The sequence below is a fragment of the Abramis brama genome (genome assembly GCF_963993115.1).
Source record: "Abramis brama genome assembly, chromosome: 4".
NCBI lineage: Eukaryota > Metazoa > Chordata > Actinopteri > Cypriniformes > Leuciscidae > Abramis > Abramis brama.
Genome location: NC_139966.1, coordinates 53,946,820 through 54,090,998, shown reverse-complemented (window position 1 = coordinate 54,090,998; position 144,179 = coordinate 53,946,820). Strand labels below are relative to the sequence as shown.

The following is a 144,179-nucleotide window of genomic DNA, read 5'->3' as shown; positions in this document are numbered from 1 at the left end:
GTCTGATTTTCCTGATGTTGTGAAGCTGGGAACCTGCACGACTCAGTCGCAGTGTATACTGAAAGATATGAGAGCTTATCTTTTCTTGTACACTTGACTGGACATTTTACTTGTTTGTTCCTCTTTCCTATCAGGGTCCATGTTTGAGTGAGTATCGGAGCTGGGGAACAGGCTGGATCCGTGTCCCCGCTCAGCAACCTACACCCTTGAGTAATGAAGGCCATCTGCTTCCAAAGAGCTCCGTCAGCAAAACAGAGTCAGCCGAAAAGATTTCAATTATCAATATACCATTTAATACATCGCCCGCAGGCCAAACAGTCTGGCGTGCCGACAGCGCGAGATGGAGGATGTTATTCCTCAGCTACATGGGTGGATTCTGCAACGCGGCAAATCAGGGTTTCAGAGCTGTCTAGCATCTATCATGCAATGGATAAATGACCATGTCTGAGGAGAAGCAAACAACTCTGCGCCTTAGCAAACCGGTTAGTGCAACACTGTTTACTCACACAACAAACCAAGCCATTTTTGATCATGACTAGGCAGAACACGGTAGATTACAGAGACTTGGAATTGAACTGAAAGTAGAGTTTGATATGTAAAGTAAAGAGGCTCTATAATAGTGTGCTAAACATCTTTTGATGTTTTTGTACCTTTCTAAACAGAGCTCCTCCAAACACCTGCTGAGATGAACAAAAGCTCTACAGAGAAATATAAATACACTGTTTTTCAAGATGACATTTGCATACTAGGTGATGTCTATGATGGTAGATTCACGTTTTCCTTCTCGTCTTTTATGAGCCTGAGTGAGAAAGCAACCTAATTACACAAATGACCGAAGTGCCATTTCGAGAGTGTTAGTGCTGAATGAGACACAATGACATCCTTGGAACTGTTTTACCGTGTACTAAGATAGCAGCAACAAGCCATTTTTCTGTATGTGAAAATGGAAACCACCACAGCCAATCAGAAAAGTTCTTTCAGCAGTAAATGGCTCAATGTACTTTCACCAGCAGGGCTATGCATTGTAAAATATCCAAATGAATAAATGTTCTTTTAATTGTATAATACATCAAAGAATCCTGAAACAATTTGTATCGCCGTTTCCACAAAAGATTAAGCAGCAAAATTATTTCCAACATTGATGATAATCTGGAGCAGCAAATTAGCATATTAAAATGATCTCTGAAGGATCATGTGACACTGAAGACTGGAGTAATGCTGAAAATTCAGCTTTGCCAATGCAGGAATAAATGATATTTCAAAATATATTCAAATTATTTGGAATGGTACTAATATTTCAATATGTAAATGCAGCCTTGGTGCGCATAAGTGCTTTAAATATATAAAAACATTTTTTTAAATCTTACCGACCGCAAATTTTGTGTATTTATCTAATTCTCTTTAATGTTTTTTATATTTCAAAAGTGACAATAAATTAGAGATGAATACAAAATGCATACCTAACTGTGGGTAGTGAACTTTATGGGGTTTTTTTCACCCATAGTATATATGCTGAAATATAGAGACGGAGTCTGAATGTAAATGTGAGTATGGACAATTGGCCCTGTGCCATTCTATAATAGTCAGCTGTGCTGTTGTTTTGAATGTTTTTTTTTTGTTTTTTGTTTTTTTTGCATTGGATCTGTCATTATCCATCTATCACATCTCTGGCATTGAGGGGAGGTTTCACCTTCACAGTGAATATAATCATGGAGTCTATTTTAGTTTGATATTGCTCACACCAACTGAGATATAAACCACAGATTTACTCTTACTGCAGACCTTCAATCAGCTTTTTTTTTTTTAAATGGTGACCAACATAATGTGCATGAAATTAAAGGCTCATATATATCATAGTTCCTACTCTTTGCACAATATTATATTTACACCTGAATGCCTTTTCAGTTCCAGAATTTCCATTAAAAATGCATTGCTTTCAACTGAAATTGTCAGTTGAAAGCTGTAATAACGTGACATGAAATTTTAACATCCAACAATAAAAAAGAACCCTCTGGAAAAGGTTTATTAAAAATTCACAAAGAATAGACCTGTGCACTTCACTCTTACCACCAAATAATCATATTTGCTGGTAGATGCCTTGCTGCATGTCACGTTACGTGTAGGACAAAGCTCATGGAGACGGGGAATATGTAGAAATAACATTTAATAACCAAACTCTCAGGGGAAACACCAAACACTCACGCTTACATTAACAATAACAGACCAAGAATGAGGGAGAACACAAGGTATAAATACACAGGCACTAACAAGATAACTAATGAGGTGATTGACATGACTAATTAGAACAATCATGGAACACTAGGACACAGGACTGAACCAAAAACACAATGAAGGGGGGAAACACAGATCATACATGTAACAGCATGTACATCATATTTCCAAAGCGGCTATGATCCGGCCATTTAACATTTTAACCCCCCAAAAAATTGTAAACTGTAACAAAAAAAAATGTAAACACATGTATTTACTATCACTATGAATTTCTCTCTCTTTAAAAAATATATATATATAATCTTGCTGATCTCAATAGAAAATATTTCTATTAATCAACATTAAGCAGCAAAACTGTTTCAAGATTGATAATAATGAGAAATGTTGTTGAGAGCCAGATCAGCATATTAGAATGATTTTTAAAGTTGTACAAAACAACTCGTTATGATGCTTGATATTGCAAACTGGTATTTCTTACCATATAATTTTAATATATTTTCATAGTTCAGAAAGAGGTTTGTAGCACTAATAGTTATACTAATACTTCTAGTTATTTACCTATCAGCTAATGGATCGGATATTTCACACATTCACAGAAAATAGCTTACTTCCGCTATGCAAAATAAGGTGGATATGGACCTGTACGCTTTATTCTTATCACAGAAAAAAAAAAAAGTTTGCTGGTAGATGCCGTCATATTTCCAAAGCGGCTATGATCAGGTTTTCTCCAGTATTTTCTATTCCAACATCTGCTCCAGAGCCTCAAGGTTAGATTTGCCTCTAGGGTTTCCGGGATTGTTCACAGCATATGTTGTTTATGAGCAGCTTCAAAACCAGCTGCCCTTTCCCTGGAACAAAGCCGTAAGGTTTAGGGATTCGGTTTTGATCAGTGATACAGAAATGTCAAAGTCAACAGTACACAACTGTATTGCAACAACGTCATTGGGCTTTTATTCATGACAATATTTTCAGCAAATCACGCATGCATTTCTGTACAAAACGAGGCACAATGGCCATAATGTGAACGGCCTCCTGTTTGCTTTGAAAGCAATTTCAAGACAAAATGATGGACTGTGCTGGTCTTTAAACGACTGTCAGATAACTGTAAACACTGCGTCCTGTGGGACATAAGGGGCATGTTTCTAATATACTGGATGCCAATTTGACTTTCTTTTCCTTCCAAGGACAGACTACCACCTGCTGAAAAAAAATCCTATTTTATGCGCATGTTTATGGACACCTGGACTCGGGAGACAAGCCTGATTGATGGCTGAGAGCTCTAGGGAAAAAGATGCCCTACCCACAGACACGCCTCTGGATCCATTTATCACAATCACTCTCCGAGAGAAAGAAAGATGGAGGCACCAGCAAAAAAAAAAAGAGAGAGATGGTGCTCTACGGACAAAACTGCGACCGGTCAGCAGGCATGCATCACAGAGGGAGGCTGGGAGATAATTGGACAGTTGGTGGGAGAACACACTCCATCGGAAAGACAGTTTTGACAGGGAACACAGATGGACAGATGGATGGAGAGGAAAACTAGCAGCCGAAGAGCATCAGAAGGGCTGGAAGGCTGCGACGTCACTCCCCGGAGAGATGGAGGATTCTCCATTACTTTGGGCCGTAGAGGTGAACTGTGGCCGGCCGGATTCTCTCTTCTTTTCTCCTTCTCGTGTTCAGATGTCGTTTATGAAGGTGAGCTGAACGCTTTTCGACGCGTCAGAGCATTTTGATGGTTTTGTCTCTTGGACATCCCGATCATTTGAAATGCAATTATGCTAATGGAAGTGGAGTTGAGGGTCAGCGCAGCACTACTCCACGAACGCTCTTCACCCTTGGAGTAATGAGGCTTAAAAGCATATCATCCCTGCTCTTTAATAGAAGCGAGGTGGACAGTTAGGAAGGCCTGCGTTGGACAAAGAGCTCTTGAAAATGTTTACCAGTCAGAGGTCTTCTGTATCTTGGATGAGAGAGGGAGTTCAAATATACACTCCTTCTCTTTCACTTGTCTCTTTTTAGAACAAGTGTACTAAAAAAGGCATGTTTGTTTAAATTGTTGTTCCCACCTCATATATTGATATTTTTCAGGGGAATCAATCTGGCATATGAGAAAAAATATTTTAACACAGACAAAATTACACCCTGTGTGTTTAATAAGCAGAGTGTACGTGCTTTGTGGACCCGCCTATAGGCGCAATTTAAATAACAAAAATATTGCGCCATTGACTTTAGACCAGGTTTCAGTTGGTCAATGTCGCAGTTCTAATGTTCATTTGCCTCAAAATAGCAGCACGCCATCAATGTGCCTGAATACACCTCGTTTTCAGACCAGCACACCCATGGGTGCACAAATGGGCGCAAATGCATTTGCTATTTAAACAAAGTGGCGCAGGGCGTGAAAATGATAACTGCGTCGGGCTGAAACTATAGCAAAACACACTCGCGCATGGCGCTGCATTGCGCCCGGTGTATGATAGGGCCCTTTAAATTTAATGGTGACATATTCGACACTTTTCATACTTCAGTTTTTCCTCCTAAAGTCCATGCATAATATTAGGGATGGTTTCGTTCACAAAAACAGCTGTAATTGAGTTACATGAGCATTTCCCACAGATATCAGAATGGTCCCACTTATTCAGGCCACAGATATTATTATAGTTTTGAATTTTTAAATGCATTTTATTTAGAATTTAAGGCCAGCAGCCATATCACCCTGTAGCCCAAGACTGGTTGCCCACTGAAGCTAAGCAGGGCTGAGCCTGGTTAGTACCTGGATGGGAGACCTCCTGAGAAAACCAGGTTGCTGCTGGAAGAGGTGTTAGTGAGGCCAGCAGGGGGTGCTCACCCTGTGGTCTGTGTGGGTCCTAATGCCCCAGTGTAGTGACGGGGACACTATACTGTCAAAGAGCACCGTCCTTCAGATGAGACGTAAAACCGAGGTCCTGACTCTCTGTGGTCATTAAAAATCCCTTGGCATTTCTCGTAAAGAGTAGGGGTGTAACCCCGGTGTCCTGGCTACATTCCACCCATTGGCCCTTACCAATCATGGCCTCCTAATAATCCCAATCCACTGAATTGGCTCTATCACTCTCTCTCCTCTCAGTCTCCACCTATAGCTGGTGTGTGGTGAGCGCACTGGCGCCGTTGTACTGTGGCAGACGTCGCATCATCCAAGTGGATGCTGCACACTGGTGGTAGTTGAGGAAACATCCCCTGATATGATTGTAAAGTGCTTTGGGTGTACAGTAGTACATATAAAAGTGCTATATAAATGCCTCATTCTATTCATTCTAGAATTTGTCTTTTCAATATAGTTTTGATTTAGTTAGTTTTCACTGTCATATTCATAGTTTTAGACTACTTTTAGTATTTTAGGGCTTCCAAAGTTAATGTTTAACACTTTAAATTTATCAGCACATTTTAGTGTTGCTATCATGCTTAATTAAGGCAGATTGTAAAGGTTTCATGTTTTACAGTACACCAAAAACTAACAATAATAAGTGGGAGTTATTTTTGTAGTGGTTTATTATAGTTTCAGTTTTTACAAGTTATGTTGTATTTTTTAAATATAAGGACAATGTAAAAAATGTATGTATGCAATAAGTGCATTGTATTTAAATAATTTAATTTTAATGTTATTACATACAGTAGTAAATAAAGTGGGACCAAAATTTGGTCATCCAAACATAAATACAGGTAATATGTATTTATTAAAAAATACAATACACAGTTTTGTTTATATTTACCTTACTTTGGCCATGTTCACACAGCAACAGAATACGGTTGTTAGTCCTGTATTTGAGTCCTTCATACGGTTACGTTCACACACAGTTCGGTATTTACGGGACTGAAACCTGCATTCTATAACCGAACTCACACCTGTATATTTTCAGGACTCATCCAAAGGTTTTACATCCAGTCACTGTTCTTGTAAATTTTGTGTGCAATGTGTGACTCAAATGCTCCGTTCTCCACCAGATATAAAAACTGGCTGTCGGTTAATAAAGATTTGATGGATGAACTCAGCTCGATTGAACTCTTGTCATGTCAAAAGTGATAAGACTCACACCTGTAAGTAAATGCGGTTGTCCATCCCAAAACCTGACAGGTACGAGTGTGAACGTAGCCTTACATTTGCTTAAAACTTTAGGCCAGAAACATACTAACTAGCACTCCTTGTGGCCACGCAGAGAATGCATTGAATTATGAATTGCATAGCACAAAATTGAGCTTGCATAAGAGTGTTTCAGGCCTTAACACTTTTATATGTAATTTACTTTTTATGATTGGCTATCCCCATTTGTATGTGAAATGGGCAACACCCGCACAATAACGCGTGGAATTTATTCCATGTTTTTACCAAAATCAATAGATCAACTGGTGAATTTATACAGTGCCACAGTCTAATTTGCACATTTAAATTGTAGTTTTACATTACATTGTTTTGCATTTTTTGAACTCCAATAAAATAAATGCATTACTAATTTCTCTGTTTTTATAACCTGCTTTATCTTGTGGTTTGAATAATTGGTTACAGTAAGTATGAGCGAACACATATTTACTCCTCTCATTTCAGTGCCCTGTCTGCCTGTGGCCCAGTTTGGCTGTGCTGAGCATCACAAAATACTGCTACTCTGTATCCGAGTGTCGGTTCTTTAGAGATTAGCTGAAGCCTTCCTCTACATTACTCACACATCTAAAGTTGAGGGACCGGCCCCCTTAGGGCCCACTGTGTTCACACAGCGATAATTAGCTTCAAGTGTTCTATTCTGGGATAATAGAGCAGCGTGTCACACCAGACAAACCTCCACAGCCAGCCAAAACCGCACCCCCTACTGTTGTTTGAGTCCTAGCATGTTGAAATATATGGGTACAACACAGCAGGCCGCGTTTGAGCTCTTGGCGTCGAGTTTTTCCTGCTAAGTCAACTGAGGTCGATTCTGAAATGATTTTTAATTGTTCACCCCCAAAGGATGTTAATTAAGGAATTTAATTTGATATGATATCCACAACCCTGAAAGCAGGCCAAGAGTTGAATGCTTCTGAATTTTCCTGCGAGAGAGGCGGGACGCAGCGTATCACGGTGCGATCGAACGCCATTCTAATGAGGCCTGAAAAGGCAGATGGCGACAATTAAAAGCCAGCGCTAGCTTTTGTCATCGAATCAACCGTCTGACAAGACTGTGAGTGATGTTAGATCAGGATTTCAAGAGTAATGTGATCATCTTTGAAGGTTTACACAGAGTTACAGTACTATAGATTTCTCCGTGAGTTGAAGTGGAGGAAGCTGGTTTGCCCTTGGTCAAGCTCTTCTGTTCAGTGTACAGAGAGCATGATGCCATCTGGAGATGCGAGGACTAATCATTTGGTTGGGCAAAGCATAATCAGAATGATGAAAACTATGCTTTTCAATAGGTCAAACACAGTTTGGCTGTGATATCAGCTCTTGTCTAGATGTTGGTTTCAATAGAGAGCTTCTAAAGGCCATGACACACCAAGCCGACGGTCGGCCGTTGTTGATCGTCGGACGGACCAGTTTTTGCGGTTTGTTCTGCACCATCAGCACATCATCAGTTTTTTTAGGCCGACGTGAGGCAACAGCACCATCAGCTTTTGTCCCCGCTAGTTCTTTTATGTCGGTTTGGTGTGTCACGGCCATAAGTTCCTCCAAGCACCTTTATCTTATGTGTTTGTATAAATAAATTGTTTTAGATTGGTAGTTTCTTCGGAGGTAACACTTTTTTTTCAATGATCCAATCTACTAAGTATAAGCACCTACATGTCAACTAACTCTCATTAGAATCTTAGCAGACTCTCTGCTTAATGTCTGCTAACTTCTGATGGTCCTCCAACAGACATTCTACTGACTAAAAGTAACTTTGCAACAAAGCTGTACTGCAAGCGACGTGACATCTTTAGAGGTATTGTCATTACATGCAATTATTGTTTGGGAACAAACACTTGTCAAAAAACACTTTAAATAAAAATACTTTCCAAGCAAAGCATTGCACTGCTGTTCTGAAGGAGAGAGAATGTGATAGTCAGAGTAAGTGACGTGAAAGTAACTATTGTGTCACTTTCTGTTAAAAGTACCAACATAACCAAATTGAAATGTTAGGTACAGTATGTCAAATTATGATTTTTAATTATAATTATAATTAATTATAATGTTTTTTCACTTTTTACAAGCACGCTCCATCATCAGAAACGCTGCGGACATTCAGGACATCTCAAAGCGTAATTCTCAGTTTATGACGCTCATTTCTTGATCTTTTTTTCCTTTCTCCCTTTGTATATAGGTGCATTGCATGTACTTCTGCCTCGGTGAAGACTGTAAGATGTGATCTAGTATTTGATGAGGGAAGCTCAGATAAAATCTTATTAGCACAGTCGTCCTCACTTTACCCTCAATAGAAGTGACATTGCTGAGAGGAAGTGAAACACGGGTCAGTATCCCACAGCAGGAATTGGCCATTAATCCCCAGCAGCCACTGAGAAACACCAATAAGAGCAGTTTAACTTTACAAGACTCAAGCTAACTTTTACACTCACTGACTAGGAGGAGGTAATGAGATCCAGAAACTTGGGGAACTGCAAAGGCTATTAACTCAATTTCATCTTATGTCACTTTCATCTCAGCTGTCTGTTCTGCTTGGCTTGGCTCACTGTTATGAAGTTTAGCATTGTGGGTGGGAAGGAGAAATTGCAATGCAGGAAATGAGTTGTCTTTTATTTCGCTTTGATTAAATCGCCCCTGGCGTCATTGTGCTCATTTAATTTGGACAAAAGTAACTAGTTAATTCTTGCGTCTCCGGTATGTGATTTTACTGCAGCTGTGAGACTCTTCTCACATGTAATTATTGTGCTAATAATTTACATTTACTTCAGTTGACATTCAAAATCTTGAGTTTTACTTTGTGTATTAAAGTCAAAAATGCACTTGAGATAGTAAAACGTTATACAGTCTGCAAACAAAGATTTTGCTTAATGTATTTGGTTCAATGAAAGCAGTTTTCTGCACTCAAGTCCAGTTGAAAAGGTGAAGCTTTTGATGACTATAATTATAGCGAATAGCATAATCAGCTTAGCTTCTCTCGCAGAGCATCTGCGGCAAACAAACGCAAGTGCCCTTCCGTGCATGTCATGTTGTCATGGTACATTTGTTGCCAAACACCTCAAAGTCCCTCTTGAAAAAAAATTCTTTATTAGCATTAAATGTTTCCATGAGGAACCTTTAATATCAATGGTACCTTTACATTGTATAAAAGGTTCTTTTATAGTGGAAAAAGGTTCTGTAGATTATTATAATATTCATTGCACTAGGAAAATAACGGTTCTTTTAAGAACTGTTCACTGGTTATTATTCTCACTGCAAAATCCCTTTTGGGAGCTTTATTCTTAAGAATGTACGTACAATATGAAACAATGCCGGTAGGGAGAAGTAGATAGAATTGAACTAGTTTGGATCAGGCAACCAAGTGTTAATTTACTAGACAAACACACACAATAACATCTGTTTTTCACTTTTGAAAATAAGGGTGATTTATTATCAGCTATGGTTTAGAACTAAGAAAATAATGGTTCTCAAGACCTGCTCTCTGAAAGGCTCTTTGGGGAGGCAAAAACTGTTCTTCAATTGCATTGCTCCGAAATCCCCTTTGAAACCTTTATTTTTAAGAATGACTTTGTACCTACTACAGTACAATGTGAAACAAGGCCGGTAGGGATGGAGTAGATGGAATTTAACTCTAGTTTGGACCAAGCAACCAAGTGTGAATTCACTAGACATTCTTTTGGGACTGGAAGGAACGATTTCCCTTTGCAGTAGACATATAAAGGGTATTATGACCATGGCGTCCTGTGTCAGGCTGAGGGCACAGCGGTCGCCCAGGGAGGGATTTAGCCACAAGCTCTCTCTCCAGCCTGCCAAGAGCCAGTGGGACTTCAATATTGGGCTTCAGCACAGCTGCAGAGAGCAGAACTGCCTTTGAGAGCCCCCGAACACTAATCCTGATGAAATCTCACTATATACTGGCAGATAAATATTTCGTAATTTAATACACATAGAGAACATGGATGTACAAGACAATTTAACCATGACTGATTGTTATGTTTCTGTGTCAAGAGCCATTTCCTTGTGTTGCCCCCTTTATTATGTTTATGGTGAGGTAATGGACACTCAATTGGATTTGACACGGCATCATCAACGCCCAATATTACATTTGACACGCTGTAAATCAGAAAGCAAATGTCGACAAATGATGGCCATTTCCCCATCTCCTCAACCTCCATCTCATCTGTGATGACGAGTAAGTTTAATTACCGTGATTTACGACGCAGTGCAACTCAGTCGTCATCGAGGGGTGTAAAGTCATTAGAGGCGAAGCCGTTTGGAATGAGCTGTGACTGACTCAAGTGTTAAAACATAAACTAGCAATTAGATAAAGATAACACATGGCTCACAGGGAGCGCCAAGGAAGTCTCCAGCCATCCGAGACGAATGGAGCATTCGGGGACTGACCGTAGAGTCTGAAATGATGCCCTTTGGGTTTTTCAGTGGATCAGAATGGTTTGTTTTTGGAGGGAAGCACCAGGAATGAGGAAATTGTCTGGAGAAATGTGTATTTTTCAATCTTTACAAGATTGCATTAGTAATGCACTGCTGCTTATCCACCTTGGTGCTGGAGAATACAAACTCTCAACTTGGAGGAATGGAAATGTAAAACTTAACACAACCTAAACTCAATAGAATTCAGCTGTTTAAAGCTGTACTGTGTATTATTATTTTTTCCAGTTTTACAAAATACTTCCCACTTCTGCCATTGTTAAAACTAACAGGCAGTCTCATTCCAAACTAACACTGTTTTGTGTTTTTGTTTTTTTCTTGATTCATGAATGAATCATTCAGAATTGTTTTGTGAACTGGATCAAATGATTCATTGAAAAGATCTGCCTCATAAGAATGATTCATTCACAAATCAGGACATTGCATGCCTGAGTCATTTGGGCCACTTTTGTCTTTTTCTGAAGTTTGAAAGCTTTGCTTCCCATTTTTTGAATTGCATTCTTCAGAATTTGTCCCCTTGTTTTCCACAGAAGAAAGAAAGTCATATAGGTCTGTAACTACATGAGGGTGAATAAAAATATTTTTTACTTTTGGGTAACTGTTTCTTTAAGATGGATTAGAATAACATGCACAACATGCAGCCTTACTAGCAAGCTCCTTATGAAATTCTTAAGGAAGGATGTCCAAATAGAATTAAAAATCTACGAGAAGCGCTATCACACCATGCAGTGGGAAAAATGAACTCTAAAACTAAGAAGAGAGAGGTTTCAGCAAGCACTTTGATTAGCAAAAACTAGCATGTAGCTGATGAACTTTTCCAGCCGTGTTAGAAGCTACTGGGATTATCTTCACAGCTATTCTCTTAAAAGGAAGTTCTCACAATCTGATTTCCCATGTGTAACTGCTTAGTATTCCAACTGAGAAAGCCGTGGAATTTTAATAAAGGTGCATAGACCTATTCGAGCCTACTACTTTTTTTTATTTATCGATGGGGTTTTTCAAAAGTCAGTACGTCGTGTCTTAATAGCTGCAGCTCCACTTCAGAGGTACTTCGGCAAAACCTTCTAAAACCTCTTAAGTCCCTTTTCCCTTGTGTTTGTTTTTAAGCATTGTTGCTGTCTTTGAGTGAGTTCCACGGATGTCGAGTTGATGGGATGAAAGGCCAAAACCTCAGAAGAGGGCTGTCTCATCCTTCAGCCCTGCAGTGATGGCTCAAAGGGGATTGTATCATTCATCTCCTAGACTTGACAACATTAATTTTTCTGTCAGTCATTCAGTGAGCCCAGGCCCTGTGTCTCAAATCATTAAGGCAGTGTCACACTAAACTTTGCAGCATTTAGTGCATAACAAGAGCACTTCTCTAAAGTAATTATCCTGGACAATGGCACTTTATCATGCCTTTATGCATTCAAGCATTCAAAAACATTTAGCAGAAGGGATTTGAGGGCCCGTCCCCTCCATATTCACTTTTCATTGATGTTAGAAATATGGCAAATATATGAATACTAGAAATGCAGAAGTAATGATTACATTGTCTAAAAAAAGTGGTTTATGTGTTGTGGGCGCTTGGCAGGATGTTTGCTATATGATTACTAACATGTTGTTGTGTAGTTACTAGGATATTCTGGGTGTTTTTAGGTGGTTGCTTACTGAACAAAGTCAAAGAGATGATATGGTATTCTGGTCTGGATATATGGCTAGTTACATGCTACATTTGAATTGTTTTAAATTATTTTTAAACCATAAGTCAGATGGCTTCAATTATACATTGAAGTTTGATAATTAGTGTTACACCGTGTCTACACCGGACGTGAGCGGCGCTATGCAATGTGACAAAAGACAATAGAACCCATTATGATCTGTGATGTTGTTGTGACACGACATTACAAATCCCTGCCAGTAAACTGATGCCTTGTTCTATTTATGAAGCACTCCAACCACTCGTGATACTTCTCATAGGAAGGACAAATTAATTTGCAATGGTTGCATTGTCGCGTCCAGTGTAGACAGTCTCTAGATGTTGCGTTAGACACCGTGCGTCGGACCGCGCCGCAACAGCTTGAGGCTGTGTACACTGGACCATTGCAAATCCATTTGTTCCCGTAGCACTTCTCGTAAACAGTAGGGGTGTAACCCTGGTGTCCGGCCAAATTCCCTCCATTGGCCTTTATCAATCAATAATAATCCCCATCCCTTGAGTTGGCTCTCTCCTCTCCACCTATTCCTGGCATGTGGTGAGTGCACTGGTGCCGTTGTTTTGTGGCTGCCATCGGATCATCCAAGTCAATGCTGCACACTGGTGGTGGTTGAGGGGAGATATGATTGTAAAGCGCTTTGGGTGTACAGTAGTACATAGTATAACACTAACCTAATTCATTCATTCATACTGTCTGGATTTTTTCATGTCACGCTGCACCAAATCTAGCATCACTGATTATAATGGGTTCTATTTGCTTACATCGCGCCATTCACATCTTGTGTAGACATGGTGTAAGCTTAAGAATTTTAAATAATAATATTTGTGCATTTGCAAGATGTTTTTATCCAAAGTGATTACATTGCTTTCATGGTATACAATTTATCAGTCCATGCTTTCCATGGGAATCAAACCCATGACCTTAGCGTTACTTTGCAATGTTCTGCGTAATAATAATAGTGATGCTAGAGTTAATGTTACTTAATATTACTCTGCTTACCTTTCACATTCATGAATGCCATGCTGTTCCCTTGCATCAGTCACTAAAAAAGGGGAAAGTGGAAAACTGCAGTGTGTCTCCATAAAAAGGACTTGGCATGGAAATCGGGCTCCTTTCCTCAGGGGCTCTGGCCTGTTTTAGATGATAATTGAAAATGATGTAAAAATAGTGGTCTGTAGCAGACACAGGTCATATCTCAGAGGGAAGGGTTGGCATTTGGCCTCTCGTTGGAATTTCTGCATAATTAACTAGACTTTTACATTTTCTGCCCAAAATATGAGTGGCGCTTGCCTGCACAAATCTCACTGCCGCAGTGCTAGTGTTGTGGGCAGTTGGCAGGGCATTGCTTTGTGGTCGCAAAGGTGTTCTGAATGGTTTTTAGCAAATTGGTATGATGTTGCTAAGGTGCTATTGGGGGGAGGGGGGATTTCATAAGTATGGTTTGTTAACTCAAATTATGAGCTTTAGCAAACACCACTAATTACATTAGCATTTAATGTAGCGTTTAAAATGATTCTGGAAGCAGTCTTGACCTCATGCCATGTTCAAGTGAATAAAGTAAATATATTTTCATAACCTGTGAGGAGGACTTACATGTGAAATCACAATTTTTCCAGTACAGTGAAAACTGACAGCTGATGTTTTCTATCCACTTCACTGATGATAATCAATTCTCAGGTTCAAATCATGAGAGGAGTCAACGCAACATCAGAGCGCTATCACCAATCAGCTGTCAGCACTGCAGTAGATCCTACGATGTGCTTGGTTGCTATGGACACAAGAGGAAAGTGCACCGGCATGACACATGTCAAATCTGGAGATGTACCGACTGCACTGGCAGACCGACGGTAACGGGATTTGTTTCATCCGTCATACCGTCAGTATGCATCAAATGATTGTTTTACACAACGATTCATTTGATTATTTCTTAATACAGACCCCTGATCCTTCATGCATTAGGCCACAGAAAGATAAGTCAGCTTTGATTTTTGTAGTGAACACAGCAAGGTGATTGTATCAGCACGTTTGTTGGGATTAGCGGTTTTGAAGAGGATCAACAAGCATGTAATCTTCTCTGTGTTGTAATTCAATGGCATTAAATACAGGGATGTTGGGTTAAAGACACACAAATATATTTTAATTCTATTGCTCAAATGTTGCTCTTTAATGGCTCAGGAGTCGTTATGTTGGATAATTCTCCCAAAAATTTGTCTCTCTTTTTTTTTTTTGCCATGCAGTGAATGTCAATGGGGTCCAAAGTTGTTTTGGACTCCATTGACATCCATTGTAATGGCATTGTTTTTTTTATGTTTCCCATAAGAAAATTATGAAATTTCTCCTAAATTTCTTACAGGAGAAATAAAAATAGACACAAATGAAACAGTTATCGACATATTAAGGATATAATGGTATATAGCTCAGATAATTTGTTCTTGGCATCGAGGGAGGATCTACAACATTCCTGACTCAATACAACATCAATGACTCGTGGGAGTGTGAATAAGACTATTCAAACTCTTGTCTTCTCACTCATCATTTTGCTGTTGTTTATGAGCGCTGCGGTCCATTCGTAATTGTTCTCATCAAAGATGAGATGTTTGATTACGTGGGAACACCTCAAAAGAAAAGAAGGCGCAAAACCGCCTGGGACCTTACAGCCGGAGCAATACTCTGGTGCTTCAAGAGCTTTTGAAAGTTTTTTAACAGGATGATTTCAACACTGCCTGCGAGATCAGTCAAACTTTGATGTCGGAACAGAGTATCACATCAACAAGCGCTGTAATCTCCAAATAAAACAGCCGAGGCTGACTGGGGATAAAGCCAGAAGGAATTTCTCGAACGACTCCCATTTGTCAGTCCGCGCACAGTGCCAGTCACAGCAGGGACGCCCATCGAAGGAGAAGCTTCTAGACAGGAAACAGAGGGTTTGAACCGCATGAATCCACATGGTTCTTCTTCTCTCTCTCTTACTTAATGCAAACTTCAAAATGAATCTCCTTGGGTTTCTGGATCGCTCGAGGGGCTTTCGTTCTCGTTCTGCGGTAAATTGAGTGAAATGGCAACCGTAAATGTTCTCCGAAGTTTTTCCAGGGAATTCAATTAGGTGAAGTGACCTTACTGAATCCAAACGTATATGGGCAACATCTCAGTAGAAGCGTTAAGGTCAACAGTGCATCACTTAAACATTTTCTATTGACAGAGGCAGCTATACAACATCCAAATGCAATAAAATAGCCCTTTAATTCTCAGTTAACCTGTGGGCTAGGGTTATTTATTATGAGTCGTTTAGCCAAGCGCTGAAACCTCATCTATCTACAGATCATTTGATTCTGCAGTTGCTCATTAATTTGAGCGTATAGCATTGTAAGCAAGTCCAACTGCGAGCAAAGCCCAGTAAATGTGATTACGGCTTGCGGGGAATGCAATAATAGCTCTTTATTTTTTATGCTCCATAACACAGAATTATGTGCTGCTTACTGAAATCATTCGCCGGTATATGAGGACATCATCTCGGCTCGAGCTATCTCTTTGTTTCGTATTATTAATGTAAAGGTCAGAGCTGAATCCGGAAAATTGTGACAATGCAGAGGTTGCGTGCGTGTGTATGTGTGTGCGCCCTGCTGTTGGATTTAAGAGTGTGCTGTCGAACTGTTTGCTGTTTGTGTGCTGTTATGAACCGCAAACACTCATAAGGCCTGGCGAGGCACAAATCAGAGATGTTGGGAAGACAGTTTTACAGCTGCAGTAAGTCGCACACATCAAGCGTGAAGCCAGACCACAGCGCACAAGTTGCTAGGCAACACCTTGAGGTCGCTTCCCACAGCTGCTGTACTGATTAGTTAATTGTGTAAGTAAACAAAATGTTGAGTAAAATCACCAAATCCACTATCCAGGACAGAAAAATCAGGCAAATGCAAGCACCTGGCACCACAAACCCACTTTCTGGACGTATCCAGTCACAGGAGCTGTACAGTAAAATGGCTTCATTAAAAACAGTTGAAGCCAGCCTAAACTTGTTTGCTTGGCTCAGGTGGTTTAAGCTGGTCCAGCCAGTGGTTGGGCAAAGTGCCCAAAGTCTCTCTAAAACCAGCCAACAAAGAAAGCATAAAGGCCATTAAACATTTTTTGCATTGTATTATTTACATGACAATTAAGTGCATCCTCCTCAATGTTTGTTTGTTTGTTTGTTTGTTTGTTTATTTGTTTTCAATTGCTTTTTTTGTCTAGATCTATCTATCTATGTACTGTATCTGTCTGTCTGTATGTCTGTCTGTCTGTCTGTCTGTCTTTCGTAATTGCTGTAATGACGGGATTCCAACTTGTAAAAAGCATTCAAGTCCTCGTAGAAGTTGTAAATACAACTTGTAACCTGGGAATTTTCTGAGAGCTCCTACTTGTACCACCTGACCACTGCAGATTCATTTGGCTATTGATAGTGTTACCATAGAAATGCATAATTCTGAATGAGTCATGTGTAGTCATCATGAAATTACGGTAATTATGACATGGCGTGAATGCAGCAAAAAAATTACCTTAATATATCTTTCTTCTGCATTTTTGTAACATAACCCCTAACCCTAACCCAAAACATCTTCATGATACTAAAAATAGGGTTTATTTTTGTTTTTGGAAAAATGTGATTGCCGTTTTCTGTCTTTTGAATTTAGGGCTGGAGACATGTTTTTAAAGAATATTTTTGGCCTTTCTGGCTTTATTTTTATAGGACAGTTTGAGAAGAGAGACAAGAAATGACTGGAGAGGAGAAAGATCGGGAAGAAAGAACCGGAATATAAACTCTGGTCGCCATATATTTGAAACGCTGCCCACAAAGCTATGATTGGACATGTTCTTGACAGTCAAATAACAAATATACTCAGTCTATGCAGACAGATAATTTAATGACCGGTGTTATGGAGAAAAGCACATTATCCATGTTATTTGAATCAAGATGCTTTCAGCTGGTGGCAGCCAACAGTCCACTCCTGTAATTTCACCTGATAAAGGTCTTGCCTGTACAGCAGCATCGCTCCCTTGAGAAGGTTCTCCATAGCAACTGGGCTTTGTTACACACAGACATGTAACTCTGTTCACAATAAGAGCAAATGAGGGATATTCAGACAGCAAAACAAGGCCAGTGACAGTTCTCCGTTATCTGATATTCACGGTCCAAGTTTAACTCCAGTTAGTGTGACTGAATCAGAGCACTGAGAATAACTAATGGCCAGATGGAGCGGCGTTGATCATCGCAGTCTGTTCGATTCCCATCACAAAGACAAACTCTGCGCTTTCAAGTATAAATTCATTAATCACATGCCACACAAATGCTGTCGATGGAGACATCTTCACATTCCATTTCTTGATTAGATCGCGGCAGGATGGCGCTAATGAAAGCCGTGTCTCAAAGTTGCTCATGTGCGTAAGACATTATGCCTGCTGTTTGTTTGACATTATTTATATATATATTTGTGTTAGTGTGGATGTATGCTGTAATTTTATCTCACTGTGAGCAGGAACCTTCGTAGGAGGGTATTAAACCCAAACATTTGGCTTCTTTGAAGCGTTGGCTTGCAGATGGTTTATAATATGGAGTGTATCCGTGATGCAGTTGCAAGAACTATTGGCAATCGAAGCAATTACCTTCATAGTCGCTCCGTTGCAAAGTGCAGCATGGCGGTCCTTTGACTTTTGCCAAAGTTGACCTTTGCTACAAAGAAATCCGAGCAAGGACTCACCAGTAACCTAATTAATAGGAAATGTCACAGCAGTAATTACGACCCACGATGTGAATCATCAAGGGTGCAATGCTACTGTGGGTGAAAACGGGTGACTTTGAAGACTTTCTTTTACATGGCTGTCCAAGAAAACGTAGGTTTGAGAATATAGTATGTTGCAACAGATGATCTACTCAAAGGGCATTTGACTGTCGCCTAGCATAACCTCCAGTCTGATTGGACCACAAGATGACCATCACAGGAACTCAGTCCCTTACAAAAAAAAAAGTGGTGCAACCAGCAGAACCTGATTTGACCAAGTGCAACATGTTCCTGGATCAACATCTTTGTCGATCCTGGAGAAACATTTCAATAAACCAATCAGATTTGAGAGACAAGTTTACAGTTTATGTTAAGTTTAGGCTTACAAACAGGGTTAGTTGCTTCTACATCAGTGTTATTCACCTATAATTTCCCTCTGATTTTAGGGATGAGTTATGGGTAGGGTTAGGTTTAGGTTTAGGTTTAGGGGTAGGGTTTAAGATTATTATTACATTTTCAGACAGGAATGTTGTTCCAGGATCATCCAAATATGTTGACCCAGGAACGCATCTAACTCTGCAAAATCTTGACGTGCGTAGAATATGGTATATCTATCTAATATTTAAATCATATCCCAGAGATCAATTTGCATTTAATCTAACACATTGTCCTATATTCTATAGGTGTGACAGTATTTAGGATGATCCAGCACAACATGTCAAAGTGGAAACCAAACATCTGTCAAAATGCCATAACACATGACCTTGTTAGTGTTCAGGGATGATTCAGACATGAAATTAATGTGGAAGTGATTTACTGCTTGATGTTTTATTGCGGCACACCTTGTAAGAACATAGTGTGGGAATGACAAATCAACAAAGTTCTCAGTAGACACTTTCATGTTGTATTTTATTGCCGCTTTTTTGTTTTATGCTCTTCTGTCCTTAGAACTGCAGAAACATTCCTGGATCCAAGACCAGGGTTTTATTTAGCACAAGTGTGGAAGATCAGTGATGGACGGACAGATGCAGCGAGACAGATGAGCAGATGTGGCTTCACAGCAGTACGTTCATTTTGTTCTATATTTCAGTTGAAATGAGCTTTTCATGTTTGTTTTTTTCATCTCAATTTTTGAAACTGTTTCTGAGCTCCACATCTGCTGTGGGAGCTTGAGAATATTCTGAATTTTTAGACTGTTTGCTTTCAGGCTTTGAGATATACACCACACAATGCTTGCATTAAAGTAAATATCATCTAAATTACTTCATAAAGAGTACAGCGCAAGTTAGAGCCAATATTAAATTGCTTATGACAGTATTTCATAATCCACACCACACACATTTTCTAAAGATGAGGTGCGGGAAACTAAGTTAATGTGATTTGCTTTTTCTTTGACCATTCTTTCATCAAAGCAGCGTATCTAACAAAGCGTAGAGATGGATGTATGCACAAATTAGCTTAGAGGATATGAGTAAACCACTCTCTCTTCTCTTTCTCTGCCTTTCACACATATACAGTATCAGTAGTTGTATTTTGTCCAGAGGTTATTCCTGTCTGCCTGGACTAAAACTTTAGAAATGTCCATTTCACCTTTGAAGGGACATTTTGCTTTCAAAAGAGGGATCATTGTACCAATAATCCTGTGTTGACCTTTTGTTCATAGATTGTCTTTATCTATAATTACTTTTTTCCACACTGTAGCGGAGTTACTGGGGCAGGGGGGTTGTGCGGGTTTATGGGCGGTAAATAAGTTACATAACAAACTGAAATGGGGAAAAAAACATAAATTGTAGGTTTTATATACAGTGCAAGGTAAACATGACCTCTCAGCCCACAACTTGTATAAAAAATGCTTCGGTTTTGATACAGGTTAAGCTCAATATGTGTGTACATATATATAAATATTGTGCTACAAGTGCTTTCAGTTCAGCACAACTTGCATTGAACCCTTTAACATTCCTTTAATAGCCTCTAAGTCAACACTTTGTTTTCTGCAGTCTGTTCAGTTTGTTTTTACTTTGTTTGACTTGCGTTCCAGTCTGCCATTTCACCCCAAAATTGTTTTTCTCTACAGCACAACTACTGCAAACGACAGGCAGAACAAACCGTCCTTTCCTTGCCAAGCTCAGCTGGAAGGAGGTAGCTGATACCCATGATGCTTTAGGTTACTACTGAGTGACAGATGCTGTAACACTGGCAGAGGTTCAGTGAATTGGATTAGCATTAAGGACATTTGAAGCCTCCTTCTCTGTTTTAATTAACAGGAACTTCTGATAAATATTTCAAACCCCTCGGCAATGACGGCGTGCTCACGAGGAGATGCAAAGAGGGTAAAATAAACCTCTAAGCGCCGTAATGTTACTCTGATTTTAAGTAAACCTTGCACGCATGGCTGATCTCAGAAATGCGGTATCCGTCAGCTCTGCATGTGCTGTTTTACCACGCCGCATATGAATTCAAGCATTGCACGTCAAGCGAATAGAATAGGGTCAAAAGGTGCAACAGGACCAACTATGCAAATCGACAGCTGTGAGAAACATGCTAAACGCTCTCGCACAAGGACAAGGACTTATTCGCCTCTTCAACACCCTCTGTAAATTTCAGCATCTGTATTCTAAGTTAATTAACTGATTAGTCCGAAATGAAACAGCCAACTGTCAGTATTGCTAGTCAGCTGAACACTGGAGATGTTTGGACTCTCCGTCTGTGTTGAAGCTTGTGTGGATTTTAATTAGCATGAGGATGATTGTAGTGGTTATGACAAGGGTGAGAAAAACACTTACCTTTTGTCTTTATTGCCGTAGAAATTATGAGAAAGGATTTTGAAATCAAACAATAATTGGCAGACTCCCTGATATGCTGAAATGATGGACAATGCGAAGATCATAGGATCAAACATCATGGGACACCTGTCGGGTCTAGTCCCTGAGTTGCATCTCCTGCTGTTGCTAATCTTAATGGAAAAACATGGACATGAACTTTTTTAAAAATCCTTTTATATTTATGCATTCATTTATTTTATTTACTATGTTTATATGAGCTGGGAGGAAAAAATATATTGCACAACTTTTGCGCTCCCCCGAGAAACAAAATATTTGGGTATATAATACCTTATTTTAAGGTGACGTAGTTAAACGTTTTTACATGTACTTACTTACCAGTAATAACAGAAATGATGCATAATTACTAGTAACTAACCCTAAACCAAACCCTAAGCGTAATTATACAGTAAGTACATTTAGTTAATTAATATTACTCAGTACTTACTGGAGTAAGTACAATGTAACTACGTCACCTTAAAATAAATTGTAACCAATATTTGCGTTCCCTCAAGAAACACTGTGTTCCTTTGCAAACCATTTGCTTTACCCTGAGAAACTTTTGCACTTTCAAACCATTCAAAGCATTGACATCATTTCTTTCCCTATTTTTAATTTTTTTCTTACTTTTTTTTTGTGTACTTAATTAGTTTTGCAGTGTGAAAAATACATTTAAATGAACAGTTTATAGACATATGCTGTATCCATGTAGACTTTCAATTATCATGAGGTCATGTAAGCACGAAAGTAATTTAAAAAATGAAGTATAAGTGGTAAATTGCACCACTTTTGATAGTCGTTGTGATGACCTAATTTACCTAATTTTATCCTGATAATTAGAAACATATTGTTTAAAATACAACACAATACTTCTGTCACTGCTTGAAATTTCATGTTAACTCTCCTAATTTATTTCAAACCCACACAAAGTGTGTCACAGTGGGTTGTTGCAATGAAACGCACGACGAAAGGGGTAGATAACAAAAACTTTATTACATCCAAACAGAAAACTCAGGAGATCGCTGGAGGAAACAATAACAACCACGTATAACACTGATGACACACCGGACAATGAACTCAACAAAACAGGGATATAAACAGAGAAGCGTACAAGGGAGCTAAATGATACGCATGTGTAATTAATCAGAAACCTAGGAAAGGAAAACCAATATTCCTGGGGAAAACCAAACTAAAACACAAAGAAACTAAAAAATGATCCGTATTATGCATAACTTTCAAGCATTGAATTTGAACCTCAGATCTTAATGCTAACCGTCAGTCACTCTTCCATTGTGATGCAGGTCCACACTTCCCCTTAATCTAACTGAGAAATTAAACAGTGTTTACTTTGGCTTAAAAACTAACTTAGTCATTTTTTTTGTTCTCATTCATTAGAGATGGCAATTTCCTTTGTGCAGATGAGAGAGAGAGTGGGGGGATTGATTAAATTATGCATTAAAAATGAAAAGTGTGCGAAAAAGAAGGTCACAGAGTGACTTTCCCCTCTCTGAAGGGCTTTACAACTTTGTACTGTAATAAGATATTATTCTGTGCAAATATACACCATCAGGAATATAAATCAAATGAATTACAATGTATTTGTTCCCTGATAAGGGCGTTGGGCATGAAAGATTAAGAATAGTATAATTCTGTCATTGGACATCCATCATGATACTGACTATTCAAGTTTATTGGGTTAACAAAACTTAAATTTATCATATCTTTCAGTAATATCTTATTCTATCTCTATATCTAGAGATATGCCAAGTCTCAACAGAATTAATCATATCTTTATCCTACAATACCAGATGTTACGAAAGTGAAAAAAAGTGCTTGCATCTGTAGATAGACATGAGGAAGAAGCATCATGGGAATTTGGCACATTTACAAATCTGCGAGCGTTGCTTTTATCACTTTTCTCCTGCTTTACCTCAGTCATCTTCCTAAGCATGTTAACATGATAATAGTGGTGCTCATACAGTATGAGTGATTTTTCATTATGCGCAATATCATTCAGAAAGGTAATTCCCTTGAGCTCCCCGTGATATCGTGGCATTTGTCCAGTCTCCTTTCAGGAATGACCAATCATTTCCTGTTGTGACAGGCATTTAGATGAATGTGATCTTCTGCTTTGGTGATATGTCACCCCGCTCTAACAGAGTCATGGTAATTACTGCGCTCTGGGGAACGTAATGTATCATCAACAGGGCTCAAGATGCACCCTGCCTATAGAAGCTGAGGTCAGGCTATCAAAAGAACTTGGTGCAATCGCTAAAAAAATTGTGTTGATTAAGCCAAGATTGGGCTTTACTCTACATATGTTGCTTTGGAAGTCAATCATCCATTTAATTGTAGAAAATGCAAAAGGCATCCATATAAACCCTGGTTTCCCTTTTGAGATGACTGAAGATTTAATAATGTTTACGTTCATCTGTGGTTTTGGTCATTGCACCAACTTCAATTGCAAATTCAATAGTTTCATGCCCTTGGCAACCACCAATTTGCCTCAAAAACACGCATGCATACCATATCCTTGCAAGTGATCCTGTGACATATTATCTTTTAACTTGTATGCTTTTGTTTTACAATTTTTGAGGATAAAGGCATGTCACAACATGTCCACACCAGCATCTGCCAATCTTGACTAGCTTACAGATGAATTTTCACCAGAAATGCAGCAGCAGAAGCAGAAATAGAAAGCCTCCTCCATTGTTAAAGCTGGTGAGTGTATTTATTTTTGTCATAACCAATGCACAATTATATGGCGAACTGCATTTTATTTTTAGCATTTAGCATTGTTTTTCCCTCCTGTCCTAAACACTATCAGAACACTTGCGACTCACAACTTGATGTGTAAAATTCTGTAATAAACGAAATTTATAAACGAACAGCTCTTGTAGTCAGTGCGTTGGATGCAGGAGATATGGGCAGGAATAAAGATCTGAGTGGCTTTGTTAAGGGTCAAACTGTTTTGGCAAGATGACTAGATCAGGGTATTTCTGAAACGGCAAGGCTTGAGTGTTTGTCCCGGTCATCAGTGGTGAGAATTATCAACAGTGTCCGAGGAGGAACAAACCACAAACCGTCAACAGGGTGTTAAACGTCCAAGGCTGATCGATGCATGAGGGCAACAAAGGCTATCCCGTCTGGTCCGAGCCAACAGAAGATCTACTGTGGCACAAGTCACCGAAAATTTTAATTATGGTTATGGGAGGAATGTGTGACAAAACAAAGTGAATCACACTCTGCCAATCTGCCTATGATGACCCCTGTCCACCATCCGGCCATTCATGTGGACATACATTTTACGTGTGCCACCTACTTAAACATTGTTGCAGACCAGGTACACCCCCTTCATGACAATGGTGCTCCCTGGTGGAAGTGTCCTCTTTCAGCAGGAAAAGTTCAAGGTGTTGTCCTAGCCTCCGAATTCCCCAGATCTCAATCCAAATGGGCATCTGTGGGATGAGCCACCGTGGATCAAACTTGTTGGCCCAGCATATCCCACAGATGCTCAGGCCTTGTCCACACTATTACGTTTTTGTTTGAAGACACATCTTTTTCTCTCCGTTTTGGCCTTTTGTCCATACTGAGATGTGTTTTTATGAACGAAAACCAAGCTTTTTGAAAACTCTCTCCAAAGTGGATGAATCTGAAAACGCCATTTTCACATTGTATGAACTGTGAAAATTAGGCATTTAAATATTGTACCAATAAATATTCATGTTTATACTAGATATAGTTTATACTATTCATGTCTTGTTCCGTCTCATCTCATCTCTGCGGAGTTAGAAGAATTTAGCGTTTTCCGATGTGTCAGTGTGGACAAGAAACTTTTGGAAAACCCTTAAAACGCTAGTGTGGACGGAAAGCGTTTTGAAATGAAAATTTCGTTTTCAAATGTATTCGGATTAATGTAGACGTAGCCTCAATCTACGCAGACGCAAGTCTATGTACACCCAAAATCCTAGCCACTACTTTTCAAAAATTGACTTTGGAATTGTAAAGTTAGTTCTCATCCATCAAACTGCATGCAAACCTGAGTCAAGCTGGCCATCTACCTTCTAAAAGCACTCAAGAATACAATTAAAAAACTCTTGATTGGCACTAATGCATTTTTGCTGTCTCATAAGACTATAGCATCAGTCAGCAAAGAGAGACGAGTATTCAAGCTCAATGCGTTTAAGGCGCCAGATGACGTCTCGGCTGAAAAGAGTAGATTTAAGCGTTAAGCCCGTCCAGGAGGTCTCAGAGCACACCCTGTAAATCCCACCATTAACGCTCATGGATAAAGGTAACAATGATTAACGCCAAAGCCAATAGCGTCAAACGGCAGCATTCGTCACCGGTGGCAGTTCGCTGTCAGCACAGGTGATTCATTATGCTTAGCTTATTTTAATTAGCTTTGCTGCCACACAGCTAATTGGTCGCGGATTGTAAGCAGAAAAGAGCCGGTGCCTCGAGGAGAGGTGTTAAGATGACTAGACCGCTAATATCAAATCTCATTTAAGTAATAAGCATTTTCAAAAGGCCAGCTGGCTATCAGTGCCAGATACATGTCATGTGACCTTTTTAAAAGGCGTGCGTGGAAATGTTGCAAGCCAATAAAGCATGTGTTGGTGAACAATGTTCTGGCTCTCTGTTTCTGTTGCCTCTCCTCTTACATGAATTCAGATGGAGCTAGATTTTGCTTTTTATTGTGAGAAGAAAGCAATATCAGATCAGAGGCTTCTGACAGCTTCAGGAAGGCGAGTTATTTGTGAGCATCTTATCAGCAGCTGTGGCAGAAGACGTATGGCACGACTTTATCTGTGACAGAGGAAGGCATCACGCACAAACACACACAAACAGGCGTGTGCAGACACATGACGGACATCTCGCACTCTTCAGACTTCAGGGCTTCAAAACTCGGCTGCTCCTTCATATGCTTCTGCCGCACGTATATATATATCATCCCTCTGATCTGTTTACTTACAGGGAATGTTACGGCAAACATGGAAGGAGAAATAATAGGAGATATGTTTCAAGCGCAAACGTGCTCGTTACAAAAAGCAGTTCGTCCTTCTTTAAAATTTAAAATGCCTCAAGGCTGTGCTGAAAACTCAGCTTTAATATCGCTAGTTATCATTTGATGTGGCACCCACTTCAATGTGCAACCAAAGCATGCCATAACAATGGAGATGTATACTATTTTGCTAAAATGTAATGGGTATTTCATGTATTTTTCATTCTGTGTTATTTTAGTAGTATTTACTGTAGGCCTATATATACTATTAAAGTATTTGTTATATGAAGTTTTTGTTGTATGAATTAGTTTTTTATATTTTCAGTTCATTTTAGTGCTATGTTCTTTTGTCATTTTGTCATTAGCTCCAATTTATTTTTATTTCAGTTTAGTAACATTTCAAGCTTTTAATTTTAAGTTTTTCATGTAGTACTTTATTTATTTTATTAGCTAACATTAACAAAACTTGTTTCAGTAACCAATCAACTGTTAGATGCTTTGTTGTTAATATTTTTACTTAGATTTATTTTTATATTTTTTTATTTTGCCATTTTGTTGTGTTTTTGTCATTTTTATTAGTTGTGCCTATATAGTTGTTATACAATTTTAGTTTAATGTAAGTTATTTTAGTACTAAATGAAAATGAGAAATAATGCCTTGATCAAGTTTTTTTATATATAATATTTTAACAGTTAATGTATCATTTCATTTCAAGTAGTGGAAATAATTTTTATGGTTTAAGTTTTAGTTACCAATAGTACCTTGTTTCACCTAAAATTACTTGGGAGAAATAAAAATAGAAATAAAATTGTTGACAAATATTATGCCAGGACATGTCAAGCACTTGGTTTCTATTTATGCAGTGTTGTGCGCGAAATCTCAGTGGTCCAAACTCTCACTCCACAGGTGTATATAAAACATCAAACATCCTCTGATGGACAGACAGAAAAGTTTGAATTCACACTGAAATCTCTGATCTTGGCATCTTGGCAGATCTGAGAATAGTTTAGAACATTGTTGAGATGTCTTCTGAAACTTCAGATAAGTCGTATTAAAGTTTTTCAGGGCTTTTTTTCCTCAGGAAAAAAATCAGAGAAGCAGGAGAGACAAGACTCAAGTTGCTCTCCATTTAATGTCATTGTAGGAGAAACAATAGAGATGTTAAAAAAGATCTCGTTCGTGATTTTTCTTTCCTACAGGGGTGGACATCTTAAATAGCATTTGACTAAGCGAATTTGCCTGAGACGTTTTGCTCGAAGTGTTTTCAACAAAACTATCAGTGTGCTTTGAAATCGAATAGCCCTGGAAGCACCACGCATATCACTTTCTACTGCGGTACAAATACTGAAGACTAGCTGTGGGTGTCAGACTCGCCTTCAGCCTGTCTGCTGTCCCGGACTACGCAGAGATGGCAGGCGGAGTAAATTGAACTGATCTGTGTTGATTAAGGTTAAACTGAGGGCAAAAGAGAGCAGGGAAGCGAAGGTCACCCCCTTTATCTATAATCACATCACAGCAGAGCGCTACTGGTGGATCAGCGTCTCATAATTACTCGTTATTCATGAGTCAGTCAGAGAGAGAGAGATTCACATGATGTACTGCTCCCTTGCGCTCCTGAAATGGCAGCTACAAGAGATGTTTAGTAAGAATAATGACATAGATGTTAATCCTGATGTTCTGACGGTTAATTACGTGGAATGAACCACCTGTGTTTGTTCCCAACTGTTAAAACACGGCAAACTAAAACGCTGCAATTAAAGGTTAAAAACATCCTTGCTCATCGAATCATGTTCCGCTTGTCCTGTGGCCTTACTTCTATGTCTGCCGGATCATGAGGTTTTAGGGGATCAATATCCAATCCTTCTTATTACAGATTAATCCCTGAATATCCCAGCTTCATTAAAACTCTATGTTTGGAATGCAATGCCAGTGTATACCAGTGCGTACTGTATACTGTGCAGTAAATATGTTATACTTTGATGTATTTGTTTTCAATTCAGGATATTTTTGCATTTTGATTTTTTTAAATCTTTTTTTTTTTTTTAGTCTAACCACAAATATGACAAAACGTCAACACCTTGAAACCTTATTGGTGCTTGTGTTACGACGTCATGACTTTTAGTCACATAAAAACCAATAAGGTTTGATGTGTTTAATTTGGATTCTCCATACATGAGGTTATAAATGTTGATTTCATTTGAGAGTGATAACCTCGTATATTTTGCTTTGTTTATCATAAAGCGGTTGCGCTGCTTCAGAAAGAGAGAGAAAGTCATGCCGGGTGAGTAAATAAATCCATAATTTTCATTTTTGGGTGAACCGTCCCTTTAACGCCCCTATCTGTCCTTATCTTTTTGTAAAGGGTATTAATATGGTATCAGTTTATTGAATATCTTGTGATGTGAAGTATCATTTGAATGAGAATAACTCCAAAGACATTGTTGTTTGTACAACTGATAGCATCTGTGTCTCCCACACCAGCAGCGGCTCATTATTAGACATGATTATCACTGCACCAATAGCAAAAGGCACAACCCAGAAGACCACGGTTCAAAAAAAGTGTCCTATTTATCCTTTGATGAATCCTGTCCCTTTCAATCGGGGATGTCTAGAGAACCAGAACAGATAGCAGTAAAATTCATTATCGCCTCATATCTCATAAAGAGTTCCACTGCAGCGCATACAGTTTATTACAATGCTTCATGAAGCTGTCGACTCGAAGTGTTCAGAGAAAACGATGCTCGTTCCAAAATGGCTTTGATGCCGATATGAAATTCAATTGCACTGCATCAAAGAAGAGCCAAGTCCCAAGATGCCTGCTGCTTGAAGCACCATCCTTCTCTATTATTGTTTTTTGTTTTGTTTTTGCTCAATCCGTTTAAGAACTATTGTTAGCTGTTGGGTGCAAAACAGTTTTCAGTCCTGAACAATATGAGGGAGGTAATACGGAGGTTAACACAACATTGCACTCAGCTTGATGAAGAACAGAAAGAGAAACAGCACATCGTGTCCCGGCTCCAGATTCGTGTTGCTCAACACACCCACCTTAAGCGTAGCTCTTTCAGAGAAAGACAAGGAGCAGAAGATAAAGGTGACAGCTAAAGATATACATTGGCATGATAAAAAAGTTAAGTCGTCTTCTTCCAAGCACATTTCCTTTGGCACCGTGGCCCCGGCTGTGGAGCCAAGGCAGTCATTATGGGTGAAAAACTGTCCCGGTTCAGGGCCCTTACTTTATTGGAATTGCTCGTAAGTGTCACTACGTCACACTTGCTCCCCTGAGGTGTATTACTCCATGGTGAAATAAGTGCTGGGTGATAAAAGAAAATGCTCTATAAGACGTATCTGTGCCAGAGGGAGCCACAAACACGGAAACGGCACTGCACATCTGTATGGACAATATATTGGCAGAAATAAAATTGCCTTTGAGCAATTGTCTGTCTTGCTCGTAGTGCAAACGTAGTGACACATCGAGCAAGACAGAGGAACACAGGACTTTTCTCTGATCAGAGAATATTTGAGGTTTATGAGTTAAATGTATTAGTTTTACAGCCTAAACCAAGAACTGAATAATAATTGGTTCATTTAAATAAAAATACCATTTCTGAATGATATTCGGTTGCGTTAATGGTTCTTGCACATGCTGATGCGCACTGAACATGGTACTAAAATACAGGGTTTCCTGCAATATAATCACCAAAACAGAGTTACTAAATCAACAGCATGAAAATGAGAGCGGGAGTAGTCCACTTGACAAATGCTCCTATTTTTTAACAAAAACATAAAGCGCAACCAGTGTAGTCGGACTCCCAACAAATGACTCTGAGTTGGTTCTTTTTAGTAAATCAAAACAAACCGCTTCACCAATCCAACTCCCGAGCGAATAAAGACTACCCTTTTCGTTCCATGACTTCCATTCATATACACATGCTAATGCGGGAGACGGGAAACGCAAGCTCATTCGCTGCCTTCCAACGTTAAAGTTTTGGCGAACTGTGAATTCGTATCACGTAAAGACGTGCAACCAATAGAAGATTGATACATCTTAAAATCTGCAAAAGTCTATCTGTGGATCTTGCAAATATCTATCCAATGAAAAGTATTAATAAGAGCTTGCGACTTAACCTCGTATCTTTTCGTATCGTTTGTGTATTTGAGGGGCGGAGAAGAGTGTCTTACTCTTGCATTTGTCGTCATGTCATAGCCAGTGAGTCTACTGTATTAAATAGTTAAAGCGTGTTAACAGATTGAATCTTATTGTGAACTGTTACCATAAGACTAATTTTGGTATCCTCCCTTTCAGGGGGATTCTGTACTGTGAAATAGGAAATGTCAGAATTTGTCCCATGAGTTTTGTGAACATGGAACTTTCTTGGCTGTAATAACACAGTGTTTGGAGTTTCTCTTCTGACAGGTTGAAGCAGACAAATGAGGAGACTCACAGCCCACCTGAAGCCCAGGAGAATGCAGCGCGAGCAGGCTTTCCAGCGGAGGCCCCTGATAATTATCAGGCCTCTTCATGACTGACATCTGCCTCCTATCCCACTATTAGGACCAGCGACTTGAAGAAGAAGAAAAACAACAGCGAGGGGTTCCACTATATGCTCTGTAAGCAACAACAACAAAAAACATTGGGACTTTGTGGAGGTGGTATCTGTTTTCATTTTACACAATTAATGCCTGAATTCTTTTGTGGGTTCATGGTGAGATAAGGTCCGTCTGTTGATGGATGCAATCTATGCAGTTTATGATGAGAGGCTTTCTAATCATCATGATCAATGCAGAAAGTAATTTTGCTCTGGGTCATAAGCCAATTGGCACTTATTTAGCCCCCAATCGATGAAATATGAATTTCCCAAATGTATTTTGAGAAGTGGAGGTGGAGATCTGCTGGCTCAAATAATGAACTCTCTTAGAACATTGTTTCAGTTATGTTATTTTAAAGGGATAGTTCACCCAAAAATGAAAATGCTATCATAATTTTACTCACCCTCATGTTGCTCCAAACCTGTATGAGTTTCTTTCGGAAGATATTTTGAAGAATGTTCTTAACCAGACAGTTGATGGCACTCATTGACTTCCATAGTATTTTTTTTTTTAAGTCAGTGGTTACCGTCATCCGTCTGGTTACCAACATTCTTTAAAATATCTTATTTTGTGTTCAACAGAACAAAGAAACTCATACAGGTTTGGAACAGCTTTGGGTACACTATCCCTTTATGAAATACAAAACCTTCCGAAAATGTTCCTATTTAGAATGTACCAATCCTAAAAGAATTGTCACGCGTTAAGAAGAATTTACAGTACTAGTTATATGCATACTTGATATTGTAGTACACTCAAGTTGTAGTACTTAAGTAATGTGTTTTTGTTAACTAAATAGCAGTCCATAGTACGTAATATATAGTACACTCTATCATTAGTACATAGTGCATAGTCCAAATTTGGAAATACATTCTAGCTGCATACATATTAGAAATATAGAACCTTAAGATGTTCTGATTTTCTTACATTTTTTAGTTTCTCATAATAATAGTTTAAAATGAACTGAAATTAAAGTTCAGCTCTGATTATTCCAGCATGGTGCCTAAACAGGTGATTAAGTCTTAATTTTCTGGCCTCCTGATGTGAGAAGTAATGCTGATGTCGACTCTGGAGATTGTAGGCATGGTGGTGGTTCGTCTGTCGAGCGTCTGCTCTTTGGTGACCTTGTCCGTCTGAGGCATCTGCGGCTCAGTGGAGCGTTTCTTGGCCGTCTCATGCTCCATCAGTCCCAGTGACGGAACACAGCACCAGACTAGACCCGTATGGCCATAAGGGGTGCTGGAGTCAAAGCGGTCCGCCAGCCTAGCTGACCCCTCTGGTTTAAGGGTCATTCAGCACCTTAAGTCACCCTGATGCACTCATATGAAAACTCCAGAGATGTCCCTTTGATTGGCATTGAACACAAGGATAGGATCAATCAAAAGGTAATGCAAAATATCCTTTGAATGAAAAAACAAAAAAGAAAATTACTAGTTGTAATGTAAGCAAAAACACTAAAGTATGCATTAAAAAGTGTGTATGCAGTACATGGATATTCTAAACTACAACATATGTGAGTGTGCATGAAAGCTCCTAGCAGTGCAGGTGTAAGCCCGTCTAAAGGCCCAATGGCGGTCTCCAATAATACGGGTGAAGGTTTCTGCGCGTTACTGTCTTTCCTTTTACGCAACACAACCAGATTAAATGAAATACATTTCTCATAGGTATTACCTCGTTATTTCATCTGACTCCATAAGTGAAAAAGGTTTTAATGATATCTGAGCATCATTAAAAGTGAGCAAATGTTTGATTATTCTTTTTAACTCTTTAATTATATTTGACCCATTCAAATTAGGAAACTATGTCACACAGAGGTCCTCACGTCTTCTGTTTAACGCGGGTCTCACGTTCACAAGCCCATCAGTTTTGGTCACCAAACAGAGGTAATTGCTATATACTGTACCTGAGATCGGTCACATTCACGCTTACACAATCAAAGATACTTTGGTATAGCCCCCATGGAATTGCATACACTTGAATTTAACTTAACGTTTACTTCAGTAGAGGTATGGCCACTATTACAGATATAAGCTGACCAACATTACTTCTCTTATAATGGCTTTGGATTGGCCATGCCGTGGTTTCCCACGTACACTTATCTAAAGTAACATTAAATTAAAACAGAGGTAAGACACACCCAAATTTAGATTGGTCAAGCAGCATTTGCTGTTCTAAATGGAAATTCACTTCTTGTCTTTGCAAACCATGTACACTTGAATTGATGCCAAATATTAGTCGTCGGGAAAATACAAATCCGTTTAATCTACTTGGGAAAACAATATCAGAGTCAGTCAGAATAAAATCAAATGTTTACAATTTATTGACCAGGAAATAGAACAATAATTCAAAATCCAATTCATAGAAAAAAATCATTGGTCAATCAAATATAATAACAACAATTCAGAAATCGGGGAATTATAGAAATATTTACCTGGCAACGAAAACTATTCACAGTGATTGTGTGGGAAGTCTACCTACAGACTCCCGAACCTTTTGCCAATTTTCCTTATAAACCCAGATAATTCAATATGCTTACCAAATGGTGGTGTCTGTCATTATAATTAGATTTTGGTCCCCCTATTGAGAAGAGGTTCACAACTGTGGGATCAGAAATTGTAATTTAATTGGTTCTTGATACCTGTAGAAGAATACTTATTTACATACAGGAGGCAGTTTGAATGGAGGATCTGGGGGAGGGAACACCTTTAAGGGGCACACCACATTTCTCATATTTTATAACTTCTTTTAGCTTTTCATTATGGCTGGGAGAATGAGACCATTTTACCAGCCGCACTGAGACACTTTAAATGATACCAAGCATGTATAATTACTTTTTGTACACACTTAACATTGCATAGGTTTTAAGTGAGCTTTAAGTGAGAGGAGGAGAAGAGGGGGAGCAGGGGGAGATGATGATATTGTAGATGTGAGGTGTGAGCTGCACTGTGTGCTGCGTCTCGGATGTTGCTGTTATATATGCAAGAGAGAGTTCAAATGTTAATTTTCATGAGAGCCTTTTGTTTTCTCGAGTGGTAGCCCAGACTTGCTGGCACCTGCCTTACACAGGGAACAGGAGTCAAAGTGCCCTCAGCTCCCACTGAAGCCAGCCATCAGACACAACAGGGTGAATGGTGTTCAGTTGCCATGGAAATCCAAGTTAGTAGATCAGACCACATGCAACAAGGTTCAATGGTTCAAAAAAAAATCTCAAATTAACTGATGTAACAATCTGCAAGCAATTAATTATTGCACTATTTCAACTGCTTTCAGCTGTTTGCTTTGTGAATGAATGCCTTCTTTTTCTGCTCAATTCCCTCTGGTTTACAAGGCTATATAGTTTTGTATATCAACATTATTGAGGAATATGGCTGTGCTTTATACCACTGAACAGTTGCAAGGCTGAATCTTGGTTACATACAGACGGTTTTTTTTTCATTGCTAATCACTGCAAACTGTTATTTTCCACCAATGTGTCAATGTTTTGCTGTTGAGCACATTCGGGTTAGCCCCTGCTGGTAAATGCCGTAACTACACCTTTTTTCTCCACAGCCATTCATAAAGTATTCTTACAATATTAGATATTTGCCAAGTAGACATATAAATCACAATTTTCTTTATACCATAGTGGGCAACCTATATTTGACGTCACAGCTCCGGATGGCTGCTAGTGAAGGGCTTGGGTTTGAGATTGAGATAAATGGGAACACAATTCTGTTGTGATGGAATTATTATAGACATTGTTCTCCTCAGTGCACTTTTGTGCAAATGTGTCAATCTCTGACCCCTAGTGGTGGACTGTAGTATTGGGGTTATTGTTTGGGAAGCTTAAAGGGGTGGTTGATTATGATTTCACTTTTTTAACTTTAGTTAGTGTGTAATGTTGCTGTTTGAGCATAAACAATATCTGCAAAGTTACAATGCTCAAAGTTCAAAGCAAAGGGAGATATTTGCTTTTAAAGAAATTGCTTTTTAAAGACTACAACAAACGGCTGGTAGAGACTACACAACATTCCTCCCGGGTTAGTGACATCACTAACCCTAGAATTTACATAAACCCCGCCCCTGAACATGATTTATAGATTATCAAGACAGAATATGCTAATCAATGACTGGAAGATAACTACACATATATATAAATTCATCAACTAACCATTCAGAAATGTCCTGTTGCTTCTACATGTTGTCACTTCTTCTTGAGTCTCTCCATCATTGTCTGAATCCGGTTTGAACATAAAAGGCTAAAAGTTTTAGAAATTTTCAGTGCATGTCTGTGTGAGTGCAAGCTGTTGAAGCTCCGCCCCCTGTGCCAGGAGAAGCAGCTCATTTGCATTTAAAGGGACACACACAAAAACGGTGCGTTTTTGCTCACCCTCAAAAAGTGACAATTTTAACATGCTATATAAAAATATCTATGGGGTCTTTTGAGCTAAAATTTCACATACACACTCTGGGGACATCAGAGACTTATTTTACATCTTCAACCCTTTAATATGAACACAGGAGGGATGGTTCACTTTCACTGTTTTAGAAAGTTATGTAATTCTAAGCACTTGTATTGAATTTGTATCATTTGTATCATTGATCAGAGTGCTAAAGTACTCGAGTCATGAGTCATTTGTATTTGTAAAAGCAAGCTAAAATGACACACAATGCATTTCGATCTCACGTTTGCTTTTGTTAACACTATTGGTAAGGTTTTGGGTTGGGTTTCAAGTGCGATAGAGCATTACTTATAGCGCTACTCACCAAACACTTCATTTCTGAACTGCTATGATACGTATAACAACCAACTTAATAAAACGCAGGCAGATTCAAGTTCATCTGTTTCCGATAAAACTGAACGTGTTTTTAGCGCCACTCACCAAACATTTTATTTCTGAATTGCTGCGATACAAACAACAACCAACGTAATAAAATGTTTCTAGATTCACGTTCATCTGTTTTGGATTGAACTGAAAGCACTTTTAACATTAAAAGTTTTGCGAAATATGCAAGAAGCAATGTAATATGTGCAGAAATGTTGCCACAGGTCAGATCTCACACACTGTTTTGAATATGCAACATTATTGTCTGTAAACGAACATTAGTTGGAGGGGAATAAGGGTGTTGCGATGTGTGCATTGATAATTATCTTTGAGTACTTTGAATACTTTATTACAGTACTAACTTTACCATAGTCAAAATTCTCACCTCAATTCAGGTCACCTTAAAGTCTACTGTCAATCAACTTTCAGTACTTCAGGTTTAGTACTCCCACTGATAATAAAAAGCCGCGGAAAACAATTTCATGTGCACTTGCAGGTATCATAAGGGAAAAGTGGATTTTCTTTCATCTGATCCACATTTTACTCAAAGCTACTATCCACAGGAGCAGTGGATTGAGGGCAGATGTTTTTCTCAATAGCTCAAATCCCATTAGCATAATGATCAAGTGCAGTGCAAACTAAATATTTGATAGCCGGGCCCAGTGCGTATATATGTGTGCGTTTGATGTTTGTTTGGTCCTATCACATTGGGGTTGTTTGAGGTCAGATAAAGGCTGTTCCTGATTCTACGGGGGGGAAACACAACCCCGGATGCTCCTCATGATACGCCAGAAGATTGTTTGAAAATGCCCCAGTTCAGATAAACACCTCATGAATATGAGTTTTAAAAAAAATCCATGTCAAAACACAGCAACAAGTTCCTCGCTTCTGTCTCCTATCAAGAAAAACATGTTCTCTCTGCCCCGGGAACGGGTGCTCTCATCCGTGTTAAACAGTCGACTCCCCCCTGAGAGCTGGGGTGAAGACAGAAACAGAGCGAGTGTCCCACAGGCTAACAGCTCACACAACACCCTGCAGAGAGAACGACGCCAGCGACGACTCGCATAGCTTTCTCTGATCAGTCAAGCATAATGCAATAAAGTGCATCTCGCTAACCGGTACTCTGCAGCGCTCCTGAGCTAAATGAGACCGCTGGGTAGCACTTCTTTTCAGAACCTTGGATGGTTGTGGTTTGCTATTGGTTGATCTCATGTGATTGACAGGTTGTCCCGCCCTCGCACCTGTAAACGCATCATCAGAGAAGAGAAGAGATGTCACTGCAAGAGGGAGGGAAAGTTAAGCTGCAGACAATTACATCTCATTACATTCTACATGCAGCTGTTCACGTCCTCGTAATTATGCATTTATACGGCAATATCAAGGCCAAAATAGAGCTGTCTATAGAACTCGGAGATCTAATTCGCTGCTGGTTCCTTCAAGATTTTCCTATGGGGTTTTATAATGGAGTTTTTCAATTTATGTGTAAAATAAAGCATGTGGTAAGCATGACTTGACTATACTTTAATGTTTTGTTCTAAAATGTAAATTAAACAGACCCAAACGCACAGTTTCAAGCTATTATGTTAATTTTTGTAAACAGTAACAAGATAAGACGGCTTGGGGTGTGAGTGTGTGCAGATTACTTTGTAGAACAAAACATCAAAGCATATAGTTCAGATGTCATACCTGCACCACTTTATGAATCCACAGTGGTCTGCGGTTGCATCGGTCACATGGTACAAGTCGGAGCTCTCGGAAAATTCCGAGTTTACCAGTTGTACAATTAAGAGTTCTATGAGTATGTGAACGCTGAGTATCTGAAGTCAGAATCTCGTAATTACGGTAATTCTTACATGGCATAAATGCACCTTTAGTTTGATTAAATATTACAAGGGCACATTAATTAAAAAAAATAATGATGTGCACGGATATTATTTATAATAAATACTGCAGTTTTCCATTTAAAAAAAAAAAAAATATCTATTTCATGTTTACTTTAACATTGTATATCCACCAGCAAAGTTTCCTTTATTTTAATCTTATAAGCCGAATCTAAGCAACATCACTTTGCCAAATACATACAACATATTGTCAAAATACATGATATCTTGGCGAGTGTCGTCGAAAACATTCGGTTATGTCGTGAACATAAACAGTGTAGAAAGAAAGCAGCTGTGTATCATTGGATTCGTGCATTATGTCTTAAAGCGACCGCTTACCAGCTGCTGTTTATCTTTAATGTCAATCCAACAAAAAAGACAAAGAGAAAATAACTCACTGCTCTTGACTGAATAACTTTTAAAGCTTGTAAAATGATCAGTCTGAATTTAATAAAGAATATGCAATGTTATTTGTTATTTGATTATTCTATTTCTGTACCTCACCTACAAACCTGGAGCCTGATTTATTTGTGCTATCGCTTGTACTAACTGTGATCTTTAAATTATATATATATAATTTTGCTGTAATAATACGCTTATTTATTAGATTACAAAATAGCAAGGGTCACAAAAACTTCCTAAAAATAAACAAAAACAAGAACTTATTTTAGCATATATTTCTTTCTGCTTTTGAAGAAATTGCAACCCACAGCTTCTCTATAAATAAAGAGAGCTGCACAAACAGATGGGACTCACACACGCAATCACTCTCTCATTAATGCATTCAAATAAATAAATGTACTGGTACTGTGCTAATAAACTTTCGCTGTGATTTACAGTCTGCTCGGGATTTTGCAGTGATTTGTAATGGCACACGCATTAGAAGTGGATTTATCAAGACCCCCTGTATGCTGGGAGACCACTAATATCTTCTAGTACCGACGAGCATGAAAACACTCACGCGTCTAAACCAGCTCACTTGCAAGTGATTAGCGACTTCATTACCCATGAGCCACTCCGTCACTCTCGGTAGGCCTGTTTTCAGCAAGCGGTTTCCGCGTCGCCGGCTGTGATGGACAGGGAGTGACGTCAGACTCGTTGTTAATGGGGTGGGCATTTGAGAGCAATTTCCCCTATCTGCGTAGGGTCACTGGGGAATCGCTTAATGGGAAATCGTTATGCAAATCCAATGTAATTAAAACAGGAACCACATGCCTCAGAACCTAGAGTCTGTGTGTATGTGCGTGTTTCGTGGGTGTTAATTTACATCATCAAGCAGGCAAATTAGCAGTAGCCAGAATGAGCAGCTGATTATTTTAGGTTCATGTCTGATAATGTGTTTGTGGTGGGTAAAAAAAGGGCCATAACAATTCCAGGACATTCAAGCTGAACATTATTTGTGAAATTTGCTTGGCAGCGAAGGGGCCCTTATTTTGGAGTCACTTAAAAGGGAATTATTTCATGCATTGGTGATAGTTTGGATGGGCTATTATGCTGTTGGTTAAGAAGCTGCACACAAAATTATCATAATGAGGTGGGCGATCCCACAGTGGGCCTGTATTGACATTATTACACAAACCAAGAGTAAGAAATCACTTTAATTCTCCGTAATAACATTTCCTGGAACACAATATAATTTCTGCTGCAGATGCGTTCACTGCTGAGGTTTTCTCGTATCGTAAATGAACATAGAAACTCTGTGGATTTGCTGTCTTCCAAGAAAATGCATATAAGAGCTGATAAATTAAACAGATCTCAGCTTTTTGTAAATATTCCCATAGGAAAGAAACATCTCAAATGAGATCTCCTTGACAGCAATGAGATGGAGAGCGAATGGAGACCTTTTTCGTTACAGAAGAGATCTCAGCAATGTTTCAGACTGTACTCATTTGCCAAGAAAAAGTCTGGAATTGAATGCCAAAGTCTTTAATATGAACTCCATCATTTCCTCCAATCCCTCCAAGACCATCTGAGGAGATCTGAGGAATTCATTTACAACTTTATATTCTGAATGTATGTCAACAGTGGTCTCATTTGTTGCAAATTTGATCTCTTTTAAAAATATATATTATACTACCGTTAAAAATGTTGTGGTTGATAAGATTATTTAATGTTTATAAAAGAAGTTTTATTCTTACCAAGGCTGCATTTATTTGATTTAAAAAAAAAAAATTTAAAAAAAAATTTAGTTTAGGGTCCAGTTCCCACTATATTAACTGCTGCTTATTAGCATGCATGTATATTGGCTGTTTATTAGCCATTATTACCATATTCTACATCCCTTAATCCTACCCAATACCTAAACTTACCTAAACTGCCTTACTAACTATTAATAAGCAGTAATTATGAGTTTATTGAGGCAAAAGTCAAAGTTAATAGCTAGTTAATAGTGAGAACTGGACCCTAAACTAAAGTGACCGAAATGATTTATAACAATGTAATAGTCTTTCACTTTTGATCAATTTAATCTATCTTTGCTGAATCATTTTTTTTATTATTATTATTATTATTAAATATTACTGCCCCAATATTAGGCTACTGTTTCCTGAATCATAGTACAGTTTTCCTCTAGGTTTGTTTATAGAAGACCATTCGAAAACAGTAGTAACTAGAGAGCAATTCCTTAGCAAACACACTCAGGGACTGATCACATACACTTCTAAGACTAGTCTTACAAGTTAGCCATCAATTTTTTTCTTTAAGACTGTTCATAACTTTTTTAAACAGTTACATTCATTTTTCTTTAGATTGGCCTAATTTAATACCAAAAAGTAAGACTGATTAACCCTTACTATGGTAATATTAGTTCTTAAGACACAGTCTTAATATAATGGCTATACAAGGGACCAGTTGCATCAACATGGCCATTATTTTAAAACTGTGTCTCAAGAACTATTATTACCAACTAGCAGTTATGGTTAAACAGTCTTACTTTTTGGTGTCAAATTAGTCCAAGTCTTGCAATTCTGTAGCAAGCTCATAGCAAAGTCTACCATCTAGGCTATATTAGGCCTATAACTTTCCAACTAATGTTTAAACTGTTCTAGCATCTTGACAAATGATCTTTTTCTAATTTGTTAGAACAGTTCTTCCATTGCTTGAACCCTCAATCTTTCAGTCACAAGCTTAGGTCTTTAACCTGCATTATCCTCGAGAGTTTAAAGGCCAGGGTCGTGTTATCAGAGTTGACATTGAAGAGTGTGATAGCAATGAGTGAAAACCAGCCCTCCTAAAAATAAACGTGATCAGAGGCGCGTGCTGCGGTGCACATGTATTCAATACACCGCAGGCAAGAGCGCATGAGCGATGCGTCATGGGACGGTTGTGTTCACTCCATCTTTCAGTGCCTGTCGACAGCTGCCTCTTTCATACTTCAGATTCCACTAAAGGTGTGTGTCCTTCCACCGTCCGAGCTTTGTCTCCCACGTCCCGGATTCGGAGGCTCTTAATATACGCCAAAGCGGAACCGACCCGGCACATAGTCCGTCGCAGAACCATAAAAACCTTTTTGAATGCATTATGGGGTCATGCGTTTATCGATCTCAGGCTTTTAGACCAAAAGTTGCCCTCTCAATCTGCCTCAAACTTGCTACCGGAGATAAATGTTCTGTCCCTGTTTTTATGACTTAAATGCTATGATCCATTTTCATGTTCTTCCCAGCAATCTCGAGGTGATATTCACCTGTAATTAATGCCACGCTCGACTGAATAGGACTCTCATTCGAAATTCAGGCCTCCGAGCATTGGTGAATTGTAGCGTCAGACGGCACCATAAAATGCTCAATTTAACAATTATGTGCATTTATATCTGCAGCACCTGACCATGGGACACCCAGAGTCTTTGTTGTCTTTAGGGAGGCCGTGGGAATCTTAATCACCTGAATATATGAATTATAATTGTCTTTTATAAAAACCTATAACATTTTCTGTGCTGGATCAACCACATGCATGTGACTCAGAGGGATAATGAGCGTTAATTGTATGTTTGTGTTCCAGGACAATGGTGTGCCAAAAGGTGGCATTGATGGGAGGCGCTGTGGTGAGTTATTTTGGTTGGCCATTCACATGTGAGAGGTGAGGCATGAATCAATCATTGAAAACCACACTACGCCATCTCCCTCGTACATCACTCCTCTGTTCACGCTCCTGGACTCCTCTTCAAAGGTAAGAGCCTTGTTTCAATGCTTTTTTATCATGTCTAACAGTCTGCCATAGAAATCAAAGGTCCACTTCAGAGGTCTTTTAAGTTAGAGAGCAAAGAGTGGTTGAAGAGTCTTTTGATTTGAGCAAATGGAAGGGTTCACTTTCTTTGCTTGAGATTTTAATTATTTTTGCATGTTTTTAAGCATGATTAATGCATGTCTGCATGTCATGCAGTCTAATAGTGTGGGATATTGTGAGGTGAATGACAGGGTGTCTGGAACATGACTGGAACGACATTCTGGGTAGACTTGGTTGGCTGTAACTGTATATCGTTTGATATACAGTTGCAGTTGATGTTGCCAATGTATTGGATACAGGCCTATATATCATCCCATGTTGTTTTACACCATTGAACTATAGATCATCATTTACTAATAAACAATGAGGGGTCTTTATAAAAATTCATAGGAACATATTTTGACTGATTTTTTGTTTAGTTTTGACCTGCAAATTGTAGATCTAGGGTGTGTTCACACTTGTAGTGATACATTTAGTCCTTGTTCGCTTATCTTTCACACTGTCATTTTTAACACCAAACCTAAAGATACAAAACAACAACAACAAAAGTGTTTTATGTCATATATTTTGTGACAGAACTTGTCGAACATCCAAAACAATGCTGTGTGCTGGGCCAAATGCGTTCGCTGTAAGTGCGTACATATGATGGTAGCTGAGAACTCGTGAAGAGCTTCTAAAATGTGTAAAGGAGTCAAAACAGTGGCAGAAATCCCCCTGTCACACACACAAACAAAGATCTGCTGCGAGGAAATGCGGTTCTGACGCTTGTACTGAACTGTAAAGGGCAAAGTCGCGACTATGACGTGGAAAAAACAGATATGCTTGAGCATTCTGTCCTTTTCAGGGTCGAATCTTGAGACATCATGTCCTGTTTTGGTTCGTTTCCATGTCTTTGGTCCGTGTTTCGTTCATATTTCAGTCAAACAGCACCAGAGTTCATCTGAAAGTGGACTGAGACCCATCTTTTCATCGGTCTCGGTCCGCTTGTTTGCTGCGCACCAGGGTTCGGATGGCAGCGTTCCTCAAGAATGTCAAACATGAAGGTCATTGACTCGATTGCCTCTTGCCAAAGTCAAGCCATTCAAGGACATTAACATTAGCAGGACCAAAGCCAAAACAGAGTAGATGCCAACAAGCTGTTGAGCGTTTGTCATTTACAATATGTGATATTATTCCCCTCAGGTTATATCAGTTTTCTCTTTAATACACAATAAACTGTTGCTGGATCCCTCTTGTGAGTGTGTGAAGTTGCACCAGATTTATTTTCACTAAATGACAGTTTTCAGACACTGTGTCATCAATATCTCCCATCACAGCATTGAATTCACACTCAAGAGTGTTTTGTCTGCGCTTCCTATCCACACCCATTCCGCCTCTAAATTTCATCCCTCAACACTATTTTCCCAGAGGAACCCCATTAACCCCTGCTCAGAGTCATCCTGCCCGCTGCGCACCGGTCAATGAGACAGTCAAGGTCACTGTTTTCTCCAAGGGGCCAAAATGTCACGACTCCGATCTCTTTGAACCACAAGATGTAATGAATGTATCTTTGAAGATGCTGAGAAAATCGCTGATGTGCACAGAGAGATGGTTTGTTATATTGGTGGAGTGAAGGTCACGGTTCTTCCGTGTTTGTGTCACAGTGATGACCGGTATTAAAGCGAAACCCAATGTCCGGTAACCATCTGCATATTGGAATTGCTTTAGTGGATCTGTAGCTTTTGATGTCAAAGATATAATGCATTTAAACATGCTTTTTTTAGGAGCAACCCTTGACTCTGGCGTCACTCATAATCCACGACAGTTGTTTGGCATTTGACTAGTGATGCCTGACGTGTTTAGATATGAATGGTGAAGTGCTGGATGGTGACCACAATTATTTTGGCTCTCTTTCAGGTCACATAGTGTATTTCAGACATGTCTGAGGGGTGAGTGTTATCTTTATTAGGCTATTGACCCTGTCAATGTCATACTCATCCAAAACTGCTTATTTACACCAGGTAATGAACTGTAAGTTAATATTTTCTTTGCAAGCGGCCAAAACATTTTTCTGTAAAATACATGCATCTAGTTGCTCTTTAATAAAACTGTATATACCATTATATAATATTTGTGTTTTTGTTTTTTTGTTTGTTTACATGCAATGATATCTTCACAGACCGGTAAGTGAATTACCACCACATTTGTTAAGTCTCGTTTTGTTCCTGATTGTTTCTCTTTTAATAGTTTCCATGATGATTAACAGTTGAAAGTAGCAGTGCACAGGGTGGTGTCTCTATATATTAAAGTCCAGTGAATGTTGGAATCAATGATCCTAATCCAGCTCTAAATGGTTTTTAGTCGCTCAGTGATTCTGTAAGGACACTGAACAGCATGTTAAAAACTAATCTGCACTGTAGGTTTGCTCTGGTCTACTTAAAACTATACTGTACCACTGAGCCCTCAGTTTGGCAGTTCAGACGGTAATCAGGTCAGACAGTTAATTCATGCATCACAATGTGTGTAGATTAGACCCACTCATAGGATTGTCTTAACAGGACCACAGACTATAAAGAGCTCGGCTTAACTCTTCTTGTTCTTGCAGAAAAAGACCAAATCCAAATACTCTGCAACACGCAGACTTCTGCTAAAGGTGGGTCAGAAACAAAGCTGAACATTTCAAGTATGATGACACACACACACACACACACACACACACACACACACACACACACACACACACACACAGACGTTGGGTTTCCATGTTTTATGGGGACATTCCATATACATAATGATTTTTATACTGTACCGACTGTATATTCTATTACCTAACCCTAAACCTACCCATCACAGAAAATATTCTGCATAAACGGCACTTAGTATGATTTATAATCTTATTTTAATCATGGGGACCAAAAAATGTCCCCACAAGGACAAGGATTTCAGATATTGCCATCTTTTAACAGGGCTACACACACACACACACACACACACATGTATGTGTGTAAAAGCAGCAATGTAAAGCTTACAATTTTGTAAATACTCATTAATTCTTCAGTAAATCAGTTTAAATCATTATTTTTACAGTCATTTTTGGGATTATGATATTTGATTGTATACACAATTATATTTGTGTAATTAATTATATGTGTATATTTTATTTATTTTATTGTGTGTGTGTGTGTGTGTGTGTGTGTGTATACATATATACATACTGTACATATATATATGTACAGTATGTATACAATATATATGTGTGTGTGTGTGTGTGTGTGTGTGTGTGTGTGTGTGTGTGTGTGTGTGTGTGTGTGTGTGTGTGTGTGTGTGTGTGTGTGTGTGTTATTTATTTTATTATATGTGTGTATATAATTTTATATATGGAAGTGAATGGGGCCAGTTTTTTTCATAATTATACATACAATAATAATCATTATAATGATCATAATTATAATGTAGTCAGTTTATAATATTTCATTGTTATATTAATGAAGATCTCATCTTATGCTAAAATCATGTTAACACACACATTATTCACATTATTCACATACTGTTGAAACAAATGGATTGGCCCAATTAAATTTTATTATAAATGCTGTACTATAACCCGGATTTTTGTATTTTTAAATACAGTGTGTGTGTGTGTGTGTGTGTGTGTGTGTGTGTGTGTGTGTGTGTGTGTGTGTGTGTGTGTGTACGTGTGTGTGTGTGTGTGTGTGCACGTGTGCGTCCTGCACTTTCTACTATAATTTGTAGTAGTGCCTTAAATTCAGCACAAATGAAGAATTATGTATTTTGTACTTGCATGACACCTCTCTCACCTTTTCCTCGCTTGACCCTCAGAGCAAACTGCTGAGAAAGGCAGAAAGTTTGCTGGTGAACGAAAAAGAGCAGAAAGATTTGGAGAGAGAAAACACCCTGAGGGAGAGAGCGCCGCCCCTCAACCTCTCCGGCCTGTCTATCCAAGAACTGCAGGTGCGAAACTTTACTATGTCAGATATTTACATTGAGAGCTTTTACTGCGGCCAGATGACCGTGTCCTGAATATCTCTCAACATATTATAAGCATGGTGTTTACATTAGCCATTTGAGTTTATGTATCATCATCTGTCTTTGCAGGAGCTTTGCAGAGATTTGCACCACAAGATTGACGTTGTGGATGAAGTGCGATATGACCTTAATATAAAAGTTGCCAGAAATGATGCAGAGGTATGTGAATGGAGAATGTGCATATGTTTGGGATCGGTATGATTTATGGCTGCATTAATATGATCAAAAATACAGTAAAAACAGTAATATTGTGATTATTACAGTAATATATAATGATTAAAATATTTTAAAATGAAATTTATTCCAGTGATGCAAAGCTGAATTTTCAGCATCTTTACTCCAGTCCTCAGTGTCACATGATCCATTATGTAGCATTTACTACAGTTGACCAAGTGGATCATCAGGTAGTCCGAGATGGTTTGAGTGAGTGGAGGCGGGGACTAATTTGCATATTGATTGCGTATACTAAATGAAGCAAGGGTGTAGAGTTACATTCAAGCTATATTAAAGCATGAAGAAATTATTTTTCACAGAAAAAAAAAAAAAAGTTTAAATATGTCGTTTTGATTATCAAAGATGAGTTTTAAGGAATACAATTATTGACTGCAACGGGACTTTGGACCCCCCCGGTGTATATTCTTTAGAAAATCTAAAATATTTTGTAAAATATTGAAGTTATTTCGCTGATACAACCACTTAACAGATTTATTAACAAAAACCTGATGTATTTGTTTGTTACCAGATTCTCTCATTAACCCAGAAGATCTATGAACTGAAGGGAAAAATGAAGCGGCCGAACCTAAAAAGGGTGAAGGTGTCGGCAGACGCCAAGCTGGGAGCGCTGACGGACGCCAGAGTCACGAAATCTGACTTCAAAGCAAACCTCAAAACAGTTAAAAAGGAAGAAGAAAAGGTAACACTCCAGCTCAGTGTTATAATATACTTCAGCTCATTTGCTCAGATGTGCTGTGTCTAAAGAGACGGGTTATTTTAGAAATCAAGTCATTTCTTTAAAGGCCTAGTGGTGATGAAATATTGGCATTTCAACCGCCCCGTCTGTCTGACTGTCTGTCTGACGCGTGTTGCCACGGTCCGCCGTGCCTGTGCAACCACTTGAGTTGCTCTCATCTCTGTCTTTCTGTCTGTCTCACTGAAACATTTTCTCTCCATCAGAAGGAGGAGGTCACGGACTGGAGGAAAAACGTGGAGGCCATGTCAGGCATGGAGGGCAGAAAGAAGCTTTTCAACTCCGGACAGTAGCCGAAAAGAGGTCGCAAAGGATACAGGGGCATCTTGATGCAAAGCTCATGTTGTTTGTTTGAATTTTAATCACCTTGAACATTATTTTATGGTAAATTATTCATTTATTTTGTCAGCCAGCTGTGGCTTGCACATGATATTAAATTGCGATTTGCTGCGATTAAAACGTGTGAGCACAGCCCGTAGAGAGGGGTTCGATAATAGAACAACCTCATAGTCATATCATATCATATCATATCAACTGTGTAAATATTTGCTTCGTATTTAGTGTTGATTGAAACCAATGAGGCTACTGTTTACCCTCGGGTGAAGAGCATGATTATTTTATGGCCTGTTTGTAGTTTACAAACAGAAAATTGTTTAATTTTTAATAAAAGCTTATTGAGTGAATTAGGAAGTTGGAGTCCTTCATTAAAAGATCAAACATTTGATTAAAACACGCTTTAATGTCAATGCCACAGGAAATGCATGTTAAATACCCAGTTAGAAGCAGTTTTAGCGGTTGACCTACAGATGGCACTCTGCATTTATATTACAGTAAACTGAACTGACATTCTGTCAACACCAGGGGGAGACAAAGGCACACAAACCTCACAGCAGGCCTCAAGTGAAGCCTTAAATAAACCGTGTGATCGTCACAACTAGATTATCAGTGAAAGACAAAGGAAAAGATATCATCTGGTTTACATCTGGAATAGGACATTGTGTCTGTGGACAGGTTTAGTATTGTTTAGAAAAGTAGGAAGTACAGGGAGGTCAAGGGAAGAAATTTGGGAGGCACTGTATCCTCTATTACCAGACAGATGGCAAACTGGCAGATATGACATCAGTCATCAAGACCTGAGTCAGCACAACCAGTTCAGCACAGCAAAACGCTTTAGGTCAAAACAGACTGTTTAAATCACCAGAAGAACAGAAATCTGTCAATTCAGTGCAACTAAACCAGTGAATCAATAGGTTTTGGGATAAATGTTTTTGTAGGCTAAATGTGGATATGAACAGTTGACATGATATAACTGTGGCTATACTTTACCTAAAACTAATAATTCTTTAAATTAGTCATAACACTTTACAACAAGGTTCCAGAGACTTCGGAGTGACTAACAAGCAAGTTAGCTTTGAAAGCATAAGATCCCACCCTCCCTTCAGAGCGTCTCAAAGCCACGCCTCCTCCAAAACACATGAATATGTACAGCAAAGTTTGCAAAGCAAAAGCATTAAGTTACCTCATGTCTCAAAGCACATACTGTAACGTTACAATAATAATGAACATAAACATCTTAGACTGCTGCAGATTCATTTCGGCATTGACTGTGTTGTCATTAAAAAGCATAATCTGAGGACATGAACGTCTCCAGGTTGAACGTCACGGGTTGGGATATCTTAATTAAGGTAATTACGACATGGCGTGAATTCAGACTGAATGCAATGATTGGACAAACATTTGTTGGTCCTGAGACTTCCACAGAAGATATATATGTAGGCCTAACATTTTTTTAATATTTAGACCACTTCTATTATTGATTGCTATCAGGATGTGAAGAGAGTTTCAATCAAACTGTGTTGCCTTCCCTATCCTTAACATTAGTTAACTACATTAGTTAACATAAACTAACGATTAAAATACTTCTACCAAGATTTATTAATCTTGGTTGATGTTAATTTCAACATTATAAAAATTAAAAAGATGTATTTTTATTAATTAATGTTAACAAAGATTAATAAACACTGTTGCAAATGTATTGCTCATTGTTAGTTAATGCATTTATAATATTAACTAATGGGACATTATAATAAAGTAAAACTTAATTAGTTATTATGCATGTTTTGGAAAAAATAAATAATTAAAAGGGTATACACTTTCTCTTATAAATTCATTTCAATTTTAACTTAAAATATTTATTTCAAAAATATGTGCATAATATACATGTTGTGTAGCAAGTACTGCACGTTTTCCATTTGTCCAAACACATAAAAAAGAAAAAATGCCATCCAAATGCTTTTTCAAGTGGATCAAAGTTATTTTGAAACCTTAGTGCATAATCTTAAAGTATGCAGTATCTTTTTTTACTATCCTATTAATGCAGGTTTCTCATTTTTATGATTAGCAGATGGATTTGGTTTAGATTGGATACAGATGCTGTCTCTTTGGCAATGTTAGACACACGTTGTTCTTCCTCCCTTAAAAATGACTTCCAAAGGTTCATTGTATCCTGCCGCACTTATTAATGCCAGGAAGGTTTAGGATCAATGTGAGAGAAGTTGAGATCAAGGAGAATTATCAGATTGTTCTGAAACGTCTTCAGTTCACTGAATGCACTCAAGTGGATAACAGAGATGCTTCATATGCTTCTTGTATATTAAAATAAACAGGTTACACCTTGTACTGTTCATTAATTACAGACGAAATTAATTAGTCCATAGTCCATTTGAATCTGTGTGTGCTTGGTTGCAGTTTAAATCCACGGCACCCACAATCATAAGGCCATCGGAGATGGTTTTTGATACTGGCACCCTGGGGTTCACTTACAATTTTCTGTGATGTTAAACTCTCAATGCTTCAGACGGCCTGCAAAAGTTCATGTACTCCCATAGAGAGAGACAATGTTGAGATATTCCCTCTCTTAAGAGCACAGAGCAAGTTAAGGCAAGCGGCTAATATTTTCAGGAACTCATATCCGAGGTTATCTAAGGCCATTCCCAGATGTTATAAACCAAAGCACATTATAAAAGTAAACATCTGAGATCCTCAGGCAAATATAGTGCAGGCAAAGCCCTCAGATCAAAAGACCAACAAATCTGGAGACTTCTCCTGTTTAACCAAATTACAGGCAAAACGATCGACATTTGACTGCTCTCGGTTTCCAATTCGTGGGAAAATACTAGGAGATATTTTGCTCGCACTTAAAGGTAAAGCACTTGAGCACTTCTGTTTCACGAGTCATACATGTAGAACAAATGAATCCTTGTTTTCCTTCAATGGTGTTTACTTGATTTATTTTCCAGAGATCAAGAATTCAATTTTCAGCCATTCTTTTTAATGTTGCCAAGACACACACACACACACACACACACACACACACACACACACACAATCCACATTAGGGCTATAATTCGGTTCTTTATTTATTTATTGAAGTTATCAATAATAAATATTCTCATGTGTGAGTATATATATATATAAGTTTAAGTTATACAAAAGTGACAAATGTATAACTCCAGTGTATATGTATATGGAGTGTTCCGATTGTTTTGTACATTGTTATGGACTATTTTTCTTCGCGGAAGCGTCAAGATAAGATTCAGGTAAATAATTTCAACTCAAATCAATATGTCATGATGACCACGTATTTATTTATTTGGTGAGTAGCCCTATTCATTTAATAAGCGGGATAATGAACAGTAACCAAAATAAACCTGTTCAGGGCGACGCAAAGTTATGTTTGGTCAAAGGTTGCAGTCAAATTGCTGGTTTCCAATTAAAGCTGCAGTCATGAATAATGAATAGCCTATGTTCACTTTGAGTACGAAAACACTTATATAATTTTTGAATTGACATGAAATAATGATTTGATAAGAATACTGCAATGCAATAGTGTTCGTTTACTCTTCTAATGAAGGTTATGTTAGCAGAGATGAGTTTGAGACTGCGACTGCACATGATGACTCGTGAAGGCGGAGGTCTGATGGAGCGAATAAAGGGAGGAGCTTCAGAAACTCAGAGAGAGTCCTGTTACTGAACGCTGGAGATTTGGGAGTGAAGGAGCAGCTCAAGTCATTTTCTCTTAGCAGGTTTCTTCGTACATCTAAAGGAAGCACACTTCTTTCGCCTCATAGCGCAGGTGAGTTTTACCATCACTGCCAGATGTTTGGATAAGAGTTTACTAACTTTAGGCGCTTTTCACAAACTCTTCCTGCTTTTTTGATAAAACATTAACCATTAAGCGTCAGTCTCAATGAAGTCTTTTGTTGAAAAACGTGGCTTATACTGTATGCATTTATATAGTTTGTTGGATATAATATATTATTTTGTATTTTAAGAAAGTTCTAGAAGTTCTAAGTGATGTGAAGCAGTTGCTTTGGAATACGAATGTACAAAAATTTGTGCATTGGTATGTGCATTATAGGGAGTGTTATTTGAGTGTTGGGGATGCTAATTTTTTATTTATTTAAGTCTCTTATGCTTTCTGTATTTCTTGTCCCCTTGGCTCCCACACCCACCCTTTTGCCAAACCCTTTAGAAAAAGGCCTTGGTTGATTGACATCTGCCGAAACTATCTAAATAAGGCTGGGGAATGGAAATGGCATTTTGATACTCTGTTGACCTGATGAAATGGGGTTTTTTTAAGTATTCTTTAATTATACTAATAATTAACTTCCTGAGACCCAGAAAAAAGGGTTTTTTTTTATCTTTTCCCCCCATGTCATTACATTGTTTAGAGCATAAGAAACAATTTTTGAAAAATTATATATTTTTTCATGTTATGCTATGTCCACTGTAATGGACACCATGACTCAGTTGTTTAAAAAATAAAATGACAAGATTGACATGTATAGGCAAAACCAATGGGATTTTTTTTATTTTTTTATTCACCAATACATTTAAGTTTCAGGATTTTTTTAACCAAACTTTGAGTAAAGATGATTCTCAACTATGTTATGAAAGATATAATGGAATGAATTAAAATATGCGCGTAAGCATGGCCATAAATGCCATTCCCATTCAATACAATATATCTATACATTGTATCTGATTTGCATATTAATGTGTTCTTGGGGCAACATGTAATGAAAAAAGAAGTGTAATAATGTGAGTAATAATTTTTCAACATTTTCATAATGATATCTAATATTTCATTGGAATATTGATACTTTCTTTCCCTATTCACTTATTGTGTCTCCCAAAATGCCTGATAAACATGATTTAAGTCCTGGTGTCCACTACAGTGGGCATGTATGAAATCAATGCCCTAAAATCACTAAAATATAATGTTCACCACAGTAGACAAAAGTCTATCCTGGGTCCCATTATTGCATTGAACTCTTTTGGGCTTTTTTATAGATATTATTGGGGGATTTTGTGTAAGTAGAGGACCATTCCTAGGCTTCTTTTGCATCCTATAGTCTACATACAGTAAGGAGGGCACCACAGTCCCAAGATTAGGTTTAGGGATGCTGTAACGCATTAAGATTCTCAGTGGTATTGTCCAAAGTGGATTTGGAGTTTTCTCTGCCTGCCCGAGTCTCCACACTCTCTTCTCAAAATATTTGTGGCGTGGAATCACCGGCCATAAACATTCTTATATTGTTTAATTCATGTCTGTTGTGGGATTTGGGATTGAGCTGAGAGGGTGGGGGGTTTAGACTGGATGCTCTAGGGAATTTCTCTGCTGGGAACCATTGAGTGCTTGTTGAACTAAAGCGATGCATTTATGAAGCATCTTGATTGTTGCTGTTTGCGTTTTGGCAGCGCAACCATAAATCCCGACCTACAAAGAATGCAAGCTCTGTACTTATTGCAAACTATTAAATTAATTTTATGGCCCCATTTACTAACACAACCGCACAGGCCAGGCTTCGAAGTCTACTGAATGGCAGCTGCATATTTGGCTGATTCAGGCTATAATGTGCATGCAGCTTAGTACAGAATCTGTCAGATTGTTACTTGTGACCTCGTTTTATTGCTCTGACCTTTAGATGTACGAGTTAGAGCCTGAGGAAAGAGCTGAACGCAGAATAACCGAGTGATGTGCTGTCAGAGTAGCAGCACGGACAGTGAAGCGGGCCAGTAATTGGCCATGAAATGGAATCTGATAACACTGTGGTGTTTGGAAAATGTATGGGGAATGCCCTTGCCTTAAAAGGAACAGATTGAATATGGTGACATATGATTGGAATAGCCTCTGGAATGCAAAACAGCACTGTTTCCCCACATTTTGCACTTTTTCTCTCTTTTGGCTCCCTCTTTGTTGGGTTATGGTTAACAGGCTTGCTGTAGGGGTTTAGATGGGTCCATCTTAAAACAGACATGTCAGAGTCACTCATGGTGAAAAAACTCTTCTAAGTCACAATGACCTGGGAGAAGGTCCAACTTTTCTCCCTTGTCATAAGCATTTTCTACTGCCAAAAGGATGACTCTGTAATCCAAAGAGACAGATGGAATTTTTATGTTAAAGTTGCCAGCACATGTTCATCTACCTTTGTTTTTGAGCGCCATGCCCACATCTCAACATCAAATCAACAGCTGATGCATAGAACCAAGTCCCTGCCCAGGGGCGGATCTACGGGTGGGGATTGACATTTTGCCCACCGTCAGATCCAGGGAAATGGATTTTTTTTTTTATTAATACAATTTTCTAACGTTATTTGTTTTGTCATGCATTCAAACTTTATCCTAATATTAATACGAATATGCTAATTAGTCTCATCAGTTACGCCACGCCAGTACTAATGTTATGTTCTTATCCGGATTATGATTCTACCCGGATTCCAAATAGCAGCGCCCTTTTTATGTTATTACAAATATGGCTAACCTGCTATCTATGACACATTTAAGAACGAAACATGTCTAGACAAAGATGACAGGATGCCGTAACAACTTGGCACCTTTGTCTTTTGAAAGAGAATAACAGATTATTCGATTTATGATGATATTATCAGCATCTTAAATTCAAAACAGCCGACTTTTCAGCCATACAAGGTAAGCTATGGGTAGGTTTTTTATTCTGGCCCGCCGTGGTATGGTTATGCAATATTTACATTTAATATTTGTGGGCAAGGGGTTTTCTGAAATGTACATAAGCCACATGTACTGTATTACCAATGGCAGGTTGTTGATACAGGACTCAGTATGATTTCTCTTCATGATATAGTTGTTATGTAGCCTGACAAGCCCAAACACACCATTGGCAGGGCTCAATCCGAGGGGTGGGATAAACGGTTGTCTTTCAAATTCCCTCTGCACGCAATAGGATAGCGCTACAACCAACCAGAGCTTTTTCCCACAGCGGAGCTAGTTGATAGATTAAACTTTTAGATTAAAACTCCGAACACATCTTCTTTTTTTAAGAATGACTTCAGTGCCGGTCTTTTTTCTTTTCTCAAAGGAAAGCTTAACTCGAAGTCTTCCAGAGTCGCGGCCAAAGCCGTTATGTTAAGCCCGCCCACCGACTCTATACACGATGTGATTGGCCTGACTGTAGTTTGGTTTTTCCAGCTCGCAAGCCAATGGAGAGTTGCTAGACGACACTGGCTGCAAAATAAAATTTGCTGCAGCGAGGGTGCGTCTAAATTTCTAGGCTAGTTGTTATTAGGACTCGGGTTGGATCTCTCTCTCCTGCTTTGTTTTTGTTTTCATTTTTTCACGTGGCAGCTGCTCACACTTGATCGCACTGTGCAATTAGAGCCAGCGCTTAAGTGCTTAAAAGTGAAGTATGTCGTTTCTGCGACACTAGTGGCACTTAACGCAATTTAAAAAAAATAAAGTAACCTTGCAAACGGCCCTTCCGCGTGTTGTGCCTGAAACTCAAACATCACAAACACACCTCGTACTGGGGCTTGAGAAGGCATGTCACAACAGGGGGAAGGAGATAAAATGTCCAACATATGAGGAATACTTTTAGCTGTGTTGCTATGTGTCATGAGTAAGCAATTAAGTAGGCAACACTCTGTCTAGAGCTATTGTGAGCGTCTCACTTTTAATAAAACCATCCAACCATTTTCAACCAAACCAAAAATCAATTTTTTGACATGACGCACCACAACTATTTCTCATTCTGTAAATGAACTGAAACTTTATAAACTGGAACATTTGTCTTTTTGACAGTGCATGATGATGTTGTATTGAAGCGTTTATTGTAGCATGTTGCATTTGCTTAGACGTGTTCATGACCCGTTTAATCTTTATCTTACATGCTTGACTGTTGTCTCAGCACGTTGTAAAAAGTTATAAAGGGATACAGGAGGGAAAAAAATCTAAACATTGCACTTTGATTCTGGGATCTTTTGCCTATAGAACACTGAGGTTTGAGATGAAGTGCCGCTTAAGGACATTAAGCAACTGTTGGCATACATGATATCAAAAATATTGTGTTTTCTTGTTGAATTATGGTGTCGTTCCTTTTTGCTTTGGATGATTTCAGGATGAAGTGTTAGAGCTATTTAATTCTCCCTGGTCGTTATTTTAATTCATTAAGCTTTTCTTCACATTAGGTGTCAACTCCTAATGAGCACAATATGAAATGAAATGAGTAATTTTATATCACAGTAACAGTATCTATCACAATATAGGTATTGTTAGTTATTTTCCTGGAAAGATGACATTTGTTTTTTTATATTACATAGTCTTTAATACCAATTTAAATGACACTCTTTTTTCTTTACTTGCTTACATATTTATTGATTTATAACATAATGACATAAGATTATTCATGACAAATTATTAAGTTTAGCATTACTACATATTTAAATTCTAACAGTAATGCAGTATAAATATGGCTGGATTAGCTGCATTTGAACTGTTGTAAAATAGCACATCAGTTGAAATCTATGTTAATATGGCAAGTTGTGATGTTCTTTGGTACATGTAAATACATTTACTAGAGTGTCTTCACCAGACATAAGCGGCATGTCACATCAAAACTAACTCGCGCCTACTATAATCAATGGAGCTGGCACCCGTCTGTAACAGCATGAGTAGATTATAGTTTTCTTTGGTGTCAGACTGCAAGTATAAAAAGTATAGCTGACACATTTCTGCTGTCACATGGTAAACAGTCTCACACTACCCTATTTGGGCATTTGAACCCAGTAGATTAATGTCTTTCTGCTTCTTATCTGGTTTAGTCTACATTCACGGACTTGTTTTATCAAGAGCACTACATTTGCCAAAGCTCTATTTGGATCCTTCAAATGCATCAAAACATGTAATTATATTGACTTGAGCTGACAATTTAATTTGCAAGTTTGCATTATAGAGGTTCTCCTTAAATGTGCAAAACAATTTTCCAGATATGAAACTCCCATCGCTGTGCTAAAATCACGTTTGGTTATCCACAAAAAGATTTAGGCTCATAATGCATTCTCTTTCTGTTTTTATTACACATTCAGTACAAAGCATCCTCAAAGTAATTGTGTAAGCAGAGCTAAAATAATGTTTATTTTAGATGACTCTTGTAAAATGTTCAATTAACTTTTTGTTAGTGTGATTGACGTGCGGCAGAAACCTCAGGAGATGCAGCTCTCTAACCCTTCCCCCTTCATATGTTCAGCTATTCCTCTGCTGCTTTGAATCTGATAGCCTGTAATTTTAATGCACTGGATCCAGGAACCGCAGTTGTGTAACGCTGCAACGTTTCTGAGCTTTCTCAGAACTGCTGGATCTGCTGAGCTCCAAAACCAGTGGTGACAATCGGGAAACGCAGCGAAACGGGGGCATTCCTCTATTGTGAAGTCAGAGCCATCTGAAACTGTAGCTGATGTTTATTTAGGTCCCTGCAAATATGCAATAAGTGCCCCAGATGTTTTGTTAGTAATATATAAATCTGAAATTCCTCCCGCCTTTTACATTAAGTCCTTCTGCAGCAGGATTCCATTTTTTTTTTTTTTTTTGCTGTAATTTGACTTTGTGGTCTGTTTGTTGTCCTTTTATTGAGACGGCAGGTTTCAGTGGAGAAGTCTAATGGTGCCTGGCCTCGGGCTTTGAGGAGATCTTAAGTGCACTAGGCTCTTGCTCAGACCGTTGGTTTGTCAGGATTTTTCAGGGGTGATGAAGGCTGATGGACAGTTATGCTTCTCTGCTAAGTCTGTCAAGGACAGAAGCACATTTGATATCAACTTTAGTGAGAATGCTTCAGAAGCTGTCAGTTGTCTGCCTTGAGAATGTAGCCAGTTTTAGAATAAGGGAACTTTTACTATTTTGGGGATGTAATCGTTGTTTTTGCTTGGCTGCAATACAAAGAACTTAATTATAGCCCAGCCATCTAAAGCTGTGACTTTAAGGGGCTAGTTCACCTAGAAATTAAAAATTTGTCATCATTTACTTATCTTCATGTGGCTCCTCCAAACCTGAATTTCTTTCTTCTGTGAAATACAAAAGATCTTTTGAATGTCAATGGGGTTACAACGACATTGACTTTCATTGTATAGCCAAGAAAAATGAAGCAATTTTTTCAAATGATCTTTTGTGTTATACGAAAATCATACAGGTGTGGAATTGCATGAGGGTAAATGATGATAAAATTCTCATTTTTGGGTGAACTGTCCCTTTAAGACCAAGCAGCATCATCGTTGGACATTTACATTTATGCATAGGAGATGCTTTTTATCCAAAGCAACTTGGATTGCATTTAAGGTGAACTTGTTATCAGTTCATGCATCCCTTTTTTCCAAGCTACTGGAATGTTCATTGGTCTGAATGAACATGCAAATGGTTTGTGCCAATCAATCCTATTATGACTAACATCTATAATTTAATAGTTATGTATAAATGTCAGGTTTTTTTTGGTCTGTATTTCTGTAGGACTTTGAGTTGGTTTGTTGTTTGGATAGAGGTCATTGTACATTGTTTGAGTTGGTATCCTGTTAGTTGGTTTGTGCTGTTTCCTTTGTCTGTATTCATTAGTTACCATGTTTTTTTTTCTTTTTTTTTTTTCTTCATGTGTCACAACTGTGTTTAATTAGTTACTTCATTTCTTGCCCAGTGTTTTCCCATGTATAGCCCTCCCTCAGATTTTGTCCTGTGTTTATGCTGCCACATGTTTTTCCTGTGATTTTCTTTGTTGTGGATTATCTTCTTTGTTTTTTGTTTAAAAATAAAAATGCTGCAATTAGATCCCTTTCTCGAATATTTTTTTCCTGACCTGCCGTGAAAATAAATGTAAAATACTCATAACCAAAGCTTCATATCATTCTTACATCTCGGGTGACTTTCAAAGACCGCATGATGTCAAGTTTTCAAAATTACCACAATAGTAACGTCCAGGCGATCAACAATTTATTTTTTTTCGTTGTCGTGAGCTGATTCTCATCTGCAAAAACATGCACAGGAAATGTCTCAACGAACCCATTTTCCATGTCCTCTGCCTTGGCCGACCAAAAACCCCACTAAACAAACAAAACTAGCCAAGAGATGTCCAACACATTCCATCAGAAATCACCCCGTGAGAAGGAAATGAAGAATTAGGGGACATATTTGGGGTCAGCCATGATGCAGAAGTGAAAGAACGCATGAAAATTGACGTTGAATCTAGCATGAGGTCATGTTGATGTAGAGGCTTAGCAAAGGCCTGTGTAGTGAGTGCGAATGTGCGCCAACAACACTCCCATAAAGGTGTTGAGGGAGAGCCAGTGAGCGGTGATTTGACGAATGCCGATTCTGCTGATGTAAGGAGTGCTTTAGCGAGCTGCTAGTCAAACTCTCCTGACCTCCTGACCTAAGAAAACAAGCATGCTTCTCTCTGCCGGCTCACTTTGTGCTCTTTCAGCCTTACATGGTCAGGTCGTATATATGTATACTTATCGCAAACCCAGCTGGGTCAAAGAAAAAGCCAATCTTGTGAGATAATGTTGCTGCTAGCATGATGAAGTTGAGTGGTATCAAGTAACAGATGACCTACACGGGTTGCCAAAGACAAAAACTGACTGATGATGTTGAAAACAGAGCAAAATCCTCCAAATACCTCTGTGGATCTGACGCTAGTCTTCTTTTGTCTGGCTCTGTCTCTACACTAATCCAGATACATTTGGAAACGCATCTTTTTCTCTACGTTTCAGCCTCACTGTCCACAGTGTTTTTGTCCTGCAAAAACTGAGCTTTTTAAAGACGCTCTCCCAAGTGGTTAAATTTGAAAACCTAATTTTCACATTGTAGTCTGGACCGTGAAAACGGAGCTATTTGAAAATGATGACGCATGTTAAGTCATGTGACGCATATTATACAGATAGTTTATACCGGTGTGTGCCTGATGTGTGTTATTCACTTTCACAGGGTTGCTAAAGATAAATGTTACTTAGTTGCAATCTGCAAGCGTCAAAACACGAGGGCAATTGCGTTTTAGACCACACGCGGAATGGTGATTGAGTGCGACCTGGATACATGTTAGTGGTGAGATATTTTACCAATAAATTGGTTGTGGCAGAAGAATAGCGTGAGAACTTTATTATGTCTGGTCTCTCTGTATCATCTCAGTGAGCATGTATTACAAATTTACACATGGTGCCGTAAGATGATTTTAGCGTTTTTCAACATTTCAGTGAGGACGAGAAACGTTTGGAAAACTCTTGAAAACGCTAGTGTGGATGGAGAGCATTTTGAAACAAAAAAGTTGTTTTCAAATGCTTTAATAGACCTCAGTCTTTATGTGTGCGTCTGGTAATAGTAGCAGCGGTAATTGTTTAAGAGTGCCTTTATGGAGTGAACTCTTTCCTTCTAATCAGAAGCATATTTACGTACTAGCACACTCGCCTCAGAAGAATCCTCAGGAATGCAAGGCAGTGGCGCTCACGTACGTACCCTCACTTCCTTCTACTTTCCACTTCACATGTCATTTCATCCTTCTGAGAGAGCCAATTAAAGCTGATTAAAGTCCGACATCAAAGCAGCCGGTGTGGCTGTCACTCAGGATTCCCTCTTCGAATGTGTATTTACCTGGGCATTGTTAAATGAAATGCATCCTGACGCCTTAACATAAGTGGAACTATACAGTACTTTGCTGTATAGGGGTTGGCTCGGTTTGTATTTGTAAGCTGAGAGGCACTGCGGAGTTAATTTCTTGATTGGCCCTTCCTCATTGCCTGGCAGTGAGTCAGACGCAGAAATGCGCTCTCATGGTGAGAGTTTTTAATCATCAATGCTCTGTGCGGAGAGGAACTGGCATTCAAGAAACTCTTACCTCATAATAAAATGTGTTATAAATGATTCCCCATTACAATCGCTCATGCTATTAATAAACCTCTCAGGTCTGGCTTTCTTAAAGCAGATTTTATTACCCTTCAGTCGGAGTCCAAACTAGCGGAGGCGCTTGCCTGCTGTTCTTTGCAGGGCTAGTGGATCTAAGTGAGCAGAAAAGGCATGGGATTTACTTGATACATGTCCCATTAGTCAGTAAGTGTATTCAGCATGGACATAATGTAATTCATAGGCGGTACTATATATATTGTATTTACAGTAAATCATTTGCATTCATTGTGTACCTGTAGCTCTGTTCTGAAACCTAGTGAGCTGCCTACCTAGACAGCATCTTAAGGTTGGTATCTTAAAGCTGTTAAGGCTGTTCCAAAATGTCTATAATGTTTCTAAGATAAGACCAATGTTTCTAAGACCAAATTCGAAGGCAGCATTACTTATGTCCTTCAAGAGGTAGGCAACTGCATGTATTGCAACTAGCTTTGTGAAAAATACATTTTCATTTAATAAACAAAAATTACTGATAAAAATGATGACGTTTAAAAAAAAATTGTTGCCCAGTTTTTGTGGGCTATGTTTTTTAATGCTTATCGGAGTATGTTGTTAGCTTAGCAAAAATGCTCAAACTCTATCGGAATCTGCTGTGTCTCAATTCGCATACTATCTGTCCTAAATAAGTATTTGAAATTAGAATTAGTGTGTCTCAAATTGTAGTATGTTGAAATGAGTATTCGGATGATCTTTTATTTCAGGCGGTAATTTGAAGTGCAGATCCATGCACACTCTTAACAGCTAATATTGCCCACAATGGATTGCACTTTGGATGAGGATTCAGTTCAGAACTACAAATAGGAATTAAGTGTTCAAAAACTACGAACATGGCAGATATGCAAGGCCAACAGTTGAGTAGAGAGGTTTAGATAAAGAGGTTTTAGTGATTTGATAATCCGTTAAAGATGCAATCATGACACGATAGTAATGTTCCAAAGTTGCCTACTCTTCTGGGCACTCAAAAGTATCACAAAAAGTATTCACAAAAAGAGTACTTCTTTAACATAGGAGAGTTGCTCACATATGTGGTTCCATTTCAATTACTCTGTTCCTAAACCCTGCCTATCTAGACACCATCAAAGTACTCTTTTTGTGAATAATTTTTGTCAAAGGTGCATTCACAATGTCAAGAACATAGTTTTTTAGCCAGCACTGCATACCCTTTGTGAAAAAGGCAATTTATTAATGTACTCCGACAGGCTCTTTTAAAAAAACATCCAAGATTGCATGATGAAACGCTTCAATCAATATCAAAAATTGGTGAATTAAAAACCGATGTTGTTGGCTTTTAGCTTAGCAACATGCTAACATAAAACTCTATTGGAGTTGGCCACTAATTAGGTTCAATTTCAGTTAGGATGCTGCCATAAAAAGCAGCTACCTTTACAGCAGGACAGCTCAATATATTCTAGAACAACCAAATTGGGGGGAAATTAGCATTTGGTGACGCTGAGACCAAAACAATAGCAGCAGCAAACATACCCATTGTTTATTTCTTCCTGGCCTGATGCAAACAAAATGGGGAATGCAAATTGATAGGGAGTCGGCCGTAATTACAGACTCATCATTGTTAATCACTGAAGCACAGCGCATTCAAACATGTCTTTAAAAGTAGGTTAAGGCAGTTGTGTGTGTCTTTTTGAGTGATGAAATACTTGAGGTTTTGATGAATGTGATGGAGGTCTTGTTGTGTGTGTGTGTGTGTGTGTGTGTCTCTATGTTAGACCGGCAGTCCTCATTAAGGTTTGCTTTAATGAACACGGCCTCAGTAACAAGAACAATGGGCACTTGTTGCGATCACGTCTGACAGTCTGCTGTGTATGTGTGTTTGTGTGTGTGTGTGTGTGTGTGTGATTGCGGCTGCAATGCCACTGAAGGGTTACAAATTTAAGAATCTATTTCAAATATGCTTCTGTACATAACATCATGGTAAAGAATCTTTTAAGGTTAAGATCTCAGCAAAGTTGCAATTTCTGTTCTCTCCTTATTGTCAGACTGATGGGATTAGCACACGAATGATTCGCTGAGAATCTCACCTTTTGTTCTGCAAATGGCTTTCGGACCCAAATGGCTCTTGGAGCCTTATGCTGATTGAATTAGGATTGGCCAGACCCTCACAGTCTAGGGTGTTACCTTAACCTGTATACTTAATTTGCATGCTTTGTTCAGAATCTCCACCTCTATGTAATCCCTCCCCCTTGGAATGTATATAACTACAATGCATACTGTATTAGAGTTAGATCATGTTGGAAGTACTACAGCAACGTACAGCGGAGTTCTCAATAAAGAATAACTTTCGTTGAACGCGATCCCAACTGTCTCCTGGTCTCTGCTTCGATGAAAGAAAACTTTACAACACCACTCAAGTCTGTGACAGGCGTCTGCTAGACCACCGCGGATAATAACGGGCCTCCATTAGTCCAGGTTAGACTTAATGATCGGGAATTGAGTCGCGGTCGCCCTGGCACTTCTGAAACGCTATTGCGAGTCATTCAGGATATATGTCAACACAACCAATCTCAGCCCTCTGAATGGGTGCTTGTGTGTGGCATAGGTGTGTAAAAGTGTGTGAGACTGCGGTCCAATGTCGTCTTGGAGTAGCTCCATTGATGCTTGGATTTGTGAAGTAATCTCATTTCCAGTTCAGCTATTAGCTATGATGAGGGACCCTCAACCAAGCAACTTGAAACCGCCCCATAGCTCCAATATTCAATTATTTACAATTTCATGCTTGCCTGAGATTTGTGTTTTTCTTGTAAATGTAAAGATTATGCAGCAGGAGTCCTTTATGTTGAACTCTGAGGTAATGATTTATGCACCTTTTTTCCTTAAAAGGGTTTGTACGCTGTTGCAGAGTGGAAGGGTATATTGAGTTGAGCTGCATGACGGAACGCTTTCTAGGCTTAACTGTGGCAATATTTCACTCGACTAAAATAGAGGAATTTATCACAAAGCTCGCAAAGTCTTCCAAAGCCGAGTAAATATAAGTGACTGCGTGTTTGTTCGAGAGAGAGAGAGAAAGAAAGAAAAAGAGAGATTTTTCTTGGAACTGGCAGTTACAGCCACATTGAAAGAAATTTTTTTTTTTTTAAGGTTTTCCTGAACGAACTGCACAGCCCTGTGGCACTAAACATAGCCATGGCGAATTTACCACACAATTTCTTATATGCGACAACGTGGCCGGTATGACTGAGGTTCAGTGTGCATGTGTGTAATACCTGCGTCCTTATAGTTCATGCTGCCGTCTCTTAAGTGTCCGTGGGGGCCACACAGTGCTCAGCCCCTGACAACGCTGGCCTGGAGCCATGCTAATAATAACAGCCAGCAGAAATATGCACAGAAGAGGGGAGATCTGGTAGCGTAGCTGGAAGAGAGAGGAGAGGGGCACGGGAAAGGGTTCTGCACTCACACAAGAATGTGTCATCTAAGGAGTCACGTAGTACAACATATTCTGCCGCGAACATGCATATCTGTGCACTTGTATGTTATAGGTCATGGTGTGTGTGTACCGGCCACTTTATTAGGTACACCTTGCTAGTACCGGGTTGGACTCACTTTTGCCTTCAGAACTGCCTAAATTCTTCATGGCATAGATTCAACAAGGTGTTGGAAACATTCCTCAGTGATTTTGGTCTATATTGACATGATATCTCCCGTTCCACCACATCCCAAAGCTGCTCTATTGGATTGAGATCTGTGACTTGGAAGGCCATTTGAGTTTAGTGAAGTGATTGCCATGTTCAAGAAACCTCCTGGACGTTATCATGCTGGAAGTAGCCATCAGAAGATATGTACAGTCATAAAGGGATGGACATGGTCAGCAACAATACTCAGGTAGGCTGTAGCATTTAAACTATGCTAAAATGGTACTAAGGGGCCAAAGTTTTCCAAGAAAATATACCCCCACACCATTACACCACCAACAGCAGCCTGAACCGTTGATACTAGACATGCTTTCATGTTGTTTACGCCAAATTCTGACCCTACCATCTGAATTTACCCTACACTTGATTCACCAGTGACCCTTTGTTAAAACATCAGTGCTTGTGTTCTGAGGGCTTGCTCACAACATATGGTTCCTCCTCTCAAACTCCCGAATGGTGCATCCTTGAGTAATGCCTGCCAGTGGGGTCATCCAGCCCGAAGCATAATCTTATTTCTGCTATCTCTTCTGAGGAATGCAACATCCTTCATTTTTCAGAAAATTATCATCAATTAATTCTCTTAAAATCTCGTGCACTAAAGAAGAGCACATTCCATTGTCTGAATTCTGGGCTATAAACCGGCCACATTGAGGAAGATTAATACTGATGGATTGGAAAACTGGATGGAAAAATGTCACTAGCCATGCTGATAACTCTCCTCAGGGAGTGAATGTTTTCGCACAGTTCAGAGATATAACAAATGAGACATAAACAAATGGCATGACAGGAGTTGGTTTCTGAAGATGGAGGACGAGCAGAGCATGTTGCATTGCTTGAAAGCCATGACATGGAGTGTACGCTTCATGCTTTTGGCTTGTATTGCTACTATATAAGACACAACAGGAAGATATTTCTCCCATAGTGATGTTGAGCAGGGCCTTAAATCACTCTGGTGGTTTTAACTATAGTTTTTCTTTCAGTTCTGTTGCCATTCTTGTGAGCAGAATTCGATTGACACATTTTACAAGACACATCAGGAACTTCTTAGCTTTATGAGAAATACATTTTTATGTTCCATTAAATGTTCCAGCAAGCTGTAACGTATACAAGAGAGAGTGCAACGTAGGGTCTGCTGGGTTATGTTAATTGTGAGAGAAAATGCAGCTTTCTCCTAAATGAGGCCCTCATGCTAGGCCAAATGTAGTATGTAATTGATATTTAGCAAAGCCTGATGTTTTCAATACCTTAATTTGGTGTAGATGGTCTATATGCAGAAACAAACTTTGAGGGATATATCTCCCAAAAAATTCATACCGTGTTGCTTAATGAAAATTAAAGCAAATTGGGTCTGTCCAAAATATCAAAAAACACACTAAAAACCACGACATTAGTCTGTAGGACTTGTTCTTTATATCCCAAGTCTTTTGAAGTCATGCAGTAGCTTATTGTGACGAACAGACCAATACTAAAGGTTCACTCCTCTCTAGCTCTCAAAAAAAAAAAAAAAAAAAAAGAATGCATTGATGTCTCAAGACCAAAGTGAGACCAATGATGTCAGCATAACATTTTTGTTGTTTATGCAACTTTAATAGTTTATAGCTTCTGTGGAAGGGAAGATTATCAGTGATTATCAAATTAAATTTGGGCTTGTTAATCCCACAAAGTTATCATATGACTTAAGAAGACTTGCAATAATGTATGGACTACTTTTATGATCATTTTAAAATAATTCTCTTTTTTTTGGAGCTTGACAGACCCAGAGAATATAAATGGAAAAAGAGCAGCCACTTTCTTAAGAAATTCTCCTTCTGTGTTCCAGGGAAAACAGTCATAGTGGTTTTGAACGATGTAATGGATGAGTAAAGCATGAGTTAATTTTCCTTGCAACGATTTCTCAATTTGTTATGATGATGAGGAAGGAGAACCCAGGCGCAAACAGAGTACACCAAACACACGATTTATTGAAGACAAAAAGGGGAAAATAAAGCCCACAATGGGGTAAAACTAGACACGGCAGAGGATGACTAACTAAACTATGATCTTGACAGATGACTAGACACTAACTAAGACAAGATGCTCACAGGTAATATTTAGCAATGACTCACACGTAACTTTAGCAAACACAGGCAGGATTCACAGAGTAACATCACAGCACGTTTCACAATGAACCGACACAGGACAGCAAACACAAGGGGATTAAATAGGAAGAAACTAATGATGACAGCAGGTGACACAGGTAAAGCAATAATGACTAAACAAGGGTAACAAGGGGGCGGGGTTACAGGACGAGACAACGCAAGCACACAGCCCAAACAAATGGCCATGTGCTTACACATAAAACATGGGTCTGTCATGATCCTGCCTCAAGACCAGGGAAAATTAAAGACTAGATGGCAGGATCATGACACAATTGTCAATATATGATGTAGCTTAGCCTACACAATCGCTCTTATAGAAAAGTATCTCAGATGACATAACACTGAGCTCATCAGGTCCAAACCTCGATGAATGAATGCTTAAACCCTTAAGTGTTGGCAGGCGTCTAGTTGCATGCTTTTGTGATTTGAACAGGTCATGAAAAACGTTACATGTCATGATAAGGAAGCTAAATGAGTTTTGCTTCATTTCTTTTGCATTACATGCAGCATAGACCGTGAAGCACACATCAAAAGCTCACTGAGATACGTTCTGCTTCAAAGGTTCAAGGCGCTTTCTGTCACGGCCATCTTCGTGGCTGAAACGTTGGATATTTGGACAAGAATCTTTTTTTCCACTCTGGTCTCTCACAGTTATGTAAGAAGAGACGTAGCTCAAAGCTAAAACCACTCAATCTTGGACAAAAATGCTGGGAGGGAAAAGCTTTTTGTCTTGTGCGCCGTTGTTTGTTGAGGATAGTGTAGAAGAGGGTTTGTATGTGGTTTGGGACTGCTAGTATGTTAGGTATGTTTTGTTGTTTCTGTGAGTAAATTTGTTTGCTGCTACTCGGACGTCACGTAGCGCTATCATTCGCTCTGTGGAGTGCAGATAGAAGTTCCCTTCACTCTCTCTCTGTGGTCAGCGTGTTTGAATATGAGGGCTCTATCTGTCTACACAGCATGTGAAACCCTTGGGTTTTTCTTTTTTGTGTGTGTTGCTTACGGGAAAGAGAGCTTTTTTCCTACCATATTTGGTCATGTGGAGCCAAGCCAATAGGCAGCAGACGTTTGATGCCATACAAGCATCTCAGTTTGGCCTTTTCCCTCCTGCTCTCTCTTTTTTTTTTTTTTTTTTGTAGGACCTTGCATGCCGATACTGGCTGATAGTGGTGCGATCTTTGGACGTGCATGAGAGGACCATTTAAAATAAGCATTTTAAAATGCATAGCATGAAAGCTTCTCTGCACCTGAAATGCATTTCCAGAAGCACAGCTGCTGTTGTGCGGAAATAAATGGCCCTGGGTTTAATGAGTTAATGCCTATGAAAATTGCCGAAAAACAAAACATTTTCCCGACATCTTAAACACATGTGCCTCACATTTCTCTTGTTCATTTCTTTGTGTTGGAAAGGAAAAGTGAACATTTTGGGTGATTGATTTTTAGTGTAGCAAACCAAATAATTTTATGCAGGTCTTTTAATAACAAATAATAATAGGTAAAATGTATATAAAACATTTTTATTTTAATGAAAAAAATAAACATTGTGTATTCATTTATAATACCTATTATATAATTGAGAATTTATTTTAAACAATATGGATTGTAAAAAGAACTATTTATATAATGTTAAAAAATAAATATATATTATTAAGGGAATATATTAAAAGAGGAATTGCCATATATTTGTGAATGTGTTGCATACCCAGCTGGTATATTTTCCCCAAAACATTTCAGGTCATACATCAAAGAGTAAGATGTTTATAATGTTTTCTTAGGACAGCTATTGACATTCACACTGTGTCCCAGAGCCTGTAATTGCATGGCATTGTGGGTAATTGCGGTTTAAGACATATTTGGTGTTTGAGCAGGTAACTGTAGACCAACTGGTTGAGAATGATTCAGAGGACATGCAGACGTGTCGGGGAATGCGATCCATTGTCTGGGAATGCAGGAATCTCCTTTTCCAACCTCAAGTGGAAATTCAATGACTGAGGCCTATTTTTGCCCTTGCTTGAATTTTTGATCCCCTCCCTCCCATTTTAAAAACCTAAGGAATAATGTACAGTCAGCGAGTCATTATCGCAAAATAAACCCTGATGTGGTTATCAGAATCCCGACACAAAGCCAAGGTGTCTGGTATCCCCTGAAAGGGTTTATTTTTATAATGACTGGCTGACTGTACATTTATCTTTATTGCATTTAAATTTATTTGGCAGATGCTTTATCCAAAGCAACTTCAAATTAAGGTATATATAGATATATTTCATGCATTTCACCATTTACGTGCAGCGGATGTATAAGCAAAATCTTTTGGCTACCCATGCCATTGAAATATTCTACTCGTGTGAGATTCACCATGAGCAACAAATTCAGTCAGATGTCTCCAAACTTAGGTTAGGTAGGTTGCGTATCAACCAAATTTTCTTCTCTCTCCTCATTTCTCTTATACTTTTCAGAGCTTCTTCTTTTCCCAGTGACAGCCATGAAAAGCAGTTGCTGCTCTTCCTGCCAAAATATGTACTGGATTTATAGCGGCACATCCTGCTCTTTTTCTCGCTCTGTCTATGTCTCTCTCCATGTCTTTTCTTACTTAATCTCTCATTCCTTCTGTTTCTTCTCTAAGGCCCTAGAGCCATAAATGTGTTGATGCATCAGAGAGTCCAAGCTGAGCTTTTGGTTACGTGAAATCGACCTTCAATAAGCCAAACATTGCCAAAGTAATCAAACCAGCATTTGTGCATAAGGTGGTATTACCCACTTTAAGACTCATAGCTAGGGATGTCTCGACATTGCAGGGCTGGTGTCCTTCCGTACGACAAGATATTATCCCAGGCTCTAGATTTTTATCCCATGTTCCAGATTTAAATTTTTCTTTTTGGTTTATTTGCTTGTGGGTGATATTTCATACTTGAAATCATCATAAAAAGAGTACAATTTCTCTGCTTTTGTTAACAATACCATCAGTGCGCAAATTATACAGTTATTTTGAAGGGGGTTGATGTTTGTAAAGACATCTCTGTATAATTGCAGTTTACAATCTGTTGAAGTTAACCTAATACAAAGATTTGTTGTGTACTGATACTAACGACAATCTGCTACTAGCTAAGACTTAAGCATATATTTATAGCCCAGTATGTATTCTGACTAACTTCTAATCTACATCTTGTGGTTAAATGTTGTTTGAAAATGCTGTTGAACATGCATTATATGTAAAAAATTATATGTACTTTTAAGACCCCCACAATCTTCAGTTTTGACTTGCTTATGTCTACCTGTTATTAGGGAGGTTAGACCCCCTCCCCCCCAAATCCCCCATAATTTGCACACTATGTCTCATCTGGATTTCATTTGTAAGTAATTCCCCATTTGGTCTCTATCAGAGAAAGTATCACTTCCCTTGATCTGTCAAAACTTAAAGACAAACAAACTCAGGTGTCAACTTTAATAATATTAATGCTAAGGCTAAATGATATCCAATATAATAGTCAAAAATAAGACTTTTTTGTTGGTGTTGGTGACTTGAAGACAAAGAATTTGGCAAACTGCACCAAACCATAATTCTTCCCTCTAAAATCTCTGAAGCACAGCAGGTTGTCTGACCTTCAGCACATAAACACAACTGTGTTAATGGGGATTGTTGGCCCGTCACATAGAGTTGTTGGTATATTGTACATGAACCTGACCTGGTGCTGGAGCCCTGCCATTACTGTCCTGACACGGTCCTGAGATCTGCGGTCGTGTGCCGGCCAATCATTCAGCCGGCTTTATGGGACAACTTCGGCTGGCCTCCAGTCACTTTTATTGGTGTTCTCAATTTCCTGCGCATCTCGGCAAGCACACACAACCATAATTCTGCCGTAGGTCTGTAGGTTTGTCATCACTGACGCAGACAGACAGACAGAGGTGTATTGACTGCACAGCAGTATAGATTTCATTCTCCTAGCTCAGGTTCATTTCACAAAGACCTGCATTCCCAGATCACCCTCTTTGATCTCTTTATTTCTCTGCAGCTTGTTGAGTGAACAGCACTCTCAAAATATGGCATGAGAATTAGATTCTCTCTCCTCTTGTCTCCTGTGTCTTGGTTTGTTCTTATCCGCTCAGTGACTGGGATTTTTGAATTTCTAACTGTGTATTTTTTTGATCTTTTAAGGGTAAGAAGGAATATTGAGGATTAAACTGATTAACACATTAACATTCCATGAAAGCTACATAATAAAGTACTGTATGAGATTATATTTTAAGAAGAAATAAGGACTTGAGTCTTCATTGACATTGTTGAGCAACTTTCAGTGAATCCAGATGGAAAAGCACATAGCTGACATACCAGCAGTGTCTTTTAATGAGGTGGCAGGTGAGCGTGGTGTGTGTACCTCTGATAGGCTGCTGACGCTGCAGATTTCTGGGATACCTTCCTGCACCTGGCTACAGTTCACCCTCTCGCACAACCTCAAAAACGTCCCACTTTTTAACAGGCCTGAAAACGTTTTCTGATTATTCGTTTTTCCTTAGCATTGACTTCTTCTAAAAATGTTGACGTAACCCATTACATGTTCTTAAAGGCAGCATGAAATCCAAATTTACTTTATGATGTGTTACTGCATGTTGTTTCACAGAAAACAATCTCACATCAAAATCCAATAACCTTAACTGCTTTTTATTTTCTACAAATACGTAATTTTAAAGAATGTGCTGCGAAAGCCATTTCATGTTGATGTTAATGAGTTTGGGATTGTCCCATTTGTTTGTTTACTTTGGCTGCACAGTATAAACATCTTCCTTTTATGAACGAATAGTGAAGTCAATATAAGTGCACGTCATGACATTTTGATAGTTGCACATAGATTTACTTTATACCTCTTCCTGTAGGAAAAAGGCCATTTTATCTGGTGCTTAATACCACATTGTTTCATGGTGAAATATACACCACATTACAGTAAAACGCTTTTTAATGCAACATGTCTGCGCAGCTCCTCCATTTGTTACAATCTTGGCCAGAGAAGACGGTCTGAATCCTGACTCCCGCTGCGGCCGCGGAGAGTGTGTTAGCATAAACTCTGATAGCGAAGCCAGTCGATGTTAATGGACCTATATTGACAGACATGCAAATAAGGGTGATGGTTTATGTTGGCAACGCTCCACTCTCTTCTTGAGCCGTAAATTTAGTCTCTCTCAAGTTGTCCAGAGTGGCCGAGGTCCAAAAGACGGTGGGTGGTAGATCCAAACATTTAGTTATTTAATCCTTTTGGCAGTGGGGTTGTGGATCACATCAGCTTTGGCTCTGGTTATAAAGAACAGTCTTTACCTCAACATTTATCTCAGCGAACTACGAGCATCTCACTAATGGTAGATTGTTAAGGCTAAGTGTGTTGACATTAATGAGTTTGTAATTATTTTTTACTGCAAAGCGGGTACGAGGAATTTCTTGCGGTCAGAGGTGGATTACATTTCAGACCGTGAAACTCTGCTACAGTACATTACTTGAAGCATTAATGTTTCATCAGTGCACGTTATTTCAAATAAAATAATATTTTTTTCTCAATGTTTTATTCAGAAATACGAAAGTAGAATCATTTGCAAATGTTTCATGTTGACATGTTTTCAAAAGCCATTTTTGCAAAACCAGTTTAAATCCCAGTCAAAATCAGTTTTCCCTCTGCCATCGTTTTTAGTTTTCTTCATTAGTTGCTCCCTTTTCCCCACAGAGTTTAAAGAGAGCCAAAGCTGCATCGTTCGTGTGGTTTGGCACAGGCGTCCGTGTGTACGTTCGCGACCTAGAGAACATCACAGATGGAGGCTCTAAGACTGCATTCCCATGGGTCATTGCTGTGATGAGCTTTGATGAAGGGTTAAGCACCGCACTTATGAGGAACATAGTAATTTACCAGGTGAATGTGTTATTACAGCCATTACAACGCGTGCTCTCTAGACAGGAGGCGTCTCCCTTCTTGTTGGGGGAAGCCAGACCCCCGTTATGAAACATTCAAGAGGGAAAAAGTGCAACGACATGAATGTAGGGACGCCTAGGAGGCTTGTACGCTAGCTGTAGCCGCACACGGGTGGTCCTTGAAAGGAAGAGGCAAATCCGTTTCTACATTCTTTCTCTGAAGACAGGGCCTTATTGTCAGTTGTGCACGGCGCTAGTACACACCACGCCACCAAAACACAAACACCACCTGAATTTCAATCATAAATTTAGTATGTGAGGTCAGCATGTGTAGTCATCATCGCTGTGAGAGCGTGATTCAATTTGAGTTGATCGTACACAGTTGTGACAGTTTTATTGAGCTGAGTCAGTGCTGTTTGCTCAAGGGCTCAGATATGAAGAGCAGCCATGCTCCTGCAAACAGAAGATCCAGCTAAAGATAGAGCACATTCCTGCGGTTCGCGAATGCGGGCACAGCGGTTCTGCCTGATAAGGAAGATCGGCTCGATCTCTTGCTCTCCACTTCTCACTCACATTCCTTGCTTTCCCTCTCCCGCTGTTGTTTTTGTTTTTTCCATTTTTCTTCTCTCTCTCTCTCTCTCTCTCTCTCTCTCTCTCTCTCTCTCTCTCTCTCTCTCTCTCTCTCTCTCTCTCTCTCTCTCTCTCTCTCTCTCTCTCTCTCTCTCTCTCTCTCTCTCTCTCTCTCTCTCTCTCTCTCTCTCTCAGCATTATGTGAATATGGAGGAGGGATTTAGGAGGAGAAGTGTTTCCTGTTCTCTTGTGTCTGAGAACCTCTTTCTCTCTCTTTTCTTGCACACTTTGTGTGTGTGTGTGTGTGTGTATTTGTGTCCAGCAGTAACAAAAAGTGATGTTGCTAACTTTTTAGTAGCAGGACAGTTAAGCTATGCTAAAAAGTGTTGACTTTCCAACAACCAGCCACATTTCTCACTAGAAAAATGCTAAATTGTTGGGTTTTTTTGGGCAATAATCAAACAGACTGTCACTCAAGTAGCATTTTTGCTGGGTCGTTCATGTAAAATAAAGTGGTTCAAAAAAATATGCAGTGATATTTTACGCTATTTCCACTTGTATTTAGTGTAAATTGCAGTTTGATGCTGTCACTCTAAGTGATATTCGCTTAAAAAATTGTTTGGTGAGATTGAAAATATCAAATTCCATAGAATCAATATTTTAACAATATTCTGTTACAATTTTACTAATAATATATACTAATAACTATTTTTTTATTCAATCTTGTCTGTATTTTTTCTATTTTTCACTAATTTCACTTTTTTTCTCTTTTTCATTTTTCTTTTCTGTTACAGCTTTAGTGCAATAAAAAAAAACATATTCCACAGTAAACGGCATATGTGTTCTGCTACTGTGTTTTGGATTCTGGTTGTCCTATTCCAACACCTGAAACTTATTTTCAGTTATTTTCCACTTATTTCCTGTGATAACTTGGAAAAAATATTGCCCCTTTAAAAAGCTCCAATGTAGTTAGCTAGCCTACTTTTTATTAACTAATAACTTTTTTTTTTAAATCTAAAATTTTCAAGCAAAAAGTCTGCAAGTGTTTTCATTTTTAAACATGCTTTCCGCAAGCGAATCCCAGCTAACCAGCAACAGTGCCGTGATCACAAAAGAGAGGGAGGGAACGAGAAAAAAAAAGGAAAGGAATGGAATGGGCAATAATTGGGAGTCGGGAAGGGAAAGAGCGAGAGAGGGACAGTGTCGGAATGGGAGAGAGAGAGAGAGAGAGAGAAAGGAAAAGGGGGAGAGAGGGAGGAGGCAGACCCGTCGGCCGTGATTGTGAGTTTGCACCATAATGGGAGGGAGAAAAATGGAGGAAAGTAGGGAGGGTGAAAAAATGGGAAAGGAAGAGGCCGGCTTTGGCCCAGCTGCAGCGAGAGAGAAAGAGCCTGAAATACTCTTTGAGTTGGAGTGTTATCGAGACGAGAGAGAGTGAATTTCTGCTATGTTTTGAAAGCTAAAATGTTCCAGAGGTCATCATCACTGAAGTGAAGGTAGGGCGGTCTGAAGCGTCACAGTGCTGAGATTAATGACAGCAGCTCTATATCTCCTGGGTGGGCTGGGTTCCTCCACTATGTACCCTGCAGTATATTTAGTCAGAGTCTTAATGCTTGACTGAGTGGACATCCTGTGCTAACATCTTTTCCTCACCCATTCTCTCTCCCTCTCTCTTTTTTTTTTTCTTCATTCTTTCTCTCTCTCTCTCTCCCACAATTTCCATTTTAAGTGGTATTATGAAAACAAACTTGTGATCTGTTTGATGTCGGGCTGAGAAAAGATCGACTGTAAATGTCTTGCATATGGGAATGTGTGATTTTTGTGAAAAGGTTAACCAAATACTCACAGCAGCTGTGGAATCCAGACGTACTCCACCATATTCAGTAACGGAGAGGATTCTGTGAGTTTATGTAAGGTTCATGCGTGAGACTAAAAGACACACATGTTCTGTTGTTTTGCAGGGTCATACTCTCAGGATTGAAGCATGGATGATGATTTCGAACGGCGCAGGGAGCTCAGGAGACAGAAACGGGAGGAGATGCGTCTGGAAGCCGAGAGGTAACATGGGCGTCATTAATGCTCGCTTTGCACCGCAAGCCGAGGGCTGTTAATGAGGTTGAGATCATCAGATTGATTGCACAGCCACTGCTTGTAAAGATTGTTCACCTTGCTAAAACATGACAGCTTGCAAACTGTGTGACTGCTCTGTGGCCAAATGAGTCTTTGTGCATTCGTGCAAGATTTAAAAATGCTTTTTAATGTGTTTTCTGTTCCAAGAATCTTTTTTGGGGGGATTAAGTGAACACTCAGTTTTATTAGATATTATTAAAGAAGGCAGTTGTGAAAGAGATAGCTTGCCCAAAAACGAAAGTTCTGTCATCATTTACTAACCCTCAAGCTGTTCCTGTTTGATTCTCTTTTATCTGTGGAACACAAAATACCAAGAATGTTGATGCTCTTTTTCATATACTGAAAGCAAACATTAGCTATGCTTCCATCCATAATGTAACTCTTGTGTAAAATTGGAATATTGCATAAAACATTTGTGAATAAAGCACAGTTTCCATCCCATGTGTTCAAGAGAAATGACAAAGTGACCAAATTGTCACTTCCTGGGAAATTAGCGCAAAATATCTGTAATAGGAAGTTGCGTTTGGATACCTGGTGTTTGGGAATGTAATCGCGTGAGAGTTCTGGGAGGTAATTATACCCAACCATTTTGATGACAGACTTTGGCTCTGGTATTTCAGAATGATCAACATTGAGATATGCTGTACAATGAAATTTATTCTGTAAATGTGTTTCCATCATAGTTTATGCGCATGTCATCTTATTGGATTTAAAAAAATATCCGTCTTAATTGACCGCAAGCATTTTTTTATGCACATTTTTACAATTTATGCATATCTTGGTTTCCATCCAGCAATTTTTTTTTTTTGCAATATGATATCCCCAAATTTGACTTAAAATAGGTGGATGGTAACTCAGCTAGTGACCAGGGGATGCTATATTAAATAGCAATATAGCTATTCAAACTATATTCCAATTCATATGATATTATGTTTCTTTTCTTTTCTAAGGCCATACAATAACTTTATGTGAGAAAGAGACAACAAAGTTGTAGTTTGTGGTTTATCTTTGCATCTGCTGCAGCTCTTAAATATTCAGATATTGCTGCATGGAGAGTGGAGACATATTATGCCAGTGTCAGTGGTGGCATTGATCACATCAAACGAATTTTAATATACTGAATGCAATATGAGGACGGTGGTGAAAGGGAAGATTTTCAGTGTTAACAATATAAATTTAAGTTATCAAATAGAGTCATATGGACTCTACTTCAGTGGTACTTTTATTATGCTTTTTGTTATTTTTGAATCTTGACAGCATTTGTCTCTATTTTCATTTGTGTGGAACAGAGAATCCTGGACACAATTCAGTTGTTTCGACTCACTAACATTCTGGATTGCAAACTATTGGTTATTATTGTGGCGAGACCAGAATTGGCAAATTGGCTCTTATAGTTTATTTTTGTGCATTCAAATATTATAACAATTACAATAGTGTAAGATTCATAAATGTATGCTCCTGCATGCATTTCCTACATTCCTAACTCATTAATTAATTCATTAATTAATCATTCTTCTCATTGTGGGAAAAAAATAAGAAAAATTTGTAATCACAATTTGTAAGTAATCACTGTTTTAATGCTTTTGTGGCCCAAAGATTGCACTATCAGCTCCTTTTTTCTTTTTCTGCGATGATGGAGTCTGCTACAGAAAGCCGGTGTTAACGTAACAAATATTAAACATCAACGGACTGGCACTTTTGGGAGCCGCTTGACCATTTAAGGCAACGTGACGCTCCCATAAAAACTGGAGGCACTGACCCAAATAGCCCTTTTGCATCAGGCTAGATGATCTCTGAGCACTGTGCATGTCTTCAAACACAGACAACAGCTGTTTCTTGAACATTTATGCCCCTGTCAAAAAGAGTTATGGGTAATGGCTAATAATGCAAATCAAGCTTATTATCATACCAGGAGAGCATAGGATTGCATGAATCAGCTCTAAATCAATATCTTTCAGCAACAATTATTTCTATTATCATTGGCTAGGATGTTAGACCAGAGTAACTTGGTGTACAGTTAGTTTCGAGTGTCAGCTTCCCGTCTGCAACGGCTTTCCTGTTTCCTCCAACCGTGTTACCATGAAGCAGGAATGCTTTTCTTTTTCATGATTTAAGATATATGGGCCATTTTTCACCTAATCGTTGGGCGGAAGCGTAAAGCCGATGACGCACAGATTAGGGACCATTATATTTTACAGCATAGCATAAACCAAATGCTTTTTTTGGCTATATGTTATAAACCTCTGAATGGGTTGAATTGGGTTTCCTATGCCAAGTATCGCATTTGGCAGAAAGTTACAAATGCAACCCGTTCAGCTCTGCGACACAATGTGATCTTGTGTTTATGTTCTTGTGGAGAATTTGGCCCGCTCCTCTTTGCCTGCTCGAGTTAGTGATAAAAGATTAAAACGCTCTATTAAATTACTTTCATTATGCAAAGATGCTGTAACAATCAATATTTACTCTTTGGTGGTAATTGAACTAGTCAAAACCATGTGTCGTCCTGTGGGCCCCGTCCATTTCGGCCATCATCACCATGCACGTCGAAGACAAAAGTCAGTTTTCGATGTACATAATGATAAGCGTTGTCGCTTTGCCAAATGTCTCTACATTAGAAGTGTTTCCTGGCAGTGATTTGGGATGCTCTCCGTCTCCAGACGGTCCTCAGTGCAAGCAGAGGGACAGCGGGCAGGCAGATGTTGGCTCGACGCTGATGCGGAAAAACAGAGAAAGTCCGATAACGCATGTACACGCAGGAGCAGCTTTGGCATCCGAGTCCAGCTGCTTTTCCATCAGGCGATGATGGCTTGATGTGCGCCAGTCTTTTTCTTCTGGAAGACGTGCCAGTGTTTCAACTGCTGAAAATGACAGGAGAGGAAAAGTGTGCGAGAGAAGGAGGGTGTGTGTTCTGTCTTTTGTCTGCACTGTATGCATTACTTTTAACTCTAAAATATGCTACACCTTCACATTAGATACACTGTCAGAAATAGGGGTACCAGTAGGAGTCCATTTCTGTCCCCCAAGGTACAATCTACACTAACGTACCCCCGTAACGTATTGGGCTTATTATTGGACCTCAAGGTACATATATGTACATTTTTGAGGGTCAAAAAGCATTAAAAGGTACATATATGTACCGTTTCTTTAAAAGGTTAAGGTACAATATTGTACCCTTGATGGTACAGCCCCAGTGACAAGCCATTGTACCCCTAAAGGTACAATTATGTACTTTATTTTCTGAGAGTGTATGATGCAAATACAGCGTTCCCATAGACAAAACTATCTGATGCTGATTGCATAGAAGATGTAAATGCATTTCTCAATATCGCAAACTCCAGTCTGATTGTCTGACTGCTATTCAATTTCCAGTAGTCAAGATGTAGAGGCTTTGATCAGTTTGTTAGGAAACGTGTTTAAATCTTTCCCCGCCATTGACAGAATTTTCCAGCAATCCACATTTTCACTGTTATACGGTAGGGGTCGCTATTACACATCTTCTGAAAGAGTACAGAATCTCCGGATCGAAACGCATTTGAAGAATAAGCAGAAACAAGCGATTGAAGCTTTACTTACGCACATGTAAAATAATGCGATCATCAAACATTCATCAGCATATAAATCAAAACTGCCAAACGTTACTGAATGAAATGTTGACCCAGGAAGAGGTATACCTGTAGGACTGTGAAGCTTTGAAGGTATTGATGGACTCAATCTACTCCATCTATGTTTTGATCATCGTTCTGAGTCCGATCAAATGTAGTCTTTGATAAAAACGCGCTTTCTCTGCTTTTTCACCGCTGACGGGGGTAGAGTTAAAAGTAACTGCAAAAAATGTGTTTTTAAGGAACAAATAGTCACTGGATTTGGAAAAGTTTGCAAGGTTTATGACAGTGAAACTTTGAATCATCATTAAGAGTAGCAACTCAACTAGATATCCTCAACTATTTGTTGTGCTAAGTGCTATAATTGTTCTTTTGAATGGACTGAAATTCTGCACACCGCAAATGTTGACTTATTTCTTTGTTGTCTGTTTTGACACACTATTTGAATTAACTGCTTATTTGCTGAACCCTGGTCTATTGTGGTATCCTCCACTTTCCAATTTATCTGCCCCAAAACATCATCCATAAAGAATGAAATGTGGTTAGTCGTTTTACATGAAGGTCAGACGGGCCCTTCCTGTTTAAGTGGGCGGTTCATGGCCAGAATAAGCTGCAAAGTGAATGAGACTTTATGCTGATAGTCAAACATCTGGCTCTGTGAGACTATAACAACTAGATCATAGATCAGGTCTGCTATGCATTTAGAGAAATAGCTGGTCAGAGCCGCTTCTGAGATGACTGGCACTGTTGAAGGGTCAAAGGGTTCATGCTGTTTTTAAAGCACCATGTATACACAAGCACAGTTACACACGCACACACACTCCTGTGTGACTGCAGTGGCCTTTCCCGGGACAGGTTGATGTGTTCCAGCTCCGAGTCGGGTCATTGATACTCCGCATACACACACAGGAATGTTTTGACTGCTGGCTCCGTGTCCCCACTCACCATGCTGACGGAATGTTCTGACTAATGATTACCAAAACCTACCATTTCTGTCCAGTCCACGGTTTCTATTTTAGCATCAACTGCAGAATAAATTTGGATGGGAGCTATGTTTCCATTCAAGCTAAGAATTTAATTAATGGGAAAAAAAAAAAATCTGAAAAGCAATTTGTGACTGAAGCTGCATTTCCAGCTGCATTGTTTAAAAGAACAAATTCGTCATTTCTGGAGAAACTGCAGTAGAAAGGAAAATGGAAGTTGTAGTCACTGGGGAAGCCATTGCGCAAATCTTTTATTATGTGTAATAAATTACTGCAAAAAGCGCTCTGATGGACTTTATGTTTGACAGTGATCGATTCAAGTGTGTCAGACAGTTTTGGAAGGTAATAGTAGCCCGTCATTTGAGCATATTCAGTCACGTGACTTGAGTCACAGTCACACTTCTACTACTGCTTCTTAAGAATTTTATTAGGTATAGGAAGATGCGTTTAGATTGTAGTTTATGCACAAATACCACCTCCAAAAACCCATAGAAAAAAACAAAAAGTTATTTATTGTAATAAATAAGTAATTATCTGCCAAGAGATTATCCATTAAGTTTACACTTGACTTGTCCTTTAACCCTAAAACACAATGCGGTGTGTAATTCAAAATACAGATAAAACACTAGTAAAAAATCAATACGGAAAATTCCACAGTACACTGGGCACTATTTTTCCGAAAGTGAAGCCTTTTATGTGCATTTTTAGAAATGTTATGCACATCTTGCATGGAGTTTCCATCCATATATTTTTTTAAAAATGTGTAAAAAAAGAGTTATTGCATAAAACATGCAGGGCGGAATATGCATAATGTAAATGTAATTAATGTAACAAACATAAAAAATTATAATAATTATTAACGCCTCATATACACCCATATACTTTTAAAAGTTGTATTTTTGTGACACTAAAGACATTAATAATGTTACAAAAGATTTCAATTTTAAATGGATGCTGTTCTTTTAAACTTCATATTCTTTTATGTAGTTTTCTCTATGGATCTACAGCCATCTTGGCACCACACATCTGTGCTGTTCCCATGAGAGGCCAGGAAGAGCTGAGGAAATAACACCCATCCTCAACGAATGGCCCGTTCCAAACACTCTCTCTCTCTCTCTTTCTCTCTGGCTGGTTAAAGAAAAGCCCGCTTGAGGGTATACATGTGTTCAAGGGATGCTGTTACTGAAAGCTGTGTGGTTATGGGGCAGAAATGAGAGCAGGTGATCCTGTGCTGTGGTCAAATAAGGAATGGACGGATCTGTGGCACTGGAGATGAGTGTGGGGTCAGTAAGTAAAGGAAGAGCGTGGGAATAGAACAGTGAACCCAGATTTGGCAGGGTCCAAAAATTTCTCTCTCCCAACCCTTTGGTCTGTGATTGCTCTCGAGAGCCTTTGCCCTGTGTGTGATGTTTTCATTGACATTTCTGAGATGTTTGGACCTCCACAAGAAAATACTTCCCGCCTTGATACTTCAGCTGTTCCGGCCTGGATGGCCTGGTTATGGGCTCTGCATGTTGTTATTTGTGCTATTATGAGAGCAAATTAGCTGCAACATTAGCTGCATATCAATTTAATTTCCCACACAGTAACCCTGGCTTCCTTTATAGAGTTTATGAATCCCATAAAACATGCTGCTCACCGCGTAGCTCTCACCGCGCACACTATAAAATAATTAATGCTACACGGCTGAAAGATGTGCTCCATATGGAAATCATGTTCTTGTTTTGGTTTACATCCCATATCACTACAGGTACTAAAGCAATGCCCCCAAAACTCCTATACTGCTCAAAAATGCTGAGATGCTCCTGAATGTTTTTGCAGCAGGCAGTCAGCGTGTTTTATTTCTGATTTATTTCTGTGGTTATGGAACAGGGAAGATGGGCGGTGTTCCCCGGAGGGATATCGGATCAGAAACTCATCTAAGTGTCCGGACTCGATGGGCTGGAATGTTAAAGCGGATTTGAGGGGATTCTGTGTTTTTCGAAAACTCCCTCTGGATTTTATTCATTTTTATATTGAGAGAATTTTTTTATTTATTATTATTGATCTGTAAAAATAATAGTTTGATGTAGTGTAAAATCATACGGTAAACTTTCAGGACTTTCAACATGGTCCAAAACGTTTCTCAATTAATTCAGAAATCCTTGGATTTCCCATGTTAGAAAGCAGAAAAACACTGTTAATTCCATTCATACAATGGCATTGGAAATGTTTTTTGGAAAATGATCATAAACAAATTCAGTTGAATAATGTTATAAGTTAACCTCAGAGAAAGATATTTTATATGGTCTCTTACAGAACATATACTTTAGTATAAACACAGTTGAGTTTGTCTGGTGTGATTTGTTTGTGAACATAATGACAAAGGGAGAGAAGACAAGAACAAGAAAGATGGAAAGAAAGAACAACAGAATCAGCAAGAATCCAGCTCTCTATATGATTTCACTCTCCCCAAGGTTTTCCATGGGCGTTAACAGAGCACCACGTTCAGTCCTGAACACATTCCTAATCACTGCACAAACTGAGGAAGGGCTTTTTTGTCAAGATTAAGTCTTTTTCTCTCCAAAAAATCAAAAGCAAATGCCTTTTTTTAGAACCATTAAGATTTTTTGCCTTTTGACATTTGTATGACAACTGGTTTTATTGTGAAATATGACTCAAACAGAAATGGAAGGAAAATGGAAATTAATTAACATAGCTGCTGTTCATAACATTTCAAACAATAGATAGTCGAGCACATTTGATCTGATATAACTGGAGTGCAAGGTTATGAGATGCATTATGTGAATGCTTGGCTAAAGAGATGTGTCTTTAAACTAGATTAAAGTAGATGTGTCTGAGCCCAGAACTTTATCAGGAAGGCTATTCCAGAGTTTAGGAGCCAAATGTGGCTCTCGACTTAGATATCATATAGATACTACCAAAATTCCAGACTTTCATGACCTTAAAGAGCCTGATGGACTGTAGGGCGATAGAAGATCAGTTAAATACACAGGAGCTTAATAATAAGTAACCAGTGTAGAGATGATAAAATTGGTTTGACATGACCATATTTACTTGACCTAGTAAGAACTCTAGAGCTGTATTTTGGACTAACTGTAGCTTGTTTATTGAGGATGCAGGACAACCAGCTTGTAATGCATTACAATAATCCAGTGTAGAGGTTGTGAATGCATGAAATGGCATTTATGAATCAGAAACAGATAACGTTCTGTAGATTAGCGATGTTTCTGAGGTGGAAGAAGGCTTTTTTTGTAATGTTTTTGAAAGACGAGTTGCTGTCTAATATTAGACCCAGGTCTTTAACTGTAGAGGATGAAGTTACAGTACATCCTTCTAGATGAAAATTATATTCTAAGAGATTCTGTGTACAGGTTTTTGGTCCAATAAGTAAAACTTCAGTCTTATCCTAATTTAATAGATAAAAGGCCATCCAATATTTTACATCTTTAACACACCCTGTCAACTTGGATAATTTAGAGATTTCATCTGGACGTGAGTATCATCAGCATAATAGTGGAAACTAATTCCATGTTTTCTAATAATATTACAAAGGGGGCAGCATTTGTATTGAAAATAGCAGAGGGCCTAAAACAGACCCTTGCGGCAATTCATAATTTACTGACGTTAACTTGAATAATTCCCTGTTTAAATAAACAAAATGGTAACGGTCTGATAGCTACGCTCTAAACCACCTTAATGCCTGAATACCAGTGTAATTTTGTTATCAATCTAAGAGTATGTCATGATCTCTATAGTGTCAAACACAGCACTAAGATCAAGTAAAACTAGTATTAAGATGCAACCTTGGTCAGAAGCTAGAAATAAGTTATTTGTAATTTTAACAAGCACAGTTTCTGTGCTATGATGGGGCCTGACTGAAAGTTTTCATAAATATAATTTTTTTGCAAGGAGCATAATTGAGCAGACACAACATTTTCTAGTATTTTAGACATAACTGGAAGACTTTAAATGGTTCTGTAATTTGCCCATTCATTTGGATCTAGTTGTGGTTTCTTAATGAGAGGTCTTGGGACATGACCCCGAGTTAGAGATGAGTGATACTGAAGACTGGAGTAATGATGCTGAAAATTCAGCTTTGCCATTACAGAAATAAATTACGACTAACAAACCCAAACTTAAACGGTAGTGTAAAAATGTCCTTAAAAAAACGTCCTTGCATCAGCAAGAGACACGAGAGAGAGAGAGAGAGAGGTGAAGAAAGCTTGTCAGAGAGATGTGAAAACTTTATTTAGGATACACGAAAGTCCCCTGGCTGTTATGTGGGCTGAATGCTGTCAGGATCCTCTCATCAGCTGCCAAAGCTTATACACACACACACACACATACAAAGCTGACAGCCAGTGAAAGTTCATCCTCGACAGCTACAACAGCAGCAGTATCTGCTGTGACTGTGTGTGCCAAGGTGACATGAGGCCTAACTCTTTCCGTCTCTTACTGGTGTAACATCTAGCTGTCTCTGTGTGCAGGATGGCATATCGCCGGAGTGAGGAGGATGAGGAGGAGGCCGCTCGTGAGCGCAGACGAAGAGCGCGTCAGGAGAGAATGCGTGGTAAGGAGAGTGAAGATGTGGCCTACAAACCTGAGACCCCGGAGCTCAACAACAGCCACAGGTAAAACACAGACACGCTCAAGTACTACATCACTACAACAAATGATTTTCTTACTCACCCTGCGTCTGAATATGCCTACTTCCATACTATATAGTAGGTGAAAAACAGTATGTGTGCTGAGTAGTACGTCCGAATTCGTAGGATTCATAAAACAGGAGGTGGAAAGTACCTGGATGACCTATTATTTTCAGTGAGATGCTGAAGTGCGAATCCGAAGGACACTTTACTATCCCATGAGGCCACAGGAGAGGAGTTGTAGATAAGCGATGCAACTGAGAGCAACATGAGAAATCATTTGACATTTAAGAGGTCTTTATACCATTAAAACATCTTGCAAGTTTCATAAAATGTCCTCTTTATTATAAACAAAGCATTTATTAAATCAAGCTCCGAAAACAGAACATTTTTATATTGCTGGATCTGTGACGTCACACAGGCAAATACATTTGACATTTGCCTACGCAGGATTTGAGCATTGCATTGCATCAAAAGCAAATAGAACGCATTATAATCACCGATGCTGTCTACACTGGATACAGTATACAGATGCGCATTCAGATTCTCACATTATCCACGCACTGGAGTCTGTCAGACCAATGGAAGAGTGAAAGTCCAGTTTAAACAGCTCTTTTGATTATCTCTACAGACTTCAGAAGAATCCAACCCAGAAAGCAATAGCCGTCATTTCATCGTCTAGGTTAACTATAGACCCGATATAGTCCGGCTATGAGTAACACATTTCTAGCCAAAATAAACTTGAAATTGGTTACATGTCGTTTTTGCCAAAATAACTAGCGAGATGTATGATATTCCATCATGTAAGCAAAGTCAACAGTGATTACAAGGTGTTTGGTTTCATTACTTCACTCATTTCATTTCTTTATCTAATTGATGACTAGTCTATTCCTGGGCTCTGGTTTAGACGTCTATTAAATTTTCACTGACAGCCCAAATTTTGCCTTGTTTTAGCCTAGACGTCTGGGCTGTGTTCGGACGGCTATTAGACGTCTTTTAAACACAAAATTGCTTGCTGGGAAGCCTCGGAAACAGTTGTGTGTGTTTTTTCTATGTTGCCCGGATCGTGTCTGAGGATTAAATGTTTGTTTGGAGCATTTTGTTTTATAAACTTTTAAAAGATAATGCAGCCAACTGTATTGGATCTGACAGCAGCTGCTTCACAAACCGTACTGTAAGTAAATTATTTCATAATGCTTTGTCTGTAAATGACGGTTTTAAATAGGCAATAAATAAATAGGGCAATAGTGAGTGGGCTTTCATACTGTTTCCTATGCAATGACGTTAGCCAATCATAACACTGGCCGTTTACTGACAAACCTCAAGGGGGTCAGAATGAGGATTGAAAGTAATCGTTTTTCCTCATATATATTTGTTTTTGCAATTTGTTGCAACAAACTTTATTAACATTATAAATGAGCCTCAAGGAACATTATATATTTAAAAAAAAAAGACATTTTTAAATGATGTCATGACACATGATGTCAAACTCTTAATTTTGATGACTTTTTCAGAATACAAGACTTAATATTTGATATATTTTTGCTTCTCAAGTAAATATATCTTTATTTAGGAATTTTAAGGTCATTTTAATGGAAAATAAGACAGAAATACTAAGCAAGTCAATTTTTGCTAATACTAAGCAGTGATTGGACAAAAATGTCGATATGTACAGTGAGGAAAATAAGTATTTGAACACCCTGCTATTTTGCAAGTTCTCCCACTTGGAAATCATGGAGGGGTCTGAAATTGTCATCGTAGGTGCATGTCCACTGTGAGAGACATAATCTAAAAAAAAAAATCCAGAAATCACAATATATGATTTTTTAACTATTTATTTGTATGATACAGCTGCAAATAAGTATTTGAACACCTGTCTATCAGCTAGAATTCTGACCCTCAAAGACCTGTTAGGTCTCCTGTAATGTCCACCTCCACTCCATTTATTATCCTAAATTAGATGCACCTGTTTGAGGTCGTTAGCTGCATAAAGACACCTGTCCACCCCATACAATCAGTAAGAATCCAACTACTAACATGGCCAAGACCAAAGAGCTGTCCAAAGACACTAGAGACAAAATTGTACACCTCCACAAGGCTGGAAAGGGCTACGGGGAAATTGCCAAGCAGCTTGGTGAAAAAAGGTCCACTGTTGGAGCAATCATTAGAAAATGGAAGAAGCTAAACATGACTGTCAATCTCCCTCGGACTGGGGCTCCATGCAAGATCTCACCTTGTGGGGTCTCAATGATCCTAAGAAAGGTGAGAAATCAGCCCAGAACTACACGGGAGGAGCTGGTCAATGACCTGAAAAGAGCTGGGACCACCGTTTCCAAGGTTACTGTTGGTAATACACTAAGATGTCATGGTTTGAAATCATGCATGGCACGGAAGGTTCCCCTGCTTAAACCAGCACATGTCAAGGCCCGTCTTAAGTTTGCCAATGACCATTCGGATGATCCAGAGGAGTCATGGGAGAAAGTCATGTGGTCAGATGAGACCAAAATAGAACTTTTTGGTCATAATTCCACTAAACGTGTTTGGAGGAAGAAGAATGATGAGTACCATCCCAAGAACACCATCCCTACTGTGAAGCATGGGGGTGGTAGCATCATGCTTTGGGGGTGTTTTTCTGCACATGGGACAGGGCGACTGCACTGTATTAAGGAGTGGATGACCGGGGCCATGTATTGCGAGATTTTGGGGAACAATCTCCTTCCCTCAGTTAGAGCATTGAAGATGGGTCGAGGCTGGGTCTTCCAACATGACAATGACCCGAAGCACACAGCCAGGATAACCAAGGAGTGGCTCTGTAAGAAGCATATCAAGGTTCTGGCGTGGCCTAGCCAGTCTCCAGACCTAAACCCAATAGAGAATCTTTGGAGGGAGCTCAAACTCTGTGTTTCTCACCGACAGCCCAGAAACCTGACTGATCTAGAGAAGATCTGTGTGGAGGAGTGGGCCAAAATCCCTCCTGCAGTGTGTGCAAACCTGGTGAAAAACTACAGGAAACGTTTGACCTCTGTAATTGCAAACAAAGGCTACTGTACCAAATATTAACATTGATTTTCTCAGGTGTTCAAATACTTATTTGCAGCTGTATCATACAAATAAATAGTTAAAAAATCTATGGATTTTTTTTTTTAGATTATGTCTCTCACAGTGGACATGCACCTACGATGCCAATTTCAGACCCCTCCATGATTTCTAAGTGGGAGAACTTGCAAAATAGCAGGGTGTTCAAATACTTATTTTCCTCACTGTAACTCACTTTTTCACTTTTTCTTGCGCCTTCCTCTCTGTCTGTAATCTGCAGATTTAGTGGGCGGCACTAATAAATAACTTCCTGTAGCGGGTCAGCATTGCGGAAGCAGTGACATGTTCAGACACTGAGGCTTTGTGCAATGAATGGACACAGAAGACGGTCAAACAAGACCAGAATTGTTCTCGATGTGTGACCAGACATAGCTCCATCTATTGTCAGTAGTGCTGACGCACGGTAAACGTTTGCCAAGCGGTGCAGTCAGACTACATTAACCTACAGTGGCAGGATTATGGCAGTCTGTGTCCTTGTGCACGCTGGTTATGCAGCCCTAGAAAAGGCAAAAGGGAGTGCGGATCCACTTGAAACCATAATGAAGTTCCTCGCTATCAATTTAGGTTTTCAATGTTGAGGTTTTGCTAATAAGAAAGCAAATTATGTTCTTTAGGGTTGTAATGTTGTGTAAGGCCTAAATATTAGTTGATTATTTGGCCACAATGTTAATGTTTTAGCTCATACAAAATATAAATAGCATGTTATGTTTTATATTTTATGCACTACTGTTCGAAAGTCGGTAAGATTTCTGTTTTTTTAAATAAGTATCTTACTTGATCAAAATTTTAAATAACTGTTTTCTATTTAAATATATTCTAATTTTAATAATTTCAGCATCAATACTCCAGTCTTCAGTGTCACACGATCCTGCTGAAATCACGATCTGCTCAAGAAATATTTATTATTATCAATGTTGAAAACAGTTGCTGCTTAATATCTGTGTGAAAACTGATATTTTTTTTAGTTTTTCACTTTTCTCTCTAGATACTGCAATTGAAAAGCTAATATCCCTCCATCACTAGTAATATATTGCTGTCTGTATTCTACCTTATTTTCTCTCCAGCGTTATGGTGACAGAGAGCGTATCCACCTCAGTGGTGACCTCCAGTGGGACGGGAGAGGACGAGGAGGAACAGGCCCTGCTGGAGCGCCTGGCGAAGAGAGAGGAGCGCAGGCAGAGGAGGATGAAGGAGGCGCTGGACAGACAGGAGGAGGACGACACCAACCAAACCTCAGGGAGCAGCGCTGGTCTGCGGCGCGGCCCGAGCTACGAGGCAGAGGTGGAGAAACAGGTGGAAGAGGAGGAGGAGGAGGAGGAGGTGGTCATCCAGAGGGAGGAGGTGGTTGTGGAGGAAAAGCCACGGAGGTCTTATTTGAGAGAACAGGTGTGTATTTCTTTTTGTATGGTTTGTTAGACCACAGGAACTTGCATTTAAGGTTTGTTTATGGCAATTTAACTTTGTTTACCTGTAGGAATCCGTTGAGGAAATATCTAAAATACCTGATGAGGTATGATAAGTGTTGTTGTTTTTCCAAAATTGCTTTTTTGTGTGTGTGTCTCATTTGATGCAACAAAGCATATGACTGCAGTTCCATTCATAGGACGATAATGAGCAAGATGCTCTGCCTGCTTCCGAAGTGCGTGAGGTGATTTTAAATGAAGACGTAAATGATTCTGCAGTTGTTTCGGGGACGGATGTGGAAAATGGCACCGCAGAACTCACTGCAGGTGTACACGAGGAAAAGAGTGAGATAGAGGGATTGACAGAGAATGGAGTGGATGAAATGAGAGAGGCAGAAAACTTTGAGAAATATGAAACAGAGATTTCAGAAAATGATGAGTCTTTGGTAAGAGTTTAGTTGTGCTTTGAGGACTGCATATGGATGGTTTAGATTTTGGGTGAGAGAGATAAACAGAAAAGTTTATTTGTAAAGACCTCTTGAAATCAAAGGTTTGTGACGTTTAGTTACTTTGAGGCCTCTGTATGCTAGTGACAAACTAACCTTTAGCACATATATGTGTTCAAATTAGTCTTTTACTGCCTTGATTTCGCCGACTTGCTTACACAACTTCGTCACTGTCAGGCGGAAACCTTGTATCTCCGAGAACAAAGTGTTTTGTCTGTCATTAGAAATTACATTTTCATAAACTTACAGGTTATAAAGTTTACTGTTGCTATGTGGGCGCACAGTTTTTCTGTCATATGTCATGTTGATCTTCTCATGTCATTAGAAATACTAGACTTAGACTCTCTTCTTCACTCCTCCAATACATAAAACATTATCCTTTATATATGTAGTGTTTCTTGAGTAAAGAAAACACTATACTTATTAAAACAGTTCTTAATTTACCCTTGTATTGCTAACAAGCAGAGACGGTCCAAACTGTGTGCGGCACTTCATTCAAGATGGCAGCATGAGGTTGAGGTTTAATTGACAGTTTGACGATCCAATGGAGATACAAGGTTAAATCACAAGCTCCTTGGTTACACATTTAAAAACCCACAGACAGACAGAACAATAGTAATGATAAATTATTATTATTTTTTTTTAAATGTGATACAAGGTTTCTGCCCGACAGTGGTTGTGTGATGCTCAGAAAATGATGTAGAAACAAAAAGTGGCAATGCTAATATTTCTTTAGCAGGTGTACTGCTATCAACAGAGAAGATCATTCATCATGTTTTGACTCATTGATTTATCAATTTCTATCATTAAATGCGTACATGTGCCACCATGTGCTAAGGTCAGGTTCAAAACATTTCTGCCTGAGTTTCCAATTTGAATGTTTAACTTCGAGTGCCATTCTTTTGCAATGGGTAGTTGGGAACTTTCTGAGTTGGAGACCATATTTCTATTTATAGAGAATATTGATGATTTGATTTTGTTCTAACAGGCATTGCCATTTTGCCCATGGAAAAACAATACCTAATACAACCTGCCTCCAGTAATAAATAGCAAATAGTAGATCATTGGCTATTTAATAAAAAAGGCAAACTCTTCAACTTCAATTTTAATTTCATGGGGTCTTTAATAGCTTTGGATACAAAAGTCAATTCATGTCTTATTATTTTTCAGTGCAGCCATAAAATGTCTTCCCCAAAATCCTAAATCACTCCAGGCACTATTTGAGCACAGTGTGTATTGTTTTCACCAGCACACACAAGTATCAGTGCATTTCACAATGCAGGGTTCAGATCTGCTCAATGATCAGCGGTTACACACCGTGTGTTCACTGCTTGCTGCATGTCTATTGGGAGTTGATGATGTGTGTGTGTGCGTGCGTGTGCTTCTGTGTGTGTGTGTGTGTATGTGTGTGTGTGTGTGTATATATGTGTGTGTATATGTGTATGTGTGTGTGTATGTGTGTGAATACACCAACAGCACCCGCATTTTGTTCTTCCAAAACTCTTCCAGCGCTCCGTCTCTCTCTCACGCGCATGCATGTCACATCCACACATCACTCACTTCTGCTTGTGTGTGTACAGATGGAAGATGAAGATATGATGAGGAAGAATAAACAGCCAAATGGAGGAGTGTGTGAGGACAGCCCTCTCAAACACAAGAAAGCCGAGAGGACTTTCAGGTCAGTGCTCATTATAAACAATTAATGATTGTGTTAGGATGGTCCAGGCTTTCTTTTTCCAAACAATTTAGAGTTCCCAGAATTCCACATTTGGCAGCCTATAGATCTGTAATGCTCCGTCCCAATTCGCATACTATCCCTCCTAAATAGTATTCGAAATTAGAATTAGTGTCCCAAATCATAGTATGTTGAAATAAGTATTCCAAATATATGGTTTCTGGTTATAATCCGAAGTGCAGATCCATGCGCACTTTAATGGCTAATATTACCCACAACCCACTGTGCACTGGACTTGGAATCGATTAGAACTACAAACACAAATAAAAAGTGTTAAGAAAAACTACAAAAATGACAGATGTGTGAGACTGATGGTTAAGTAGAGAGGTTTAGATAAAGGGTTTTGAGTGATTAATAATCAGTATCTAACCTGACGAAAATATATTTATTCAATGTTATCCATATTATATTTCATCTGCAACAGCATTGTGAACTTATAAGGATACATTTGCTCATTAATTTTTAAATGCATCATTATGCAAATACACGAGGGGAGTTAAATTTGATAGAATGTTGAGGATTTTAACTGTGTACGTTTCTTCTCTTTTCTAAAGAAATATCCAAGGATTTGACCAGAACATAGTGTATCCATAAATTCTTGCAAAACAATCGATACATTTACTTGGGACAAATATAAGCACTTTCCTTGCACCAATAACCATAATAACAATCAGTCGTTAAAAACTCATCCCTTGTGTTTAAGTACAGGACGTTGAAATGAACATACAGATAAAATAATCACGTTCCACATGTCTGTTAGTCTGTTTTTGACCTTGTTGAAATACATTTCTATGTGTCCAGCTATATTGCGTTCAGAGCTTTGCGTGATGAGGTATTTGACGCTAGTCACCTGATCTGCTGTGTCCCGAGGGCTGTTCTCAGCTGTAACTGGAGACTGTGTTACCTTAGACAGGGGTGTGCTGATTCACTAAGTCTGTGTGTGAATAGGTTGGGTTTTCTTTACACGTAAAGAACATGTATGCGTAAAGGTGTTGACAGACCCTTTAACCTGTACGAGTGAGTCTCTGTTTGTCTGTGCGACAGCCGAGGCAGCTTACGCTCTCCTGAGGCACCGGAAGCCGACGAGGCAGACGGCGAGGATGCTCGCTTGGAGGCCGAGAGAAAGCTGGAGGAACTGAAGAGGAGGAGAGATGAGATGGAGAGCGAGGAGTTTGAGAGGATGAGGCAGAAACAGCAGGAGGCCGAGGTGGAGCTGGAGGAGCTGAAGAGGAAGAGGGAGGAGAGGAGGAAGGTGCTGGAAGAGGAGGAGCGGCAGAGGAAGCAGGAGGAGGCCGAGAGGAAAGCCAGAGAGGAGGTGTGTTCGTTTAACGTCAATGATTCATTTCCCGTTCAGGTAACAGTTTCACTGACGCTGTGGAATTTGCCTCCATTCGCTTTTCTGCAAGCGAATATCTTGAGGGTCCTGTCATCAAAACTAGGTGACTTCTGTAAACACCACTGATATGATCAGTAAGTCATGGCAACATATGTTTTTACCTCATCAAAATCATTTTAAGCAATTTCAACTTATTAGAAATACAAGATTTAGTCAATTTAATATAATTTAAGTTGAGATGACTTGTACAAGGAAGTTGATTATATACCTAAGAATTTAAGGCGGCAACTTAAAGGGATAGTTCGCCCAAAAATGATATTTAAGCCATGATTTACTCACCCTCAAGCCGTTCGAGATGCATATGTCAATCTTTTTTCAGACGAACACATTTTCAGTTATTTTAGAAAATGTCTTAGATCTTTCAGTGGTTATAATGTGAAGCAATGGGGTCCAGCTGATTCAAGTCGCAAAATGTGCATGCATCCTTCACAAAAGTAATCCATCCGGCTCCAGGGGGATAAACGAAGGCCTTCTGAGGGTAATCCGTGCGGTTTTGTCGTAAAAATATACATATTTAAAACTTTATAAACGAAAATAACTGGCTTCCGGTGGCGGTCGACGCTCGTTCATGGAGATGGATGCTGGCGTATGACGTAGGACGTAGCGTAGGAAGCGTTGTGACGTAGAACGAACGTAGAGTTTTGTTTTGCTCTGCTCTCTGGCTGCGCTGTCACGTTCGTTCTACGTCACGACGCTTCCTACGCTACGTCCTACGTCATACGCCAGCATCCATCTCCATGAACGAGCGTCGACCGCCACCGGAAGCCAGTTATTTTCGTTTATAAAGTTTTAAATATGTATATTTTTACGACAAAACCGCACGGATTACCCTCAGAAGGCCTTCGTTTATCCCCCTGGAGCCGGATGGATTACTTTTGTGAAGGATGCATGCACATTTTCGGTCTTGAAGCAGCTGGACCCCATTGCTTCACATTATAACCACTGAAAGATCTAAGACATTTTCTAAAATAACTGAAAATGTGTTCGTCTGAAAAAAGATTGACATATGCATTTCGAATGGCTTGAGGGTGAGTAAATCATGGCTTAAATATCATTTTTGGGCGAACTATCCCTTTAAGTTATGTTTGTAAGTTGAAATAGCATATGACCATACTTGAATGTTTTATGGATGTCCTTTGAGAACTGAAAACTCATATAAGTAAATATAATGTATTATATAAACCATTTATACAATAGGTTAAATATACAGTACAGTTCAAAAGAGAGGGGCGAATGAATACAATTAATACTTGTATTCAACAAGGATGCATTAAATTGATCAAAATGAACAGTAAGGGCATTTGAAAAATAAATTTTGAACTTATTGAAATTTTAACTTTTGCATACTACTATATATTTGTCTTATTACTGAAACAAATATTGACAAAAATGGTTGTCTAATTAAAAAAAAGATAATTTACCCAGTATTTGTGTGTGCTGTCTGTATTTTTATGCTTAAAGTATCATGTTGTTATCTTAGCTTTAACTGTAATTTGATATTAGGCTTTGGTGTGAAATAACTGGTGTCTCTCTCTCTCTCTCTCTCTCTCAGTATTGAATAGTTGTAATTCAAATGAATTCCACATCATTTCCATTAACATTAGCGTGATCGCACCCAGTGTGAGTTCCACATGAGTGCACATGAGTTTCAGACTCTGGATCTCTCAGTAGGGGGCAAGAAACACAGCCGTCCCTCCTCGTGGAGGCCCGCTCCTAGCATTGTAATGCAAATATGTTCCTTGTTCCTAATGAACAGAGGCAGTAAATGAAAAAAGGACTAATTAGAGATTAGAGGGCCCCGTGCTGATGCTAGCGGGCCGTGCCAAAAAACGTGGTGTAAATAAAAAGGCTTCTTTATGATTTCTCAGCTGCTGTGGAATGCGTCTGGCTGCCAGTTCACGTTACGCTTCCGCAGAGAGACACGACAGATGCAGTCTTGATTTTTGTTATTCGTCTCATTATCATTCTCATTTATTGCAAGAAGGACGTTTTCTGGGACGTGAAGATCCCAGATCAGTCTGCTGGTGGTGTTTTTGAATGAAGCGTGAAGGTGAGGTGATGAACGTGTGTTTATTTTATTCTTCAGGAGGAGAAGAGGAGGATGAAGGAGGAGATAGAGAAGAGAAGAGCGGAGGCGGCTGAGAAGAGGCAGAAAGTGGAGGATTCTGTGGATGGAGAGACCAAGAAGCCCTTTAAGTGTGTCAGTCCCAGAGGATCCTCCCTGAAGGTCAGCCGCCACCCTCTCTCTCTCTCTCTCTCTCTCTCTCTCTCTCTCTCTGTCCACAGCTGTCAATCACCCGACAGTGTCAGCTGACTCGTAGGAACACGCTGTCCCCATGAAAAAGCAATTATCTGCCATATCTTGTAAACATAATGAGGAGGAGAACAGCTTGATGATTGTGCGTTAATGCAGCTGGTGTTCACTGAAGCATGTCTGTACTAGTTTAAAGGGAATAACCTTTTTGTCACCATTTTCCACCAAAGTACCATAGCTATTGGAGTTATCCATCAGAAAAGGACATTTAACATGTAAGAGAAAAAAACTTCTGAAAGCTTCTTACACCCTGTTTAAGAGAGATTTTATATTAATATCATAATTTATATAATGATAACAGTATATTTGAAACATTTTCTAATTCTTAAATAATATTTATGTATTTATAATAATACAATAATTTATAATGTAAAGTAATATATAATATATAACAATATAATACAATTAATATAATAAAGTAATATAATATTATGAACCTAAAATGTTTACTTTTTCTTATACATAAATAATAATAGAATAGAATGCATCTAAATGTATACTTTCCCTTATAAATGTATAAAAATACACATACACTTTCCCTTATACCTAAATTAGAATAGAATAGAATCTAAAATGTATACTTTCCCTTATAAATGTATAAAAATATGCATACACTTTCCCTTATACAGTACATAAATAATAGAATAGAATAGAATTCCCTTAAATTTATAAAGAAATATGCATGCACTAACTATGCCATGTCTATGACAGCTAACATACTCACTTATTATTTAATAACTATAGTAATTATGGTATTTTGGCGTAAACTGTGCTTACTGTGAGAATTAGCATCAGATGCACATTCTGAAATCTGTGCTGAAAGACTTTCCCTCCTATTTATCATACGCAGATGATACGTTCACAGATCTGCTTTGTCATCATGTACACTGTATGTATTGCATGCTGTGTGATGTATTTGTGTGATTTTATCCCCTGTGTTGTGGGTATAGTTGGATTAGTTTGATATTGAATGATGTTTGACAGCCAGAATACAGGTAATCGATTGCAACAAAATAATAATTGACCTCATATATTTTCGTTATTTCATAATTTGTATCTATTTTTGTATCAATGGTGCATTTGACGCTGTACATCTAATTTCCAAATAATTTTTCTGGTTCTCGCATGCTTTGGATATGGGTTTCCTGCTGTCAGTGGTTTCAAAGTCAGTTCTTTTCTTCTCTTCCCTTTGGAATCCATCTTTTTACAAAAATACAAAATGGCGCGGTAGTGTTTTTGTGAGATAAAGCCGAGCTGCTCTCTTCAAGACGTGAACTCTAGGGGGACGCAGGAAGACCATTAGACTAATAGGATTACTGTAACCACATTCTAACGGAGCCGTTTCAAACACGCCTGAGAATGGGGAATTTCCTGCTGAGGAGTATTTTAGGAACTCCCACATTCGGTTGAGGGGGGAAGTGGATTTTTTTCGAGATACTTTTGGGGTTTGTATGTGTGTTGTCTGTGTGGTTTTTGTTGTTGCTTCACAGGAACACTTTCCCCCCTCTTAGCCCTGTTGTCATATATCATAAACACAGGCCACGGTTCCCACAGAGAGAGAGAGAGAGCTGAAAAGGGCCCTGCTTTTCCTGGCCTCGTGACAGCTTCATACCGAAAAGAACAGGCTAGTCTCTTGCCTCTCAGAATAGCCAAGTCCGACAGACAGCTCGTATCTGTGTGTGTGTGTGTGTTTTATGTGTGTGTTCCTCATGACCAAAGCAGTGACCTTTGTTAAATCTGTCCATTGTTTGATTTCTCTTTCCAGATCGGTGAGAGGGCAGAATTTCTCAACAGATCAGCACAAAAGAGGTGATCACTTCCACTTTTATTCCTTGCTTGACCTTTCATGAAAAAATGTTATTCAACCTACCTCCTAAGCACAAACGTGTCCAAAAAATAAGATTAATTACATAAATGAATAATCTGAACTGTTTGGAGTTCTTTTGGGTTGGTTAAAAGAATGTCCTGGTCACAAAACAAGTTTAGACCGCATTTGTGGCACGTTGTTGATTACCAGACAATTATGTTGACTCATCCCTCAGTCCCATCCATCCATCTATCTATCTATCTATCTATCTATCTGTCTATCTGTCTATCTATCTATCTATCTATCTATCTATCTGTCTATCTGTCTATCTATCTATCTGTCTGTCTGTCTGTCTGTCTGTCTGTCTGTCTGTCTGTCTGTCTGTCTGTCTGTCTGTCTGTCTATCTATCTATCTATCTATCTATCTATCTATCTATCTATCTATCTATCTATCTATCTATCTATCTATCTATCTATCTATCTATCTATCTATCTATCTATCTATCTATCTATCTATCTATCTATCTATCTATCTATCTATCTATCAGTCTGTCTGTTCATCTATCTATCTATCTATCTATCTATCTATCTATCTATCAGTCTGTCTGTTCATCTATCTATCTATCTATCTATCTATCTATCTATCTATCTATCTATCTATCTATCTATCTATCTATCTATCTCTATCTCGATCATCTGTCTGTCACTGTTCATCTATACATCTGTCTATCTATCTGTTCATCTGTCTATCTGTCTGTTTATCTATCTGTCAAATTCAAAATTGCTTTATTGGCATGACTGTAAATAATACAATATTGCCTATCTATCTATCTATCCCTCCATCCATCCATCTCTCCATCTCTCCATCTATCTGTCTGTCCGTCCATCCATCCATCCAATAATTATTTATTTGTCACACATGAACTGTTGTCATTTTAATTGGCAGTTAATTTAAATCTGTAATCTTTCATTGTGAAAATGATGCTTATAAATACCAGCATGAGCTAACGTTTGTGTGTGTGTGTGTGTGTGTGTGTGTGTGTGTGTCAGTTCCTTAAAGGCATCTCACGCTCCTGTGGTGTCTAAGATTGATAACAGATTAGAGCAGTACACCACCGCAGTGCAGGTGAGTCCTACATCATCATCTCTCAAACTGAACACAAGATAAATCCATATTAAACACAGGATACCAGAAGACAGCAAAGTGAAATCTCTGCCTTTCCTTTCTGCCTTGCTCTCTCTGGTCAGAGCAACAAGGAGGTCAGATCTCCCAGATCAGCTGCCATAGATCTTCCTATGGTGACGGACGGTATTCGCAACATCAAGAGCATGTGGGAGAAGGGGAATGTCTTCAGCTCTGGTGGAAGCCCAGCGTCAACCAATAAGGTTTGTGATGTTCATTCACATAGACTGATGGGTGGGGGAAGGGACCCCACTTTTTCTCTTGGAACCATTTCCTGTCCGACGTCACATTCTGAACTTTAACCTTAAAGGGAGTCTTTTCTTCCGCCCCGTACAGGATGCAGCTGGGATAAAGGTGGGCGTGGCTGGACGCATCAACGATTGGTTAAATAAAACTCCAGAGACAGGCAAAATGTCAGGAGGAAGACCCACGGTAAGCCTTTGACCCTGTCCATTACACCCTTGAGCTCTGCTTGCATTAGACCAGAACAAGATGAGTATTGTTGTATGGCACCACCTAGTGGTAATGCCTCTACACAATGGGAAATAATACTTAGCACTGAACTAAACCAGATGTTTTAGAAAACATTAGAAAGAGATTCATGTTAGCTTATGTTAATTTCAGTCATTTGTATACTTTGACTATTTCTGTAATCACATTTTAAAGAGGTGGTGGTATTCAGGCTTACTCATATTTCCTGTCATCATCGCTGACTGGCTGTTTATTTTAAAACTCTGGCTTCAATGTTCAAATATGGATGTAATATAAAAGGATGCTATAAATATATTTAAGTGTACAAATCTCTGTAAACTTAAGAAAATAAGTCTACTTAACTGTGCAGTTAAGAGATATGGGAAGCAAAGGACTGAGTTCACTCACTGCATGTCAGAGTAATTACAGACTATGACTAGTCTTAGTTAAATGAAGCAAATAATTGTCAAGAACATCTAAATTCAGCCATTATAATTAGTTACAAATGAAATCACAACTGTTTTGGATTTAAAATTTCACCCGTTTACAGAAAAAAAGGAGAACTGTGTTCATTTTTGTGTACTTTTCCTCATCCAGGGGGTGGTGTGGTTACAGTTCCGCTTTTTAGAAACCAGGATAAGGTTACAGTGGGAGTTTACGCCTCATTTACGATCGCCCAGAGCGTTAACATAATAGGGCTGACCTTTGACCTGTTGCTCAAGTACAAAACCCACGGGTGATCACAATATCCTTATACTAGTCTTTTTACTACTACTATTTAATAATGACAGACAATAGACAAAATTGGCTAAAACATTTTTTTAAATGCAACTTTAAGTTTTATATTTTTTAATTGTTCATATATTAGATAAATTAATAAACTTTACAAAACATCTTCATGTAGTTTTTTCACAGGCTGCAAATGAATTGAAATGCATTGCTTCATAATTCGTATATTTTTAATGTCAAATAAAATGAATTAACATTGATTTACCTTGAAGTGAATGTATGTCAAGATTTATTTGGAAAAATAAAAAAAAATCATATAATGTCATATACATATGCGACCTTTGTCGTGCTCCATTATTTTCTGTCATCAAAATGGTGCACCTCACCTTGGCCTTCACAGTTTTCCTGTCATTCTCTCTTTCTCTTCCACTGTTACTGTAGATTTCCCTTTGCTTCTTCCCTTGGGCTTCTTTCCTCCGCTCTCTCTTCTGCTTTCTCTCTCTCTGCTGAAGATCAGGTATGTCCCTTCCCTCCATGTATGCTCCCTTGCCTTAAGGACACTGGCATCCGTTATGTCACTACCGTCGGATTGACGTGCATGTACATGTGTTTACATGAGTTGTGTAGTTCAGGGCCATCTCGCGAGTGATATTACACCCCCTTCTCCTCCTGCAGGACTTGAAGCCAGGTGACGTGACCAGCAAACGCAGTCTATGGGAAAACAAAGGGTCCTCTGCTACCAAGGTAACCAAATACAGTTTGTTTTTTTTGCCCAATCAGTCCAACTATCTCTCTCTCTTAGTTATATATACACATAACATTTTTCATATGCCCCTGGAGAATGAATTAATAAAGCACTTATGTGTCCAAACAACAGGCTGTGGGTATATTATAACCCTTCAGGCATGCCATTATAGGACTCTGGAGACAGTAACAGTCATAACACCACTCTAGCATGATGTCTGCAGTATAACATTGCCATAACATTGCCTGTGTGTTTTGTGTTTTAAGCCATCCCCTTGCTAATTGTCTACAGATCTGACCACCTTGAGGAGGTAAATGTTACTTTATCACACAGTGTTTGATGAGCCACACTTAATGCATTTATCACAAGATGGCTTAGGAACTGCGATGTCATGCATTTGGCTTTTTTCGTTTCTTCACGGAGCTTCTCTCACACACTCTTGCTCACTGCCACACGAGCAGACGGTTGGTTTGCAAGGAGGATGTGCTTTAAAGAACTGAAGTCACCAGGAGTAACTCCTGTAACACTAATTGACCTTATGTTAAACTCCGCCCACCTTGGTTACCATTGCTGACTCAGACAAGCATTACATAGATTCTAATAGGAATGAACTGGTTATGTTCATGAACAGTGAGTTTTTTTGTGTGTTTTTTTTAATCAGTAAAATGTGCTCATGAAGTGGAAAACAAGCTAATTGCAAAGCATCGTGTACATGCCATTTTTCTGCCCCTTTAAGCAACCACACAACACACCCTGGAAACTCCCTAGCAACCACACAACACACCCTAGCAACTCCCTAGCAACCACCCACGACTCCTTAGCAACTTAGCTCCCTAGAAACAACAGAATAGCAACAGACATAGCAACATCCTGGCAGACATCCACAACACCCTAGAATCATGGTAGAAATTTTTGCAAGGGCAAAACTTAAACAAATTAAGTTATGCAGTTATGTGATAAAACACTGTGAAACAGAATCTAGATAAATGCTTAAGCCTCTTTTGATGGCAAGTGATAACGTTACTACAACATACTCACCATGGTACTGTGAACTCAGTCACGATTGCATTTGAATCAATATGTAAATGAATTAACATTGGTCACAATTTATTTGGAATAGGAAAACTACTGGGTAGCTTGTGTCACTCTTACAGTAAAAGTGACTTGCCATTATTTAATAATAAAATGTAAAAAAAAAAAAATGCATATTTACCATTCCATTTAAAAATATCCAAACAGACATTAAAGAGCAAAAGCTTGTCTGGTAATATGCTGGTTGGTAATTAGGGCGGAGTTTAGTGAAGGATCATTTTCACCTTCCCTCTCTCTTTCATTTGCTCTTTTTTTTACCATCACCCCTTTACAAAGGACTCTGCCTATTGTGAAAAGATCTATTTTAACGCTGGCATGACTGGGATGCAGTTGACCAAACATGGCGGTTTATTCACATCACGAATAGAAACCAATTCCAGACGATCCCATCGTCTGAACTTGAAAAGGCATTCCCACGAGCGCTGGCCTTCATATTTTTATATCCACAGATCAAACAGATAATAACGGTAGTCATTCAGAGCGGGTGGCTCTATCTTTAGAACGGGCACAATACAATCTTCTGCTGGACTGTCAGCGAGGCGTCAAGATCAGGCCAAGGCCGCGGTTAGCCACAGATTGCAGTATTGGCCCAGAGCACTTGAAGGACTGGTAAATGGTGACGTAAAAAGCCTAATGAAGGGAAATCTGTGGTCATAACCGCACTGATGTTACCAAAACCAGCAGTGCAGTTTGGTCAGGAGTGGAAAGAATGAGGGTTTCACTTGTGTGTGAATCTGGAAAAAGAGTGCTGTCTGAAACCATGCTAAGCATGTTCCTGTCAATGTACACGCAGCATGTCGGCCACAAGTGCTTTCACTGATGACTTCTTGGAGCACATCGGCACAAAAAAACATGTTAAAAAGGAAATGTAAAATGAAATGTGAAGGCATAAGTGGAATGCCAGACGGATGGGCTGGGAAGGACTCTGCCACACTGATTAGCACATTAGCTTTTATTTATGTTAATCTCATTCTGTCTTTTTCTGTTTCTTTCTCTTTCTCTCTATCTTTCTTTTTGATTTATAACTCACCCAGGTCGCAAGCAGAGGAGAGACCAAATCCGTCACCAATGGTAAGTGACAAGAAGATAAATTGTATTTGTGTAAAACAGTGTCCGTGTCCCATTTGTCAACCAGTAATTGCTGCGCGATGTGACACAATCACAGGCAATTAGAATGTATTTGATGCATCAAACACGTCTATGAAGAGCAAGGTTTTGGACCAATCAGATTACACAGTGGGCGGGGCAACCAAGTGTAAATGGACCCTTTTTTGCGTTTCAAAAATTGGTCACATTATACAAAATTTTGTGTCAATTTGACACATTTCCAGTTATTAGCATTATAGCATAATATTTATAGCATTAAATTACAGAAAACTAGTTTCTAATACGACGTCTGAGGAAGTGACTGCAAATTTGACATCTTTCTCTCTTCTGACCAACATAATCAATCTCTCTATATTTTTTTCCTCTTTTGTGAAGTCATAGAAACGCTATTGTTGATTTTTTTTTTTTTTTTGGTACTGGAGCAAATGGGAACACAAAAATGATATTTGTTGTAGCTACCGTTCCACACTATAGAAGTTTTCCCAACTATGACGATTTCTGCTTCTGAAAACAGTGTAAAACAATGTGAGGCCAAGCGATCGTCAAGATGGCCTCATCAAGATGGAAAAAAATTTACTTGAAAGATTTTGCTTTTAGGCTTTAGATAACAAAAGAAATTAGGTTAGTTAGCACACAGTGTAAGTTTTATTGTGCATGTGTGTTTGCAATATAGTTGTTTCTTTTGCCTATACATCCAAGCCAAAATGAGGTCAAAATGAAGTCCTACTGTGAAGGGCAGGTCTCTCCATATTGCACAACACCCACAATCCCTCTGGCAGGAAGCCCTTCCAATGATAAATCATAGCGGCAGGCACGTCGTTCCCTGGCTGAAGTGTTTTAAAATGCCTCTTTGGCATTGTTTTCTATTTTAAATGCCGGCCATTTGTTCCTCTAAAAGAGGACGCGGTGGCCTTGGGGCGTGCCAGGCGTTTTTGGGTAATGGGCGACAGGTCTTTGCGTTAGCCTGCCCTCTCGCCCACGTCGGCCTGCCCGTCTCAATATCACACTGTGGATTATGGGCGTCTGTCAGTGCCAGCAGGGCTAAAGCTGCATGTTTGTCACATTACTGCATGGGGCGGCAGATTAGCACACTCGCATGCCATATGAAAACTTGCGTCTTTCCAACCACTTAAAAATGGTCAAACACATGGCCAACTTGCATTTAACAGATTTTTTTTTAAACTATATTTAGGTCTGGAGTACAAGAGAAAGGGTGTATGTTACAAATACACACAGCTAAGCATACAAAGTATGAATGTAACAGTGTAACAAACACACACCATTTAACCCTTCTTCTAAGGGGCAAATAAGTGGCCCAGATCCCATAAATAACAGGCAATAATCATGTTGGACAATAATCATTTTATAAATTTAATTTTGGGTGAAATTTGGGATCTACTTATTCCAAGGGTTCTATATGAATTACAAGGCTGCATTTTTTTTAAATTAAAAATAAATACAGTAAAAACTGAAATATTGTGGAAAAAGTATTACAATTTAAAATAACCATTTTCCTTTTAATATATATTTTTTATGTTTTTTTAGCATCATTACTCCAGTCTTCAGTGTCACATGATCCTTCAGAAATCATTCTAATATGCTGATTTGCTGCTCAAGAGACATTTCTTATTATTGTTGCTGAAAACAGTTCTTATGCTTAATATTTTTGTGTAAACTATGATACTTATTTTTTTCTGGACTGTGGTGAATAGAAAGTTCAAAAGAACAAAATGTATTTAAAATAGAAATATCATACATTTCTTTGTCACTTTTAATCAATTTAATCCACCCTTGCCGTATAAAAGTCTTAATTTCTTAAAAAAAAAAAAAAAAAAGTACTGACCCCAGTAATATCATAAATATCTTATCATAAATGAAAATAGAAATATCATAAAATAGAAATATCATAAATGTCTGTCACTTTTAATCAATTTAATCCATCCTTGCCGCATAAGTCTTAATTTCTTTAAAAAATAAAAAATAAATAAAAAATCACAATTTTACTAACTAGTAAAAATTTGAATTAAAGTGTGTGTCATCTCATTGATTTTCAAGCAATTTTATGACTTTTCTCTTTTGTCTCTTAACAGGAACGGGCCATTAACCCTTCAAAGACGCCAGAGAGGCAGGGACCAAGAGAATGCACAACATTCCTTTTTTAAACTTTTATTAATACCAAAAAACAAAAAAAACAAAAAACATACACACGAGCATTTTATACTGCCAGGAAGATCTGTGTGTAGACACGGTATAAAAGAGAGAAAAATGTAAAAAAAATATATATATTTTATCACTGTATTCACAGACCACCATCTTGCACCATCATCGTGTAACTTCTGTTAAACTGAAATCTAGGCTGTGAAAACAAGCGATTCCGACTTTCATTTGTTAAGATTATATAACAATTATATAACAGCTCAAAACATTACAAGATTCCTTGGATAGGAGGACGAGGAGTAGCATTCCGAATTGTCTTTTGTCAAATCACGAAGCATATTATTAAGCATGTTAGTTACCCTTCTCACCTGTTAATTTATAACTAAAGCAAAGCTTCACCCTGCATTTCATACATGTTCGCCAGTTCCAGACCGAACATGAGCACCTGTAGAGTAGCTGTATTTTGTAGGCCTACTTTTTGTCATAACGACACTTTTTTAAAAAAAAATAATAAAAAAAATTGTCTTAATAATATATGTTAGCATATAGTGTAAGTTTTTGTAATTAACTATATATTTTACTGCTTGATACAAAATGGTCTTTGCTTTTGCTTTCAATAGTATTTTATATCAAAGCAAGTTTTAATTCAGCAGAAGTCCATTATACCGTTATCATTATTACATTATCTTTGGCTTTTTGTACTCTTGGAAACACTGTTCTGACCATTGTTTGTGACCATCTTTTTGTAAGTGTTAATCACTATGTGTCATGTGGAATAATCGGTATTGGTTGAAACAAGAGAACTCGAAAGAAAGGGAACATGCACTTTTTGGCTTAAATCACATAATTTGATCAGTACATTTCACAATTTCTGCGTATAATGCAACACCTTGGTTAATCCAAAAACACATCCTGATTTCAGCTAGGAAAAAGAGGACAAGCATATAGTCCAAGTCAATTCATGTTTATAAGTGTTTCATTTTTTGAGTGTCGTCTTTCTGTGCTGCAATTGATTCATACTAAATTGCAGCATGGACGTTGTCTGGTTTCAATACAGCGCTAGTTGGCAGAACATTAGTAACTTCATCATTTAAACGTCATCATTTCTGACATCTTTTGTCAAAGAATATCCAGTTCTTCGCGCCGTAGCTTAACGCTAATGTCTCTAAATGTTCGAAGTTCCTGTATTCTGCTTGTATTTTTTGACAATCAAGTTTTTTTACTATTTGTTTCATCTTTGTAAGCACCTATGTATTGTTTCTGAGTAACACTATGCAAGTCGCACCACCTTTAAATGCAATTACCTTGTTACAAATATGACCATTTGTAGCCAATAGTTCCATACAGAGCAACATTGTATCATCGTCTCAGTGACCACAATAAAGAGACCAATGAAAAACACCTGTGATTATGTGCTTCTCAATTCTCCACCAGACTGCTATGCTAAAGCCATATATCTGTCATGCTCCACTACCTCTAACAATAGGCTAAGTTCCAGCAGCCAATCAGAGCAAAGCAGTGTGGTCACATGATCTGGCAGGTCTGTATTAGGTGAGCTTTGGGTTAGTTTGAAACTGTCTGCTGCCCGGACCATCGAGATAAGATCTCTCGCTCTCTCTCTCTTCTTGGTGGGATCTCAGGTAAGAGGCTTCAGATTTTGTTATTGGATCCAAATGACATTAGTTAATTTGTAACTAAAATCTACTCAAACAATTGCATGCCTACCGGATTAAACTGATTCTGCAAAGTTGCTCATAATGTGTGAACTCAGGCCTGAGGATCACCCTCTTCATTCCTCAATCATCAATGCAATGCTTGTCTTGTTCGCCAGAGGGACTGGTGGTTTGCGTGCTTTGGGTTTTTCTCTTAATGCCGCTTAATACAGACTATCAATGGCAACATTCCTGCCACCGTCAGCCTGTGATATTCCAGCCTTTCAGAAGGAGTACGACTGGCCCTCGCTTATTAACGTAAAATGCACGTAACTCCAAAGTGAGACAGTTAATCTGCTGCAAATACTTGGTGGATTTGGTCAGAGAAGCTCCTCTGGCTGCTTCTGTCACACTCTCATTATCACAAGGACTCAATGTAAGATAAACCTTAATCCAAGATGAACTCTGTGAAGAGCCATTAGTTTGAGGACCCTCAGACATGATAAGTCTGAAGACCCCCAACAGATGTTGAGTGAAAATAAGAAATGACTACAATTGGATAACCTACAGACCTCTGAACTTTCAGGAGCTACAGTAATATTTGGTTACTTTAATATGCACGGATTTCATTGCAATAAAAGCAAAAATCAAACCAAGTGGTGTTAAATGTTGCCAAAGCATTTTTTTTTTTTTGCAATAGTTTTCAATCAGTTGGTCATTTTTTTGTGGGTGTATGAAGTCGGTTCTCCTCAAGTTCCCACAGGTGTTATTCATGACATTAACTATCAACATGTTCCAATTTATGTCTCAATTTTTAACATATGTTTTTTTATAAAGACGAAATACTCCAAGGCACTCGTGTGGTGAAATTTAAAAAGCCTTTAATTAACAGGGCTAAATCATTAAAATCATTTAAAAGTTTAAGTGTATCTGTTCATTTTATTTGATTTAAAACCTCAGCAAACTTTATTTTGTGATATGTTTTGCTTGAAAAGTGTGCTTGTGTTATATTACATTTAAAACAATCAACCGTATACTCTTAACAGATTCCAAAAGTGGGTTTTCGCAGCAATGAAGAACCATTTTTCAGTGAGCATTTTAAAGAACATTTTAATAAACTAAAGAACCTTTTTCCGACTTCATAAAGAAACTTTTGTTGAATGGAAAGGTTCCATGGAAATTAAAGGTTCTTCACGGAACCATTGATGCTAATAAAGAACCTTTATTTTTAAGAGTGTACTTTGATATTTCATACACCCTTTTGGGCCAGTGCACATACTGTAATCATAATGAGTTGCATTAAAACACTAGATGCGTCTTTAATGGCAGTAGGTGCTGTGGAATAATGTCCTGCACAAACAATGTGCTTTAAAAATAGATGACAAGGACACACGCACTCTTGATTTACACGGAGAATGAGCGGCAGCCCTTGATGAGACCAGCCAATTCATTGTCTGGAAAAGTGTTGAGCACCTGTTCCATAGCGCATAGTTTATTACTGGCAGAAATAGCCACCCTCACTCATTCATCACATGTTTATTGTGCAGTGATTTATTTCCTGGTGGACACACACACACACGTCTTCAGGACAGCTTTTTCAACGCTTGTTAAGCACGGTAGTTAATATAACTACCGTGCTTGGTCCAACAACGTTGAACATAACGCTTGTCTCTGGGATCAGGGTCACTTGTAGAAGAATTTTAAAGATGATTTGTAGACCATGTCAAGACTGTTCTAGTAAAAGAAGTGGAAATTAATTGAACTCATTTGACATGCATAACTTAAACTTATTTACTCCATCAGGAATCACTTAGTCATGGCTGACACAGAGGAAGTGGTGGAGGAGGAAGTGCAGTACGTATAACGTCATTACTTTTTAACTGTTTTAATTCACTGAACACTGAATACCTCAAATTATAGACTATACTAAAATAGCAATTGAAACAGCAGGGCACAGTAGTGGCTAAAAGTGATAAAGATTTTTTAAACATAGTAAAATAAAACCTGTAGCTGTAGTTTGCCCTTTTGCCAAATAATTTAACCAAGTGTATATATAGCACATACTGTATATGTTTATGTATTCACATAGATAGTGAATACTATTACTAACACAATGTACATTTTTCATATCTATCTTAATTTCATGTGCATCTTTTTGATTCATTACCCAACTTAAAGTCAAATGTTTTTCCTTTTTCTTTTCTTCTTCTCTTTTCACCCTGTGCGTATGTTTTAGGGAAGGTAAGCCAGTTTGAGATTCATGCACTATCACTTATTATGGAAATGGAGGCTGGTCCAGAGGAAGTTTCGCGTGCTGTCAGCTTGTGTGCATGAGCTATTTTCGAAACTTTAGAGACCCAAGAATCGCTTTTGTCCTCGGCTACATGCCCAGGAGAATTGAGTTACTCAAGGCTGCAACTAATATCAGTAGGTCAATGTGCAGGGTGACATTGTTGTATCAAGTCAAGTATGTGAATGTCCTGCCCATGTACATTTCCTATTGTCTCAGATGTCATTCCCCCCATTCGTCTCTTGTGTGCTGTCCATAATGGTCCGTGAATGTGAAATGAAATGCTTGTTGTCAGCAAGTATTATGGCTCATTGGAAAAACGTAGCCTACCTCGTTTCATGACACTTTAAAAGTGAAATACTAAAATCTGAAACATTAACATGACAGATAAAGTTATACAAGATTCAACTCTTCAATTTTTTTTAAGTCAGTTTAATGTAATTTAAGTTGAAATGACTGAAACATCCAAATTGTACTTAAAAATTTAAGGTAGCAATTTTTTTTTTTTTTTACAGTGTAAGCATGTTTTCCCGATGAGCCTGAGTTGATTTATGCCGTCGTTAAAATGATCACGTAAAAATCATGTTAAATTCATTTAACGCATCATTTGGTGCTCACATGCAAATTGCATCAGATAGGCTACTGCATTGGTGGTCTATGGACTATTTCTCAATGTCGTTTACAAGCTGTTGGGTGGATCTCAATGTTCTGACAAAGGTTATAGATGATCTGTTTGTTAACTTGATTCAGCATCATGATTATGCAAAGACTGATCAAATATTATGCTTCTGAATGTATTTGCTACTAATCGTTATTATGTTCACACTGTAGTGGAGGAAACCGAAGAGGAAGGTAAAATTCACTGTGTGTTGTGTTGCTTTTCCTGCATGAGAATATATTTTAAAATTAACTTCAAAATATTTTAGATTTAGATAATATTAATACAACATGTGGCTTAAAATAAAGTCAGACTAGAGTCTATCACACACATGCATGCAGATAATTCAGTTTATTCTCACAGTTAATTAATTTACTCATCCTCATTTGTGCAATTATTTCTTCCTTTCTTCTTGCATTCATTTTTTCTATCACTCCCCCTCTTGAAGTGGAAGGTAAAATTTTCATTAATTAATTTGTGCACCCATTATTTAATTGTTCATTCACCTTTTTATTGTTTTAGTGATATATTGCACTTCAACAGTAAATTCACCTTTTCATATAATTGAAAACAAAAGCTAGCATATCTTCATACAATTACATGATATTGAAAACACATTGCATTACACTCATTACTATAACCTTTCCATAATAATCGTTTCTCTTCAATAGTGGCGCCTCCATCAGAGGAAGGTAATGCTTCGATCTGACCTTTATTTTCTGGTGATTTTCTGTACATTTGCCATCACCAATGCAAGGTAATATTTAATATCTCATGTTATATTTTTATATTAGAACCAGCGCCTGAGGTGGAAGGTAATCATTCCCTCATTTGATTGTAAATACAATTATTTAAATGTTTTATGATTTTTAAATAACATCATAGTTACAATAGTCAGCTATCTTTAAACCACTGGATCAACACGTATATACAAATACTAAATTCATTAATTTTAGTATTCACCATTTGAACCAAGACCTGCATTCAGGCAACTCAAGTTCAATTCATTTGCTAAGAGAATCAAACAAAAATTTTATTTCTCCAAATTCCATGTCTTTTATAAAAAAATATATATATATTTTGTCAGTCAGAATATCTGTTCCTGAATGGCAGATCTTAGTAGTTATGTTATGGTATTTTTATAATTTCTCAAACTACTAGTCTTTATAAACTAACTGATTTGCTGTTCTTATATTAGAGCCTCCGGAAGTAGAAGGTAATTATTTCAGTTGTTAATAATATTGAGGTTATTCATACTTAATAATGTACAAGTGTCTGTAAATTTTCATTCTTTAACCACTTATAACTTATCTCATATCTGAACAGAGGAGCCAGAACCTGAACCAGAAGGTAAAGCTCTTCAGCTTTACATTCATTCATACAAATATTATGAACCAAACATTCAGCAAGAATTTCCAACACATTGAGTTGCTCATTTTTTGGCACTTTGCAGCTGATTTTGTAATAGCATGGTCTCAAGGATTGACGGGTTGTTTAGTGTGTTCAACCTTAATGAGCAGCACTGGGAGGCCAGTGCCATCAGTTCAGTTACATGTAAATCTTACTGGCCCAAATCATGTCTTCAGGAAGGACAGCTCATTTTCTTGTTAACTGATTCAAAATGTGATGATCTATAGTGATCTGAATCAAATGTTTACCATGATTACAACTGCATGACGTCTCATTGTGAAGGCTGGAGGACAAAAGCTGTTTATTTGTAAGGTTCGTATGTCATGATGCAATATATCAGCTAATTGAAATCGCATGTGTGATGATTGCGACTGTCAGAACATTGGGTCGTCACGTTCAGCCGGGCATTTGTTACAAAATCAAAACGTGCAAAAATTTCTTTTTTTCTTTTTTTTCTAACAATTTAAAAATGTGTCAATGCAATTAGTCTTAATGTGAAATTTTGTCTGTTCGTTTTTCATTGTTCACCCAGCTGAAGCCCCTGTAGAGGAGGAGGCCGCAGGTAACTGCTCCTAAAATCACACATTCGGTTTGGTTGATTCCCTCCGAGGTCGACATGTGAAGTACTTTGCGTGACACATTATTAGTCAGTGATGTTTTGTTTTATATATTTTATCCCCAGATGAGACAAAACCAAAGCCGAAGTATGTCCTATGTTGACATCTTTCTTACTGTGTTTATCTGCATAAATTCATACGTGAAGAATGCACAGCCTCAGTCCTCATGGGTAACACTTATTTTACAGATTCATGCAAAACATCACTGCTCCAAAGATTCCTGAAGGAGACAAGGTGGACTTTGATGTGAGTAACATTAAGTTTAAATTACATCACTTCCTGTATTCGGAATGGAATATTATAGCGTCTTGCTTACTACATTGAATTTTGTAAACCTGCACATTAGGAATGATATATATTTTCAACAGTATGCCATTTTCATATTAGAACCATGTGACTTTATTATGTGAAAGTATAATTCTGCAATTATAATGTTTAGAGAACATTCAGATAACGTTTTCATAACTCGTAGAACATATTTTGCTAGATGGGTGAATGGTCATCCACAATTTGCAAAATAAGCACACTTAACGTATGTTATTGTGAATACTGAATTGATGTCAATACCTGTGTGTGTGTGTGTGTAATAGGACATCCACAGGAAGCGTCAAGAGAAGGATTTATCTGAGCTTCAGTCTCTGATTGAGGCTCATTTTATCCAGAGGAAGAAAGATGAAGAGGAGCTGATCGCTCTGGTCAACAGAATCGTAGGTTCTGCATAATCCAGAAGGGTTTCAGAATGCTAAACAACATTCAGTCTTTACTTGTGACTGACAGTGTTGTGTCTGTCTGGTGCTGTGTGCAGGAGAAGCGTCGCACAGAGAGAGCAGAGCAGCAGAGAGTCCGTGCAGACAAGGAGAAGGAGAGACAAGCCCGTCTGGCCGTGAGTGACACTCCCTTCAGCCAATAGGAAGCAGCCGTTTACCTCCACGAGGCTAAGTGCTAGAATAGAAATAGAGGAAATAAGTCTAACTCTTTCCATCGGATCTCTCAACAGGAAGAAAAGGAGAGAAGAGAGCTAGAGGAACAGAGGAAGAAACAAGATGAAGATGCCAAGAAGAAGAAAGCTCTTACCAACATGACACACCAGTACGGAGGAATCCAGCAGAAGGTTTGAATTAAGAGATATCTAGGAAACTAGACATTTTGATATTGGATTTTGATCTAAAAACTTCATAGAAAAGGGGAACATAGGTGTATTAAACCTAAGATAATATGCATGTGAAAATAAGAGCCCACTGAATCAAACACCGTCATTTATGTCTCGCAGGGCGAGGGTCGCAAAGGGGCGAAGAAACAGACGGAGAGAGAGAAGAAGAAGAAGATCCTGGCGGATAGGAGGAAGGCACTCAACATCGATCATCTGTCTGAAGATAAACTGAAGTAAGTCACCGCTGAACTTGATCTCATCACAGTTCGCGTAAACGGCCACTGACGAAGCTTCTGATTGGTTCTCGCAGAGAGAAGGCCAATGAGCTCTGGCAGTGGATGATGCAGCTGGAGGCCGAGAAGTTCGACCTCGGCGAGAAACTGAAGAGGCAGAAATATGACGTAAGTGTTGACGTAATCAACTTCACACAACAGCATAGAAAGCATAGCATGATTACACTGTCAATATGGGATTTGTACATTTCATTTTTGTTGCAAACATCATGATAACAATTTAATTTTGCCATACTGCCTTAATTTCAAGAAAACTGTCTCTTTATTAATGTTGGTATCAGCTGTTATTGTTGAAATCTTTTTAGCACAAGTCTACAGAAAGTAGATTATAAGATATAATTAAAAATAGTTTTGACTCGACATAAATCACTTAAAGTCAACCTGATTATTATTATTGTTACAATTATTGTTAACAATTGGTCATCCCTTTAAAAATGACATCAAGCCCTGCCATTCACTGTAAAAGAAGATTTTTTGAAGTTTTTAATAAATCAAAAATTACTGTAGTTCGTTTCACAAGAAAATACTACTTTTAAGTACAATTTCATGTTTAATTTAATGTGTTATTAGCCATTTTTTGGTAATTAAATTGTGAAATTTACTAGCAATTTCTGAGTTAAAATTGTTTCTAAAATTTTTTTAGTATATAGAAATCACCCAATAAATTAAATCAAGTCCCAGCTTACACTTTTTTCTTGTTAAATATCTGTCATATATCACATCACATTACGGAAGTAAAATAGTTATTTTATGTTGACTTCAAGGCCTGGTACACCTGGTATTAAGAAGCGTTTTTGTTAGTCCAATTGCAAGCGGACGGCACTAAATACAGGTGTAAATGGAGTCTAAAATATTTTAAGCTTGTCCACTTTTGACCACTTCCAGAGGTAGTCAAAAACCCATTAGACCGGATTGCTTTCGTAGTGTAAACACTCATGTGGTCGAATGTGTTCAAACAGCCACAAAAGACTCTCCACCTACTGACCTAATGCGTAAACATTATGGGAAGTGCTCTAGCCAGACGGGATTTAAACTTTGGTAAAAGTTTGTTTTGAAGACGAAAACTTACCAAGCACAATTTCTCTGCATTCCTGATTTCAAACACACGCTCACTCTTGTGGCTGTCAGAGCAGAAACGAAAGCTGTTGCTCTCCATATGTTTTTCCGTCGCCTCCTTTCGCACTCATGTAAATTGCGTGAGCTTATTTCATCCATTAGATTGAAAAATCAGATAAAAAAAACTACATTTACCAGCCCATAGACCCTCCCCTCGACAAAATCAGGACAAAAGTGGTTGAAAGTGGACAAAAGAGACAGATTAAAACACCAGGTGTGAACGGGAATGTGTCTTTCTCTTCTACTTGTGATCCGATCGCCCAAAACTAATCTTAATACCAGATGAAAACAGCGCGTAAAAGACTGGCGCTGTGATAAACTGGCGTCTATGGCCTCCCTGTCTTAAACTGTGACTTGCTTCCAGATGAATGTTCTCCAGACCCGAATCAATGAACAACAGAAGTTGTAAGTAACTGGCTGTGAGGGCGGCCACCTCACTGTTGTGTAGCCTGCTGTCAGTAACTGTTGTGGGTCAGATTTGTGTCGGGTCTGGGCTCTCGGTCGGTCGGTCGGTGAAGGCAGGTGACGTGCTTGTGGCTGCAATCAGGCTGCGAATCCACAGGTTTTCCCCCATCAGCTGGTCCTGTTGATATTGTCTTTTGTGCTTAGCAAGGCTTCCGTATGTGTTCCTTACAGATCACTCAGCTACTGGCTAGAGTCAAAGATCACCAGAGGTAAGTACCCCGAGCCACACTGGTCACTTTCCCCTGGTTTCAATGAGGTCTGGCTCAGAGGAAGGAAGCAGAGGAAGTGATGCTGTTAAAGGGATAGTTTACCCAAAAAATCGAATTCTCACATCACGCCATGACTTCCTTTCTTCAGATAACAAAAACGAAATTCTTTAGGAAAATAAGCCACCTCTGTGAGTCCATGTAATGCCATTGAATGGGTGCCGCTTGTTTGATGCGTGGAAAAAACACACACAGCGATAGTCATGTTAATCCATACGACCACAGTGGATGAACCAATGTTTTCTGAAGCCAAACAATAGATGTGTGTAAGAAAAATACTCATATATTTAACTTTTTTTTAACTATAAATCATTTCCTCTGATCTGCTGTCATACAAGAGTTCACGAGAGGGATGTTGTGACAGGCGACGTAAGTGCATTGTGAAGAAGTGATGTTACTTCAGTGTTACTTTCTGGTAGGGCTGCACGATATTGAAGAAAAGTGCGTCTTATTAAAGCTACAAAAGTTATTTAGCCAAGAGCAGTGAGTGATTTGTTCATGAACCCAGTTATTGCAAGCCGTTGCGATATGCATATCACGATATATACATTTGCGATATTTCGATAATTTCGATATATTGTGCAGCCCTACTTTCTGGACAAACTTCACAAGGCACTTCCATTGATGTCAATCTGAACTTGTGAACGCGCCTTGGACAGTTGGCTGGAAGCAATGGTTTACAGTTAAAAGAGTTTAAAACATGAGTATTTATCTACATTTAGCTTCAGAATACATTGATTATTTCCCCAAAAATCTTTGTTTGTGTTTATCCGAAGAAAGAAAGTCATGTACATCGTGGATGGCATGAGGGTGAGTAAATGATGAGAGAACTTTCCTTTTTGGGGTAAACTATCTCTTTAAGCTGACCAAGACAAAGCAGTTTGGGGTTTGGTCTGCTCAACAGATCCCGCTCCTTTCAGATCCCAGGCCCGATGAAACCGTACGATCTTGACAGGTGCGAGCTCGGAGCATGTGGTTCAGCTCAATCCCAACGTCAAACGGGGAAATGTTTAGGATCTTTACACTCAATCCTAATACGACCAGTTTAAGTGGCTCCTTCCGTTCGTACTTCACTGTCCATGCCAACACATACAATACATGAATTTGTCCATAAATACACTCATATATGCTAGGAATTATTGTGAATTCAGGTTGATTGGGTCACTTTTTGCCATTGACTTGACTGGGTAAAAGTGTCCCAATCAACCTGAATTCCCCCTAAATGTTGACCTAAGGGAAGACATTAAATATTGATTGGACATAAATGAGAGAGACTCCAATGAAACGGTAAGTTTAAAATGAATATTTTTGCCTCTGGAGACGGAATCTGTAGGCTGAACGAGAGGGTAAGAAACACATTAGGATAAAACAAGACTGCAACATGGACTGCATGCGAATGAGTGGCACTTTTTCCTTGCATGTGTATGAAGTGCGTCTCTTCTAATTTTGCAAACTGCTATTCTCTTAACTGTCTTTTTATTTTATTTTTAACTGTCACCTGTAAGGGGCCTTTCACACCGATCGCTTTTTTCTGTTCCACTGTGCTACTTTTCCATTGTTTTGCTTTTTTCCAATGTAAACACGTGCTAGATGGACGTCTTTAACCGTTGCGCTCCAGTCTCATCTTTTGCAGGGTCTTGTCTTTTTTACTCGTCTAAAGCATACCTGTCAACCCTCCCGTTTTTCCCGGGATTCTCCCGTATTTTACCTTGCTATCCCGCTATCATCCCGTTTAAATATTTTCCCGTATTTTTAATCTTTCTATAAAAAATGTAAAAAAAAAAAACTCACTGGGCGCAAACCAGTTAAGCAGAAATCCCGCACTGCAGCTAATTTCATTGGTTAAGGTTACAATGACGGGTAGGTTTAGGGATCAGTGTTTGGTGTTGGCTCCACTGAAGTAGTTTGGGGGATAAAAAATAAAAATTGCGCGAAGAAGAACAGCAGCATCCCGAGGATGGACGAACATGAGAGAGATGGCATTGGAGACTATGTATGTAATGTATTATGTATGTAATACAGAGATTATGTATTTATTTATGTTAATATAGTAAATAGTAATAATTTAGCCTGCCTCAGCCTACACAAACCGTAAACAAAGCAGTGTGCTTACCGTTTTGAATATCAATCCTGCTAAACACTTTCTTTATTCCACTCCGCTCGTGTTAATATTGAAATATTCGCCAAGGAACACTCAGGTAAGATTTGACTTTTTTGCTCGCTGTTTTGCTATTATTCTCGAGCACTGACTCGTTCACTAAGCTGAACAGCCAATCAGAGTTCTCTCTCTCTCTCTCACCGACGGCCCGACGCCGATTCAACATGTCGAATCGGCCAAAAAAAAAGCCGACGAGGACCAATTTCTGCCGACGGTGCGGAACACACTGAGAAAACTTAGTCGGCCGACGCACAAAAACTGCCCGACGGTCGACCGTCGGCTTGGTGTGTTCCAGGCTTTAGACGGCATAAAAACATGGCGCTCATGTAAAAAAAAAAAAAAAAAAAAAAAAAAAAAAATTTCAAAACACGCCTCTAGACCTTGCGCATTTAACAGCTAAAATGCTTTCTGTGTGAACCGGTCCTGAAGCAGTCACATTTCCATTCAAAGTGTCGTCTCAGTTTTCATCAACTGTTTGTTGTCAAAATCAAGCTCAGTTTAGCCATTGCAATGTCACTGAATTACGATTTTCATTCCGAAGTGCTGAATTTTGGTTAATACATAAACTCTATTGGAAAACATGAGGTTGTCGGGACAGGAATCATTTTTGGTTTGGGGTTGTTGTGTTGTCACAACACAATTAAAGTCACCATGAAATCAAAATTGAGCGTAGAGTGCAATAGTCAGGTTTCGTAAGTAAAATCTCCATTTATTTTCTCCATTGGGAAATTGATTTCAAATGTTAACTCGTAAACCCTTAAAGACAGACCTAATGTGAGCTACGAAGTTGTTAATCGATAGTATTTGCTTCTGCTGAAGCTGTCAGATGCATTATTTCAGCTTATTTTTAATAACCGTTTAACAGCGGAATTTCTGGTGAAAAACTACATTACCCATGATGCTGTACCAAAAATTACACCAGAGTGGAAATAAGCAACAAGCCCCAACACTCCCACTCTCAAATAATTAAATGTTTGAATATATATGCATATTTTCCAATGAACTTAAATTATATTGTTTTTATATATAATAAGCATTTTTAAATTAGTAATTTTGTTTCCCCATCGTTCAATGCTTCATGGGATTGCAATTCGTTCCCTCACAAAAGACCAACACAACTTCTGTTTCATGCCAACTTTAAGGTTTAAAATTAGCTCATGAATATTAATTTTGCCCTGCCATATAGAAATAGTTTTCCACAATATAACAAATTCCTAATTAAATTCTCACCTTACTTTTTTTTTCTTGCTAAATATCTTCTTTTTTTTTTTACTCTGAAATAGGTAATATATTCATATTATGTTGTAGATAATGTAGAAGTAAAGTAGTTTGTGAATATTCCATGTTGACTTTTTTGGACTGGGGTTGTTGTGTTGTCACAACACAGTTAAGCCTTAGCTCATGAATATTAATTAGGCTATGCTCAGATAAATAGTCTATGATCTGAGGTCAGGTCTGTAATGGAGAAATTTGAAAACTGAAATGCATTAGCATTCTGATTAGAAATAAACTGCGCAAAATCATTTAAATAATTTCCATAGCACACTGAGTAGCATAACGTTATGTTCTCATAGTGCAGTGGTTTAGTAGATCAGTGGATTGATGAAAGGATCAGTAATTATCTCATATGCTTACTGATATGCAGCCAAATAAAATGGTTTGATAATTATGTTTCTCTTTGCAGTGCCAAAGGTCGTGGCAAGGCCAAGGTTGGCGGCAGGCTGAGGTAAACGTGCAGCGAATCGAAACACCCCAGAGATCCAGAAGACTTTGCCACCTTCTTCACATATGCAGTTGTAGTCATTATAAAGCCATTGTTCTGTTTGACTGCACTTTTAGAGACAGTGAAGTGACATATTTTTCGGATGTCATGCTTGTTTTTGTTTTTTGTCTTGGACACACAAGTATTCTGCATTTATCACTAAATTGAATGTCACTTTATCCCTGCAATATTAAAAGAGTCAATTGTCTACAAAGCATCCTGGTGACTGTTTCTTAAGTTATACATTTCCCATTTGTAAAGGAAATGTTTATTTGACATTAAGGGAAACCTGGAAAATTATTAAACCCCATAAAACAAATTGATGTGAATCGCAAGCAGTCCAGAGAGAAAAGTTGCAGAGCCAATATGTTCTTGGTAATAAACCAATTTAAACTAAATAGTGACCTTAGGCTACTATTAAACTAATATAAGTAATATGACTACAATGAGGATTATTTTTGTCAGGTGACCTGATAATAGAAAACACAATAAATTATAGAGGTAGGTAGGCTACGTCAAAGGTCCAAGCTAGCATTGACCAAGCTAGCAGCTGTAGTGTGTCAGAGAACATATTAGAATAATCAGGTTTTGGAGCTTCAAGATAATCTAATGCAAGGTTTGCCTGTGGATCGAGTTTTAGTTGTAAAAAATAAGCTGCAAATGTGTTGTCCACGTAGTTACCCAGAGGAGGGCGTTCAGAGTGATTCAGGTGTTTTTAATGAGGTTGGAGCTAAACTCGGGAAAGTGTCTCACCGGGAGCAGGATTAGACGCCCTTTCTTTCCTCCAACTGCTGTTTTCAGTTATTAATGCACATACACTTATTGTCCACAAGGATGAGACACATTGATCTCGGAGGACACAGACAGAGGAAGTGTTTCTATGGATGTTTCTCATTCATTGAATATATATATTTTTTTTAAACTGAATATTTAGCATAGTTTAATGGCTACGTTGTTTTTTTTTCAGTATCATAAATTAGATTTAATAAATACATATAGTTTTATGTTCATGCTTTCATACTGCTGTGGTTCATGCAGATACGCTTATTGTCCACAAGGCGGCGCTGAAACACTGATCTGAAACTAAAATGCGTGTGCCTGTGTACCTTGTCAGTAAAAAAAAAACTGCCTTTAAACACCATTAAATGTTTAGGCGTTGTATCATTTGAATGAAATGAAATCAAAACTATTGTAAAATAGACAAACTAAAAGAATCAGATATTTCATCACGTGTACTGTGTGTTTACGCTTGAAGCGTGTCTTTCAGCAGAACATTTGATCTTACCCCATCATTTTGGTCTTTCTTACCCCATCAGAGGAGAGCTGATCTGACTCAGATCCTGACAAAATCATACATCAGTTTCCAAATATATTAAAATTACATTTCAGTCCTCTCACCCAGACCGAAAGTCCACTTCCCCAGAACACTAGTTCGGCTCTACAGTGCTGATAGAGTGACAGAAACTGAAGCGCAGTTCTTCATCCGCTCCACTGGGCGGCGTGAGCGGGTTTCACTGTCAGAGCGACTCATTTAGATCCTTGACAGCATTGACGCTTGATGACAGTCGCTACAACACGTGCAGATGACAGCTATTAATATCAAACAACTGGACATATTTCAGCAAATAAACCGACAAACAGCCCGATAAAATGCGGGAATCGAGTGTCACGCTATTCGCCGGTAAGTAACTTTGCACAAAGAGAATTTCTTCAGTAAATGAGTAGCTCTGTCAGGTAATTTAGGTTTTGTTTACATTCTGCTCTATTGCTGAACTCCCTCAGACCTTCAGAATCTTAAATCTTTCAATGGATCGCCACCAGATATTCATAATTATAAAGTAGAATAATAAGGAATGGTGGTTTTTGTGTCTGTTGTGGTTGTATTCTTACTGTAGGTAATAATCTACTGGATTGATGTTTGTTAATAGTCAGTTTGAGAAACTGCGATTCATTTCTCGCGAGAGAAGCAGCGCGATTCACTTCTGTCTTCTGCAGAATATTACGAGATTTAAAAAGAATATTAAGAATTTAAACAAATTTACACAGCAAGAAGAAAATAACAGTCTATGAAAGAGGACAACTAAAAGAAAAAGTCTTGCTATATCAGTGCAAGTAAAAATTGTGAAGTTAGGTTATACAGTTAATAAAGGTATTGAGAGAATTGAACTTTTAAGCTCACATGGAATCATTTTATAGCTAAATCTTTTGATTCTAAAGCATATTTATATTACCTTTATATATGTATTCCTTTAAACTGTGCGTAAAAATAATTAATAAACTAAAATTGTACATGTGTGATCGATTAATAGTTACATAAATAATATCTAAAATCACACAAAATTATTATTCTAAATAAGTGTTACTAAAAGCCAGATGATTTTGTCTTTAAAAATCATTTGCTGTAGTGACCTTTAATTTGTAGTAGGAGCAGGTGGAGTGACTATGGCATCAGACATGTGTCACTTTGCTTACAGCTGATTGGTCCAATTTCGGTTTGAGATCTCTTACCTGGAACATAACCTGCCCCGGACCAGGTTAGCCGTGGAGTGCAAGTTACTATGGCGATGAACACTGCTAAAAGCCAAACCACTTTCATGGTGCCTAAAACCCAGGGTTGGTTTAAACTAAACTGAAACATAGCTGGCTAGCCACCTAAACCGGCTTCATGGTATAGGCCCCAGACCTACTCTTACTGTATAGAAATGTTTTTTATTTCTACAAGTGTCATGTGTGAAAAGCTGTTTGACATTGTTGTGTCCTATATTATTTTTAAATAAAAATTATTTTAAGAGACTAATGAACTTACAGAGTTCGCCCTCCTGTGGTGATTTTTGTGAATTACACCGTTGCAAATCGAATTTAAACTTTAATGAACATAAAATTGTTCTGCCCTCCTGTGGTGCTTTGTGTGAATTACACGGCTGCAAATCTTTTCTTCTGTCCTCTCTGTCCTTCTGTTAAAAACGTTAATAAACATGAAAGACCAGACTTCCTCATTATTTCTTCTTTCCAGAAATAATTTTCTGCACCACAGAGCTTGTATCTAATATAGGTGTATGAAGTAACTTAGGCTCAGGCTTTGTAAAAGATGATCTGTATCTGTGGGATTTAAACATGTTTCTGTTGCTGCTTCATGATCCAAAGTCTCAGATGTGATCTCGCCACTATAACCCGAGAGTAAAGTGCAGTTCTTCATCCGCTCCACTAGGCGGCAGAAGCAGGGTTCTCCTTCAGTCATGACGCTTGATGACAAACGCAACACGTGTAGATCCTGCAGATGAGATGACAGCTCTTAATGTCACTTTATCAGCACATATTCCAGCTCAACTGCGAATAAAACCGACACACAGACTGATAAAATGCGTGAACCGAGTAATGATAGTATTTATACTGTAATAAATACTATCATCAGAACTAGAACGAGACGATTGATACAGCATTACTGATTTATAACAGATTTCATTTTAGACTATTTATAAATGCTGATATATGTATTTTTTTTTAGATATACATTGTGTAATGACATCTTTGTTTATGCCGTGACTCTACAGAATCAGTGATGTGTTGTGGAGCGTAAACGCAAAAGCTAACGCAAACGCTAGTGCTACGGACACCACCGACCACCACATTCAAAACTAGCTTACCTGCAAACGCTAGTCCTGACGCCCATGCTATGGACACCACAGACCACTGCCAAACCAGATCAAGCCCTGCACCAATTTTGACGAGTGCCGAAGTCACGTATAGTGATTTTAACAGCTGTGGCGGCAAGAGCATTGAACCCCTCAATGTCCTTTAGGACTGAGCATGTCTCAAGTTCGTTACCCAAAACAGAGGCGATCGGAGATCCATCTGAACAACTTTGGCGGCAGATCAAGAATCATGAGTACACCTGAGCCAATCCACGGAGCCCGATCCAGAGCCTTCTTCACGGTGAAAGTTCACAACTCGAGTTCAAACAGGACTGCAAAGGAAGACTTACCCAAGAGGAAAGCGTTGCTCTCCGAAGCACCCGTGAGCAGATCCAACGCTCATCCGCCCACTGCGGCTCCAAGACCCCTGCGTCACCCGAGTCCACTGAGTCCCACCGGGTCACGGTCCCCGGAGATACGCCCCAAATCCTTGCCAAAGCCATCCTTCCGTGCTCAGGGAATAACGGTCCAGTTTTCTGGGAGAGGAGCCACAGATGAGGCCAGGCATAATGCACTAAGCAAACTAGGACTGCTGAAGGACTCTTGAAGTGTAAGTTGCAGGTTAACCACCACAGCCAATTAATGTGTAAATTAAAGTGCTCTATATGTATATATTTCATTATTTCTGTCTTAAAATGCGTTAAAATAACATTTATTGGGGTTTCTTCAAAGGTAGCGTGTTTTTTCAGTAACTGGTGATGATATCATAAGAGGAACTCGCAACCCATAGATTCTTACTGTATTATGGCTATTTGGAGAACAACTGAGGATGTGGGAAACCATCAAATTCTTTATGGACCACAGTCCTACAATTTTTAACCGGTCAGGCGTGAGAGAGGGGAGGAAATTGCCAGGACCCATGGCACTCAAAGAGTTATTAATGCTTGGTGTGAGGAGAATGACTGGAGGGTTGGCCAGGTGTCCTGGTGAGTAGCTACGTTAGAGCTAGTCTAGGCTAGCCTGGTGCAAACTTAACCCGGATAATATAAGGGAACAAGCCAGTCTTTTCAAAAGTTTGCCGTCATGTAGAATAGCAAGGAGGGACAACGACTGAAGACATTATTTACTTACTTGTTACTTACTTATTTGTCAGTCCAAATCAGAGCTGTAGAGATGCACACACTGCACAGGCACCAATCGCTAGTCTCATCGACGCCTCAAACGTCATGTAATACCCTTCCTCAATCCACGCTTTATCAGTTTCTCACGATTTAATTAGCGATGTTTATTGTCAGAAAAGAAAAAGAGAGATCGATGTCCCCATCACTGTGTTTGTGTGGGCAATGCCACCCAGTTGAATCAGCAGTGGAGAGTATGTGCTTCCGTGAAGTGAACGCGTTTTGGAGTTTAGTGGAACAGCTCGACCTGCGACCGGCTGATCTGACGTGCCTGAACCCGTTTGTTTTGCGAATAGCTTATTCTCATTTCAGGCAGAATCACGGTCCCCTTGAAGTCAGCACACACGAGTATGTTTACAGTTGAGTTATTTTATCCATAATTTTTTTTTATCAAATAAAACATACAACCAACTTTTCTGTAGTTATGTAAGGCATCTATAGCTATGACTATGCCGGTAACTCTTCTATAGTGAGTTCCTCTTATCTAGTGGAAGGGAGCGGTTAAAACCACTGTTAAAAGTGCCAACTTTTCATATTATATTTAGCATTTTGGTATAAAAAACAATGTTGGGCGGTTCTTATCTTTATGTTTAATAAACACATTGCATTATCTTCGTGAAAAATTTAACCTGCAATTTACACTTTTAACGCTCGCATGATACTGTGGCTCTGTGGTGTAGACAAGCATTTGAGAAGTTATAATTCAACCAGTGCTGGCTTGTAAGGAATTCTTACTGGAATTGTTGTAAGATTACTTACATATTTAGTCTGCTACTGAACTGCTTTTATTGACCTAACTCGTCAAAACAGGTAGATTTGAACAAGATAATCATACCATATTGATGGAAAAACTCACAGAGAAAAGAAATGTGTCCCATTACATTATGTTAGGGTTTCCCAAACCGGGGTTCGTGAAGGAATTTCAGGGAAAATTAATTGTTAGTTACATTTTTTAAATGTTAAATTAAAAATGTTTAAAACAAAAACAAACTGGTTCTGGGTAGATTACTTACAATAGTACATTGCTGAATGCATATTACACAACGAAATTGTAGTTAGTAACGTAACCGATTACATTACACATTTTAGGTCATATAATCGGACTACTTTTAGATTACTATAGACCTAACTTGTTAAACATGTAGATTTGAATAAGATAATCTTATACCATACTGATGTAAAAACTCACAGGGAAATGAAGTTTTTGTCCCATTACATTATGTTAGGGTTTCCCAAAAAAGGGTTCGTGAAGGAATTTCAGGGAGTATCTAAGTTCATGAAAAATGTATAGTTTTTTGCAATGGGGGTTGAATAATTTCAATTGCAACTATATACACACACACACAAACAATATTGGCATTACCTTGTTTGCAAGATGTCTAGTGTTCAGAAGGTCAGCAGAAAGTCTTTTTGATTGAGTTTAGAGTAAAAAAGTCACAGCTAACACTTGTTTGGACTGAGCTTGTTTCGTCTGCTTAGGAGTTTTGAACCAAAATCAAGAATCCAATAAGTTCTGATATCTTTAGCAAACACAAACTCAGCATTCACATTCATCTCAGAGGTAATCACTCAAGTTCTACATGGTGCTTTGGAAGCACATGGCCTGGTTTCTGCCATCTTTGCTTCATGGTCACATGGTTCCACAACATTGTTTTGAGCCAATCACCAGAGTCCTAATTGTCATGTGACTAATCACTCCATATTTGAATTCCTAAAACATTGTTACGATTCCTATACATCTACTATAATGTCATGATGACATATACTTTTTATTATAGACTAATTTTATTTCGAAAGATAAGTGCGCCAGGAGAACTGTCAGAACTTCAGTGGTAGAAATACCATTGCTAAAGTAAAAGGTTACTGGTTCTATTCCAGCTTGTTGTGGTTTTATACAATTTCAGATTCAGATTTCGAAAGACAAACGTACCAGGAGACCTGATTTAATTGTGTTGTCTTTGGTGGTTAAGTGGTAGCGGTACCGTCACTGAAGCGAAAGGTTTCCGGTTCTGTTCTTGCTTGTTGCGGTTTTATACTCTGTTGTGATTTCAGACTCCGTTTCAAAAGACAAACGTACCAGGAGAACTATCAAACCCGTGTTGTCTTCAGTGGCTCAATGGTAACGGTACTGCCACTGAAGCGAAAGGTTTCCAGTTCTATTCCAGCTTGTTGTTGCGGTTTTATAATCTGTTCTGATTTCAGACTCCGTTTCAAAAGATAAACGTACCAGGAGAACCGGCCGAACTGTGCAGGCGCTGGTGGCGTAGTGGTATAGTCATGGTATCACCTTCCCAAGGTCCATGGTTCAAGCCCGGGTCAGGCGTCTGCACACCCAAAAAACCAAAGGGGGGGGTAGTGTGTGTGTGTCCCCCCCCCGAGGTTTCGGAGTGCCTGTCGCTGCGGTTATGCTGCTTTGCGCTTATTTTTTGCTACGTTTAATAATTAATAAATAAAAACTTTATTATTAAAAACCATTTTTTTTTTCTTTTCTTCTTCTTCTTTTTACTTTCTCCTTCATGGACCTCTTTTTTTTTTTTTTTTTTTTTTTTTTTTTTTTTTTTGGGACTTGACTTTTTTTCTTTTTCGGACTTGACTTTTTTTCTTTTTCACTATTCTTTTCATTTTTCATTTTTGGACTTTTTTTTCACTTTAATTTAGTTGTTAAAAGTAACTAAGTAACAGTTACACTAAGTTACTTAAGTAACTGTTACTTTTAACAACTACTAAGTAACAGTTACTTTTAAAAGTAACTAAAGTAACAAAGTAACAGTTACTTTTAAAAGTAACTAAAGTAACAAAGTAACAGTTACTTTTAACAACTACTAAGTTACTTTAGTTACTAAACTAAGTAACTAAAGTAACAAAGTAACAGTTACTTTTAACAACTGCTAAGTAACAGTTACTTAAAGTAACTAAGTAACTAAAGTAACAAAGTAACAGTTACTTTTAACAACTACTAAGTTACTTTAGTTACTAAAGTAACTAAACTAAGTAACTAAAGTAACAAAGTAACAGTTACTTTTAACAACTACTAAGTTACTTTAGTTACTAAAGTAACTAAACTAAGTAACTAAAGTAACAAAGTAACAGTTACTTTTAACAACTGCTAAGTAACAGTTACTTAAAGTAACTAAGTAACTAAAGTAACAAAGTAACAGTTACTTTTAACAACTGCTAAGTAAAGTTACTTTAAAAAGTAACTAAGTAACAGTTACTTTTAACAACTAGTACTTTTAAAAGTAACTAAAGTAACAAAGTAACAGTTACTTTTAACAACTAAGTTACTTTAGTTACTAAACTAAGTAACTAAAGTAACAAAGTAACAGTTACTTTTAACAACTAGTACTTTTAAAAGTAACTAAAGTAACAAAGTAACAGTTACTTTTAACAACTACTAAGTTACTTTAGTTACTAAAGTAACTAAACTAAGTAACTAAAGTAACAAAGTAACAGTTACTTTTAACAACTACTAAGTTACTTTAGTTACTAAACTAAGTAACTAAAGTAACAAAGTAACAGTTACTTTTAACAACTGCTAAGTAAAGTTACTTTAACTAAGTAACAGTTACTTTTAACAACTGCTAAGTAACAGTTACTTTTAACAACTACTAAGTTACTTTAGTTACTAAAGTAACTAAACTAAGTAACTAAAGTAACAAAGTAACAGTTACTTTTAACAACTGCTAACAGTTACTTAAAGTAACTAAAATAACAAAGTAACAGTTACTTTTAACAACTGCTAAGTAAAGTTACTTAAAGTAACTAAGTAACAAAGTAACTAAAGTAAACTAAAGTAACTAAGTAACAGTTACTTTTAACAACCGCTAAGTAAAAGTTACTTTTAAAAGTAACTAAGTAACAGTTACTTTTAACAACTAGTACTTTTAAAAGTAAAAGTTACTTACTTAAAAAGTTACTAAAGTAACTAAATTACTATCTGTGTGAACTTCTGACAGTTCTCCTGGCTAGTCTAGTTAAGTTAGTTAGCTTAATTTGTTTATTAGCAATTTAATCATTGCTAAACTTAACTAAGCCTATTTACACTTTACCTATTAAACACTCACTATATTTAAACTGTTAAATAGAAGTCAGCTTATCAAAATTTATAAATGTATAATTCAAAATGTATTGTTTATAATTGTGTCTGTGCTTAAGGATCAACTGATGGTTGAAGATCTTTATGCAACTGAAGATCTTTATGCATACCTCAGAGTTCTTTCTATCCTCTCTTTATGATGTTCAGCAGGCAGTTTATATGATAATGTTGTGTTTTATATTCTCTCGATGTTGAGTTGTGGGTTCCCATCATTTTCTTTTTGAAAAGCAAGTGATGGGAACTTAAATGGGTGGGGAAGGGACAGGGAGTGAACATTTTTATATGCAAGTTTAGAGAGTCTCCTGAAGAATTGTCCAAAAAAGCCACTTTATGATTTGTTGAATTATGCAACTTAAAGAAAAAGAAAAACATACGCATGTTGAGCATGTAGTACACATGAAATGCATCTGTTTATGTGCCATGCACCTTATTCTGTATCAAGACACAATTTTTATTGGGCAATAGAAAACTTCTTGTACAGAGGAGTTTATTACAGAATATTACTTTTGACAAATCATATAAAGGGATATAGCAAGATATGCTGTTTTTTTTTAACACCAAACTGCATGATACTGAAACTCTCCACATATTTTGTTGTAAGCCCTGAGACTGAAACCTCCATCAAGACATTAAAAAGCCAAGCTTCGGCCAATGAGAAAAACGTTCTGCACATTAACGCATCTGAGGACTAAGCTGAAGCACAGAAACACTGCCTGCACATAAGACGGTCAGAAAGCAGCATTTTAGCCATCGATTTTCAGATCCTTGGCCGTGAGCATCGCTGTGACGGGGTGCATTGCTCCACGGTGCTCCTTAAAAGTCTTCACTGCCTCGTCGGTGTACTTGGAGAAGTTGTAAACTTCCCTAAAAGGGAAAGAGAGAGAAAAGGGTCAGCAAGTGCACTTTTGAAATGAAGAGCTCTCGACAATGAAAAAACAGAAGTTTAAGCAATGTTTTGTTGCTCAAGCAAGGAAATTACAAAACTTTCTGTAACGTCCTGTTCCTTTTGGTCCATTTTCAACAACTGACCCTACTTGCTGTTGCTGTTTTTGGTCCAATCATGGACTTCTCAGAACAAATGAATGAATTTACTTGAAGAGCGGGCGAGTGAATTTCATTCTGCCCTGTTCGGTAGCCATCTTCAGTGCCAGGGGAACGGCTTCCTCCCAATGTGCCCTCACACAGACACGCAACCACCTGCATAAACACAAACAATTTGACATGAAATACTGAAATATGTGATAATCAGATAATTTAAAGAAACAGGTCTGCTGTTTACCTGAAGCGAACCTCTGCGTTTTTAACACTGTTCAGCTGGTAGACCTCCTGCATCTTCTTGACATGGGACAGAGGAAGCGGCTCCTGATACAGGCAATACACAGAGGAAACAGACAAGACGTTACAAGACTACTTCTGCTTTCTGTTCCTCTCTGTCTTTTGATCTGAAGTGCTAAAATGTGTTTGATATGGCACAGCATGACTTATTCTGCATCAACATAATGGGGCATCACAGACTAAATTAGATCTTTAAATTTAATTTTTAAAAAGTTAAAAATGTAATTTAATCCATAATACACCCTATATACATCATGGCAAAAAAATAATTATATATATATATATATATATATATATACAGGTTTACATTTAAAATTTAAGATTTTGTGATATGTGATTTTCTCTTGCAGATTCAAGACAAAACAGGATGCAAAGATATTGTGGTTCCTAGATATGATCAGGTCCCATTTTTAACTTATTTAGTACCTCTTGGAGTAACAGAGCCACAAACTCAATGAGTTGATGAGAGTTTAATTGCTTCACATCTGCCTCAGTGAAACTCGGAAGATCCCCTTCTTTTGCCTAAAATGCACAAACACACAGAGAAGAGAGGGGTTTGTAATGTAATTTAATTTAGATGTAATTTAGAGAAGCTTGAAAATTGAAAGTCTTTGGTGTAGTTTTTGACTGAAAACACTGGTTGAACTCTCTTCACATCCTGATAACAATCAATAATAGAAGTTGTATAGATATAAAAAAATCAATTACAAAAAATGTACATATATCTTTTGTGGAAGTCTCAGGACCAAAAAATGCAATGTTTAAATCCTGCCTGCCTGCAAACATATTTCCATACCTCAACACACCCTGCTCTCACAGACACTGCACGTCATCAGCACGTTTCATAAGGCTATGCAGAGTTGTAGACAGTTTACAGTTCCTTCTGAACCAAAACAACAAGCTTATGCTGCGTTCATGCCATAATTAATAGATTGACAATAATTAATTATAAAAATTAATTAACAACCCTTGACAGTCTACTCGGAGCCGTTCATGTCCTCGGACTCAGAATTATGCGTTTCTATGTCAACACTATCAACGGCGAAATGAATCTGCAGGAGTCAGGTGATACAAGTCAGAGCTCAAAGTTGTTTATGTTCATTATTTTTGTAATGTTATGTGCTTTGAGACACAAGGTAGTTTAACGCCGCCGTGATTTGCAGACTCTGCTCTGGCTGTATGTTGCTAGCCTCTGGGAAGTTGCCTACCCTACCTTTAACAGGAGAAAGACTCACCTTCACCCATCTCTGGCACAGAGCAGTGCAGGCATCGGCCATAGTGGTGTCATACCTGTGCACAAAGAGGCCACAAACACATTTTTTTGTGGACTTTCCAGAGACATAATGATTTTTAATGATTTCTGGTATTGCTATCCATGGGGGGACATTTTGTCCTCACTACGTAGGGAATACCTGAACCACACACACACACACACACACACATCCAAAAATGTGCTCTGGTGCTCACTGTGGTTTGACGGGGGGAATTCCTGGTGTGTGCATCCATGCATTCCAGTCCACTTTATTCAAGATGTCCACCTGACAAAGAGACATGGAGCAAAAAAAAAAAAAAATGTATTAATAGAACATAAGAGATGGCATGAACATTAATTAAAAGCTAAAGAAAAGCCAATGGGATTTTAATCAATTTTATAATCCAACAGGAGAAAATATATACTTTATTTTTTTCTTTTTTTTTGGAGGAAAATGTAACATCCAATAGAATCTTATTTGATTTTCACAGGATATTAGTTTGATCCCATCATGAATGTTTCTAAATGATGAGACACATTCAATTAGCAGTCTTTTTTGACAAAAAGACCTGGAACGAATATATGAGTATGTGTATTCCTACTTTACCAAGCTATACTGGGCAACTTGCATAAAAAATGATGCATGTATATATTCAGGTACATAGTGTATTAGTTCTCACCTTGTCTTTGAAGTAAGTGAACAGATAGTTCTTCCATTCCTCTGTTGTTACACTGCCATAAGCAAACAGCTGAATGTAAGACTTTACGAATCCCATGAAGACCTCTATAATTAAAGGCAGAGAAAGCTTGTTTTTCCTTTAATTTATTTTTTTTAAACATTCTATATATATATATATATATATATATATATATATATATATATATATATATATATATATATATATATATATGGTATATTACACACAATATTAACATATACTAATTTAATAAATATAATGATAAGGATTTCAATTCTGCAGCAGAATTACGAAATAACAGTCTGCGCAAAACAGCAGTGTTTTGTAAGCTGCGGTGTTAGCTCTTGTCTTACTTAAAGTAGTTCTGGCACATTAAACTGGAGGAGGAGAAAGTATTTTGTGTGTGTACCTGGACCTCCCATCAGTTCCTCCAGATGATAAAGCAGAGCGAATCCTTTCTCATAGGGCACAGAGGAGAAGGCTTCGTCCGTGTTCACCTCATGCAGATTTGGGACCAGGTTTGTGAGGACATTATTCGCCCCAAACTGCTTCACCTACAAAATGATACAAGAGTGTATTACTTTACCAGTAAATTGCAACAGGAATTTGCCAAATAGACATTAATCTTATATCTCAATAATAAAATTGCAAGGTCACAAATATAGTCGACAGCACATGCATGTAAATATTTTTTTTTTTTTAAACAGTAATTTTCTGCGAGGATCAGATAACTATTCAGCATCTCTGCTGGGTCAGCAGATCAGAACATCATGTATGTGGGATATCTATCTGCATACGCCGAGAACATGTTAATATTTGTCCATTTTTCTGTACGTGTGACTCACAGACTCTTGAAGTTCTTTCCATCCTCCGATGCCTTTAAACTGCCTGAGCTGTTCACTCTCCATACACCTGGCAATCATTCTCTCGATATACACCGTATGACCCTCGTTCAACCTGCAGAGAAAGTTCATTTGTTACAGATTAAAGGGGTCATATATTATAGAAAATAGGATCTAGCCTAGGGCTAGATGATTAATCGAAAAGTAATCGAAAACTAAATTCAGAACCTCTAACTGACGTAAAAGTCATGTCTCTGACAACGCCCTGAAGCCAGATCACTTTCGCTTGCGTCCTCACGAAAGTTTGTCAATTGTATGTGTTTTAAGGATTGCCAGTTTGAACATTCAAGCGAGTTTAGACAATCGGATGTGTATCATTATATTGAACTAATGTGCTGATATATTGTGGCACACGAACACTTACAGACAGTAGCTCGCACAGAGAAACATTCAGGTGTGTGTGTGAATAAGATTTTGATTTTAGATCATACCGTCCAGCCCTAGCCATTTTGAAATAAAATTGTTCAGTGTACTTTGGAACAATGTTCTATTACAACCAAAAGAACATCACGGGAGGTGGACACTGGGTGCATATTTTGCATGTTATGATATTTACATATGCAGGGAAAGTTCAATGTGTCGGACTGACCAGAAATGCTCCCAGGTCCTATTGGTCACCAGGTTCCCGGTCCAGCTGTGGGAAATCTCATGAGCGATGACCTGCAGCAAAACCATAAGCACAGACCATGTTCACATTAGCAGAAGATAAGTGGCTTAGAACAAATGCTCATTAACCTAAAAATGGTTTTAATTTGAAAAAAAGACAAAGATGACTTACACCAGCAAGGGACCTGTCTCCAGCCTGAAAAAGAGCACAAGAATGATATTACAAACACTTTTGGAACATTATAAATGCATTTACTGCACTTTTGATTTAATTGAATGTTTCTAATTATTTAAAAAATCTTATTGAACCCACACTTTTGAGCAATAGTGCATGCAATATTTTAATACATTTCTCTCCACTCTGTCTCCACTCTCCAAGCCACTGTCCGCTTTATAAATTTCACGTGCAGCTGAAGTAGAAGTAGACCACAAGTAGAACCCTCATTGACTGTGGTTGATGATCTATTACTTTTAGTTGTTGATTGTGGCTTTTGATATGTTTGTGTGATGCATCTACTAACTGCAGAAGTCTACAGAGGTACAAGTGCATACAGAACATGTATAAAGGGGAATTATACAGACCAGTAAAGTAGGGGTGACAAATGTCAGGCAAGGGTTCTCCATGCCCCCGTATGGAAAAGACGGAGGCATCACCAGGAGATCATACTGGCCCCACACATACGGCCCTGCCAGACTCTCAGCCGTCTTCAACATGGTCTCAGTCTAATGAAGCATAAGAGTAAAGAGTGTATCTTCATCTGTTAACCACATCAGATAGAAAATGCAAGTCATGTGTGGGTGGTTTCTAAGATAAGTAGATAGTGAGCGCCTTAACATGCAAGTTCTTATTTTGATTATGCTTAATAAGCTAATAATGCATGTGTCGATGTAAACGCCTTATAAGTGCAATACGTGATTTCTGAGAAACATTGTTGATATTTGAAATCAACCCCAAGCAAACACAGCCTTCCCTTCATTGCTCCGCCCCTAAAATGCATGAAGATGCAATGCAAGAGTGGATGTGCTTCAAAGCTGAAGCAAAGCACTTTTTAATCAACGTTTCTCAGAAATCTGCACATTTGACCTGTTTTCTTTATCGGAGTAAAGTCATAAGCATAAGCATCGGAGTAAATCGCCATAAGCAGTCCGCTGGCATGTAAACCTGCGCTCGGTCGGCTTATTGAAGTGCGTGAAATGAAACAGGAAAGAGTCCTAACTTTGAATTTAAACGCACCCAGACAAAGCGAGCATTTCACAGTAGGGAAGGAGGAAATATCTCAAACTCCGACTCCCAAGAAATTCTAAAAATATTTTCTCATCTCGTGCAGCCAAAGTAGAAGTGGTTCAGTCAAAACACTGCTTCTTTATTTAACATCACATCTCACAGTGGAATACCTGGGCTCAAATACACGCATGATTAGGTTTACCAGGGAATACCTTGATTTTTTTAAGAAAGTCTTGTGAACGCAGTTTACTTATGTTGCCAGGTTATTGGTTTGCATGTAAACCAGGACAATGACTTTATTCAATAGGCGGATTTTTGGGAGTTATCAGCATATTGGTGTGCATGTAAACGTGTTCAATGTATTTATCACAATCTCTTCATGTGCTGAAAACCCAGAATCATCATCTCACCTCTGAAAACTCAAACGCTGCCTCATCCATATACTCCTTCTCAGACCAAACTCTGGACCGGGGGCCGATTTCCCTGAAAGCCACAAGCAATGATTATTTACACCTGATAAGGAAGCTGTGCACAGAAATTTTAAATGTGAAAACCCGAGAAGTTCACAGAATGAAAAAAATAATGGGCTTCTGAGAAGCGGATGCTTTCTTCAGGCCACAGGCTGGTGTGATGTTCTTGGTGTGAAGTAAACTAAGTGAGACATATTTGTTTGCCCACATTGCAAATGCTTAAAGTGGCCATATTCAAGTCAATTTACAATGTAGGTCTACACTACACCAAATTCCACCCTTTTAATTAAGGCCCTTAAAATTGCACCTTATTGTTCTTTTAAGACATCTATATCTAAATGGCCTCTTATGATTGGCTTATCTCTTTGGATGTGAAATAAGTAACAATAGCCACAACTAAATGCTGAACACTGAATATGTAAACTTGGTGGTCATATGCAAATATAAGCATAATGACATTAAAACCATGACAACAAAAAAGAAAGAAGATGAGGGGAAGAACAACAGGAAAAGGATCACCTGCTTTCCAAAGCGCCAACTACAATGGCAATGAGGTAAGATGGCATGGAGACCTGCAAGAAAGAAATAGACATTTTTCATTTTTGATATATATTTTGAGATTTATTTTAATTTTGGAAATCAACTCTCCATTGAAGAAGAGGAAGAGGCACTGACCGGCTGTCTGAAGCGATAGATGACCCGGCTGCTGTCGCTCGGATCTGGTTCCTGACCATCATGCAACGCACTCATCAAAGCCACCAGCTCTTTGGGGACAGACACCTGGGAAACAGTCAAATGTACCTAGTGTTACCGGCAGAACAACTGTGGATTTTAATTCGTATGATTTTCCTTTCAGTTTAGATTTTTTTTAGATTGTTGCAAGCACTTCATTGCTGCTTCATTGAGTGTATGATTAGTTCTTTGAGCTTTTCATGCATGTTACCTGGGCATAATATGTGTGCTTCACTGATGGAGTGTCCTGACAAGGCACCATGGTCCTACAGTGAGTGGCCTGTTTTGAATAGACAGAGTAAATGAAAAAAGAGAAAATGGAAAACAATCATACAATGGTTTAAAACTAAACATTTGAGATTGAGTGAATTTATATGGAACAGAAACCAAAAAAAGGGAAAATCCCATGTAGTTTGCTTATAAACTGACAACCACAACTCTAAAATATCAGACGAAAATACTGGAAAGTTTTAGGACTAAAAATATTATTATAAACAGTGTTATTTTAGTATTATTGACCCTGTTTACACCTGGTATTAAGATGCGTTTTGGTCGATCACAAGTGACAATCCCATTTACGCATGGTGTTTTAATCCGTCTCTTTTGTCCACTTTCGACCACTTCTGTCCTGATTTCTTCAAGGGGAGGGTAAATGTATGAGTTTTTTCAGATCTTTCAATCTAATGAACGAAATAAGCTCACGCAATTTACATATGAACGTGGAAGGAAATGACGGAAAAACAAACAGAAAGCCGCAGCTTTAATTTCTGCTCTGAAAGCTGCAAGAACTTGCTTCCCATAATCTTTACGCAAAGTGTAGACGGTCTTTTGTGGCTGTTTGAACACATTTAACCACATGATCTCTGGAAGTAGTCAAAAGTAGTTTTTTTTAGTAGATCAAGTTAAACTGAATGAAAATGAGAAATGTTGAAATAAGCTTTAATAAATAGTTTTAAGTTTTTATATATAATTTTTTTTGGTAACACTTTACAATAAGGTTCATTAGTTAACATGAATTAACTTCCTTAGTTAACATGAACTAAGAATGAACAATACTCCTTCAGCATTTATTAAATCTTAGTTCATATTATTAATTAACATTAACTAATACGTTATTAAAATCAAAGGTTGCATTTGTTAACATTAGTTAATGCACTGTGAACAAAGATGAACAAACAATGAACAGCTGTATTTTTAGCTGTTTAACTAACATTAACAAAGATTAATAAATACTGTAACAACTGTTTTTCTCATTGTTAGTTCATGCATTAACTAATGTTAACTAATAAACCTTATTGTAAAGTGTTACCATTTTATTTTATTTCAGTTAATGTTTATTTTATTTTTTATGGTTTTAGTTTTAGCACTGTACTTTAATTAAATGCACACTTCTAATCAAACAAAAACTTAGTAGAGATAGTTTTAAAAAGGTTTATATATATATATATATATATATAGTAGATCTACAAATGATAATGTCAGATGGGTTGTGGAATGGCTCTTGATAGACATTTCGTGATAAACTTTTGTGCAATGTAATACTTTGGGTTGTATTGCAAGATTGCACAAATGATAATATTCTAAGTAAATTGCACCCATCTTCACATGCACACACAGGGCGGTTGTGGACAGATGAGAGATGGTGAGGAGGTACCTGGCACTGGCTGAAAAGGTATGGCTGTTTCTTCCCAGCAGTCTGTTTGGGGGACAGCCACTGCAGAGCTGTGGCACTAGGAGACGTCTCATATTCAATCTCCACAATCACATGCTGCCCACTGAACACACACACACAGATAATTTGAATTTTATAGGGCTGTCAAAGTTAATATGTGGACCACAAAACCAGTCATAAGTCGCACGGGTATATTTGTGGCAATAGCCAACAATACATTGTATGGGTCAAAATTATCTATTTTTCTTTTATGCCAAAAATCATTAGGATATTAAGTAAAGATCATGATCCATGAAGATATTTAGTAAATTTCCTACCTTAAATATATAAAAAAATATATTTTTCTGAGTGAATGCAGCACAATTGCCAACAGAAATAGACAAGTTTAAAGGCGATTTTCTCAATGTTTCGATTTTTTTGCACCCTCAGATTCCAGATTTTCAAATAGTTGCATCTCGGCCAAATATTGCCCTATATCCTAACAAACCATACATCAATGGAAAGCTTATTTATTCAGGTTTCAGATAATAAATAATAATAAAAAAAATACCCATAAGACTGGTTTTGTGGTCCAGGGTCACATATGATAACATCTAAGATTAATTATATACATTATAAGTCATGCATTTTAAGACTGTTTAAAAAAAACAGTCATTGACTGCAGGAAGTTGCTGCAGGCTAATTGCAAATCCCTGTATATACATTTGATACACTAAATTAATTCTTTGCATTTTTTGTATTACATTTACTTAAATATTAATTACATAATAATTCAATATTTTTTCCTTTGAGGAATTTTTTTTGTGTCAGATTTAGCTCACAACTTACACAAAGTATTGCGTGCATTTGCATGCGTGTTTAAAGCCGCATTTATGTTGGCAGCGAAAATCATATCGGAAATAACTCGGATGTTTGAGAAAAACAGGAATCTCTTACAGTACAGAACAAGTTTGTGGCTTTACCGGGACAGTTCAAAAGGCAGGGTGATCTCCAAAGGGGATCCTTTAAATTTATGCTGGGCCCCCAATGCAAACTGTGCAGCCTGGCCATTTGCAGAAACCTTAAAGATCTTCAGGCCATTTGAGTCCAAAGTCTAGAAAGATAGCGAGAGAGAGAACAGAGTGTATGCCTTTATCTGTTAAAAAAAAAAGACATTTACTGATATAATAACACAAACTGTCCATTTACTTTCTGCTTACAGAACACCTTAATAGTGTGTCTGTATACCGATCATTATACAGACTGAAAGGATGTTGTTTACGGAATGTTTTGGCAATGCCTTGCATGCATTTGATAGTAGATATTATACTGTGCATGTCACATCTTGTTAAAACAAGGGGGAATCCATGGGAATCCATTTCTTATTTTTGGTTGCATTGCACAACCCTGAAATGTAAATTAGCAGTTATACAAGTACATATTTATCTGAAAACTTCTGACAAGCTGAACCTGTCTGTCAAGCTCTGATAAAAAAAAGTCCATCAATGTTATCTGACAGCTCCTGAAATCAAAGTTCAGCCAGGTGAGGTGCAGTAAACCAGGTACACAGTCCGTGACTTAATACACCTCATTAATGAAGACATATATTTGACATAATTGGTAATATGACTATCAAAGCATATGCGCATGCATTTACAGAAGATGATGGTTGAATAAATGTATCAAATTCAAAAACAAGAAACTTTGAATGCAAGTCATCAGGTTACGTGACGGATATCATCATTACTGTATCAAGTTCAGGTAAATATGTAACCTACTCCTGATCTACTGTTACTGTATGACAGACAGTTTTGACATGTATCGCTAAATAACTAGCAGGCTATCTATTTTAATTACTAGTATTACTAATTCAATTGCGACTAGCACCTTTTTCGGTTTGACTAGTAAAAATCTATTAGATGTTCCACTGAATAATAATGAATCAAAGCAACAAATGCATAATAAAATCATACAGCAGACTGAATCTTACTCATGCAGATGTGTGTATGTGATTTGCAGTGATTAAGTCAAGCAAACAGAATCATGAAAACTGTACCAGAGAAGAGAATTTATCCTCCAGAACTTCCACAGTCAGGGCGACTTTCCCTTTGAGCACATGCCTTTCAAAGTCAACATGGTAAATGAGATTTAAGTGCTTGGTAGAGCACTTGGAGATAGAGGAGAACGAGCTGGGGTCTGACACAGGAGCCATGGTTGAGACAGAGAACAGTCAGCTCGCGCTGCCACTAGAGTTTTAACCATAGACAGTCACGTGACGTTTACTGCATTATTGGAGTTGTAGTTTTATATCCTGCTCTGCAAGAACGATTAACTACTGTCCTCTAGCGGCTGAGGGTGTTTGTACAACTTAAAAAAAAAAAAAAAAAAAAAAAACATTGATGTCTGTAGTCAGCACAGGGTCGTTGTATTATATACGGTGGATAATTTAATACTTAGGAAACACTTTATTTTATAGTGTCCTTGTTACACGTTACATGTAGTTACTGTAGTGAACTACAAATTACGCATAGCCTAATTACATGCAACTAATCCCAAACCAAACTCCAATCCTAACCCTAACCCTACATGTATGTAGTTATTACACATAGGCCTACTTTAATGCATAATTAGGCTACACTGCAAGAGATAGAACTTGAAATAAAGTGTAACGCAATCTTACAACTGGTTACTTTTTTAAGGAAAATGATATTTTCTAGATCATAATGCCATTTTTTATATTAGGCCTACTATTATAATTATTATTAATATCTCAACATGTATTTTTTTTGTTTTTTTTTTTTTGTTTTTTGCTTTTAAACAATAAAACAATACATGAACTGTTAAAGACATTTTTTTTTTTTTTTGAATTCAATTTGCAAACATTCAGTCATCACAGTCCATAATATTTTCAGTCATCACAGTCCATACACAAATATTATACATCAAGTAATTACAAATAACGTAAAATGAATAACAAGTATGAAAAATAATAAATTAACAACAACAAAAAACCGACTTACAAACTTCATTAATGATAGGGATAACAGGAATTTTTCTTTTTTTTTTTTTATTGAAAAGTTTTGAGTATATATCAGTTATTAACATAGCTTTCTTATTTTTTACCAAGTTAAGAGACTCAAAAATGAACTGTTAAAGATTGACGGCCGTCGGTTTTTGTAATGACGTGTACATGCGCTTGTTGTAATGTCTTCATCCTCCACTAGATGGCAGATTATGAACAGACATTTTAAAAACAGGGAACTTGCTAAGATCATAATTGTTTTCATATGCCCCTTAAAATCTCATGTGTGAGCATCTCAAGTGGACAGATTCAGGCCTATTGATTAATATCAGCACTCAGCTAAATTAAAGCATCAGTTAAAAAAAAAACAGATTCGTACTAAATAATTTAAAGAAGAGGTTAAGAGACTGTCTCTGTCAGTGTGTGTGTGTGTGTGTGTGTGTGTGTGTTGTGTTTTGTGTTTTGAAGGATCCGGCTTCCTGTCAGTGGATATCCCTCCAGGAAATCGAAAGATGGTTCCACCCCCCTGTGGAGCCCCATGCCACTCATTTACTGAGAGAGAGAGAGAGAGAGAGAGAGAGAGAGAGAGAGAGAGAGAGAGATTTGTTGTACAGATATACTTTTATGGGCCTATGCATTTTATACATGTTATATGCTATATTCCTTATTTGCACTGTTGTAACTTGTATTAAACATCATGCTGCAGTGCATGTCTTTTGTTATGCCAATAAAGCATACTTGGCAACTGATATTTTTTTATTTAGTTAGTTTGTTTAGCGGTCTGTCCGCATGTCTGTTTCTAAGGTCTCCATGCTGTATAAGCAAATGCTTAGGCTATGTTAATGCAAACTAAAAATATATATATATACAAAAAAGTGGATATTTGTGGGAAATAAGCTTACATTGCTTTTTGAAAGTGGGCTGACAGTACAACTTGTAACCCATAACTGTTCTGCAGACATAATCATATCCCCAGGCAGTAGCTACATATTAAAAGATATTAATTTAGCCTGAGATGCTACGATGTAAAAACTGATGTAAAAAAAAAAAAAAAAAGATGTAAAACTTTAACACGATTTCTCCCAGATTTAGTTTTGAGCGCATTTTCTAGCAATTTGATCCCCAAACGTCAGAATCAGACTCACTCTCTCTCTCTCACTCACTCACACACACACACACACACACACGTTTTGTTTTCATGTTTTATCGGGACTTGATTTTTATCCCCTTACACTAACCCTACGCCTAAACCAATCACACTCAAACTTAGTATGATTTATAAGCTGTTTTTCTCATGGGGGCCAATAAAATGCACACACACACACACACATACACACACAAAATGTGTGTGGAGGAAGGAACACGGGCTCCTCCCGGCGAGTCCCGGGCAGGAAGAGAATGACGTCAGTGTGCTCTGCTCTCAGCAGATTCAGGTTACAGTATTCTGCGTGTGCGCGCGTCCGCGTCCGCGCGTGTGTGCTCGTGTTCTTGAATGTCGGATAGTGGCTGGAGGAGGAAAAGCGTGTTTACACAGACGGGCCGAGCGCCTGGGGAATAGCGCACGGCGAGAGGAAGTGAGCCGGCTCGCTGTCTGCCTGCACCAACTTCCTGCTCAGAGAGAGAGAGAGAGAGAGAGAGAGAGAGAGAGAGAGAGAGAGAGAGAGAAAACAGTCGGGATCCCATTACAGTCCGACTGAGAGCTGCCGAGACGGCCGACAGCATGGAAAAACAGCGCATTATACGGAATTCTTTTTAATAAAGTGAAAAAGGACCACAAAAAGCCCGACCATTACGCACAGGTATGTGGATAATCCATCCAAACTATCTGAATGTTTTATAAATGTATAATTACTTCACAATAACAATAAAAGGAAGAAACCTTCCAAAGTACAGGACTGAAACTTGATATCCTCAAAAAAGAATGAACCTATCCAAATGAAGGAGCTGTTTGAAATGTTCAGAAGTGATGTTTAAGACTTAAATGTATACAAGTGAAAGAAATGTATGTGAAAAAAAACAAACAAAAAAACAACGGATCTCTTCTATCAATAATAAGACACACAAGACACTTCAAGTATCCACCGTTCCCGTTACTTACGCGCAGTTTACGCACGGCTGATGAAGGTTTGAATACCTGTTGAGCTCACGAGTTCTTGATGTAAATTTCTAACATTTTTGTTGGTTGTAGCCTACATTTGAAAGCAGGGCTGTTAGAAAGGGCTGAATTTGGGCTCCTGGCGCTTTAAACGCACTAGTAGAGTTTCTGGTTTGTCTGGAAACAGCAGCAGACTAATTGCCATGCGCTTCCGGATTGAAACTGGCAGCAGACAGCATCTTGAAAATGAGTCATTGGGGCAAACAAAGAAACTTCAGTTCAGCCCTATAGAGCTGATGTTACCCCTGCATCTGGATATGCTGAGGGTGATCGATGTTTGTGATCGCAAAAAGTATTTGGACACGTACTTTAAGTCACCCATACACGAGTGAGACTTCATTGCATTAGATAGCAGATGATGCTAGAGCTTTCCTCAGAATGGTGCCCTCAAGTTCACCACAGGTTATTAACTGATGAACATGCTCAACTGTGACAACCAGAAAGTTTCCAAATACTGATACTTGAACTCTTGTTTTATCATTTAAAATAAGATATTTTGCTTTAATAGTGTGCTTGTGTCATCTTTCTTTAAAACGAACGCCACTTTCGTGGCCATTTCCTTCTGTTTTGGAGTTTTTGGTCACTGTCGCACTGTGTGTAAAGTTCCTCCTATCTACTTCCTGTATGGTTAGATTGGTAGATTTGCAGTTATGCAGGTTTTGGTGTCCCCAGCTTTAAAAACGAGTTATGTGATAAAACAATCTATGGTAATTAGTAGGACTATATCAGTATTTTAGCATAATTAGACTTACAATTTCTGTACTTTCCCTGAAATGGTTTAAAAGAGGAACCATCATTTCCATCAAACTGCCATTTAGATGCAAGAAGTAAACAATTTAGGAATGTTTTCCGAACCCTTTCTGATACTTTGCTATTAAATACACTGCCATTTTAAGTGTCCACACTCTTTCTGGAGCCGCTATTTGGACACGGACACACACACACACAGCCAGACATTCTCAGATCTGTCTGCGTAATTTCAAGCGCTGCAGTTCTCTCTGGAGAAATGTGGTCGTGGAGAGAAGTCCTTCACGGCTCTCTTTTCTCCCTCTCTTCAGCAGGAGCTCCCTGAATTTTCCACTGCAGTCTGTGTGCGCAGGAAGAGCGCACATTTAGTCATGGCGAAGTAATGTCTGCGCACACCAACTAATCTCATTATGAGTTTCCGCTGGCGCTACAGTGGAGGGGTTTGTGAGTGCGACGGCAAGTTTGGTGTTTAAAAGCTGTCTAGGGGCCATTCAAAACACTGCGCTTGCAAACGGTCTTGAAAGCTGTGAGCGTGTCACTCTGTGCTGGAGAGAGTCCACCTTCTCATCGTCTTCTTCTCACCTCCTCTTTCTCCTCCCATTCACACACACACACACACACACCGGCAATGTCTGAAAGTTTAAAAAACAGCTTTATCGAGCAGTAAATGCTGCCTGATAAGCCACTGATTGACTTGGCTGCTGCCTTCTGCTTCGGACACACTGCGTGTAATATCTATAGCCTCCTACTTCCTGCATGGTTAGATGGGTTGGTTAGATGTAAAGGTGTTTTTACTTGTTGTTTTCCATTGACTCTTGGAGCCTCAGTGCTGTAAAAATGAAACGCTGTTGTGTTGAGAAAAAAACTATTGCTTGATGCAACTCTCATAGCCTACACTGAAAATACACAATTTATTAGAAGTTTATTACTTTGCAACATAATATTGAATAAAGTGAGTGTGTAAATCTAAAGTTAGCAGGAGTTGCGATAGTCTTTTCTTCCCTGTAGAATGTATATTCAAGTGAAACAGCTTCTCGAACAAGAAAATATATAGACTGTCTATTGGGAATTGATTGTGGTTTGCTATTGGTCGATCTCATGTGAGTGACAGGTTGTCCCGCCCTCGTCATCAAAGAAAAGAAGCGATAGGGAAGGGATTTTAATGAAAGATTACATGGGCACATACATTTTTAGAAAATAATTATTTGCACTGATAAATCATTTATAAATACTGCAATATTCAATTGTCAATTTTGATTTCATGGTGACTTTAAAATATTTCCTCAACTTGCAATTCTGATGTAGTTGCATTTAAAATGATAAAAAATAATTGAAGAGGCTCCGGAAACGAACTACAACTACCTAACTAAAAGTTTTGGTACAGAAAACACAATTATGCTAACAATCATTGGATAATCTTTGAGCTGTAGAAAATGAACTCGAGTTGCCGGCTGCATAAACTGCTTAGACTAGTCTTAAAAGTTAGTCATCTCATTTTCTTCTTCGACACTGATCCTAACTTTTTAAAATCACTTATATAAGATTGGTCTAATTTGATTCCGAAAAGTGAGACGGATTACAGTGACTCTTCTCTAACTGCTAGTTGGTCAAAGTAATTCTTAAGACAGTCTTAACATCGAGTTTATAAGTTTCTGCAAAATAGGTGTAGTAAAACAAGTTACTAAACTTTACTACAATAAAACTGTCAAAAAGTGAATAAATATTAATTCATAATTCCCCAGTGCATTATGGGAATTGTGAATTGTAAAGTTGAGTAGATTTTACTTTTTATACCTCATTACAAAATTATTCTACTTTGAAATGAATACACGAGAGATTATAAATAAATCAAACAAGTGAATATTTGAGTTGAATCGAGTACAAGTTACTAGTCTTTTTGGTTCCGATTATTAAATGTGAGAGCTTGCATCTAAGCATTTAATGTAGTAAAAATGTGTTTTCTGATGTGTTTAGGCCTAGATGGTTTCTGTGGACTTTTTCACATTTTATGCACCATTTGATGGGGAGGGGGGTAATGTTCAAACAGAACTAAGTCCAGATTTGCACTGCTGGTCTTGATGCCCAATTCCAATATGTTGACTATGCAATATAAAAGTGACCCATATCCGATATCTGCATTTACACTTGGCGAAACAACCCAAGGTACTGACCCAGAAAGGCTTAGGTCGAAAAGGAAGTAAAAACAATGCGATCACCAATTTACACGGATCCACGTAAACAACTAAAAACTCTGTATTATTCATGTGTACAGTTGCCGATGTCACTTTGCAAAGAAACACTATGCTCCTATAGACTGAGCACTTAATACGTATGCGCATGACGTCACCATTTTCACAAATTCAAATACATGGAGACTATAACAGTATCGCTCTCAAAAACTTGCACTTTGAAACCCGTTTTCAAAAGCTTGCATTTTCAGGCACCCAAAACGGCATTGTCGTGTAAATGAACGTAATTGTCAAAAGGTTTCATAGACAAACATGATTTGCGTGGAGATGTGAAGTTTGTGAAAGAATCCCAATATGTATGATTCATTTATTTCATGATGAAATGTGTAAAAACAGCCTTAAACCTAATGACCATGAAGCTGATGCATTAGACAGTGGCATAACAACAGAGCCAAGGCAGTGCACACACACTATGTTTGAGTGTTTAGCGCACATTGTCTTTTATTTATTTGTGTGTCAGGAGGTCTCCCACCCTTTCTACAAGCCTAAATGCATTTTTTTCATCAAACTTTCTTTAAAAATCCCTGGCTAAGGATTCAAACTTTGCTTCTGCATGGTTTATTCCATTGCTCACATTGAAAGACAATAAAGAGACAAAAACTCCAGATTTGCACATGCAAATCACATTTGTACACAGCAACTGTGCTTAAAAGGGAGACATTTTTTCCCCTCTTGCAATAATCTAACAATGACTTTTACAGCCACGTTCCATGCAGGCACTTCTCCAAACGGCTTCGAGCTTTTGAAATCAGCTTCTTGTGTTTATTCCCTTTGATTAGGGCAGTAAATCTATGAGTCCGTTCTTCAGGGTCTCACATGCAATATGTCAGTCTATAGACATCCGTATGGGCGAGAGCTTTGTGCCAGCACCAAAAGAGAAGAGGAAACCTCCCATTTGTGCCTTGTGTCCGTGTGGTCCCCGCGTTCCTGTGTTTGCTCCCCGCGGCAGGAATTCCTACCTTTCAGCTCGGGATCGGCATTCCCAGGAAGACGCCCTTCAAAGGAGAATTGGAGGAAGTCCTGATATAGACAGTTTTACGGTCGTTTAACGCAGATGCTCCGCTCAGAGGATGCTGGAGCAGGAAATGGTTTCATTTCGCTTCTTTGGGAGTTTGGGAAAAAAATGCATGTGCGACAGTATGTGGCGTACGATGAGCTTTTATGTTGTGCCCAAGTGTGGAGTACGAGATCTAACTGTAAATTGCTGTATGAGCTTGTATAATGAGATCTGTGTCACATATGTAGAGG

The 144,179-nt window shown here is 38.3% G+C and overlaps 5 protein-coding genes across 16 annotated transcripts in view; 4 read left to right on the top strand and 1 right to left on the bottom strand.

Annotated features, from left to right (window-relative positions):
* The first annotated feature begins 41,443 nt into the window (after positions 1-41,443).
* tnni4a (troponin I4a) lies at positions 41,444-47,243 on the top strand. The gene is made up of 7 exons (XM_084110494.1): positions 41,444-41,505; positions 43,459-43,562; positions 44,147-44,194; positions 45,382-45,513; positions 45,658-45,747; positions 46,331-46,501; positions 46,762-47,243. The coding sequence occupies exons 2-7, from the start codon at positions 43,527-43,529 to the stop codon at positions 46,846-46,848; spliced, it is 564 nt and encodes a 187-aa protein (XP_083966620.1). The 5' UTR covers positions 41,444-41,505; positions 43,459-43,526; the 3' UTR covers positions 46,849-47,243.
* Positions 47,244-50,539: 3,296 nt separating this feature from the next.
* cald1a (caldesmon 1a) lies at positions 50,540-104,545 on the top strand. Of its 9 annotated transcripts, XR_014605844.1 has the most exons (17): positions 50,551-50,690; positions 74,001-74,097; positions 83,245-83,388; positions 87,564-87,885; positions 87,974-88,009; positions 88,103-88,348; positions 89,989-90,086; positions 91,188-91,458; positions 93,626-93,766; positions 95,619-95,662; positions 96,711-96,786; positions 96,909-97,046; positions 97,180-97,275; positions 98,719-98,787; positions 99,055-99,098; positions 100,915-100,951; positions 103,078-104,545. XR_014605844.1 is itself a non-coding variant. In XM_084111672.1 (16 exons), the coding sequence occupies exons 2-16, from the start codon at positions 74,024-74,026 to the stop codon at positions 103,089-103,091; spliced, it is 1,806 nt and encodes a 601-aa protein (XP_083967798.1). In that variant the 5' UTR covers positions 50,551-50,690; positions 74,001-74,023; the 3' UTR covers positions 103,092-104,545. The 9 variants fall into 9 exon arrangements, 5 of the variants coding, with proteins under 5 accessions (XP_083967800.1, XP_083967798.1, XP_083967801.1 ...); XR_014605843.1 differs by lacking the exon at positions 88,103-88,348; XM_084111672.1 differs by lacking the exon at positions 99,055-99,098.
* A 159-nt stretch (positions 104,546-104,704) lies between these two features.
* Positions 104,705-117,195, top strand: tnnt2e (troponin T2e, cardiac). 4 transcript variants are annotated; one of them, XM_084111680.1, is made up of 17 exons: positions 104,705-104,784; positions 106,600-106,654; positions 107,918-107,938; positions 108,416-108,436; positions 108,539-108,559; positions 108,943-108,960; positions 109,071-109,094; positions 109,687-109,716; positions 109,837-109,858; positions 109,960-110,017; positions 110,362-110,478; positions 110,577-110,654; positions 110,769-110,882; positions 111,042-111,154; positions 111,232-111,322; positions 112,967-113,004; positions 116,904-117,195. In XM_084111680.1, exons 10-17 carry the CDS (start codon positions 109,964-109,966, stop codon positions 116,947-116,949), a joined length of 651 nt encoding a protein of 216 aa, XP_083967806.1. In that variant the 5' UTR covers positions 104,705-104,784; positions 106,600-106,654; positions 107,918-107,938; positions 108,416-108,436; positions 108,539-108,559; positions 108,943-108,960; positions 109,071-109,094; positions 109,687-109,716; positions 109,837-109,858; positions 109,960-109,963; the 3' UTR covers positions 116,950-117,195. The 4 variants fall into 4 exon arrangements, with proteins under 4 accessions (XP_083967806.1, XP_083967803.1, XP_083967804.1 ...); XM_084111677.1 differs by lacking the exons at positions 104,705-104,784; positions 106,600-106,654 and having other exon boundaries at positions 107,854-107,938; XM_084111678.1 differs by lacking the exons at positions 104,705-104,784; positions 106,600-106,654; positions 108,943-108,960 and having other exon boundaries at positions 107,854-107,938.
* A 9,094-nt stretch (positions 117,196-126,289) lies between these two features.
* lta4h (leukotriene A4 hydrolase) lies at positions 126,290-137,023 on the bottom strand. Its single transcript, XM_084113063.1, has 19 exons — positions 136,815-137,023; positions 135,742-135,872; positions 134,762-134,882; positions 133,319-133,387; positions 133,051-133,155; positions 132,895-132,947; positions 132,316-132,388; positions 131,263-131,403; positions 130,853-130,876; positions 130,664-130,734; positions 130,018-130,129; positions 129,582-129,726; positions 129,155-129,258; positions 128,690-128,760; positions 128,458-128,512; positions 127,649-127,744; positions 127,167-127,249; positions 126,980-127,084; positions 126,290-126,751 (listed from the first exon to the last, which is right to left on the bottom strand). Exons 1-19 carry the CDS (start codon positions 136,968-136,970, stop codon positions 126,631-126,633), a joined length of 1,836 nt encoding a protein of 611 aa, XP_083969189.1. The 5' UTR covers positions 136,971-137,023; the 3' UTR covers positions 126,290-126,630.
* Positions 137,024-139,384: 2,361 nt separating this feature from the next.
* The window catches only part of elk3 (ETS transcription factor ELK3), a 17,498-nt gene continuing 12,703 nt past the window's right edge, over positions 139,385-144,179 (top strand). Inside the window, exon 1 of the mRNA XM_084111461.1 lies at positions 139,385-139,579. The gene's annotated coding sequence lies outside the window, so the exon portion shown is untranslated. The remainder of the gene's footprint in view (positions 139,580-144,179) is intronic.

Bases quoted from the DNA above. Each gene is read 5' to 3' on its own strand.
- tnni4a (XM_084110494.1), top strand. From the start codon at position 43,527: ATGTCATACTCATCCAAAACTGCTTATTTACACCAG. The intron at 43,563-44,146 runs GTAATGAACTGT...TTGTTCTTGCAG, and splicing joins AAACTGCTTATTTACACCAG to AAAAAGACCAAATCCAAATA. The intron at 44,195-45,381 runs GTGGGTCAGAAA...CTTGACCCTCAG, and splicing joins CACGCAGACTTCTGCTAAAG to AGCAAACTGCTGAGAAAGGC.
- cald1a (XM_084111672.1), top strand. From the start codon at position 74,024: ATGGATGATGATTTCGAACGGCGCAGGGAGCTCAGGAGACAGAAACGG. The intron at 74,098-83,244 runs GTAACATGGGCG...CTCTGTGTGCAG, and splicing joins ATGCGTCTGGAAGCCGAGAG to GATGGCATATCGCCGGAGTG. The intron at 93,767-95,618 runs GTCAGCCGCCAC...TTCTCTTTCCAG, and splicing joins CCAGAGGATCCTCCCTGAAG to ATCGGTGAGAGGGCAGAATT.
- tnnt2e (XM_084111677.1), top strand. From the start codon at position 107,869: ATGCTTCTGAATGTATTTGCTACTAATCGTTATTATGTTCACACTGTA. The intron at 109,717-109,836 runs GTAACTGCTCCT...TTTTATCCCCAG, and splicing joins TGTAGAGGAGGAGGCCGCAG to ATGAGACAAAACCAAAGCCG. The intron at 110,655-110,768 runs GTGAGTGACACT...ATCTCTCAACAG, and splicing joins AGAGACAAGCCCGTCTGGCC to GAAGAAAAGGAGAGAAGAGA.
- lta4h (XM_084113063.1), bottom strand. From the start codon at position 136,970: ATGGCTCCTGTGTCAGACCCCAGCTCGTTCTCCTCTATCTCCAAGTGC. The intron at 130,735-130,852 runs GTAAGTCATCTT...GTTTTGCTGCAG, and splicing joins GAGACAGGTCCCTTGCTGGT to GTCATCGCTCATGAGATTTC. The intron at 127,085-127,166 runs GTAAACAGCAGA...GTGTTTATGCAG, and splicing joins AACGCAGAGGTTCGCTTCAG to GTGGTTGCGTGTCTGTGTGA.